We start from the raw sequence: 144179 nt of genomic DNA on the forward strand, positions 1-144179 counted from the left end.
TCTCACCAACAATGAATAAGGACTCCTCTTTCCCCCCATCCCTCACCAGCATTTCCTGTCATTTGTTTTCTTGATGATAGCCATTGAAGGATTCTGTAAATTCAAGAGGCTTCACTATGGCTGGCACAGTCTTGTAATCCCAGCTACTCCGGGGGTTGAGGCAGGAGCATCACAAGCCTGTCTGGCAGAACTCATTGAAACTCTCAGCCTCAAAACAAAGCACACAAATAAGATTGAGAATGTACCTACCTTTGTGTAAGGCACCAAGTTCAATTCACTACCACACATGAGAGAGAGAGAAGGGGAGGAGGGGAATATGTATTAGTTCCCTTTCTGTTGTTGTTACAAAATATACGACCAAGACAATTTAAAGAAGAAAGATTTCACTTATGGTTCCAGAGGGTTAAAGCCCATAATGGCAGAGACAGAACGGTAGCGGCCAACGGGCACAGTCCAAGTGCAGGAAGCTGAGAGCTTCCTCCCGTGATTGAAAACATGAAGCAGAGGGGGTAAACTGGAAGTAGGGCAAGGCTATATACTCTCAAAGCAGGTCCCTAGTGATGCATTTCTTCCAGCAAGGCTGTGCCACCTCAGCCTTCCCAAATAGTGCCATCACTGGGGAGCCCAGTGTTCAAACACCCGAGTCTACGGGGGACGTGTCTCACGCAAACCACCACAGGTTGATTTGGCTCTAGTCCTAGTTACGCATCTATGATATGAAAACATAGACAGATGATTCCAAATGTCAGTAATTCCTGGTTTATTAATATTTAAGTCTCAAGGGAAATATGTGCGTTTTGCCCAAGGGCTATTTGTTCTTTCTTTCTTCTCTCTCTCTCTCTCTCTTTCTCTCCCACTGTCCCTTCCTTTCTTCTTTCCTCCTATCCTTTCTTCCTTCCTTCCTTCCTTCCTTCCTTCCTTCCTTCCTTCCTTCCTCCTATCCTTTCTTTCTTCCTTATGCCCCTTAATCATGATTATGTAATTTTATGGGGACATCATGCCCTCTGGCAATATGAAAATGCAATAATTATTTACTAAATTTGGGTTTAGTATGGAAAATAGGAACAGTGCTGTTTCTACTCATCATGCGAGGCTCCTTTCCTTTTCCATGTCCTGATTTTCCTATCCGCGTTCTGAAGATGGTAGATGGGCTTTATCCTCCAAGTCCCTTCACCATCAACAGGCCTGTGATGTTTGCTTTTGGTTTTTCTGTACATATTTGGAAATCATAAGAAACCTGGGTCATTTCCATTTGGTAGACTTTTATTGAACATCCGCCTGGCCAAGAAGGCCACACCTTGTAGCCCAGGCAGCTTTAAATCCCCGTCAGGCCAAACTTTGGCTAAAATTATATTCTGCTCCTTCATCATGTGGAGGTGGAGCTTGCTATTTTTAATACATACTCTGCACAGTCTAGCTATTCATGGCTGAGGGTTTGCCATGAATCTTCAGAGTTGTGTTTAAAAACAAACAGCAATAGAGAGGCAAACACATAGATCTCTTTCACGATGACATTAGGAAGAAGGACAAGGTCCCTTCCCCAGTGGGAAACATGGAGATCTCCTGGTTGCTTTGCTGCTAGAGGCACAAGTGAAGAAATCCTGAGTGTTTACTTAGATGATAGAGTCTTCAGTCATTTCTTCATACTTATTACCAGGCTTAAATAGTAATGACTGATAGAAACTGTTCTTCTCTTTACCTTCTTCAGCCCTGTTTCTTCTCTGACGTCCTATTGCATGCATAAGAGGTGAAAAGGCAATAAAAAGCAATGTTTAATTGGACTCAAAGAGCAGTTTTTCATTATAGTAATTTTTTTTTTTTTTTTTTTGGTGTTTTGAGTCAGGGTTTTTCTGTGACAGTCCTGGCTGTCCTAGAACTTGCTTTGCAAACCAGACTGGCCTCGAACTTACAGAGATCCTCTGCCCCCGGAGTGCTGGGATTAACGGCCTGCACCATCACCGCCCAGCACATTTATAATAACTCTTAAGGGATGGTGCAAAGCCGCAGCTGACATTGCCCCTCTGTGGTTGCTCTCACCTGAACAGTGGCCTCTGGGACTTGGAGGGATGGTGTCTGTTCATTCACATACATACACTGAAACCACAACATGGTTAGGTGTGGTGGTACATGCCTGTAATCTCAGCATTCAGGAAGCTGAGGCAGGAGGGTTCTGAGTTCCAGGCTAGCTTAGCCTACACAGGGAGTTCTATGTCAACCTCACTAGATAGTGAGTTCAAGGGTGGCTAGAGCAGCACAGAGAGACTCTGTCTAAAAAAAAAAAAAAAAAAAAAGGACCTATGGGTCAGGAACTATCAAATACAGTTGTCTGCAAAAATGATGGAGATCTGCAGTCTACCGGGTACTGAGGAAAAAACATCTTCCAAGAGCCCGTTGAGGAAATGTTTCTTATTCTCTTTCTCTCTCAATTCAGAGAGATAGATGTACCATCTTATCACAGGTCTGTAAGATATTTACCATTCAGTAACATTATCAATATAAATAGGCTCATTGAAGGTCAAGATTCCTAGAATTCTGATCTGGCTGACAAGAAAGAAGTGTAGACCATGAAGATCTTATTCACTGACCCTGTCATTCAAAACCACCAAGCCCAGAGCTAACGCACAATCAGAGTGATTCTGCTAGAAACCTGATGTCTCTCTAGGATGCAAATATCACAAGAAAAGGCAGAAACAAGGGAGGAGCAATGACTCATCCCTGGTTTTGTAAATTAAGAGAGAAAAAAAATGCTCTGACTATTTTATATGAACTCTGCTTCTGGATTCTGATTTTCTATGTGTGTGGTGCTGGGGGTCAAGCATACACTATGGTGCATGCCAGGAAACCCACAATGTGAGGCTTGCATTAACAATGATAAAGCAAGCCTATTCACTGATGTCCCCAGCAAGGGTCTATATGGGCGCAACAGAGTTTCAAGGAAGGAGAAGTTGCTTGCTACCCAGTTGGAGAGGGCAAAGGGCGGGTCCAGCCTGGAGAAGCTGTCAGAACAAGGAAGGATTGGATTGGCTTTGGTTTAGTGTACAGTTGAGAATAAAAAGTAGGAGTGAAATTCCAGATCTGTCAGTGGCCAGATCTATGTTTCATAAAAAAGTCCAGTGGGAGGGGCTGGAGAGATGGCTCATCAATTAAGAGCACTTGCTCTTGTAGAGGGCCAGGTTTCAGTTCCCAGCATTCATGTTGGCAGCTCACATCCATCTGGAACTCCAGTTCCAGGGAATCTGATGCCCTCTCGTGACCTCTATAGGCACCAGGCAAGAATGCAGTGCCCATGTATGCAGCAAAACATTCAACACACACACACACACACACACACACACACTCACTCAAAAGTTTCTAGGAACAGCAGAAGCTGATGCAGCTAATTGCTACTGAACATGTCATTCCTTATACTAAGTCCTGGTCAGCCAGTATTATCTCTGTAATTCTTAAAGCAGCCTATGACGATGTAATTATTATTATCCTATTTCACATGGGAAAGTACGGCAGAGCCTGGACCTCCTTCCAGGTTCTTACAAGATAATGGAGTTTTCAGCAATGAGAACTCAGGTAGGAAAATGAGAAGGACCTGACGGATCACAGGGCCGGAATGGACACAAGAGGGACAGTTCACCTTTGTTTCTAGGAGTCAGCAGGCCTCCTTAGCGTGTGAATCACATAAACACGAAAACCACATCTGCCATCCTGTCTAGAGGACTACGACTGGACTGCACCGGCCTTGTGACAGCCCTAAGTTCCAGTAGGGGGTGGGGTGGGGGCGCAAGTCCTCCGGCTGATCCCTGTCCACCCACATCCTGTCATTCCGGTCTGGCTAACATAGAGTGCTCAAATTCTATTAGCCGAATGGGAGAGTTTCTCCTTTTCCAATCTTCATTGTACCCTGGGGCAATTCATTGTTTTCCCTCCCCCACACCCGCATTTGGATCCCTATCTATATACTAGAGCAGGTTGGCTCTCATTAAGGCACTGTATATTAAGTTGAATGAGTTGTTATCCAGGAAAACTAATTACCTAGGGCAAAGGTAAAGATACTTGAATGGTTCATTGGAAGTGTCTATCCGCGGCGGGATGGGCCCCCCTTTTTGATTTGTTAATTTTATCATTCTTGGCGATTTAAGGCGAAAAAGGACAGAAGATACATTTCATTATTTCTCCACCATCTAAAGGTATTAAAGTTCGTGGGATGGAGACTAGAAACGCGCCCACAGAGACGTTCTCGCCCGGGACACCGCCCTAAGATCAGAGTAGGAAGACTCCTTTCTCCTTGGATGAGCTGGGCAAGCCCTGCCCCTAAAGGGGGTGGTGGTGGTGGTGGTGGTGGCGGAGGTGGAGAGAGAAAGCGTCCACACTACGCGCGTCAGCCGGGAGTCCAGACTGCTAAGTGATCCGGGGCGCGCGAACCTCGGCCATTTGTTTATTTATTTATTTTCCGCTCCCCACCGGGTGCGCTGTCCCTTTAAGTGGGAATGCTGGTGCTGGCTCCGTAACACCGGAGCCGGCAGCTTGTTGATTTCGGGCGCTGGTGAATTTCACATTGTTTCCACTTCACTTTCCTTGCCCCGGGGGAGGCTCGGCTCGGCTCTCCGGACGCCGCTGCCGCGCCGCGCGCCGTTACCAAGCACGGCTCGGGGAGGGTAGGGGCCCGCAGCGGTGCAGCGGGCGGGGACCGGAGGACCGGCTGCCGGGGCCCCACGCGCACCTCGCCGCAGTCGGGCTCCTCCCGCGAAGGAGCGCGGCCGCCCGGAGCGCAGCGCGGGCGCGGGGGCCCGCCCAGAAGCTAGCCCGCCCACGGGCCGGGCTGCCCAGCCGCGCCGGGAGGGCCGGGGCGGGGTGGGGGGCGGGGTGGGTGCCGCGGCTGCCGCGGAGCCGCCGCTCGGCGCGTTTTGCATGAAGATGGCGGCTCCCACCGCCAGCAAGGCAGCCTCCCTGGGCTGCAACAACAAGCCTGCCTTCCCGGAGCTGGATTTCAGGTCGGGAGCTCGGGTGGAGGAACTGAACAAACTCATCCAGGAATTCACCAGGCACGACCAGCGGGAATACGACGACCAGAGAGCGCTGGAGATCCACACCGCCAAGGATTTCATCTTTTCCATGCTGGGTAAGGAGAGGGAGGGAGGGGGGGGGAGGGAGGGATGTGTGACTGTGCGTGTGTGCGCGCCGGTGTGATGGAGCGGGTGAAGAGCCCTGGTCCCCGCCCCGGCGCTTGCCCCGGGGTGTCACCCCTTGGCTCCGCGAGGTTCCTTTTCCTTTCCACCGCCAGCCCCGCCGCCCCCTCCGCTCCTGCCTGCGCTCGGCGCGGGGTGCCCCTCTCCTTCCCGATCGCCGCTCTTTTGTTGGTTCCTCGACCGCGGGGCCGGCGGGCAGGTGAGGCGGCGGCGGGAGACACCTCCTGGCTGGAGGAGCCCCCGAATCGGCGCGGGCCAGGTGACACCGGGTGCCTTGTAAGCCCGGGCGGCCCTAGCAGCGTGCGGAGGCCGACCCGCGCCGGAGCGACAAGTTGCTTCTGTCGTGGTTGCGGCGCGGCGCTATCATGCCGAGCCCCGGGTGGCCAAACTTGTTGGGTGTTGCAGAGTAACCCGCGGAAGTAGTCCGGGCGCCCGGAGTTGCCGCAACTTTGATTTGCAAATCGACTTCCCTTTGAAGGGGTCGGAAGCATTTCCGGTGCTTCTCCGGGTTGTTGCTGAGCTCGGAATTCCTAATTCCTTGCTCGAAAATGACCAGGCTGAGAACTCAGGCCGCGGAGGAGCGCTGTCCCCATGGTCTTTGTGTATTGTCCTAGTGCTGGCCAGGGGGTGCACAGAGTTTCCCACTTCGAGCAGCCCAGCGTTAGAACATGTACCCCCACAGTATCCCGCAGTTCCCACACCTACCGGCCCTGAAAGGTAAAGAAAATTAATGGATTCCGGGGCTCCAACCCGATCCCTGGCGTCCTGCGGTGAGATTATTGCTTCTGAGTTGTAGAATGAGCATCCGCTGCTGGGAGCCTAGAGTGTAGCGCTGTCATGCAGCAGTGGTGGCCCCGTGGTTTACATTCAGCAGGACTGGACTGGAGGAGCCGTGCTCTACGAACGTTTCCACAGTCAGTTTTCCAGATAGTGGTACATGGGATTGGTAAAGGCCTTTTGGCCCAAGTCTTTGCATTCTCTTGGGATCTAATGAGACTGCAGCCGGTCCGCTGTCGCTTGTTCTCCCCCGAGGTACCTTATTGCCTTCAGATTTTCTTCCTCTTAGCCCAAGTCCAAGAGATACAGAGTGAATGTGATCCACCGGTACTATGAAGAATTAGGCAAGTTGGATGGGCCAAATGTTAAACACGGGACTATGTTTTCCCTTTGCTGCGTACCCCACAAGTGTATTCTAGGTATTTTAGGTGGTGAGTGGGGTTGAAAAGATCTTTATTGTGATGTTGACAGTTCAACTATTTAAGTGAATTATTATTTCAGTTAACAGTGTGGTGGGAGTCAGCTTTCAGAAAGGAGGTTAAAGCCTTTACAAAGCCCCACTGGCATCTCAAAACCAAACCAGTGATTGACAAGGAGACCGGAGGTGGGGGTGGGGTGGGGGAGGTGGGATGCACAGAAAGCTCAGGGCATCTACTTAAGTTGCTTAGCCATGGCCTTTGTCTTTGGCATAACTAACCACCACCTGTCATTACAGCACCCCCCCGCCCCCTTTCTCTAGGATCTTCACTATAAAGAGGTGGTGAGGATAGTCCTGGATCGGGAAGAGGGAGGTGATGGGGAGGGTAAGTTTAAATGCCTGGCTCAGTTGGAAAGCCTGCGTGTTCCTTCACCTGACATAGTGAATTAGTCAAGTCTGAAGCCTCCTACAAAGGGTAAACTATTCCAGGGTGCATGATTTATGCACGTGCTTGATGTCACCGGTGGCATCGTGCTGACAGGTAAACAGGACTGGCTTCTCTTCCTTTTCAGTCTGTTGACCTTGGAAGGGATGCTTTCTCCCCTCTGGGACTCTGGCATTTCCACCTGCAGGAGAGAGAATTCAGGAGTGCCATTTAAGCCCTTTGCCCCTCTGGATACTACCGGGCAGATGGCGACATGAGCCTGCCTGTGTGTGGTGCTGCATTCATTTTCCAGTCCCTCGGTTCCCTTTAATGAGGAGCTGGCTGTTGGAGACCAGCAAGGGTCCCCGTGCGGATTTACTTTTTCTGAAGCACGTTTTTCACTTGGCCTTAAGAAACGAAGTCTCTTTCTGTACACTTTATTTCACTCGCTATGTCCTAGAGATGCGGATGAGGTGTCTGAATGACCCCCAGCTTGTTAAGGTGTCCCTTGGGTGGCCACAGGCCTTCATTTCAGGGAGTTGTTGGGGGTTCAGTTCTCTTCGCTCTGATTTTCCTCTGTCTGAGCTGCACCCGAGGATTGTCAGCAGCTTAAAAAAAAAATGTGATCCTCTCACTCAGGATGAAATGGGAAAAGCATGTGTCCAAACCTCTTTAGCAGAAATATGGGTAATGTTTCCTCTGTAGCAGGTAGTTGGGGGCCCTGGGTGATGGCCAGGCAAGCCCCTATCTGTTACAAGGTTGTTACTTTGGACTGAGGTCCCAGGAGCTTCCATCTTTGCGTTTTACCTAGTTTGGAGGGAATTTTCTGCAGATGAGTGAAGGACATAGCTGTAATCAGTGACTGATTCTTCAGCACCCGGACATCCCCTGTCCTGTCAAAGCAGGGATTACACAGGCTCCATCACCCACTGGGGGGCTATGGGAGACTCTGAGATCTGTCCTTTGTGCAGACATTCTAGTTCCTTAGGAGGCAGGTGTTAACGAGAATCATCAAGAATGACTTCTATTTCTCTACACCTTGTTCTTTTCGGAGAGTGATTGCTGTTATCTAGTTAATATTTGAAGGCCCAGACAGTGGGAGAGGGTTGGCAGTGCATAATAAACACCATTTATCAAAATTCAGAGAAATTGCCAGAGTTCATTAATGTTTTAATAATATTTGGTATTTGCATACATACTATCTCTGCTGAGTCTTTTGTTACCTTCATCCCCCAGTGAGGTTGGATGGAGACCGGTGGTGTCTCTGTGGAAACTATGTGCAAGGGAGGTCGTGCCGGAGATGGAGAAGGGAGCAGAACACGTGTAGTCACCAGTGGACAAGGGTTTGGTGTCATGGCCTGGTCAGGAGAGTAGCTCTCATTGGCCGACCAAACCTCAGGGCAGGAGCTCCTCCTCAGGGCTTTTTGAGCAGGGGCCTTGTTCCCATTTCACAGGGGAAGATGCTAACCATTAGTGGGATAAAGAAACAAAGATGAGTGGCTGGGAAACTATAGTGACTAAAGACTCGTTCCTCTCCTCTTGAGTCCATTAAAGATAGAAGCGCGAGATTGAGGGAGGAGGGAGGGCCTGCTTTTTGAGGCATCACCTGGTTCAGGATTCTGCTTCTGTGTCGAGCTGAGAGTCTTCACGTCACACAAAGCAGCCTCTGCAAGTGATTGGCGAAGCACTCCCGAGTTCAAGTGTTTTATTCCGTGACAAGATCACCTATTTGAATGCTTGATTGGGACAATCGCAGAGAAACTGTCATCAGATCTGTAGTCCCAGCCCCACTCTGTCGTTTGCTGACTGTGCGTGGTCTTCGTTTTTTTATAATCTATTGTACATGGGTTGCACTGGTGCATCTTTTCAGTGTGATATCTGCAGGTAAAATTACTTCACAACTGGAAAAGAAGCAGGCATGATTTGATTATTTAATTGAAGAATAAATAATATTATTAGGAAGCACAGTGAACTTCGGCTGGGATGACTCCCACAGCTTCGCTTCAGGAAGAACTACGGAGAACAGTTTGCACAAGCCCCAAGGATACAGGCTGCGGCCGAAGGGAGCGTGGTTAATCCCAGCGTTCACTTATATTTGTTAAGCATGTCGTGGGGGCCTGCTATGAAGTTAGTTCCTCTGCCTAGATCTGTGAGCTCCTGTAATCCGACAACCTTAAGGACGTGTCCCCTCCCTCTGTTGGGAAGATGAAGCAGATGCCCTCTTAAAGATGGAGCCCAGAGGTACAAAGAGGTCAAGTTCTTATACCAGGATCACATAGAGCTTGAGTTCAAAGCGGCTGCGGTTTGCTGATCTGTTAGACCGTGGTGTCCCCCGATGCAGAAACTTCCAACACTTTTCACCATTTTGCTCAGACAACTGGAGGCCCTGCATCACCCTGGGGAATGTTCCACTTTTCAGCCTACTCTGCCTGTAAGAGCAGGGGTGATTCTCTTTCCTCATTGGTTGCTATCTGGTTTTTTTTTCCTGCACCTTAAAAAAACAAACAAACAAACAAACAAAAACAAACAATTACTGTTTGTTTGCCTTAGCAGGAATCTGAGATTAAAATAGGGAGCAAAAACTTGGAGAAATTCACATGGGTCTGTTTTGACCCCACGCCCTCCCCCACCCCCGTACGTTGCCCTTCCTTGTACACTCACTCCAAGAATAGGTTGCTGGTGGTCCCCAACCAGCCCAATAAACACCATGTGGCCCCTTCAAAGTACTTCTGAGTGAGTGCTCCTGGACCTCCCGTATTTCTAGCCCATCTTTATACCTCCTGAGTAGGTCATTTGGAAGCGTGACTTTCTGATATATGAATGCCAATGTACCTGCCACATTTATTGCAAATAATGTCGCCTCGTCGTCGTCGTCGTCCGTCCCCCAGTGCTTGGTAGCATCCTTAGAGTTGCCCTCACTAGTGTTCTTAGAAATTCTAGGATGATTTCTAGTTTGTGCCATCTCTGACCATGTTAGACATTTAGGGCAGTAGGGTCCCTCTAACACATTTGTTTTTGTGCCAATCTCAGTTGGTTCTCAGCTGTTGTGCCCTTCATCCTCTCTACGGAAGAGTGTTGGAGCTGCGGTGAGTCCTGGGTCTGGTGGCGCTAATGCCGTCATTGGACACTGCTTAGGCTGAGCCTCTTCTGTATGCTCACAGCCTGTTAGAGTCTCTCTTGTCAAACTGAGATCTTGCCATTGAATGTTAAGCCCTTTCAATTCCCCCGGGGAGCGTTAGGAAAATCCAGACTTTCTGGTCCCATTTCAGAGCTATTGATTCAGAGTCCCCAGAGATCTCCAATCTGGACATCCAGCACTTCTGTCTGTCTGACTTAAAGCCTGAGGCTGTGCATTCTCTGTCTGCTAGAGCCGGTCCCAAGCACGGTGTCATCTGGCTGTCTTTGGAGACTAGATCCATATGCTGAGTCCAGTGAGTGGAAAACCTCAGAAAATTTGCCCAAGTTTACTACCAGCAGGTAGACGATATGGCTGAAGTCTAACCAAGGTCAGGCCAGCGCAGAGCCTTTGATGTCAGAAAGAACCGTATTCTCTACTTACCTGGGCTAGGAGACCCAGATTCTACCTCAAGACTTGTAAATTCTTGCTATGTGGTTTTTGGCAAGTCATTGTAGAAACTGAGCCTCAGTTTCTGACTGTGTAAGAACAAGAGCAGTGGGGGTTGATCATTGTACCGACTTCCTGTGTTTGATTGCATCCGGTTCTGAACCCGAACTCCTTTGTGCAACACCAAAGAAGGGCATTGTGGAGTTGTGTTTTGTAGGCTGTGGTGTCTGTGTGACCCTGTGTCTCCTAGCCCCTGTTGGGCGTCTTTTCTGCCCATTTCCCATGACTGGAAACACAACGCAGTCAACCCATTCTGCATGCCAATCACTAATATTTCCCTGCACATTTTACTAGACATCTGTGTTTATATTTATACCACGCTTACACCTGTAGGTACTTACATGCATATGGTTTTGTATAACGGAGATCTGAATGGGATTTATGCTGTTTTATTTTTTTCCAGGTTCTCCAAATGGGGTCATCTACTGTACCTTGATAGAGGGGCTCTGCTGAGAAGCCTGTGGGGTGATGGTCTCATCCCTTCTTTCACTCACTCTTTTTTGGCTCTACGAGAAGATGCCATTCTTCAACTTTGAGCTCATTCTGTGGTTTTACTAATTGAGAGTGACAGACCCCTGGCATGCGTGACTTTGGTGCATCTCCTGTCCCATTGTGCATGCTCTATGCAGAAGACTCGTGTTTCTTACTTTCTTCTTTTCCTTGGGTTGCCCTCTTTATTGGCTTCTTAACCTGGCTCCATGAAAACAATTAATGGGGAGTCTGAACTTGAATGAGAAGAAAGGCTGTCTTTATTTTTATTAACCTCTAACTGAGACAAAGCATTTCCTCCCACTATAAATATAGGCAAGGAACTATAGTAGTATTAGTAAGTAGTACCTAGGTTTTTGTTGCTGATAGAAGTCACAGGCGTTTTCTTTTGCTTGCTTGCTTTTTTCTTACATTTATTTTTTATGTGCATTGGTATTTTGCCTGCATGTATGTGTATGTGTGAGAGTACCAGATGCCTGAGAACTGGAGTTACAGACAGTTGTTATCGGCCTTGTGGGTGCTGGGAATTGAACCCAGGTCTTTTGGAAGAACAGCCAATGCTTAGCCAGTGAGCCATCTTTCCAACCCTGGCATTTTATTTCATAATACAATGTCGCATATATTGCAAAAGAAATTGGGCCAGTGAGATGACCAGCTCTCCAGAGTTGTCCTCTGACCCCACACAGATGCTGAGTACATGCATGTGCTCACAAACACAAAACAAATGCTTGCAATACAAATGAAAAAGACACCGCTGTTGTTTTACAGTGAAGGCAGACAGCAGAATTGCTAGCTCCTATCTCTTGGGTTAACAAAGAATCGTATATGATCTGGCTCAAGTTTACTAACAAAACGTGTATTTTAATGCTGACTTCCTTTGAAAAAATCGGTGTAACATTGTTCTCTTAATTTAAATACCCTGTCCTTGCCAGGCATGAAGGGGTACACCCAGCGACCCCAGAACTTGGGAATTGGGAGAATCTTGAGTTTGAGGCCAGCCTGAGTCATATTCCAGTGAGTTCAAGCTAGCCTGGCCTACAAGTAAGACCCTGTCTCAAAACCCCACTAAACAAACAATTCTGTTTCTAGCAGGAGTTCATAGAGTAGACTGGGCTGTAAGGAGGATAGATGCCACAGAAATAGTTAAGGGTCCTAATTGGACATATTGTCTGCGCTTCGTTTTCTCCTCCCTGCTCAAAGGCCACTTTACCCGTGTGACTTTCCTGTTTCTCTGAGGAGAAAGAATGTTGCCCTTCCCTTGTGTTTTTTGAGTACCTCACCGCCCTTAGTACATTCTTCTATGTTTATATTTCTAGCACTGAGTAAAAATGTGTACACAGTAGGCAGTCACTAAATGTAAGATGACTTGAGTTAACTCTTTATTATTTTAAGCTTTGTTGTTGTTGTTGTTGTTTTGCAAGACAGGGTTTCTCTGTGTAGTCCTGGCTGTCCTGAAACTCACTCTGTAAACCAGGCTGGCCTCGAATTCAGAGACCCTCCTGCCTCTGCCTCTCGAGGCATACCTTTCATTTTAAACTCTTTTTTTTTTTTGGTTTTCCGAGACAAGGTTTCTCTTGTGTAGCTTTGCACCTTTCCTGGAACTCACTTGGTAGCCCCAGGCTGGCCTCGAACTCACAGAGATCCGCCTGCCTCTGCCTCCCGAGTGCTGGGATTAAAGTCGTGCACCACCACCGCCTGGCTCATTTTAAACTCTTTTTATGAACTCTTTAGACAGAGCAGGTGGTTCAGTGGTTTAAGAGCTGCTGGTGAAAAAGACCTGGGTTTGATTTCCAGCACCCACATGGCCGCCCACAACTGCCTGTAATTGTAGTTCCAGGAATCTAGTGCCCTCTTCTGGCCTCCTCAGGTTCCAGACATGCTTCCAACAGATGTGTATGTGTGTAGGCAAAATACTCGTATATATAAAAAGATAAAATCTTCGAAAAAGGAATTGAACTCTTCTGAAATTGTCTCATGATTTTCTCATCTGTTAAACCACACTTGATCATCTTTTTCTGGAGCTGTGGAGTCTTGGTCTTACTTTCTTTTGTGGCAGAGGAATGTAAGTGGCATTTTCTACTTAAGACATTCCTGCCTTCCTTAAGACATACCCAAAGGCAGTGTAAGAAATGCCCAGTGTGACTGCTTGCCAAGAGCAGAGCAGCAAACATGTAACTTGTAAACCTGTGGGCATGGGTCCTTTGTTGTGGCCCTGGGATTTTGTGCTCTGGGCATCTCCTGGACCATCCCCTGTCCATGCTGGGGCTTGGCACGAATCATCATTCCCCCAATAAGGTGTTGAGCAAGTTTATCATTCATTCTCCAAATGATTAGATGCTTCCTCTGGGACTCCAATTACAGCCATTCTTTGTTATAAATGGAGTATTTACAGTCAGTAATAATTTATCTTTGCACAGTAAACAACTGCAGTCCACATCCTTGTATTGTATAACAGGGTTGGGCTAGGCTTTTCTGAGAGATTATATAAGGCAGCCTTAACCCCCATTTATGCTTGGGGTCACCGAGACCAGGGGGACGTAGCACTTTATTCAAGGTTGCAGATTTAGTGGTGGAGCAAGACTCAACCCAGGTACAAGTGTCTCCTATTGCAAGATACTGCAAAGAACTTACAGCGCTTTTTGCCCTCAACTGCCTTCCACAGGTTTCCTGGGACAAATATGTGTTCTCAGACAAGGCCAGGGCCGCAGGTGTCATTCACCTGAGGGTTTTTTGTTTCTCCCCTGAGCTGAGGCTATGTTGTAGACAGTTTAGCAGAGTGATGTGTCTGTTTTTAACCCCGTGGCCATATATTTTCCTGGTTGCTGACCCCACCCAGCTTCTTCTGTAGGTCTCTGGCATTGCTTGCAATGAGCTCGGGGCTAAGTCCTTGTCAGCTGAGTGATTACTTAAGGACAGTTCATAATGATGCCATTCCATGAGGCCGTGTCTCCAGGGAAGAACTCTTTGTCATACTCTCCAGTGCATTTTTGTGAATTCCCTCTGCACAAGACAGAGAACTAGTGATAGAACCTGCTGTAAGTAAACCAGTGGAGGAACTGGTATTCAATTTTTTTTTTTTTTTTTTTTTTTTTTTTTGAGACAGGGTTTCACTGTGTAGCCTTGGCTGTCCTGGAATTTGCTTTATAGACCAGGCTGGCCTCGAACTCAAAGAGATCCGCTTGCCTCTGTCTCCCAATACTGGGAATTAAAGGCGTGCGCCGCCGCCACCGCCACCTGGCAACATGTTCATTTTTTAAAATGTATTTTCCTCAGTACAGAAGACTTGATTACTGTTTGTGAGTTAAACGAAGCCCAGAGTGGGAGTTGGTCTAGATTATATTTACGTTTTTGTTTCTTCTAACTAGGGTTTGAATGGCTGCCATGTACACATAGTGAATGGTGTGAGAGGCATTCATTCATTCATTCATTCATCCATGGTTGGTGTGCCAGCCCTGTGTTAGCATAGCTACTATCATGCAATTACTGTGTAAGAACATGGAGCAGTGAATACGTACAGCAAGGCTACCTCCAAGCGAGGCTTCTGTTCTCTAGAGGATGGATACTGTGATTAAACTTGCAAATGAATAGAGATGTGTGCATAAGGAAAACAAGTAGCCTGGACCATCACCACGAGGGGTAACTGGTTGGCTGCCGAGCAAGCAATAGAGAAGGCTTCCTTGGAAGCCCAGGAATGAGCCAGCTGCTGGAAGCCTGGGTGGCGGCGCACTCAGGTAGACAAAACAGCAAGTGTAAGGGGGTACAGTTGCAAGCATCTTTCAGGGCTACTTAAGTGACAGTCGTCCTACCTCTGGGGAAGAATGGTTTTGTGTTTAGTTTGATCCAGGCTGAGGAATGTAGTGAGTTTCCTGTGGATGGAGGCTTTGCAGGTAGGACCCCTGGGCAATGCTCTTCTCCTGTTCTGGGTGTTTAGAGACAGGGATGGAGATGAGGGGAACCTAAAAAATTAGATTATAAAACATTAATGATTGCTTATTCTTATTATTTTGGAGATAGAAGCTTGCTGTGTAGCTAGTCTAGGTGAGACTTGAACTCCCTGTATAGCTCAGCCTGCCTGTGAACCTGTGGCATCAGAATCCCCAGTGGTGAGCCTCCGGGATTACAGGCTTGTGCCATCATGCCCAGCGGGATCACAGATGGCAGAGAGGCCCCTTGTAGCCCTGCTGTTCTCTGATTTCACCTCTGATAACCCTAGGGCTAGAAAAAAAAAATAAATCCTGGGTTGATTTGTGAACGCTGCAGTGTTCCGGGGATGACAATAATAAGCCTTTTGTTTTCGTCTGGTCCTCCCTAGTTTACAGAATACCGTCATAGGCAGTTTGTCCTCCAGACTTAGCCTAACCGCGTGAAGCAGTGATTGTACCTGGTACACCTTCAGAAGACAGGATGGCCAAGAGAGAAGGCTGGCACCTGGCTGAAGGCCAACCGGACAGTGGCTGAGGGCTGGGGGTGGAGTGAGGGTATCAGACTCCAGCCCTTTGAAGGCATATAACACGGGACAACTCTGTGGCTTCCTTGAAGCCTAGCCTGCCTTGGAGAGTAGAGAGGGAAGCAGGCTTCAGGGTCCCGATGAGGTGCAGAGATCCAAGGCAGCAGGAAGCCTGTGCATCTCCACTTGCCCGTGCCTGGATCCCCATTCAGCTTGTAAGCACTTCTCTCGGCTGCTTCGAGAACACCCTTCTAGCAGCTGCAGCTGTTTCTAATAGCAGCTGCGTGTGCGGCTTGTGTTGTGATTAATAAAGGCAACTCAACAGTTTGCTCTCGCAACTGTGCCCTTGGTGTGTGCACAGCCGGCTTTCAGGCAGGCTGTTTCTGATTTGGAGCAACACAGTCCTCCTGGCATATGGATACGGTTCTCATGTTGTGGTGACCCCCTTCCCCCCCTCCCCCCAAACCATAAAATTATTTCGTTGCTACTTCATAACTGTGATTTTGCTACTGTTATGAATCATAATGTGAAATATCTGATATGCGGACCCCCCCCAAGGGGTTGTGACCCACAGGTTGAGAACCTCTGATTTAGAGCAGAGCTGGTGGCCTGAAGGCCCTGGATGGATTGGATGATGAGGGAGCGATGCATGGGTTGGCTCACTAATGGTGGTGAGCCTTCATTGTCAGGGAGAGTGTGTGTGTGTGTGTGTGTGTGTGTGTGTGTGTGTGTGTGTGTTGTGGGGGCGGCCAGCAGTGAAGCAGGCCCACCATTTTCCAGTGTTTGGCTGCTGGGTAGTTTTAGAGCTTGAGTGTGTTGTGTATTCAGCTCCTGTTTTTAGCAGGGGTCCCCAGCTTTGATCCCAAGTATCTGACATCGTAGGCCTGGGATGGAGTCTTGAACTTGCAGTTCTAATACATCTGTTTTAGGTAGCTGCTGTTTTGGTGACCACACTTCCAAAGCCACTGCTCCAAGACCCAGGGTTGACAGCTTTGTGATGTTTGGAGTTTTTCATGAGAAATAGACAATATTTTAAATATTAAGAACAAAGTAAAAAAACTTAAAAAAAAAACACAGTGGGGTTTGAAACTGTAGGGGTCAGATAGGGGTCAGTGGGGTCAGATAACACTGGATCTTTTGGTTGATTTCCTCTGATCTGAGTGCATTAGAGAGCCCTTGGGGCCGAGTGATGGGGTCATAGTTCATTCGAGAGCATCCACTTATATGGGTTGGGGGCGGGGCGGGATAATCACGACCTCATGTTTCCTCTGTGTGTGTGTGTGTGTGTGTGTGTATGTATATGTGTGTGTGTGTGTGTGTATATGTGTATGTGTGTGTGTATATGTGTGTGTGTGTGTGTGTGTGTGTGTGTGTGTGTGTCTGTGGTGTGTTCATCTGCCCTAGCTTGCATCCTACTTTTATTTTTAAGTTGAAAATCTAGCTATGTCCCATTGGAAATAATGATAATTGCACGAAATAATGTTTACTGTGTCCCAGGCACAATTCTTTTTTTTTTTTTTTCCGAGACAGGGTTTCTCTGTGTAGCTTTGCGCCTTTCCTGGGACTCACTTGGTAGTCCAGGCTGGCCTCGAACTCACAGAGATCCACCTGGCTCTGCCTCCCGAGTGCTGGGATTAAAGGCGTGCGCCACCACCGCCCGGCTCCAGGCACAATTCTTAAGTATTTTATACTTGGCCTGTATTAACTACATTAGTATTAACTGTGCTGTGAGGAAGGTAATTGTAGCCCTTATTTTACCGGTGAGAACTCAGAAGCAAAGATCAGTAATGCCAGACATCGGGCGCTACTTGGTGGAGTGGGGATTTGAACCCAAGAAGTCTAAGTCCAGGCAGAAAACAAGTAAGTTGTGCTTGTTAGTTGTTGATTTTGTGTGTTTGTGTGTGTGTTTGTGTGTGTTTGTGTGTGTCTGTGTGTGTCAACTCAAGCCAGGGTTATTTGGGAAGAAGGAACCTCGATTGAGCAAACATCTCCATCAGATTGATCTGTAGACTTACAAATCTGTGAGACTTACTGATGTGGGAGGGCCCAGCCCACTGTCGGTCCCCCACCCCCACCCCTGCATGTTGTTGTGGGCTGTGTGAAGAGGCCTTAGAGTGAGGCCTGAGGAGCAGCATTCCTCCGTGGTCTTTGCCTCAGCTCCTCCCTCAAGCCTTAGCTTTCCTCAGTGAGGTACTGTAGTAAACTTGTAAGCTGAAATGAATCCCTTCCTCCCCAAGATGCTTTGGGTCATGGTATTTATCATAGTGCCAGCCAGCCAGCTAGGACCTAAGTTTATACCTTCTTCTTTTTATTCATTTATTTTTCTTTGTGTGTGTGGGTGTTTTGTATGCACGTATGTCTGTGTAGCATGCCTTATGCCTGGTGCACCAGATCCCCTGGGACTGGAGCTACAGACAGTGGTGAGCTGCCATGTGGGTGCTGGGAATTGACTCCAGAAGAGGAGTCATCTCTTCAGCCCCAATAGACTTTTTTTTTTTTTATTTATTAAAAAAAAAAAACCTTTTTACAAAAACACAATGAAAGAAACCTTTCTCATGCAAAGTGGAAGCCATTGAAAGAATCATACTATTTACTCTTCCAAAGACACTTGAGAATTAGGTGGCTGGATTTTCTCCCTCCTCCATTTTACAGTCATGGAAACTGAGGGCCATCTTGAACCCCAGCTTCACTTTTGGGTAGAGTAGAGATTAGCAAAGTGTCGGGCCATAGATGATACCGAACAAGGTGTTTGCACACAAGTCAGTCGGCCCGCTCTGTGTTTGCCCCCCAGGGAAGACTGCCTGGCTTTGAAGTCATTTCAGGAGGGTCTGCTTCAAGGTAGGGGACGTTTCTCTGCTACAAAGCCTCCCTGTAGTTTGAAGTTCTCTTAATTGCCTTTAGAGGCAGGATGCTCAAAAGAAAACCTCCTGGGCTGAGTGTATTTGGGTCCGTCATGTTTGCTTTGGTCTTTGTGATTGTTGCCTGTCCCTTCCTCCCTGGTTCCTTCCCTCTGAAGTTGTGCCCTTTTCCACCTGAGCTGGTTTCGTAACTCAGATTGTTATTTTGATCTCCGAACAACCCAGTCTGGGGTAAGGAAGGCTGGCTGGTCCTCCCTGTGGGGGTTGGAAGAGTGGGAGCCCCGTAGGCTGGTCTACATCTCAGGGAGGAGAGCTGGCTTTGCCCTCTCTTTGGGTTGGTGGTCTGGGAGCTCGGAGTGCCGAGGACTTGGCACTCTTAACAGGATGAAAAGAATTAGGAAGCAGTACAGCAGTGCTGTGGCTCCGGTCCTGAGCTCAGCTCACCCCCCACATCACTGTATAGATGGGGGTGCTGAACTCCCCTAGTAGACAGTGACTTCTTCAAGGCCAGGCGGCAGTGATGATGAAGATGAAATCAGGGGACACTGTCCCCATTGCCTCAGGTGCTGGAGAATCCGCGATCCCTTTGATCCTCGCTCTTGGCCACCCCTGCCTGGCAGCTAAGGGGATTAGTATTTTGTCACTTGTTCAGGCCAGCACCAGAGGCCACTCAACCAGGCAGCATGAACTTCTCCGTCTCTTCTCTGCATCATCATCAGGAAGTTGACTAGCCCAGGCTCTGTGTGGCCGATGGTGGACAACCTGGGCTAGTGACGAACGTCGGGGGGGGGGGGGGATTGGAAGCGGGGGAATGGTAGGCAGGGGACAGAGCGGATTGGCTGTTCCCGAAGCCGGGGCTGGCACGGTCCTATGACTGGATGTTTCTTGGCAGTCCTCAGGACCAGTATTCTTTTGATGCCGGGGTTTTGTGTATTGAATTAGTCTTTTGTAGGAGACGGCATCCTGTCCCCAGCTTCCCTCTTTTTGAAAATTAAGAAGGTGGGCCCCAGCTAATTGATTGATTTAAGCCCCTGCAGAAGTCAACGGGGCCCCTGGCGCTGAGTAAATTAGGGCAGTTTTGTGAAGATCCTTTCCCCACCCCAGTGGGTTTCACTCCAGATTTAGATCATTTAATGAGGGCGTAGTTAATGTAGTCTGTCCTGGGGTGATGGGGAACAGATGATTTTTCCCAGTGAAAGGCTGATGGCAGTGTACTTTTTAAAAGTTTATTTTGCAATCAAAATTTATTAGCTGAATTGGGTTTTATGCAAATGAAGGACTCTGCTGCCTCCTTACTGTTTGTGAGTGCTTTGTTAAAAGCACATAGCCTACCCTGTTTCTCTGTGTTGTGTGGGCCTGTGTTTGTATTTGGATTTGTTGTAAAGCACCGAACATATTGGTGTATGCCACCATGGCTGGTGTTGACTGGCAGCTTGACAGAATCTGGGATCACATGAGAGATGGGCCTCCCTGGGCATGACTGTGCCAGATTATCTCAATTACGTTCACTGAGGTGGGAAAACCCATCCACCATGGGTGGTACCTTTTCCTGGTCCAGTGCTGGGCCGTGTCAAGCATGGAAAGAGAGCTGAGTAGCAGCATGCATTTGTTGCCCTGCTTCTTGACCGAGGATGCAGGGTGACCCCAAGCTCCTACTTCTGTGACTTCTAGGCCATGATGGCTAACCTGGACTGTCAGCTGGACAAGCTCTTTGTCTCGTAGGTTGATGAAGAATATTTTACCACAGGAAAAGAGACCAAGGCACAGTCCTTGGGATGAGGTTGGTTTTTGAGGTCTTGGTATGGACGATGTCAGAATCTGCAGGGAAACCTCATTCTTTCCTGGCTCCCTACCTCCCGCCCAAGTAAAAATCACAACAAAAATGTAAGTGGCCTTGAACAACTCAAAGGTGACCCTTCATGTATATATACTTTTGTTTCTCCTTTATATGTCTGGAACACAGTTCAGTGAAGATTTGAGAGGGCCTCAACACATCTTGCTAGTGTTACTGGTGATTTTGTTTTTGTTCTTGAACTTGGGCAGCTGGAAGGTCGTCACTGGTGACCATCTGTGGCCCTATGTATTCTTACGGTGGCTCAGGATACCCTAATGTAAGAGAAATTTCTCTAAATAGCAAATAATTGCGCTTAGATTTTGTTTTTTAAAGATTTATTTATTTATTATGTATACAGAGGAGGGCGCCAGATCTCATTACAGATGGTTGTGAGCCACCATGTGGTTGCTGGGAATTGAACTCAGGACCTCTGGAAGAGCAGTTGGTGCTCTTAACCTTTGAGCCGTCTCTCCAGCCTGCGCTTAGATTATTGCCTGTTGAGATATTTGGTAACTAAGAATCGTGGTGTTGATAATGAAGCTGACTTGGACAATTTGGTTTCTAGCTGTGGTTTAGGCAAAATTTTTTTAGTTCCCATGTTAAGTTTTGTTGTCTGAGGTGAACAGAGCTGTTCTATCCATCCCTCTGTGTCTGGAAAGGAAGGATAGAGTCGTCATGGAAGAGGAACAGTATGGAGGCCCACAAAGGTTTCCTATTGAGATCTGAGCTTGCTTTACCCAGCAGAGCTGCATTAGAGGATTGCTTGACCACGTGCGTAGTTGCCAGGGGTTTGGAAGGTTCTACATTTTGATGTGCGGTGTGGTTTGATTTAGCAAGGGAAAGACTTTTACCCTGCCTCTTGGCATTCCTTTAAAAAGCCCTTTAGAAGAGTCAGAAGGGGCGGTGGATAAGGATACAAGCCCTCCCAAGGCTATCCTGTCTCTCTATCTGTTTCTCTCTTCTCTATCCTTCTATCTAAATCTCTTATCCCTTACTCAAGAGTACCCTGGGGAAAAAGGTGGGAGTGGGTCCCCCACAGAACCACAGGAAAGGTCCACAGTGGTGCAGTGAGAAGGGAGAGTGTGGGCCTGGGGCCAGGCAGACTGGAGCCCCAAGTGACACTGGGCAAGCTGTCCTGAGTGTTCGAGTCTTCCTGAGTACAACAGGAGCAAGAGAACGTGGCTCACCTTCATTGTGTAGCCTGTGGTAGATCCTAAAGAATTTGAAGGGAAAAGCCCACTTCATAGGCTTTCATTAAAGGCCGACAGTGCTTATTTGGGTCTTCCCTGAGGCACAGGGAACAGGAAGCCTCTTCCGCAGACCCCATTCTCCCGGGATTCTCCACGCTGAGATGGGTGTGGCGGCCAGAGCTCCAGGAGCAAGTGAGATCTGCTCAGGGCTCCTGCAGTGCTCTGTGAAAATGTTTTGTCAACCCATGGTTGAGGACACAGGGTAGAAACTCCTCTTGTCTGTTCCAGGTTTTGTCGATAAAAGAAAGCTAGGTGATTTTTTTTCCAGGAAACACAAAGAAATTTCTTTTTCCTTTAAATAGTTCTTTCCCGGACGTTTTGTGGTCTAGGATTGGCCAGATGAGGCGCTTAGTCTGGCCATTGTGCACGCCCTCCCCACGGGGCCTACAGGGTGGAGAAGCGCCTCTCCACACCACTAAACTAATTACATGGATTAAAGCCCTCTCGCCCAGGCCGGGGAGACAGCTCAGTCAGCACAAACATAAACACTGAGTTTGAATTCCCAGCACTTGGGTGAGAAGCCAGCTCCGCGTCACAGGCCCTGTAATCTCAGCACTGAGGCGGAGGTCCTCCTATAGCCTCCACGCGCACAGACACGTGTGTACTAATGTCCATACTTGTGTGCATGCATGGACACATACACATGCATCCCACACGCACACTAAAAAAAAAATCTTGCCTGACTGGATTGGAGGAATTAACATGGTTGCATATGTTGATATTTATGCTAGTAAAGAAGATAGGGTGAATTTAGGAGTGATCCATGTTAGGTCTGATTGGGGTGTGTGTGGGTGGGGATGTGGGCACCCAGACTTCCTATGAAGCTCAGGATGACCCCGATCCTTCTGAGGAGTCGAGGAACAGTTCCATGGAGTCGGTTTTCTCCTTCCACTTTATATGAGTTATAAGGACTAAGCTGGCATTGCCAGGCTTGCATGGCACATGCCTTTCACCGCTGAACCAGTTGACCAGTTTGACAGGAAATCAAAGAGGATTTCCTATCAGTCTTTTCTGTACTGTCACTCTTAATCTGTGTCTGTATGTGACTGAGGAAAAGCCTAACGTCAGTCTCCTTGAAGGAACAGTTGTCACATGAACTGGGTGACCTCCTGCTTGGTGTGAGTATTAGTTACCTTTCTGTTGCTGTGATACAATATCCCGGCAAAAACACTTTAAGGGAGAAAGGATTTGTTTAGGCTTACTGTTCCAGAGGGATACAACCTCTGCCAGGGAGCCATGCAGCAGCCAGGGAAGCAGTGTGGCCGGGAGGAGGAAGTTGACTGACCACATGGCATTTGCAGTCAGGAGGCAGAGAGTGAACAGTAAGAGGGACCGGACTATAAAACCTCAAAGCCTACCCTCAGTGATGGATTTACTCTGCCAAGACTCCATCCACCTCCTAATGAGTCTACAAACTGCCCAAGCAGCGCCACCTGCTGGGGACTGAGTGTTCAAACACATGAGCCTATGGGGAACATTTTACATTCAAACCATAACAAAACGCATGTTCCTGTTGCTCAGGTGGGAGGCAGACGATGAAGTGCAGGGTGTGGTGTCTGAAGGCGAGCTTCTTAAGGGCTAGGACAAGGGTCTGGTGCGGGAGGAGGTTTCAGTCTGTTTCAGAAATAGTAGTAGAAGCTCAAATTGCCATCTCAGAAAGACTTAAGACTGTATGTTTTATTCACACCACCAGAAAAAAAGTTGGTAAGATTCTAAAAGCGTGTATATTTGTTCTAGTTACCCATTGTCTTCCTTTCAGGGTGAGGGGGTGAAGATTTCAAAGTGAAAACAGCTGTCTCCTTATCTTCAGGAGAAGTCAGATAGAGGACTGAGCAAAAAGCTTGGGAAGCCATGCCCTACTTTAATCCAATTAGGAGAGAAGAGCCCGACTGGATAGAATGGGGCTAGGGTATTTCAAGAGAGAGGAAACAAGCCCTGGGGTCGGTGAGGGGAGCCTGGACTGACCCCCGAGTAGCATCTGATGCAGCTGTTTTTATAGTGCCGAGAGCTGCTAAGGAGATTTCCCAGATGTTCTGGGGATAGCGGAGTTTTTCTCATAAAACCACTGGGTTAGATGCCAGCCAGCCAGCTACTCCCTCTCAGCAGCCCGCAGGTTCCCTCCTGTATTCATAGGAAGCTGGGCTTCCCTTCCCACTCAGTGGCTTAGGATTCGGTCCATAGTGCGTTTTCTCTGGTTTCATAGGACGTTTGTGGAAGAGCTAAGTATGTTAAACTCCCATTCAGCATGGAATTTTGTTGTGGCTTGGCAGGCAGGGATTCACTTTTTAATGGAATTTCTGGAAAGCAAGTTTGTGCATTCTCGTTTGAGGAAGTTATGACGTCACGCATGACACACTTCCCTGGCCCTCAGCACGGTGGTGACTCAGCTCCAGGAGAGTGCAAGCCCTTGTGGTGAGGCTGGTACCCCGGCGGCGCCTGCAGGCTGCGGTTGGTGGCATGACAGCTGGGGGGGGGGCGTGCTTAACGGAAGTGGAAGGCACCAGGAAGGCCCTGAGCAGTTCACACTGAAGGTGACAGCCAAATATTGTCTTGCAAATTAAGTCAGACACCGAATGGGAAATTCATCTTAATCTTCTTTAAATACTTAACTGCTCATTTGCCAAGGTTCTAAGTAATACAATTTCAGAGGTCCAGAGGTGTCTAATACAATTTCCCCCCCTCTGTACATAATTCTCTGCCCATTGTGTAACTCTATTAGGAACATTAGGGTAATTACAGTGCTGTGTTCCGCTTTTGGATTACTGTTATATTTGCCCCGAGTCTGCCTGTACTGGCCCTGTTAACAAGCAGTGACTGCAAATTAAAGCGCATCTAGCAGATGCCTGAATTAGGATGCCCTTGTCTTTCTTTGGGGGATCTCTGAGTAATGCAGGTAGCAGGGTGGAGGGTGGGTTCAGAAAACTCAGTGTCCTCCACTCCTCACCTGTTGGTGAGATGGGGGCATCGTCTCAAGTCCCAGGCCCTGGTGAATGTGAAGATGACACTGGGAGCCCAAGGTAGTGGACCCTAAGGTCAATGGCAGGGTCCGGGGATGGGACTCAGCTCAGCTCCCAGTGTGGGCAGCAAGGAGGTGCCGGGAGAGCCTCCTGGTGGTCTCGGGGTGCTTCTGTGGAACAGATACCAGACATAAAGTTTGGGCTAATGATGGTTAACGGTGGCATGGCGTTTTAATTCTCAATCTTGTAAAATACATGGTGTTGTATTTTCTTATTCCGCAGACTAAGCATTGAAGGTGCAGATGGCTTAAACGTGATGCCTAAAAATTCAGTTGGAAGACAGTTCGTTAAACCTTTGGCTTGAGTTTACAGCTCAGGAAGTCTTTCTTATCTCGAGTCCTGTGCTTTGCCTTGGGAAGGGTTCTCCAATCACCTCTGCAGTAACAGTGGGACCTAACACATCTTGAAGCTTGGTGTGTGGCCAGTAGATTGGGGATATGCTGATGTAGAGATGTTAAGCACAGTGACCCTCATGATTCATGAGAATGGACTCATGGACCTCCCCCCCTACTAAGGACACCCACATCTTCGGATGTTCAAGCTCCTTCTATAACATGGCCTAGAATTTGTATATACTGTACCCCCCCCCCAATGTTTTATGCTCAGGTCACTTACAGTAGCCAACACTGGAAAGGTGGCCCAATGGATAAAGTGCTTGCTGCACAAGTGTGAGGAGAAGATTTCAGTTCCCCGGCCGACATGTCAAAGCTGGTAGTGTTGGTGGCTGGCACTCAGGATGTAGAGACGGGACCCCTGGAGCGAGACTAGTGAAATGGGTGAGCTCTGTGTCGAGTGAGAGAGACCCTGCCTCAGTCTGTAAGGTAGAGAATAAGTGAAGAGGATGGCCTGAACATATATTCGCACTTGTGTGTATTTATACCCAAGCTCACACTTGTACCACCATACTTGAAAACATGCTGACACATATATATATACCCACCACACATACACACACACGTGATAAATAGACAACGCAGTGTGAATAATGCCAGTATAAGCTAAATACAGATGCAGTTTTCTGTATTTTTCCTATGTGTTGGTCCCTGTTAGTTGAATCCATGTGTGCAAACCCTGAGGATACAGAGGGCCAAGTGTAACCTGCCAGTGTTTACACAGCCAATAGGGCAGACCCCTGGGCTTTTCTTGTCTTAATAGCAATAGAAATAACAGAAGAAGGAACATTTCTTGATTGAAAACTAGGTGCCAGGGGGCTATATTGGTGTTGTATTAACCCTGTGTAGGGAAGTATTTGAAGATGTTCTGCAGTGAGGGAGTACCTGCCATCTTCTTCTCTCATAGGGATTTCCACATACTGCCACATGCTTCTCTCTACCGGGCTGGAAAAAGCAAAAGTCAGTACTTCTTGTGATTTTTTTTTTCTTTCTCATCTTCTATTACATCTGGTATTCTAATCCACATGTTATGAATTGGCCATCTGCACCCCTGAATGTAGCTTGCAGATCTATCTTGTTTTGCCCTCATTATAATAAATACAAACACATGATTGAATGTGATGGTAACATCTAAAAATTCTCATGAGTATACGAAAATGCGCATTTATGGTTTATCATGAAAAATTATGGCCGTGTGGGCCTTTCTTGATATTCCAACATCAAATAACTCTCTGGATTGGAAATGTTTTTCCTCTTTCCCACCTAATTCCAAGTCTCTAGGAGGGCTACAGAGGGTAATAAATAAGCCTTAGGACAGAATAAATGTATGCAAGATGGAGTCGAGGCTGCCAGCTTATGAGGCAGGCTTAGTTTGGTAATTGGGCATTTGCTCTTTGTGAGGTCACTTGCTTTCTTGACACTGGCACATGGACATGTTAGGCATAACTCTGTTATGTATGGGAAGAAGGAAGAAGTCCCTCTAACGTGATGGTATATGACTCATCAGAAATAAAAAGATGCCATGCTCCAGTCTTCTCTTGACAAAATGGCTTGTGTTATCCAACATTTGAGGAGAGGAGGAAGCAGTGTTCTCAGAAGCAAGCCATAGATCTAATGAGTTGAATGGAATGATGTGTATTAAAGCCCTTTGTATGGAGTTTAAAAGTTACTGAGGTGTTTTGAGAACATCATCCTGTGTCTTGTTATGATAGGCTTTCTGAACTGTTGTCTGTGACTTGGCACTGGCTCAACAAGCCACTTAACCCTCTCTGAGCCTTTTCCGTACACACGTATTCATGTGACGAATGCCATCTCCCAGCCTTCTCTGCCGAGAGCAGGTGCCCAGTGTTTATATTGAATAGAGAAAGAAACGCGGAGCTTATTGAGGTTCTTTGAGTTGATGTGCGTAAGGCACCCAGGAGCGTGTCATAATGTTATACAGTTTGTTGAGGTTGCTTTTGTTTTCTGTTTTGGTAGTGCTGGGGGTTAAACTGTGAGCCACACCAAAGCTAAGTTCATCTACAGCCCAGCCTTTGGTTTTGTGTTGGCAGTGGGAGTGGGGATTGTCACAGCCTTTCTTTTTCGGGCCACTAACCAGCTCCCAAATCCAGACACGGAGACTTCTTATTAATTATGAATGCTCGGCTCTATCTTAGCTCTTATTTCAATCTGTTTCTCTTGATCTGTGTTTTGCCTCAGGCCTTTTTACCTTTTTTTCCTGTATGTTCTACTCCGTGGCTGCTTGTTGGCTCTCGCCTGGCTTACCCTGGACACCTCCCTTTCCTTCTCCCTTGCTCCCTCCTCCTCCTCCTCTTCTTCCCAGTCTAGCTTTCTCCGCCTACTTATTCTCTCTGCCCGCCAGCCCTGCCTGTCCCTCTCCCTTCCTAGGTATTGGCCATTCAGCTTTTTATTAGACCCATCAGGTGCCCTAGACAGGAAGGTGAAACAGCAACATAATTAAACAAATGCAACATAAACAAATGTAAAACACCTTTACCTAGTTAAAATAATATTCCACACCAGCGCATGGCCTGCCTTCCAAACTCTTTCCCTCTCCATGGTGTGTGTGTGTGTGTGTGTGTGTGTGTGTGTGTGTGTGTGTGTGTATTGGGGTGTATGTGTAGAGGGAACTGATGCCACAGGGCTCTATCCATGTGTGAAATGCCAGATCAGTGGTTTCTCATGTTGTGGTGACCCCCCCCAACCATAAAATGATTTTTGTTGCTACTTCGTAACTAATTTTGCTCCTGTTATGAATTGTAGTGTAAATGTCTGTGTTTTCCGATGGTCTTAGGCCACCCCTGTGAAAGGGTTGTTCTGCCCTGCCAAGGGGGTCACGACCCACAGGTTGAGAACTGCTGCACTGGATGGAGCCAGGCAAAGACCAGGGTTCCTCATGACATACTGCTCTCTTCCGTCCTGTTCCGATGCCTAAACCTGACTAGTCCCATGGCCACAGACATGTGACTAGTCAGAGCAAGGTGAGCCCAGGTGTATGGCGTTCTGCAGTAGTTCAGAGTGACTGGAAATGACAGTGTTAGTCAGGAAGGGCTCCTAGTGACGCCCGACTCATACTTTTCTGATGTTTTGTAGAGATAAGAAAATACCAAAGAACAAAGGCTTTGAGTTTGGACAGCTCTTAGTGTGAGCCCCTACCCTGCCTCTTCTTGTCTGTTTCTGTGTCGGGGACCTGTTCTGACCTGTCCAAGTGTTCCTGGGAGGAGTGAGGAATGAAGAAGTATTAGATAGAAATGTAGGCCTAGATGAAGAGAAAGACAGAGACACAGGATAGCTTTGGGAGGGCCCTGGGTCAATACCCAGCAGCCCTGACTTCATTCATAATGGGCCTTTTATACATCAGCAAGGGGAGAAGCAAAAGACTTCCCCCTTCCAAGGTCAAGGTATAAAGCACCAACAAGTGTAGACCCTTCAAAACACCTGGTACCCACACCTTTGGCCAAATCATCCCATTATGCAGCCCTGCTGGGCAAAGCAAGCTCAGACTTTCTGACCTTGAGTGAGGCCTTCCTGGGGAGCCTCTGTGGGCCCCCACATTTCTATAACTCTTAAAAAAACAAAATTTATTTTACTTACGTTTATGGATGTTTGGGGTGCATGCATGTCTGTGTACCACCTCCATGCATTGCCTGGGGAGGCCAGACAAGGGTGTCAGAACCTGCGGAACTGGAGTTAACAAACTGCCTTGAGAGTGCTGGGAACTGAATTCAGGTCCTCTGCATGAACAGCAAGTGACCTTTAATTTCTGAGCCATTCCTCAAGCTTTGTTTCTATACATCTAATTATTGTTGCTCTTGTGTGGTTTACTGGGTGTCTATAAGGCCTGAGTTTTTTTTTTTTTAAAAGGTACTTGATATATACTTAAGAAACCACATAGGAACATGGTGGCCGTTACCTTTAATCCAGCACCTGAGAGGCAGAGGCAGGCAGATCCCTGTGAGTTTGCGGCTTGTCTGGTTTATGTGGTGAATTCCAGGCCAGCCAGGGCTGCAAATGTGGAAAACCCGGAGAGGCGGGTATGGCTGGTTGTGATGGTTTTGTTGTCGCCTTGGCAGAATTCAGACCCGCCTGGGAGACAGGCCTTGTGGCGAACATGCCTGTGGGGGATTATCTTGATTGTACTAATTGAGTTAGGAAGACCCTCCCGCTGTGGACGGCACCATTCCCTGAACAGAGACCCTGAGCTCTGCAAGACAGGAAGGGAGCTGGGTACTGGCACCGTTTCTCTGCTTCTCGGCTGTGAACACAGTGTGACCAGTGCCAGCCAAGCTCCTGCCACGATGGGCTGTCACTTTGAATGGAAACAGTAACAGACCTTTCTCCTTTAAGTAGCTTGGCCAGGGTATTTTTATGCTGCCGACAGGACAGGAAACCCAAGACTCTGGCCAGAGTCACCAGTCATAGGGTATTGAGCTGGTGCTACAGTGGCCCTTCTTGGTTGGCGGTGTGGGTGCAGAAGGTGATGTAGTGCAGGGCAGGGTGTTTGTGCCCAGGGTTGAGCAGCCTTTGCTGGGACTGACTGAGCATGCTAGCTTCTTGAGTGTAGTATTACCGAGTCTTAAGGTTGGTGAGACCAATCCAACCCATCTGTAATAAAGCGACTCACCCACTGAATCTGCTCCAGGAAGCTTCTGGAGGAACTTAAATAGGAGTTGGAAAGTGACAGTTACGATTTTAATTGTAAAGAACGTTGGTTTCATTTTCTCCTCTTTCTGGGTGGCTAAGCCATTAGGAAGTGGTGGAAATTACCTCTGAAGATACAGCATTTGATTTGGGTTGAAGGTGGTCACCATCATTGTTTCCATACTCAAAACAATTTTTGAGGTTTTATATTAGTATTTAAAATGATCACATCCACCCACCCCACCCCCCATTGCCTTACTTGGACCAGATATGCAGGGATTTCTCAGAGGAGCAGGAAGGATGCTCAGTTTGGCCTCATGTTGTATTCTTGAAACAGACATTGTTTTTTGTCATTGAAATGCATTCGTTTCATAGTTTTTTCATTTTTCTTTTTTTTTATGTCAGAGTGCTCATTTGCTTGGCTTCATGGTTTCAGAGTTCATGCCTGTGTAGTAGGATAAGATGCGTGGGATGCAAATTACAGCTATAGGATGTCAGTGCATCGGATTGTTTTTTTTCCACTACCTAGAAAATTATCACCCAGGAAGTAAGCTCAGCTCAGGTTTACCCCTTGTTGTCATGCCCCATCAGGCAAAAATGCTAAGCCTCTCAACTTATAAAAGCTCAGCTTTCTTTCACGGCAAATATAAATATAAATATAAATATAAATATAAATATAAATATTATATATATATAGTTGTATATATGTATGTATATATGCCTCATGTCCTGATATCTAAGTGTTTGGTGTCCTGAATGTCTTAAGATTTACCTGATAATGATCTCCCAATGCTAAAAGTACCAGAAAAAATGTCTTCTTAGTTGATTTATTTCTGTGGCGTCTGTGGTCCACAGGAACAGACCATCTATCTCTCTAACAACGGGAGTGTGTTGCACCTGGCTTCGTTGTGCACAAGATGCTTTCTGCCCAGTGCATCCTTACACCAACCCACATTGGGCACAGGAATATGTTTCAACTGCTTATAACAAGGGGGGCCTTTTTCCAGAATCAGTGGGATGGTATCACAAAAACTTGTTGTTTCTGTTTGTTCCAGGAATAAATACAGGTGGAAAGGCATTGTTTTTATGATTAGTTGTGGTTTCAGAAATAGCATTAGTATTTCTTAAAATCTGTTCTTCCCAAAGAAGTCTCTGGATCCTTCCTTGCATTTTCTTAGAGGTTCCTTATTCACTGAGCAGCATTTTATTGCTTTCTTTTGTGAGTCTCATAGCGGACTGGATGTGCATGTGTTTAGGGCCTCCATTCTTTCAGTAGGAAGTCTTTGGACTGAGTTTAATCCTGAGAGTATGACTTCAGTAATTGCAGGTGGCAAATTCTGTTGTCGTATAAGACTGTCATGGTGCGTGCTTTCTAGAGAGTCCACAAAACACTTTTCAAATCTTTGTTCTTTGAATGCATAGTTTTCGTTTCCCTGTTGAATCATTTGAAAGGTAGTTTGGCTTGGGTTTGAGGCATCTTGACACAGGCCCCTGGAAGTTATATACAGAACTGTCTGTATCACGCTGCAATAAACTCCAAGGCCAGGGCAGATGTATTAAAATTTACCTACAGACTAGAGCTTCAAGAAAGTGCTTTCAGGGCTATTCATAATGAAACTTACTTATTGTTCTTAAAGAATATTGTCTATTAAGTGAAAATAATTAAATGCGCAATTCGAGATTCTGAGCCAACTAACCTCTTAGAACCGGCGCTGAATTCTTTTCTCCCAGGAGCCTAGCAGTGCAGGTCTTTGCATTCCAGCCATTCCACAGTGCTCTCTGGTGTGGGTTCTCACATGCTTCCATGCCTTAGCTCATGTTTCCCACGATGCATTGCAAGTACCTGTCTTTTCATCACTTGCCAGAAGGATTATTTCTGCGCTTGTACAAGTGTGTGTGTGTGTGTGTGTGTGTGTGTGTGTGTGTGTGTGTGTGTGTAGGTCACAAATGAGACAGATAGACAGACAGAGATAGACTGATAGGTAGATATGTCCATTTAGTAAATAACCAAATACTAAAAATCTTTAAAAATTTCCTTCCTTGCCATGCTTCCAGTGGAAATGGTTTGCTGAAGGTGGGGGGCACTGTGTAAGTTTCTCCCCTGCTTCTGGTCCCAGCTGGCTGCCTCTCCACATCTGTGTGGATGCAGAGGTTTGGCGCACTCCACGGCACTGGGCGGCTTCAGCCTGCAGTTCTCAGTGGAGGAGGGCACCTGTACATCCCTCTCCACTTACAGTGGTGGTGCGCGTCTCTGAGGAGCCGTGGGATCTGGGGAACAGGACGAGGTCTTGTGCCACAGTTCCTGTCACGTGCAGGCTGCTGGTTTTGCACCTAAGAGAGCTGACTAAATGTGGGTGAGGGGAACAGTATTGCCTGGCGGTGGCTGAAGAAACGCAGCTTTGACTCTGTTCTCTGAGCACGTTTGGTATAAAACAGAGACATCTCTGCTCAGAAGACTGGTTAAGTCAGCCTGGTGACTATCATTTCTTGAGGAGAAATCATGGTATTTTGTGGGCAATTTTTTTTTTTCAATGAGTAGTAATACTTCAGTTTTGTTTTTTTAAGATCAGCTTATCCTTTTTTAAGTGTTCATGCTTAAATGAATTTACTTCTTCATCCTGTGGAACCTTTTTGATCTTACGTTAGCTTTCTGTTACCTTGACAAAAATACTGGAGATAAACAACCTGGTGCGTTGTTGTATTTTGCCCCACACTTCCTGAGATTTCAGCCCGTGGGTAGCTTGTTCCATTGCTGTGGGCTTGAGGCAAAGTTGCAACATGATGATAGGGCGTGGTGGAGAAAACGGGAGCTGATTAGGGGGCAGAGAGCATCAGGGACGAGATAATGTCGTTCAAAAGCCTGTCCCCACTGACCCACTTCTTCTTAAGTCTCTACCATCTCCCAGTAAGAAAATCAAAATGTGCCCCAATCAGTGAATTATCCCGTTGGTGGAGACAGGATCCTCACAGTCCAGCCGTTTCCGAAAAGCTCCACCAGCTGCCACTCAGGTGGTGTTCAGATTCTAACCACGACCCTTTTCTGAGATGGTTTGCTCTTTCAAACTACTTTTCCTTTCTCTTAGTTTTCTCTCCCAGTTTGTTAATGATTCTCAAGGCTTGCCCAGGGCTCTGAACTTTGACCTTTGGACCAAGTCCTTCCTGAAGAGTCATCATGTACTAGATTAGAAGCAGAATCTGATTGGTTAGAGAACTTTTATTTTTGTTTAATGAGTTTAAATATAGGTGGTTGTCCCCAAAGGAATGAACCTGATCCTGATGTTAATATCTCTCTCTCTCTCTCTCTCTCTCTCTCTCTCTGTGTGTGTGTGTGTGTGTGTGTGTGTGTGTGTGTGTCCCCGTCCGTCCTCTGATAGGCTACCACTGAGTGCGTGGTGCTAGCTGGTCCTTAGGCAAAGAGGTGGAGGATTCCTGCTGACCTATCTGGGAGTGTCTGTGCTCACTGGTCCCTTAGAGCCGCTGGCTTTTCCCCTTCAAAAGTTTGCTTACCTTCGTCCTATGCCTTTCTCAAGTATAGTCTGCCCACGGCTTGACCCAGGAGCCGAGTTGGAATGCAGTGTTTTGGGCTTAGCGTTTCAACAGTTTGCTGAGGTGATTCTGTTACCTACTGCCCTTTGAGAAGCACCTGCCCATCACATATTCCAATTTGAGAGGCACTTGCCAGTTCTAGAACCACAGAAGGTAAAGCTGGTCTAAAACAACAACAACAACAAGTTTAACTGAAATTTATTTTTACTTTGAAGCCCAGACAACTCACTGATGAAATAGAATTTTTATTGTTATCATGTTAAACTGATTTTATTTAAAACCTTTTCTTTTAGAGAAATTGAAACATATAACAATAGGGAGACCAATTCAAAGGTAAGCTGTGTGTCTGTTTATCGATAAATCTAGCTTTTCCCTGTAGGACTGCGGTACAGTGCCTGAAGCTTCTGGAACAGAGGTTTAGTCTGATGGTAACGTTTGCCGTGCAGTGCATCCAGAACACTTTTCATCCTGCACAGACAACTCTGTAGCTATTAAGCAGCACCTCCCCCTTCCTCAGGTAACCATTACACCAATATCAAGAACTATAGCCTCGACCAGGCTTGGTGGCGCACACGTTTAATCCCAGCACCAAGGTAGAGACAGGAGAGTCTCTGTGAGTTCGAGCTTAGCCTGGTCGACAGAGTGAGTTCCAGGCCACCTAGCGCTACACCGGGAGACTCTGTCTCAAAATAAAGTAACATTGGTTCAAGAGCAAATGCCACATAAGCCAGGTGGTGGTGGCACATGCCTTTAATCCCAGCACTCGGGAGGGAGAGGCAGGCGGATCTCTGTGAGTTCGAGACTAGCCTGGTCTACAAAGTGAGTTCCAGGACAGGCTCCAAAGCTACTCAGAGGGACCCTGTCTCTAAAAAACAAAACAAAAAAGACCATATCCCCCAGACTAGTGTTTAGCTTAAGGTCATCAAGGCACTGAGTTCATGCGTTCAGCATCTTCTCCCTGCTGGTCCTGATGGTGCAGTGAAAAAATCTGGAGAGAGGGGTGACAAGGAAGGTTTTTTTTTCTCCTCAGCTTGCGGCACAGTGGGGTTCTGCGTGAGATTTTGTCATCTCCTACGGCCTCGCTTCAGCCACCAGTCTGAGAGTTCCAGTAGGAAGAGCACTGTCTAGTCAGTCTGAAGCCGAGTCACTTGTGTCTTAGAATTTGTGCTTTACTTCATCATTTCATGCAGCTGCTTACGGTGAAGGTGGACTTGGGTGGAGATGACAGATGTGCAGTCTCAGACCAGTTCAGAGAAGCGTGTTGTAGGACACTCAGCACCCAGGACACCATCCACCTAATTGAACTGTAGTATTCATTGTCTATGAATACACAGGTAACAAAAGTATGAGAATGTACGGGAGGATGCATTGTATCCCTTTCAGGATAGGAACCACCTCTGTGAAGACAGGAGAGGGGAATAGAATAATTATACCTGTAGATGCTTATTTTTTTCGTTACGTGGGGGAAATGTGGTAAAATGTCCGGCTGAGCACAAGCCAGTGATTTATGACGTCATTTCTGCTATTTATGTATGCTTGGAAATACAAGAGAAATGCTTTTAAGGAAGTGGTTGCTTTGTTTTTATTTATGTTTTGGTGTTGGGGTTTGAACTCAGGGTCTTGTATTGGCTATACCCATGTACCACCGCTGGGCTTGTTACACCTTTGGCCCCTTGTTTTTCCTTTCTGTTTTGAAAACCTGATCGAAATCAGTTTGTGTGAAAATAGTTTATAAACTCAAATTCTCAAAAATGTTAGTGAAATGTCTTTTTGTTTTTGAGATAGAGGTGTGTGTGTGTGTGTGTGTGTGTGTGTGAGAGAGAGAGAGAGAGAGAGAGAGAGAGAGAGAGAGAGAGAGAAAGAGAGAGAGAAGGGGAAGGGAGGGGAGAGGAGAGAAGAGAAGAGAAGAGAAGAGAAGAGAAGAGAAGAGAAGAGAAGAGAAGAGAAGAGAAGGAGGTGTCTCACTGTGTAGCCCTGGCTATTTTAGAACTCACTATAATAGACCAGGCTGGTCCCAGACTTACAGAGAACTTCCTGCTTCTACCTCCCCAGTACCAGGATCAAATGGGTATGCCATCACACATAGCCAAAATGTAATTAAAAAAAAAAACAAAAAAAACCCTCTCATATCATCACAAAAAGATCAAGACTACATATAAACATTATGAAAATAATCTAACTGGTGGGGCTCCTGGTTGAATTAAAGTCTAAACAAATAATTCTTAGACGTGTGGGCATTGCCAGAGTTCGAGCCAGTCTTTTATACCCCACGGGTCCCAGTCCCTTCACCACTGTAGACAGAGACAGGGTTTGGAAGGCTTTTGGTGGTGGGCTCGGACGGGTTTCATTTGTATTGGAATTCGTACCTCTGTTACTTCCAAGAAAGAGTCGATGTGACCCTGTCCCGCTTGCTGTGGCCTTGTGGCCGTTAGACATCGTAGACTCCCAGCTCCACGCACTGCACTGCCGTTTGCTCCGCCCCACCTCTAGACAGTGCCTCTTCTGAGCCATTTGAGGGGACCCAGATGTATGACAGATCTCCAGGCAGGGGAGCCTGGGGACCCTCAAGGAACTGTTGTCTCATTAATTACCTTTCCCTTTAGGAAGTCCTTCCTTCCTTCAGAGTCTGCCTGCTGTGCACGCCCAGGGGACTGATCAGTGTTCCTATTATAATAATCCATGCCTAGAGGGTGTGGTAAAGGTCGCACATTTGATATTTATTCACAGGAGTAGAACTGAAGCCAATCACTGTGGACACTTGCTGGCAACGGGGAAGACTTGGGCTTTCTAACTAGTGTGCATGTGCCGGGATAGGGAACAGAAATAGTGTTAATAAGCCACGGTGAGAAAAATGATTAACTGTGTCTTCCAAGACCTTCAGTAATGTGCTGTTTGTCCAGCCCAGTCGTGGCGGTTTTATTGTGAGCAGTGGGATGGAGCCCACACTTGCAGTCACATCTGGAATGTGCAGACGGTCCCAAGGAAGCCTCTAGTCTAATCTAACCCTTGCGAGTATGATTTTCTTTCTCCCTGGAACTGGTTGTTTTTTTTTTTTTTTTTTTTTCTCTTAATCATATTTATTGCTCTTATCTCAACTCTCAAATATTTCTAATTTTCTAAAAACATATATAATTATCATTTAAGGGCCTGGGTTGTGCCAGATGGAGCAGAAGAATGACTTCCTGGCTGTTACACAGTACTAAATCTTTTTGAATCAGGTTTTATTCCCAGGAATGGGAATGATACTCAATTTTTTTTTTTTTTTTTCCTGTCTGAGTGATTCATTGATTTGTCCTCTCATTCAGATACTCACCGGATGCTTCCCGGCTTCCTCCCTTGTGCAGGGTACCATGATAAGCGCCGTGAGGAAGGCAGAGCATGGGTAGGAGAACTGTGTGTACATACGTGTCGGGAGAGTCTTCCTTCAGAATTTCTTCAGAATATTTGACTTTTCAGAGGACGGAAGAGCAAACCCATGTGTTTCTCTGTTTCTCTCCACCTTCAGGACTGCTGTAGTTCACTAGAACTGTACAGTAGTGTGTCGTGATGAGAGAATGAAGTTCAGTGCAGAATGGAGGGAGAGCTGCCCAGTGATTACCCGCCCATAACTGACTGGTTTAAAAATAAACAGTCACTGTGCATTGCAATAAAATTCAATAATGCCGTCTTCAGCTTACGTCCCATTTTATGTATTTCTTGCATAGGGTAATCTTATGTTGCTCAGGCTGGTCTTGATCTCCTGGGACCAGGCCATCCTTTTCCTCTAGCCTTCCAAGTAGGTGGGACCATGGGCAGGTAGGTGCCACTGTACCCTGTCTTAAAACACAGTTTTAACAGCATGCATGGGTAGTACACTCTGACTATGAAAGCCAAGGAGATATCCCAACCATCCCATAGTTCCAAAGCCCCAACGATTTTGGACCTGGCTTTCATTGTGTGAAGTTTTGTCCCTGTGACTCTTGAGTGACATTGACTCTGGTCTAGATCCTTTGCCATCACAGTCTCAGATGTCCAGAGACAGCCTGAGAAACAGACCAAGTCCTTTTCGTCCTCATTCACTGTTGCCTTCAGGCAGCAGCCCACCAAGGATGCAGGTTGTTCTTCCAAAACATGATAGCAGGTTCCTCTCTTCATCCAGGGAGATGATGCTTCTGGAGGGGCTGGAGGAAGCCAGGCAGGGGTGGGAGGGGGAGAGGGGGGTGTTGGTGGGGGGTGACCTCTTTCAAGTCAAGGTACTGCTCAGGAATCCTGTAACTTTGGAGTTGCAGACTAGCACCCAGACAATAGGACCGTCATCGTATTTTCCAGAACCTTTCCAGGACTGAAATTTGAATCGATGACCTCTAATGTTGCAGAGATAGAGTGTCTTCTGAGTACATTCTGAGGGACCACTTCTACACTCCCTTCTTTTGAGGTGTGCACAAGGGTTTGTTCTCCTGACAGTGAATACCAAACCCCTAGCTATGAACTGGCCCGAAGCCATCGTTTGAATTCCCTGTACTTACGTAGCTCGTTATAGCTGTATTGACCTTTCTCATCTAGAAAGTGAATGTCTGTGTCCACATCATACTTATACTAGGTTACAAGCTAGATTTCTTTTTTTTTTTTTTTTTTTCCATTTTGCTTGTCAATATAATTTTGTTTTTCTTTTTTGGTTTTTCGAGACAGGGTTTCTCTGTGTAGCTTTGTGCCTTTCCTGGAACTCACTTGGTAGCCCAGGCCGGCCTCAAACTCACAGAGATCCGCCTGGCTCTGTCTCCCGAGTGCTGGGATTAAAGGCGTGCGCCGCCACTACCGCCCGGCTCAATATAACTTTTAAAAGTTACAAGTGAAAAGTAAGCACATGTCAAAGATTTAATTCCTTGACGGGAAGCTGGTAGAAAAGAAAGGATTTGAGTAGCCCGTACAGCAATGGGCACCGGATTGGGGCAGATACAGGGCTACTTGATGTCCACACAGGGCACGAAAACAGCACCGAGGACTCTGCTTTCTACCAGCCAGTAAAATCACATTTACCTGCAGCGAACACAAATCTCCAAGTTGGCATGTAACCGCACGAGATCTGCAGCGTGAATAGCATTTCCTGAGAATCCGATGATGCTCGGTGTGACTTCTACACGAGAGGGCTCACTGCCTTCGTTCTGTCTCATTTTCAAGTGTCGCCTCATGCATTCTCATATCCCTTGTGTCCTTGGACTTCGCCTGGGAGCGGAGGCATTCATTCACTTGGTCCTTTGGTTTGTGTTGTGCTAAGTGACAAGGTAGGCATTAGAGATACATAATGGTGTGCAGCGCGGGGCCCTCGCTGCCAGAGTTCCGGGGCTGTTTCCTGGCATCTTCCAGGGAGTCATGTAGGTAAATGTTCTCCCCACAAGAGGCAAGGCTCCTTTTGACTCACAGTCCCTTTGGGCCCTATGGCTTATAAAGCCAGGAGAACATGTAAACGTCACACAGGATGACAGCCAGCGCCCAGTCCTTTGGGGACGCGTGTGGATGCTCTTCCTTGTGTTTGCTTGTCCTAAGTTCCTCAGTGATAGTTTCACAGGAGCCTTTGCAGTCGGGGCTGGCCAGTCCTGGTAGGCTGGTGCTGGCATGCTCCCCTGATGTCCGTACAAGGCAGAGGTGTTCATTTCTGGTTTGATCCGTTTGCAGCATCCCCTTCACCAGATCCTGTGTAAAGACCTGGCCGGGAGGCTGCTTTTTCCCAGAAGCACTGGAAACTGGCAGAGAGCGTGGACCTCATGGCTGCCAGGACAGTTTTCTTACTACTTACTGCAAATCTGTGCATCTCTTCAGGGAATTTTGTGTATAATTAGTTAAGTTTAATTTCCTTATTTCCACAGGGGGTGGTGGCGGCAGCTGGCATTTTGGTAAGAACTATAAAATATTCGGCTGGAAGGAGCCTTAGGAGCCCCTCACCCTCTGTACCCCACAGCTGACACAGGGAGACTCGGCTACAGAGCACCCAGTCATCAACTTTTGTTGTATGGTGAGTCACTGGAGCTAAGGCTTGTCTAGTCTTGGGTGTTTTCCACTACAGTAGCAATTCTCCCCTCCATCTCTCGGACAAGCATGTGTATATCTTTATAACTCTCCGTAAGTGAGGAGAGCCTACATTTCCTTCCTCCCACACGTTTCCCTCTAATACGATAATCAATTTTCAAGTTATTTTAAGTAGGAGTGGAAAATTTTCCGACTTAGATTTTTACCCATATTTTTACCCATTCCCAACAATAGAACTTTAAACTTTTAACCTTTGGAGACTTAATTATACATAGAACGACAGGGTGTGCCCGTGGAATAAGTGGGTGATTGAGGGCACAGACTTGCCACCAGGGTTCCCCCGGCAGGAGGACTTGGTGACAGTACAGGCGGTGCACCGACAGACAGACAGACAGACAGACAGACGACAGTTCTGCTAGCTGTGAGCTCCTTGGGGCAGGGGGGTCTGTTGCAGAGAGCTCCTTGCCCTGGGCCATCCCTTTCCTGGGAGACTCACAGGTAGAGACATCTGGTACCAGTCAAGGTTGAGGTGGAAGCCCGCCCCCCCCTTTCTTCCTCCTTCTCCTGGGGGGAGGTCCCTTAATAAACATCTCCAGCCCTAGCTCAGCCCCCCTCTGCCTCTGTTCTTGGGGAACCGCCATGCAGCAGTGTGTTTTGTATTTACTCTTAACTGCAGCCCCTTGCTGGTGTAGCCTGGGGTACCTGTGGGATGTAGGTGCTCAGGGTCTCCACCTTTCTTCTCCATTCTCTACTCATGAAAGATTCGGCATGTGAAGAATGTGGCCTGGGGCCAGGTGTCAACGCTGACTGTTTTGTGGATTTAAGAGGAAGTTTGAGTCTTTCTTGCTGTGGGTAGTCTTTGCAGTGAAAACCGGTTTTAATTGTTTATGACATTAATCAATTAAAGATTTACTTGCTGTGGGAGCGCAATGTCTCTGAACGTTGGAAGCTCCTCAGGGTTGACGAGTTAGGAATTCTGTTTTTGCTTCCAACAGCCCTTCCTGCTGCCGTTTCGGGCCCTCCACGTGATGACTGACGTCCCTTCTCTGAGCTGCGCTTGGCACAGCGCCTCCAGTCTGGCCTTCTAGCAGAAATGAGGATGCTGCTAATGGACTAGACAGAGGCAGTAGATGGAGAGGGAGGCCTGAAGGAAGGAAAGAAGGCCTTTCTGAGGCCTAAGAGAGATTTGTTTTCAACTCTGCTTGCTCAAGTGCCTTCCATCTTGGCCAGTACTGAGAACAACAGAGCACCTTACCCCTCACCATCTGTTGGTCCCCTTGGAGACCCTGGTCAAGGCTGTTGGTGCTGGCCAGCTCTGGTGTTAGTGGCTTCAGCCTAGGGAGTGTCCTATGAACTCTGTGTCCCAGTGGGGGTGTGCCTGGGAAGGGAACATTAGAACCTTCAGGGTATAGGACAAGACATAGAAGTATTTCTACTAAATACTTGGAAGCAAAGAGAGACTCCTGTGTGCCACCCCCCCCCCAAAAAAAAAAAAAAAAAAAAAACAACTCCTAGTGTATTGCTCACGTCAATGCAGTCAGCCACCACACTGGAATTCGGGTACCTGGGAGCCCTGCAGATAGAGAAGCTGCTTCTTCTGCACCTCTGTCTTTTGAGGAGAAGGGGGTTTGTTTAGAATTCTGCTGTTCAGCCCGGTGTCCACCATGTGAGCAGCATGGAACCAGCAATTGGGTTTTCACAGGGAGCCTGTAGATATGGCTCCTATAAACCTGGACATTCAAATCCCTCACTTAATGGAGGTTTTAAACGCTGTGATAAATAAGTTTTTTTTTTTTTTTTCCTGAAAGGGCAGACTAGAGCAGGAGGTGCAGCTGAATTAGTCTGTTCTGTAGATGGCAGCAGGCAAAGCCTTGATACCAAAGAAATTGCTAAGCTTTTTATTTCTTGTCCAATTTTCTCACTAAGGGGAGAGAGGTCTATAAAGGCGTTCATCTGTGTCCATTTTTTAAATGACTTAGTCTTGCCACTGAATTTGCCTAGGGGAAGAGGAGTTAGAAGTAGACAATACACCACAGAGTCAAAAAGCCTTTTGAAATAATTTAGTTCACGGTCTTCATTCTGGGTGTTGGGAAGAACGAGGGGAACTGCTTTGGGATGTTGTGCAGGGACAGATCTCACTGAGCCCAGGACTTTGCCCAGGACTTCTGCTGTGTCAGAACTTCCTATGGTGCATCGTTTTGTTTCAAGCTGTGATGTGAAGGGGGCACGTGCGTGCGTGCGTGCGTGCGTGCGTGCGTGCGTGTGTGTGTGTGTGTGTGTGTGTGTGTGTGTGTGTTTTAACTGGCTTTCTGTTATTGTGACCTAATGCCCGGACTAATCAACTTAAGGGAAGAAAGGGTTTTTTTAATCACTCGAGTTCAGAGCCATCAGAGGGTTCAGCACACAGCCATTTGATTCTGTTGACTTGGGCCTGTGGCAGCCCAGTACAGTGGGTGAGAACGCATGGCCGGAAGCCTGGTCCCCTCCCGGCATTCAAGAAATAAAGTGAGACAGACAGGGCTTGAGATTCTAATCGTCCCTCAGAGGTATGTTTCCGCTGCTCTAAATGCCTTCTTAAAGATTCCAGAAGTTTCCTGTAGTGATACAGGTTTTACCACACTGGCCTTTGGGGGCACATTTGATATCTAGCTTATAGCAGGGAGTAATTATCTATTTGGGAGCCCCAAATTTCAAGAACTTGTGTCTTTGCCCTTCAGAGTTTTGGCAAGAAACATAAGCTTGAGATCTTAGACATGGCAACTTCTGGAGAGAAAGAAGTGTAAAACATGAGCATTAGTCTCATGTACTTGCTGGTGGGTTGACCAGATCTCCCGCCCCTACCCCAAGTCTGAGTAGCTATGGTGTCACTTAGTGGTTAATCACTCTACTTTTTAATACAGACACATCTCTAGGAGTTTGAGGTAGAGGTCTTGAGCAAACTCTGAGTAACTGTGATAAGTGTTGTAGCAGGAGCTAATGTGCACACACACACACAATATATGAGGACACACACAGCGTGTATTTGAGAATTCCCTGATGAGATGCATAGACCATGGGAAGATGCCTGTATGGAGTCTTGGGAGAAGACAATGAGCCCCTGATATAGACGGCTAGGGGCATCTCGCAGATGAGCAGGCCTTTGGAAGTGGCAGAGCTTAGGGAAGAGGGAGTGGCATGAAGTCATCCCTGAGATGATGCTGGTTCAGGTGTTACAGAGCATGCACACAGCCTTCTTCACAAAGGACTACTGGTTTGAAATGATTCTGATCTTAGGATGTCTATCAGTTATCTTTGCTTTGAAGGTTTATTCCTTTTTTTTTTTTAAGATTATGACCTTGATAGTTACAGATGTTCCTTTACTGATGCTTATAACCATCTGGAATGATTGGAAAGTAATCATGCTTGATGCAAGAGAATAGCTATGATTATCTGTGGGAATTTATTCCATCTCCTAAGTTAGAAAATGTGTCTAGCAGAGGCCCATATGCAGCCCTCAGGGTCCTGGCAACACAGTAGGATAAGGTCTTGAGCGTATCTAAGATCTTGCCTTATATCTCCTCTCCTTCCTCTCCCTTCCTGGTGTCATCCATAAACAAGTAGTGACCATTCACCGTAGACATTGCTCTGGGTCCTGGAGATCAGTGAGGACTAACCTTTCCCCCTCTGTTTGAGTAATAAATGCCAGCTGCTGCGAAGACTCAGAAGAGCTCTTCATCAGGGACAAAATTCCTGACGGAAGTGACTTCAGGGAGGAAGGATTGGAGAGGGGACAGCCCATCATGTGGGAAAGCCATGGCAACCAGCGTGTCGAGAGCCAGCAGCCACTGCGTCTCACGTCCCTCCCCGGCAGAGCTGGAAGCAGAAGTGGCCACGCTATGAATAACCATTAAGGTCTCTCGTCATTGACTCACCTCACTCGCTGTGCCTTCCCTAAAGTTCCCACAACTTCCCCACACACCACTGCTAGCTAAGGATGAAAGTATTTGCGAGTGTGAGCCTGCCGAGAACATTGGACATTGGAGCCATTTTAACCAGTTACTCCAAAGTTGGGTCCTGAGGGAGAGGGGAACTAGAGCCCGAAGGACCAGTGAATGGTAGAAAATCTCCAGATCAAGTAAGGAGACTCAGAGAAAGAACATTCTCCTTAGAAGACACGTTCAAAAGCCACAAGGCCCGTGGGCGATGGCGGGGTGCATGGGGAAGTGAGACAGAGGAACAGGAAGCAAGAAGAGCCTTGTGCATCAGACTAGGATATAGGGCAGTATGCTGATAGCAACGTCTGTGCAAAGATTTAAGCAAAAGACGTGCTTTTCTGGGACACCACAGAGGCTGTGGTTGGGAATAGAGTGAGTACAGTTCATGGGACACAGAGTAGGCAAGCGTTGCCATAGTTGAGGAAAGAGACAGTAAGAGCCTACAATGATGGAGAAAATGGAGCAAATCCGGGCGATAAGTAGAAGACAAAAATGAGCAGAGTTGATGTTCAACGTGGAGGTAAAGGAGAAATAGAAACTCAGGATGGCGGCCAGGTTTCCCTTGGCCCCCAGACCGCGTGGTGGACCTGTCCTCAGAAGAGGAGTGTGGTTATCAAGAAGCAGGTGTCGGTAGGAGAGGGAGGTGTTGAGCTGGCAGTGCCTGGGGAGCAGCAGGGAGTGATACCAAACCATCCCTTTCCAGTGGGCTGATTGCCGCCAGTGGTAGAGGACATCACACATCAGAACGGGGGTGCATGTGGTTTGCCGGGGCTCTTTAGTTTTCCCCGTGAGGGAAAGGGGAGTAGAGTTCAATGGCTGGCGTAGGGGAACATGGCCACGCACCGGTAGAGCCAGGACTGGGCCCCATATCGCCAGCCTCCTTGTTAGGAGGGTTTCTGCTCCTATTGCTGGCTTCGTGGGCTCTGGAAACACATTAGACATCCATCCATGTAGCCACATGTCCTTCTCCGGGGAAGAACTGCTGACAGGATGCAGACCGTAAATCCATGTGGGGACTGTGCCCCATTTGCATCTCATTCGTTCCATCTGCCCCATTTTCACACGATTATGGCAACTTTGTTAGGCAAGTGGTTTGCTTAACTCAGTGGAAAGTCTTAATTACTCTTTAATGGCTATGTACAGAGGGAAAGTCAGCTTTAATGTTTAATCATTTGGTTGTCTCTTGAAGTTTATTTTAGTATTCTATTTGTGTACCCATAAAGTATATGAATGTATATTTGTTACATTTCCATTTTCATTCCAGATTTCAGTGAAACAAAAATATTTTCTCTTTGTGTATGATTGCTATATAAACAGCAAATTTAATGAAAAATTAAAAATTTACAATCCACCCACAGTTTTTCTATAACAACAACAGCAGTTCGAGCTTTAGATACTTACAGTCCTTTCTTGACACATCCATATGGTAATTCTAATTTGCATTTTTACTTCCTTTTAAAAAAGATTTATTTATTTTTTATTTAATGTGTATGGGTATTGTTCTTACATGTATCGTGGTGTACCATTGTGCATGCAGTGGCTGCGGGGGACAAAGGAGGGCGTCAGATACTCTGGAATTGGAGCCCATAGTAAGCTGCCCTATGGGTGCTGGGAATGGAACCCAGGTTCTCTAGAAGCAGTCAGTGCTTATATTGCTGAGCCATCTCTCCAGTTCTTGCATTTTCTCTGTTTTTATTTTTCTTTCATTAAATATCTCACCATATTATCCATCCATCCATCTGTCCATCCAATCAACCATCTACTCATCCATCCAACCAACCAACCATCCATCCATCTACCCATCCATCTATCCATCATCCAGCCAGCATTGTCAGGCAGCTGGATCTCTTCTAACTGCTAGGTGATATGAAACTAGGCTTCAGAGATTAGAGGAGTAGGTGCTTGGATAACTAGGCATTGCACTGAGGCCATTCTTTGTAAATCATCCCTATGCAAAACCACTTAATAAAGAAAAACATAAAATACAGAAAATGCAAGGGCTGGAGAGATGGCCACTGGCCACAATGCACACCAGCATGTTACCTCTCCCATCCCAGAGGCTGTCAGACACCCTAGACCCAACAAAGCCAGAGGAGGAAGAGATACTCTGGACACCATTAGAGACAGATGGACACATGGAGAGGTTAGTGGGGGAAACATCAGCTTCAGTGACTCTGAAGAGGGCGTGTCAGGAGAATTAGTGATTCTGATGTGTTGTCCCCCCCCCAATCACAGACCCAACTAGAAGCCAGCATTTGAGAGAGTCTGCCAGTATTACCCATAAACTTCTGCTGTTAAGCTTCTGATTAGTAATGAGTCTTTTGAACCTTCTATGAGAGTTAGTAGCCTTCCTAACAGATAGTTTTGTCTCCAGTATGTCAGACATCTGTTGCCATGGTTTCCATGATCATTAATTTAAAATGATCTGTAGCGGGGCTGGAGAGATGGCTTAGAGAGAGGTTAAGAGCACTGACTGCTTTTTCTCAAGGTCCTGAGTTCAATTCCCAGCAACTACACGGTGGCTCACAACCATCTATAATGAGATCTGGTGCCCTCTTCTGGCATGTAGGCATACATACCGGCAGAACACTCTATGCATAATAAGCAAATAAATAAATCTTTAAAAAAAAAAAAAAATCTGTAGCTGGGTGGAAGTCAGGACAGGAAGTCAAAGCAGGAACATGGAGGCAGAAACTGAAGCAGAGACCATGGGAAAATGCCGATTAAGGCTTGTTCCTCATGGCTCACTCAACTTGCGTTCTTATAGAACCTGGCCAGGAGTAGCACTGTGCACAGTGGGCTGGGCCTTCTCACATCAGTCATTTATCAATAAAAACGCTCCACAGACTTGCCTATAGGCTAGTTTGATGGAGGTGGTTTTTCTCAGTTGAGGTTTCTTCTTTCCATATGACCCTAGCTTGGGTCAAGTTGACAAAACATTAACCAGCACTGTGTTTTGTATCACCTTTGGTGTGTTGGGAAGGCACGGTCTCAGTGCTGAGGAAGAGAGAGCCTTCAGCTTCCAGGGAGTAAAGTTCACAAAGGATGAGAGCTAGTAGGGAGGAGAGGAGGTCTGGTGTGCTGCATAGGGAGCCAGCAGTTGAGAGTCTTCCAGTGTTACCCATAAGCTTCTGCTGGTACGTTCCTGATTAGCAATGAGTCTCTGTAACTTCGGTGACTTTCCTGATGGACGGTTTTGCCTCCAGTGCGACAGCCCTCTGTTGCCATGGCTCCCATGATCATTAACTTAAAATGATCTGCAGCTGGGCGGGTAGTCCCTGCACTCAGGAGGTTGAGGCTACACAGAGAGAGACCTTTTCTTTCTCAACAGCAAGAAAACACCTCTCTAAGTCTGAAAAAATAAAGAATTATTTGTGTGTGTATGTGTGTGTGTGTGTGTGTGTGTGTGTGTGTGTGTGTGTGTTATTATATACCTCCTGGGTGGGTACCTTCAGAGGCCAGAAGATGGAGTCAGATCCCCTTGAGCTGGAGTCACTGACAGTTTTGAGCTGCCCAGCATGGATCCTGAGAACTGAACTCCAATCCTCCGCAGGATCACTCTCAACCAAGGAACAATTTCTCCAGCCCCAGCCTATGAACCAATCTCTAAGGACGCCTTTACCTTTGCTCACCTCTCCACTCACCAAGTCTCTGCCCTTTCATTTCCCCTGTTCTGGACTCCTCTGTGTTCCTTTAGCCTGACTGTCTTACACTTAGTTTGTTTTGTTTCTTTGAGACAGGATTTCATGTAGTGGTTTAGGCTAGCATGGAGCTCACTAGTAACTGAGAAGATGACCTTGAGCTGACCCTCCAGTCTTACTCAGGAGTGTGCACGTTAAACACACTGTCTTTGCCTCCTCCATCTCCTTATTCCTGAGGTCTGCTTCCCTGGCCCCATGGGTAAGGTTGGGGCTTCTTCTTTTAGTTCTGATGTCTGTTTCTGATAGTCATTTTGTTAATAGGAATGTGATCCCTGTGTGCATTACTTCTATGATCTTGTTTCCTTCTATATCCCAGCACTCCATGCAGTGCCTAGCATATGGTTTATATTTAAGGGAGACATTGACAACTGAGGTATGTGCTTTACAGCAATGAAGGTTTTCATTAAAAAATTTACTTTTATTTTATGTGCATACGTGTTTTGCCTGTATGCATGTCTGTATGCCACATGCAAGCCTGTTGGCCTTGGAAGGCAGAAGTGGAGTTGGATCCCCTGGAACTGGAGTTACAGACAGTTGTGAGGTACCATGTGGGCCTGGGAATGGACCCTAAGTTCTCTGGAAGAGCAACAAGTGCTCTTAAACCACTGAACTCTCTCTCCAGCCCCACGAGTTTTTGTTTTTAACCTTTACAGTAATTATTCTCAACTGTCAAGTGACCATCATTTTAAAGTGTGTTTATATTCAAAGTATTTGTAGCTTTTCATGATGGGTGATGGTTAGCGTGGGTAGAAGGTAGGTGGCATACAGATGTGATGGAGTCAGCCCCTGCCTTCACAGACATTATTTCCACCTTTCACGTGACTATGTGGAGCTGAGAGTTTTGTGTATCTAAACAGTTAGAGTCCTGAGTCCAAAGCACCAGTATTGGTTGTATGATTTATTGAGGGATGATTATTAATGACCAGTATTATAATAGCCTCTCTGATGAACCACTGGACCCTTGGCTTTACATTTTTAGCACGATCCGTCTACACAGTGTAGTTGTACAATTTATTTCCCTCGAGAATTGTTCTGTGTGACACTGACATCAGGAAGCCCCACGTTCTCTAACATCCAGGCTGTCCTGCAGTTCACATCCCTAGCATAGCTCACTGCAGCAGGTGGTAGACCGAGCTGCTGGTGCCCGAGGAGTGGGGTTTCTCTCTCTTTAATGCCAGCGTCATGGCTGCTTTCGTCTGTTCAGGCTTTAGTAGGCCCGCTGATGGCCTTGTTGCAGGCACCTCCCCTTCCTGTGAAACTGGACACAGCTCCGAGTTCAAGGCCAAGTCAGGCTTATAGCACAGAAAGACTAGTGAAAGTGTAGGTAGCTGGCACGTGCCATCGAGAACGTGTGTGTGCCAGGCAAGCACTGTAGTACTAAGCTATACACCTAGCCCTTTACTTGCTTTTGCCCCAGTCAGGAATCCCAACTTTGATTGGCACCTGGTAGGCTTAGCCATATATTAGGGGGCTCTGACTAGTTGTGCTTAGAGTCCATTCTAAGGATATAGAGGATAGAGATATTTAGTGCTTGAGATCTGAGCTGGGGGCGACTCCAAGGTCTGGGCCGATTCACTACACTCTGTCTCGCTCCTCCCGCACCCAGGCCCAACACATTTCTCACTTCTATCTCATCCCGAAATGTGGCGTGTGTGTGTGTGTGTGTGTGTGTGTGTGTGTTGTGTGTGTGTGTGTGTGTGTTTCCACAGCGAGTGTGCAGCCCCTCGGTGTTTTACGTCACGGATATAGTTTCAGTGAGTGGCATTGTCCTCACATGCGTTTCGTTGGTTCCATCACTGGTTCTGTCTAGTCACGGTGATGCTCGGGTAGCAGTTTGCTTATCTATCCATTCACGGCCACTCTGCTGCATCAGCTTCCGCCTGTGTTCCCTGTGGCAGGGGCAGCGTGAGGGAGTTGCACTGTCAAGTTTCACGTGTGTTGCTTCGGACAGCCTTTCCATCTTAAAAGACCAGAAAGTCAGGCCGCAATGTATTTTCACATTGTGTCTACAGCCCTCTCCCGTGATTCTTTTCCACAGATGATTAATTAATTAGGAGTAGGAAAACAAACAAACAAACAAACAAGGACTCCTGATCACTCCTTCCCATTAACTGGCAATTAGTTTTAGGAGCAGCACATTTCTAGAAATCCCAACACAAACACCAGGAGTGTATTGGTTTCTTGCCGCTGAAATCTCATGGGTAGAGAGCTGGCTTGTTCAGACAAGTCAGGTGAGACCCTGGTCCTCCATTTCCATCCTTTCCTGGGTTTGTGCACATTGACTCCCTTTTCAAGTGATGTTTCTTTGTCTGCTCCAGCTGCCTCTTGCCTGCTTCAAGCCCAAAGGAAAGGTCGATCCTGAAGAGCTGAGCAGTGAAAACCGTGTGTCCGGCCCCGATAACTTCAGAACTTGGCTGCCCGAGTGAGGGTGGGCTAAGAGGTGGGGAGCCACAGAGGGGCCGGAGATCACAGGAGGAGAGTTGTTGGGGCTAGAAGGGTGTGGTCCTCAGAGTTCTGCCGCAGTGGCGGAATCCCTGAGACCAAGGAGCCAAGTCCTGCACATTTTCATAGAGATGCCAGACTATGGTCACATGTCCCCATGGCTGTGGGCAGCATCCTGCCAGGAGCACATGGTGGGAGCAGGGGCAGGGCAGCTTGGAGGTACACAGAAGTAGAGACAGATGTGAAGGGAGGAGGGAGGAGGGAGCTGGCATCTGGGATTCTGGGAGCTCTTTCAGGGAGAGGCATGCTCTTACGACCCACCTTCCTTCCCCCTCCCCCTAGACTCCACCTCTCATCGTTTTCCCACGTCTCCAGCTAGTGTCAGCAGCTGAGGACCAAACTATCAACATGTAAGACTTCAGGTCGTTTAAGATTAAAATAGCAACAAAGGCCTTGCATATATTAAGTCCCGGTGGAGTTACTGCCTAAAAACCAGCTCATGACCTAGTGTTTCTGTGGGTCAGGCATTCATCCAGACACAGGAATGGATGGCCGGCCTGTAATTACTCTCCTCTGGTGGGACTGGCCAGACATCTCTGTCCTCCAGGGTTCCAATCTCCTTCCTTTCCACCCTGGCCTTGGCCTCTCTTACAGCACAGCAGCCTGCTTCAGAATTTCTATGTCTAGCATGTAGGCTCTCCGAGAGGTAAATAGAATCTGCCAGTTTCTTGAGTCTGGAGCCTGGGAAACCAGCCAAACGACACCCCCACATTACTCTGTCCCTCAGGCAGTCACAGAGCCTGCCTCCTCTGGTCCCAGAGTGCAGAGAACTTAGCCTCTGCCCTTGAAGCGAGCGTTCTCCGAGAATCTGTGATCTGCCGCAGTTATCTGGTCATCTAAATCTGTTCACCGATTAGAACCTAAGGCCCTTCAGCCAGAGCAGCTGTTGGTCCAGTGTTTTGGAGCACCCCTCCCCCACTCTCAGGAATAAAATGAAAACCACACTGTTCTGCATCCTGAGCCCCACCCACCCCAGCGGATGAGCCAGAGTGACCTGTTTGCTCAGATTAGTTAGGTCCTGACAAAATGCTGCCTGTCAGCTTTGGGGGCGCACGGACGGGCGGGGGGGCGGGGGGCTGTTGTGTATCAGCCTCAGGCTAGTGGGGCTTCGCAGGGCTGGTCACGAGGAGCAGAGAGAGACTGTTTTGATTGGGTATATCTGTATTTGGAAAAAGGCATAGATCTGCTGTCTGTTGCCTGAACTGTCTGTCCGCTCTTACTGCAGACTTCTTCCACTGGTCACGAGGTCATGTTTGCAAGGCAGTCATTTTGTAACCTGTTGTGGGGTGTTTCCTGGGTTGATTACTTTCCTCCAACCTGAGGCTTTGGGCCGTCTGTGCAGGAAAGGCCGGGAGAAGAGGAGCAGTCCTCTCCAGCCTCTCTTCATTTCCCTTCCTTCTGGGAGGAAGGAGAACATGCAGCCTTTTTTTCACATGGGACTTGATGTCTGTTTCTGAGTGTCAGATGCAGGAGGAGGTGAGAGGTAGTCAGGGAGCACAGCCATGCAGCAGGCCAATTAACTCGCTTCTCTCCCGAGTTACCTAATGCCTGGCACTAAAACAGATTGTTTTTCTAGCCTGTGTTTCACGTGACCATGCCTCAAAAAAACAAGCCGTCTTCATGGACAGGCAAAACAATTTAGTTAATCGAGAATTCATTGATGGCCTGGCCACCTGGAAAAAAGAAATTGCTCTATAATTTAGAGTTAAATGTGCTCGCGTGTGCTCATGTGTGCGCGCATGCCAAGAAGCGCTGTGCTTTTACTGTAGAAGATCTGGCAAAAGGAATCAGTGAGGAGCCAGGTTCAGGAGAGAGATTTATATTCCTTTACTGTTTGCGTCAATTCTCTTCTTAATTAGAGAAAGGGGGATTACTCCTTTTTTTTTTTAATTCTAGCAAATTAACAGACTGCTAGTAATGTTTTCGGTTTTTAAAAAGTATTTATTTTTAGTTGTGTGTATTTGTGTATGTCTGTGTGTGTATATGTGTACCACACTCATGCAGGTGCCTGTGGAGGCCAGAAGAGGGCGCCAGATGCCCTGGAACTGGAGTTACACATGTGAACTGCCTAATGTGGGTGCTGGGAACTGAACCTGGGTCCTCTGCAAGAACAGTAAGAGCTCCAAACCAATGAGCCATCTCTCCAGTCTATTTTCAGTAAAAGGTAGATCTTGCTTACACTTGTACATTGCAGTTTTAGTATATCTAAAGTTTGCAGTTGGGGCTGGAGAGATGGCAAGTGGTTAAAAGTACTTGTTGCTCTTTCAGAGGACCCAGGTTCAATTCCCAGCACCCACATGGTGTTTCAAAACACTCTGTAATTTTTGCTCTAGGGGATCTGATGCTCTCTTCTGGCATCTCTGGGTACTAGGCATGCCTGTGGTGCCTAGATATACATGCAGGTAAAACACTCATATAAAAATAATAACAATTAAAAAATTTAAAAAGAATTTGCTGTTGCCTTATTTGGATACAAGCTCTTGCTGTATAGGTAGCCTGGGCTGGTCTTGAACTCATGCCCTTTGTACCTTGGTCTTTTTTGCTGTAGGTAGAAGCACGTGCTGCTGCACTTGGTTCCACAGTTCCTTTCAGTTTTAAGATTTATCTTTAATGTGTGTGTGTGTGTGTGTGTGTGTGTGTGTGTGTATGACTGTGTAACTGTGTGTGGGTATGTGATCATGAGTACAGGAGCCTGAAAAGGCCAGAAGAGGGCATCAGATTACCCGGAGCCTGAGTTACAGGTGGTTGTGAGCCACCCAGTGTAGGTGCTGGGAACTGACTTGGATCTTCTGCAAGAGCAGCAGGTGCTCTTAACTTATCTTCTCAGCCTTGTTTGCTCTCTCTCTCTCTCTCTCTCTCTCTCTTCTCTCTCAAGAGATTTATTTATTTATGTTGTATGTATATAATGTGCCTGAATGACTTTTAAGTTCAGGTGACTGCGGGTCAAGGCGTGGGATCCTCTGGAGTTGGGGTTACCGTGGCTTTGAACCATCAAGAGTCCTCTGCAGTAGGCTGAGCCATCTTTCTAACTGCTGCAGTTGCTTTTTAAAATCTGATTATTTGAGCTTCAGACACGAACAGTTAGCTTAATTATGATATTTGAGGAAAAGTCCGTCGGTACCCAAGGGTCATACTCCAAGTTGATCTCATCACTATTCGTATCAGTAACTTCCTAAAGGTGGCAGACGTAGACAGCCATGCACTAAGCCAAGAGGAATGATGGGATGGCCAGAAGGACGGGTGGGTGCCGTGCAGAACAGACTCGTAGGCCGTATTGGCTCTCTGAGCTCCATCACACCTGTGTATACCTCCGGCTTCCGTTCTCACTTGGTCCTGAAGTCGAGAGTCCAGCGCGTGAGGTGACGCTGTCTTAGTCCTTCACACATGCTCCTTAGGGGAAGGCAGGCAGCCCCAGCTCTTTTTCTCCATCCAGTGGAACCTTCGTCCTTGGCACTGGGATGCCTTGTATTTGCTTCTGTTGAACGCGTTCCTAGAAACCCTTGTATTGTGTGTTTCAAGAGAAACCCCAGAACTCCGGTGGGGGAGGGTGTTGGCAGCCTGGGTTCCGGAGAGTGAACCCTGGCTGGGCTGCTGACTTGTTGTGACCTCTGGGTTTCCTTTCAGCCCCCTCGACTCCACACTGCTGCCTCAGTTGCTACCGGAATGAGAGTCAGCAGCATTTGAGAATGCTCTGGAAGGCTGGGAACGCCATAGGGGAGAGGTTATATAATGGCATTTTAAGAACTCTTCACAGCTGCCAGCTGTCACACCGGGGGGTTGGGGTGGGGAGGCTAGACAACAGATATTTATATCTCACAGTTCTGGGGGCTGAGAGATCCAAGGTCAGGGCACCAAGGGATTTCATGTCAGGTGAAGGCCCATTTCCTGGCTCAATGGTGACCATTTTTGCTATGTTCTTTCATGCCTTAAGGGAGAGGGGTACTCTCTCTGTCTCTCTTGTTTAGGCACTAATCCCTCCATGAAGGCTCCTTCCCGAGGCTCCTAATACAATCACCATTAGGATTAAAATTTTAATCCAGGCCTTTTTGGTGGGGCCATGACATACAGAAACTATGTTCTCCTTATTCTTGCCTCCTTAGGGCCTACCACAACTTTTGAAAGTATTTAGCACCCAGTGAATGTTTCATGACACTCTGAACAAATTAAAAAGGTAAAAAAAAAAAAAACCTAAACCACTTTCTAACTTCACCTCTGATTCAGGATTAGTGTTTGTACCCCCTCGTTCCTGCTCAGAAGACTTTTGCCAGTCCACGCATGAACATGCGTTCCTTCCCCTCAGCTGCTGGAATGCTGGAATCCCTAACGTGCTCTTTTTCTCATGGATTTGGAATCTAGAAGGCTGAAGTCAAGAAATAGCAAGCTCCTTCTTCTGAAGACCTCAGTCAAGACTGGTTGCTTCCTTTTCTGGCCTGGTCGCAGGCAGTCCGTGGCAGTCCTTACCTCACAGCTGTGCCTCTTCAGCCTTTCCTCCATCCTCACGTGGACTTTTTGTGATCTCAGTGATGCTGGCTGCATCTTCTATGGTCTTATGTTAAAATCTCAAACCCAGTGCATCTTAAAGAGGCACTTTGGTGGTGTCTGGGTCATGAGACTCCATTTTTTGTGAGTGTAATGAGGGTCTGTATAAGAGGGGCCCCAGGGAACCTGTTTTTACCTCTCATTATGTAGAAATCCAGCAAAAAGGCACTGATTGGAGGCAGCTCACCTTCCCAGGCTGCTCTCACAAATCTGCCAACGCCTTGGTACTGGACTGTCCAGCCTCGAAGCTGGAAGCAGTACATGTGTGTTTATGAAGCATTTTGTGGTTGTGTATTTTGTGGTAGCGTTCTCAATGGACCAAGTTAGCATCTTCCCTCTGTGTAGAAAATCCCCCTCCTTATATTGCAAATCATTGAATTTTCAGCCTTCCTTAGTTTAGTATGCCTGCGTCTTACCTTGATCATGTCTTTCTTTCCTTTTTGATTTTTTTTTAAACTCTTTCAACTTTTATCACTTCTTTGAGGCTTGATCATTTCTATGAAAATGGTTTGCAAAGAATATCACACTTACAGATGGGAGGGGATGGAGAGGGCTAGGGCTGGGATGCAACCTTGTTGCTGGACATAACTCAACCACTGTACTGTCTTGAAGCTGGATTCCTTCACTCTTCAGTCTTTTCTCCAAACAGCTACTTAATCTTTGAGAAGCATTTTTAGGGATGCTTTCTCAGAGGCAAATTGTATAACTAGACAGCAGCTTTGGGAAATTTTTTGAAAAATTAAAAAAAAAAATCTCATACGGTATCATGCAAGGACTTGGGTCTGGAAATTTGACTGGCGTGTCCAGGGTCTGAAGAAAGGACCGACGTGTGCTTAGAAAACCTGGGGTCACATGGGCCGTGCACATTCTGATGGAGTGGCTTCAACTGTGCTGCAACCCAGAACCTCACGAGCTTACTCTGTGCAGGGCGGGGAGGAGTTGGCTGGTCTCTGTAAGCAGCAGTCTCGGGTATAAACATCTGGGAAGAGGCAGCCAAAGTTTCTGGTCTTGCACACACTGATCAATCATTTCTAAACACTTGTACTTGCACGCACTATCAATATTTGCACTTGGACTAATGGAAGGCTTTGGCAATTCCAAGCCAGGTCCAGATGGCAGACGCTTTACCAGTTTCCCATGGACTTGGGGCCTCGGTCTTTGACGTGGCCAGCTGATACCAAACAATACATATTCACTTAGGACTTCACACGCTCTCTGTAGTCTTAGGCTTAAGCCTCCCTGCTGTTCCCATCACTCCAGTCAGCATGAATATGAAATAACATTCTTATTCTTTGGAGGGGGAGGAGAGAGAACTTCGTGTTTCTGAAGATGCCACTTCGAGCCTCCTCATGGGATTTCCAGTTCCAGTTCACCTGGAATATGGTTTCCTCCAAGCTTAGGAACTTCTGGCCTGCTTACTGACTTGTGACAAATTATTCTGCAAAATGCGGTTAACAGGTGCATGGAGGTAGAGCCCTGCAGTGGAATGTCCGTGTGATGTCTGCTAAGGTCCATTACAGAGGGGTAGCTGCAGGAAGTCTGATGATTTGCTCACAGTTGTTTGTGTGCTCACCCAGAGTAGGAACTACATTCCGCCTTTTGGCATCTGCCCCAATACTCTTTTCTCTGAACCATTTGGCACTTTAGAAATCATTAGCGTCCGCCATTTATTTACCAGTCTGCTTTTGTTAACTGAATAAAGGCAGAGAAAGAAGTGGAATTGGCATTTTCAGTCTTTCTCACTAGAATATTGATTGAGTCCCTCTGTCATGTCTGTGGATTTATTTCAGACGTGTCTGGGTTGCCTGGGAGACTCTGCTGCCCTCCAACAGAGGGACGTGAGTGGATAGATGGCCCCATCCTTTCCTTTCTCCCCAAACTTTGTCCTGTCCCCCCACTTCTTCTTCTTCTTCTTCTTTTTTTTTTTTTTTTGGTTTTTCGAGACAGGGTTTCTCTGTGTAGCTTTGTGCCTTTTCCTGGAACTCACTTGGTAGCCCAGGCTGGCCTCGAACTCAGAGATCCACCTGCCTCTGCCTCCCAAGTGCTGGGATTAAAGGCGTGCGCCACGACCGCCCGGCTCTGTCCCCCCACTTGTGCTGGGTTGTGCTTCCTGAGCTGGCTCCTGGGCGGGCTGGCACCATACAAGGCCTAGCAGTGCAGTCAGCAACTGCCTGCATGCTGAAATCATGCTATCTGCATTTCATATGCCATGTGGACTGCGTTTTTTCACAATTTCTGTGAACTGGAGAGGCACCCCGTGCCAGAGTTTCTAAATTGCCACAATCAGTAACCTCGGGCCTTTATTTATTATGCATAGTAATGGCTTTTCTTTTCTTTTTTTGAAATATATTTGTTTCCTAGATCACTCTTTGCAATATTAAAAAAAAATTAAATAAAATTACTTTAAGGAAAAGGAAAGCCTTCTGCATCAGGGTGAGTTTCTCTCCAGAGGTTGGTGGCATGTCTGAACCTGAGGTGGAAAATACTGGTTTGCTGTGCTGGGGAGCCCCTGCTGCCCTTTCCGGGCATGTCAAGGCAGAGCCAAGAGAGCCAAGAGAGGCGGGTTTGGCTCCGAGAACCCCGTGCTGTGGGAGGAACAGCTTGGGAGGAACAGCTCCATTCACTGGCTTCCAGGAATCACGGCGACCTTCAGCAGAATTGCTCTCTATCAGGGCTTGTGTAGATTAGGGGATCCCCAGCTTGGTTCTCCAGAATCTGTGATGGTCCTCCACCCCCACTTATGCAGTCCAGGGTCCCCAGAGTCTGCAGAAGTTTCAGGCTCCATTCTGCATTTTCTGCGTTAGTCTCATTTAAACGTCTTATTGCAAGCCGTCCTTCACTAGTGTTTTCTAGCCCCTAAATTTTTTTCCCCCCACATTCTCCCCTCCCTCTCTGATGTCTCATTTAGGCCCCACCTCTCATCTGTATCTTTTTCTTGAATACCATCTGTCATTTAAGGACAAACGTCTTCTGGAAACTTTCTCTCGTTTCCCCTTTTATTCATTCTTTTCACCAACCTTTTTCCTCCAGGTCCTGATGTGCATGGAGCTCTGTGCTTCTGCCTGGGATCTCTGCCTGTGGTCCTCACACTCTGCTGTGTGTGTGTGCGTGTGTGCGTGTGCATGTGCGTGTATGTGTGTTTGTGTGTGTGTGTACATGCAGAATGTCAGATGGTAAGCAGGGAACGTGTTGTAACTTTAATCAGGCTGGCCCAGGAGGGGGCTGGCTTGTGGTTTTTCTCAGTGTTTAATTTGCATTTGGGGAGTGAATTTTGTCGTTCAGGCTTGTTTTACTGCTGTTCCCGGTGTGGAGAAACTGGATTTATTTTCAACTGGGTAGTGTTGCTCAAGGATGGATCCAGGATCCCTCTGGGACCGTGTTCTTCGGGGTGAAGGTGCTGGGTTCTGCTGACGTGCTTTGACTGTGAAGATTGTGAGCCCTCAGAGCACCCTCCTTATGTTTAACTTGACCTTAAATGAGGGGTTTTATGAATGACTCCAAAAGGTTGTCCCTGCTGTGACCCCTCCGTGTGTATTCTAGTGTCTCCACCTCAGCTAGGAGGTCTGCTCTGATGGTTCTAGCTCACAGATTGTTCCTCTGTGTGGACTCGGGCTCTGTACACTAGAAATAGAAAATACAGGTGTATTTTCTGCACTAAACATCCCCAGAGAAAAATCTCCAAGCCGATCGTCAGCAGCAGCAAGACAGGCCTGGGAACCTCCTTGTTGGCCTTGATAAGTTACAGTGGAAGACTATTTAGGGCTAATTGACTCCTAACTACATCCTTGCCTCTCCCTCCAGCATTTGTCTTGGTGCCTAGAAAGCAAGATAGGTTGTATGTTAGGTGGTGGAAATCCTGGGGAGACAAAGTGAATTCTGAGCTCGGGAGGCTCTCAGGATGCCGCAGGCATGGTGTGATTTGTGAGGGCTTTGTGTGTACATGGTGTTAATCTTCACCCCCCCCCAGGACTGAGATAGGACTTATAATACTCAGTTTGATTTGGTACCTTTAAGGTAGGAGACTGTAACTTGGAGAACAGTTATGAGGGGAAGAACATTTGCATGGTGCTGGTGCCTTGGACCTGCCTTTGGTGTCCTGAAGTGCAGGAGAAGGCTCTTCTCCTTTACCTGCTTTCTGTCCTGGAAGCTGCTCCCAAATAACCATTCAGAGACTTATTATTTATAAATACTTGGCCAATAGCTCAGGCTGGTTACTAGCTAACTCTTACATTTTTAAACTAACCTATACTTCTTATCTACCCTCTGCCACGTGGCGGTACCTTCTTTCAACACACCATATTCATCTTCTTCCTTTTCACATCTCCCGGTGCTCCTGAGACTCTTCCCTTCTTCCTCCCAGTGTCCTGTGTCTGGCTGTCTGTCCCATCTATACCTCCTGCCTGGCTACCGGCAGTCAGCTCTTTATTAAACCAATCAGAAGGTGCTTTGGCAAAGACACAGCTTCACAGTGTTCAGAAAGATTATTCCATAACGCCTTTCCTTGAGCTTTCTCTGACCTCTCTGCTTTAGAACACATTGGCGCTATCTTTTACATGATTTTACAGCTTTACAAATTTTACGTTGTAAGATTTTGCTAAGATCCGTTGCTGAAGAACCGAATTCCCCATAGGATGTCCTGGTCCCAGGTCTTCCTCCCTGCCCCACCCCATTCTCCTCCCCCTCCCCCTGCCTTCCTGGTTAAGTGACAGATGAAGAGGAATTTCTGCGTTGGGATGAGAGAAGTCAGGATTGGTCATCGACCTTCCTGACCAGCAGTACGAGGATTTTCCTCCTCTATGGTCTTTCATTAACGCCATAGGTTATGCACCCGTGCTCATGTGACGCCTGCGGGCGGAACCAAGGCCAGAAGCTAGGCAGCAGGCCCACACTGGAAGGGTTAATTAAAGAGTGTTTTCCCTTTGGGTCTTCAGCAGCTCTGAGCAGCCATGGGCTCCTCTTGGCTTGGGTTGGAGACACCTGTTCCCAAATCTGTAGTGCCTTCTCCTCTGGCATCTAATGAGTTCTGTCTGACTGACTGAATGTTCTCCAACTTGATGGTGGCCCTGGAAAGTCCATCTTGGCCCATAGAATTGGCAGGTTCATCTAATTGTCTGGGACTCAGATAAAAATGCTTTGTTCTTTGTTCCCACATGACATCATTTCAGAGTCTCTCTTCTCCCAGAGATTGCTGAGGCTGTTCCATTTGGACCTTAAATTGCTTCTCTTTGAGCAGGCCTTTCAGTTTATATTGCAAAGGCGGCTCCTTTTGATTAGACATTTAGGGCATCAGTTAGCTTTCCTGATCCAGTCATTCAGGCTGCCCTTTGCTTTGCTTTCTTCTTCCCTTAAGTCATGGTGGCTGCAAAGAAATAAATTCTCGCACTTCATTTTATTGTCCGTTTACAGTATATGATCTGTTACCATTGTTATGACTGGGGTATGTGCTACAATGGTAATAATAACCAGCCCACCGCACCCCCATTTCTACGTAGCGACTGGCCTTGCACTTGGCAATCTCCCCACCTCAGTCTCGAGCCCTGTGATTCCAGTTGTTCGCCACTGTTTATCGCTGTAGTTGGCAGTATGTACCTGGGAGAGCGGCACCTAAAAATGAGGCGAACTGAAGTCTCATGCAATAGCCAACTTTATTCAGAGCATCAGGCAGCTTATACTCTGAGGGTTAAAAAGAGTCTCATGAGGAAGGTGTTCAGTCACAAGGATCAGCCACATGTGGCAAAACCAGGTTTTTCCACAGCGTCATATGAATAACAACAGCTGAAGTCAACTCACTCTTGTCCGCTACACCTGAAGGGGCGTGGAAACACAACCCAAGAAAAATTCTGTTTTGAAGAAACTGAGGTCACAAGACTCTTCTTGTCTTACTTTGTTTGGGTTTTTTCACAAGCACTCAGAATTCTCACACATCTCCATTCTTGGTCTGTGTTCCGCCACACCACCACACCACCACCACACCCAGCTTACTATTTCTCACTTTGAACCTGTTCTCACGCTTACATCTGAGTAGAGGGATAGTTGTCAGAAAAGGTGAACATCCAGCAGACCTCAGCCAGGTAAGGCAGTGACAGTAACTGCCTGTGTGCTCGTGGCTCTCCTCGGCTGATTCTCCTGATTCCAGGTTTCTCTCTTAGCAGTCTGGTGTGGTCTAGGAACAATGAAAGGATCCACTGAAGGGTGTGTGTGTGTGTGTGTGTGTGTGTGTGTGTGTGTGTGTGTGTGGCGCGCGTGCACGCACGCAGACCGTGGGCCCAGGGGCCGCTGATCTTTTGTGCAGAGGTGCAGATGGACGTCAGGAGTGGTGCTGTCCCACCTCAGGTTACACACACCTCCTGACTGACTTGCTCGGGTATCTGGGAGCAGGACATATCTCAGGGTCTTTGCCTTGCTTTACAACTTCTCCGCCATGTTATTTTCTGGCTTTTAAATGCCACGATAGAGCTGGAGTGGGGGAGAAATGGGAAGACTTCAATATTGAAGAGTGTATTCCAGAATCCACAGATCTAAGTTTTAATCCTGGTGTCTCTCCCCCCATCCCCAGCCTCTTTTTTACTCTGAGACAGGAGTGTGAATATTAGTTTCCTTATTATGAAATAAAGATGCTCATTTAAAAGTTCATTTTGAGAATTAAAAAGTAGTAACTCATAAAGGTGTGTTAGAATCATTGACTCATTGCACTGTTTTGTGCATTTATTGAGGAGCACTCAGGGGGTATCTCTAATACTGTGGTGATTGCTATTTTGACCCATCATAGGCATTGGGGAAGGCCTGGCAGACAAGATGTGCTTATGTCTGCTGTGAGCCTCGGACGTGTCCGATGATTAACGTCACATCGTATTGAATGCCACCTTAGTGTGGAAAAGTGCTTGTTACAGGAGTGCCCAGAGTTCTAACAACCATGGTAAGAACAGAATGCTGCTGGGCGTGTGGGGTGTAGAGAGTGTGGAGTACCCGGAAGTGGGTCGGGGGATGTGGAGATCTTGAAGGCCAGGCTGAAGAGGTTAGGCTCTGTTCATCATTTGCATAGTCACAGTATTGAGCCTGGGTTGAAGAGGGACCGGAATTAATACATTGGAGATAAACCAGTGTTTGTCAAAGGTGGTGGCAGAGGTCTCAGGGGAAAGAGAAGAGGACTGTGCTCAGGCCGGTGGTAATGGGAAAGAGCAGCAGTCAAAAGAAATCAGAGATGATCTGGGGCGCTTGTCGCCTACCCCCCAACTCCAGCACTGGAGGAGTCCGGGGAGTACTTTTAAGCGTTTGTACTTTCAGGTCGTCATGAAGTTAGAGCAGGCAAACCCAGAGCAGTTCCCAGGGGCATCGAGACCTTTGCAGACCCGGGGCCGTGGGCATTGTAAGGAAAATGGCTGGAAATGTTGTATAGTGGTCTGCGGGGGCTCATGCTGGAAAGTCTAGGCACAATTTCAGGATTTTTCTGTGAGCTTTCTTGCTCCCCCTGTGCCTCCCCCCAATTATGGCATTGGCTTTTACTTTGTTCTTACTGGTTTAAATTTTCTGTGTCGATAGCGTACAGAGTCTAGAAAATGTGGGTAGGAACAATCTAATGTTTCCTCTTTACTACCAAAAGAGACTTGCTTTCCTTATTTGAAAACTCTACCTCATTTCTCCCTCCTCTGTTTTATTTCCCCATTAAAATTTTCAGCTGAGAAAATGACCCAGAGAACAAGTATGTAGGTCGGGTTTTTAAGGAGGGCTCAGCCAAGCACTGGGGTGTATTTAAGAATTCTTTACTGGCAACCCAAGCAAAGAAACTGTTGCTTTGAAATAAGAGCCTATTTGTTTCTGATGGCTCTCTCCGTACAGCCCTCCTTCCCAGTTCATGCAGATTCATAGCTGGGGTGTTGATTGCATGGAACTGATGCCCTGTGAGGCGCCGCCGCTGTCCCTGACTGTGAGCTTGGGGAGAGACAGACGGGAGAGGGTTTCCCCTTCCTCGGCTTTTCTCTCCCTGAACTAGTTTGACCTTGTTGTGTTTTGATCATTTCCCACTGTTGGCAGAACCTGCCTCTGCCCTCAGCCACAGTGAATCAGTGTGGGCTGGCCCTACTCCAAATGCCTGGGGGATAAAACTTTGCCCAGGCTGGCCATACATTCCTCTGAGCGGCTCCGTAGTTCAAGTCTGTTGATCTTTCCTAGAAAACTTTGGCTCCACATCTATCGTTAGATACTTGATTTATTTGACATTTAGTTTGTCTTGCTTTGTTTGATACTTCAGGGCCTATTGGGAGAAGATTTGAGTGCTGCCCTCCTGTAGCTCACAGGAGAATACTACCTATTCCACCTTTAAAAACATTTCTTTCTTTATTTAAAGCTTCAAACAGTAGTTTTAGCGTGTCTACAAAAGTGTCTGTTGACTGCTGTGAATACTCCGTTCTTATTAACATCACCTCCCACTTCCCTCCCCCTCTCCCTGCAGCAATCTTTGGCAACCACAACTGGCAGTTTCTAGTCGCCTAAGACAAAAATCTGTCTATTCTGAACATCTTGTCTAGTAGACTCATGACTCATGCCATTCACGGCCTTCTGTGAGTCTGCCTTCATTCACTCTGCCTAGTGTTCCAGGTTCATCTGGTAACAGACCACAGTTTCCTTGCAGGAGCAGTGTTTGGGGTGTCCTCTGTGTTCATAGTCCCATGAGATTTACCTGGAGTTCATTGGTTTTCATAATTACCCTGCTTTGTAGATGCAATCATTATCACCCTTTTGGGGTAAGGGAGAAAGTGTACATAGGTTATACAGCTAACAGCGGATTGACAAGCTTGGGTTAACTCCAGACTGTGCTCTTTACCACCATGACCCTGCCAGCCAGAGTGGGGCAAGATATTTGAATATGACTCCTCACCAGGACCATCAAAGTTATGGTGGTCCCAAGTAAAACACTGTGGGGTTCCTTAGCTTTTACCTGTGGTTGAGATACCTTGGTATTGTACTCTGTTGTACTTGAATCGCTCTTATCACCCTTGGATTGCTGTATACAGCAGTCAATACAGGGCTACAGGAGTAGGCTTGAGCTGGGCGGGGCCCCCACTGCTCTGCCTGGCTGCTTACTTAGCTGACTCAACACTGGGAAGGGCTGTGCCCGAGGCCAAAGGTTTCCAGACGTGTGTACCTGGGTGGGATGAGGCAAGTAGAGACTGGAGAGCAGGCTGCTCTGTTCTCTGGAATCGAGCAGAGTTCCACACCCATCATAGAAAGTGCCCAGCTCATCATATACATGCTACACCATGAGTGACTGAGCCATGTGGTTGGTGGGTGCCGTGTTTGAGGGTTTTGCACCTCAATTCGGGGAGTCCACAGGAGGAATGCCTTGCGGTCTGCGTTGTAATACATCCTGTCCATGTCTACTTCTATCTCTGTTGTTCTGTTTAACTACCTGGGGACACCGCAGCACTTTCATAGAGCGTAATGTCTGCCTCTGGAAGATGGTTATCTCCACACCTAGTCTGTTTTTATCGGAGTCCAGGAGGTTATTCTGTGGTGTAATAGTTCTGTTTGTCTCAGTGCAGTTACTCATTCAGCAAATATTTAAAGGCCTGCCTTGTGGTAGGAATTTTTATTGCTTTGTGTGCGTATGTGTGTAGATATATGTGGACACAGGTATGTGAAGGACAGAGGACAGCTTTGGCTATCATTTCTCATGGAGGCCTGAGGTCCGGCTTGCTTGTTTATTAGCAGCTGTTGTTTCTTGGTTACTTAGTTTCTCTAGACAGGGTCTCTCACTGGCCTTATCTCATGGATTAGGCTAAAATGGCTAGTTGGCAGTCCTCTTCCCCAAGGCTGGAATTAGAGGTATGTGTCACTGTGCCTGGCTTTGATGTGGATTCTGGCGATTGAACCCAGCTCCTTGGATATGCAGCACAAGCACTTTGCCCACCCACTGAGCCGTCCCCAGCCCGGTGCCAGGAATTATTTTGAACACCTGGAACGAAACAGAGAGGCAGAGCTTTTGTTGTCTTGGATCTTAGTTATGCTGGGAGAGGGAAACATAAGAAGCAATAAACATATATAAATTGTGATTTTAAAAAAGGGAAATGCGATACACATTATGACTAAAAGGAAAAAACACTATAAGGAGAAACTATAAGGTTGAAACTCAATGTAAGTTTTTATTCTTTGAAAATTTCATACATTTATACAATATATGATCATATCTCCCCACCATTACCTCCCTCCAATGCTTTTAGTGCTTCCTCCTCTATGATCACCCCAAGTTCATGTCCTGTTTGTGGGTTTTCTTATTAATCACCCTGGGAGCCTGATTACTGCTGCTCATATGTCTATAGGTTTGGAGCCATCCACTTGAGGCATGGACAACCTACCAACAACCATGTCCCCAGAGGAGAAAGGTTCTCCTTCTCTCATCAACCATCCCATTGATAGTAGCTCCCCTGCCAGGGGTGGGGCCTTAAGGGCCCCTCCCCATTTCCACTGGAATTGTGACAGGCTTCATCTTACACAGGTAACCACCAGCCGAGAGAGTCCATGTGTACAATAGCCAGGGCATATCCAGAAAGTCAGCATTTTGTAGCTCTCTTCCCGATCTACCAACATGTATTCTCTCTGCTCACTCTCTCTGATGTTAGTTGATGTTAGTGATGTTACCCAGCCTTGGCTGGGGAGAGGTTAATACAGATGGCCTGTCTCCAGCTAGCAAGGAAAGTTACTTATACTTGCCTCTTTGAACAGACATCAGCCTCTGCAGTAACTGCACCCCAATGTAAAAGGAAGCCTCTCTGATCCGAATTGAGAGCAACGCAAACCCGTGGGTATAAACGTAAATATTTAGTAGGCAGTTTCACAGCATGGGCGTTGAACAGGATGGCAACAGTTGGTTTTCCCACCCCCTAGGGCCTAGGCTCTCCCCAGCCATGGTCTTTTTGATTAGGCTTACAGTAGTAACAGGTGGTGGTGGGGGACTCCTCCTGTGGAACAGGCCTGATTGGTTTCCCTCATAACAGTTACGCTACTGCTACTGTTAGACCAGTGGGTCGGTCTTGCCAGGCAGATTGGAACGATGGCATTCAGGGTGCAGCGGCGGGTGAGACATTGATGTCTTTCTTCCCGAGCAGGTTGTATTGCACCCTCTCACACCTTGTCAAGGAGACATCAGGGAGAGCTGGCGGGTGAGTGGGGGTTGATTTCCCTGTGTCCTGCACTGACCGTGAGCGGCTGTGCATCCTGCTCCCCTCCCCATTAGGAACTCGTTAAGATAGTGTTTTCACCCAATGTCAGCACATGGGTTTGCAGAAGTGTGTGAATGCATTAAGACGCGGAGCAGGAGCAGGCATTTAACTGGCAGGCTGGAAGGGAAAAAAAAAAGGTGTCACTTTCACGGGTTAAGCAGGAGCTCTGTAGCATTATTTAACACTCCGCTGCTCCCAAACTTGCCGACATGGAATAACCTCTCTGTTTTCACAAATGAAATATTTGAATAACTTTAAAACATGCGTGTAATGCTGGGTATGTGACCAGATGGAAGAGCACTTACTTCTTGGCTGATGAAAGTAAACACTCTTGCCACCGGTGTCAATGCTGCAGATGTAGATATGAACATATTTTGGTCGATTGTGTTTCATTTTTGAATGTGCAGTATTTCCAAGTTAAGCTTCAATTGAGTTTTTATTTGAATTTTTCTTTTGGGTATTAATTTTACCTGCCCTTATTGACTGGAGTTTTTAAACCTCCTAGAAGATGGATACAACTGTTTACATTTTTCAGATAGTTTCCCAGAAGTCATTTCAGCTCCGATTCTCCAGGGAAAAGTACGGCACAAACAGCTTTAGGGTGTTATACGCAGTTTAAAGTAAATTGTCAGCCAAGGTTCGGGGGCTGCTACGTTTCTGAAGAGTCTGGGCAGCTGCATTGAATTGGGGATAATTGTTAATCCTACAAGGACGTCATCCACTGTGGATGTTGTGGTGAATGGTGTTTTGTTACTGTAACTGTAACTGTGTGTGCATTGAAGACATTGCTGCTACAGAACAGCTTATGTAAAGCTTGTGTGTGTGTGTGTGTGTGTGTGTGTGTGTGTGTCCTGTGACGAGAGGGAGAGGAAGTTGATTTTAATCCTTTTTTTTTTTTAATATAGTGGTAGGAAATGATCCTCTGAGTTACAGTATTTCCAAGACCGTGTCTGGCACTGGTGGTGGGGCCAGATGTGAACCCAGCTCCAGCCTCATCCAGCCCACATGCTTTCTGTGTCCTGTTGACTTTAAGCAGGAGCACGGTGATACTTGTTTGGCATCAATATCTGAGCATGGCACATCTGGTGTTCTGACAGCAATATCAGAGGATGATGTATCTCTGATATTGGCACATCTCGAGTTCTGGGTGCCGGGGTAATTCTTTGGAGAACCTGTGTCTTTACCTGCCTATGAATTGATTTTCAACATACGCTCAGCAAAATGGTGCTGACTTCTGAGAACAGATGTTACCTTGACAGATGTTCATGTGATTGATTACATGGGGACTAACGAGGGCATAGGTCCTTTTCTAGCTCCCTTGATTCAGACCAGGAAGTCTCAAGAAGTAGCTGCTTCTGGAGTGTTTGTAGATCTTCTGCTCCAGTGTGGTAGTAAATTTCACCCAACTGGGGTCAGTCAGGCGGTCCTCAGAATAATTATCTGGTGAAAGATCTTAAATTAATTGATATTCATGGAATGTTCCCAGGAGTCAGTCGGTGTGCCCATGCACACTGGTGTTGTTGAAGTGTTCATAGGAGTCAATGGGCCCATGCACACTGGTGTCAGTGAAGTGTTCTTGGGAATCAGTGTGCCTATGCACACTGGTATTAGTGAAGTATTTGCAGGAGTCAGTGTGCCCATGAGCACTGATGTTAGTGACGTGTTTGTGGGAATCGGTATGCTTACCTTTGGCTTGGAACAGATAGAAGAGAAAAATGGTGGGAAATCCTAAGAAAGCCCACAGACTCAGAGTTTATGATGTGAGGAGCTGGAAGGGAAGGCAGCCCGTGGCTTTATGTGCTCTGGGCACCAATGTGTATTCCTGTGCTTTGGGGCCCCTGGCTTTATGTGCTCTGGGGCACTAAGGTGTATCCTGTGCTCTGGGCTCTGAACACTCCATGCTCTAAACATGGCTTAGTCCTAAATGAAACCACACGACTCTCTTATTTAGGATACATTAGTATGTTCCTAGTAGAAAATACAGTTGCCCCAAACCCCCCACTTCCAGGAGACGTGATGCTGTGAACTTGGCTTAGGGATTGCAGTAGGTAGTCCCACAGTGGGGATTTGTGCATGGTGATCTGTAGTTTGGACAAAGAAGGAAGGGGAGGAATAGACCAGGCACTTAGATAAAAAAACAAACTAAACACTAAAAGTACTCGCCTATATCAGATAATTTTTATGAAAGTTTGTTGAAATAATATATACGAAATGCCTTAAGCTTCTCGAGTACTCAGTAAATACTGTTTTGTGTTATTACTACATCTGTGTTACTACTGTTATCTACATATATATGATGCATGCATAGGAGGAAGGCTTATGTGAATTTGTAAGAGATGCTATGTGAGTTTTAGGACATTCATAAATCACGGAATTATATGGCAAGTATGGTAGCATGTTAAGCTGACAGGTTGAAGGGTTGATCATCCAATCAGAATGTTAGGATGATTTGAGTGGAAGCATTGTTCTAGAGAGCAAAATGCCTGTGGGCTCTCATAGACTGCTGCTCCTTCTTAGCCTCTGGTATGGACGAGGGGCCAGGGTGATACTTGGCGTTTCTGTCTCTGCCGTCTGTCCTTCCTTGGAGTCCCTTCAGAGTGCTTTGTGGGAAGGCAGAGGGCATCATAATAAAAGGTCATGGGGGTCATTAACAGGAGAAGCACATGAAGGATCTCAGAGGTATTGGCAAGGGGTTTCCTCACCTGCAGTCCTCTGTTTGGGGACAGGGGTTCATGGTGAGGCTTAGGCAGGGATACTGGTTGGCAAGGAGACATGGTCTAACTTGGTGATAGTGATGCATGGTCACAAACCATCTCCTGCAAAAAACTTTTAGTGTGAGGTGTAAGTGAGAGCCTCAGGATGTCGAGGCAGTTGTCTGGGTTTGGGATGCACATTGTTCTCCTGAGTGTAACTGATGGGGGTGGTTTAAGTTGCTTTACCCCAACTCTTAATTACTTACTCAGGGAAAAAACCTGTACTTAGCAGATTATTCATGGGAAGAGCATGTGCTAGTCACCTGGTATCCTCTTTTACTCTTTACTAGGTTTTTTCATCCTTTAGTATGAGACTTCTGAGTTTCCCAAGGACACAGACATGCTTCTTTTACATTCGACTCAAATTCACTTAGTGATCTGTCATGGGTAGAGGATCAGTGTTGTTTAAGAGGCCGCTAATCACCAGCTGTACACGTTCCAAATGGCAGCGAGAGGGGCTGAGCTTTGTTCTTGGCCTCCTTCGGAGGGAAAGGAGGCAAAGAGGCTGCCAACCCTGGCTGAGAGATAGAAAGAAGCCTGGACAGGGACTGTTGCCTTCACATCAAAGGATTACTGTGTTGTTTCCAGTTTCCTTTCCTTGGATAAAAAAACATGGCTGTCTATGAAGGAAGAGTCTGGCGTGAGCTTGAGGGCACATGGAGAGAAGTCACTCCCTGGCAGGGTATACCAAGGCATTTCATCTCCCACTGGATTCCCTGCCCATTGAATCTGGGTACTGGGTCGCAGAAATGTCTCGTGCACCCACCTGCTCTCTAGGGGGTTCTCACTGCCTCTGTGGGCAGCTGTGCTTGTAGACAAAAGTGCAGATGATAGCTGGGCAGCGGTGGCGGCACACGCCTTTAATCCCAGCACTCGGGAGGCAGAGCCAGGTGGATCTCTGTGAGTTTGAGGCCAGCCTGGTCTACAGAGCGAGATCTAGGACAGGCGCCAAAACTACACAGAGAAACCCTGTCTCGAAAAACCAAAAAAAAGTGCAGATGATGCACAGTGCCCTCTGAACTTTGGCACCATGAGATGTATCTGCTGATAGACTCATCAACCTGTGGTAGTGACTCTAGGGACTGCATTGGAGGAGGCACTGGGAGCCTGGGGTAGGACTAAGGACTAAGGCCCTCAGCACCAGAAACAGCCATGGTGGGAAGAGCCACCCTACCAACGCAAGGTGGTGGTGAACTAGGAAGAATAAATTACAGGCTCTTCAACTAAGGTGTAGGACAACAGAAACCAAGAGCATTCTCTTCAGATATCCAGAAACTTTGAAGGTAAGAATAAATTTGATGGGGGCTGGAGAGATGGCTCAGAGGTTAAGAGCACTGACTGCTCTTCCAGAGGTCCTGAGTTCAATTCCCAGCAACCGCATGGTGGCTCACAACCATCTGTAATGAATTCTGGTGCCCTCTTCTGGCCTGTAGACATACATGCAGGCAGAACATTGTATACATAATAAATAAGTAAAAAAAAAAAAAAGAAAATGGAATTCTAAAAAAAAAAAAAAAAGAATAAATTTAATGGGTGCTATGTGAGGCCCCATCATAGAGGTAGGGACAAAGTCAGTGAGAGGGTCTGGCCATGTCCCTTAGGGCTGGCTCTTTTGCTTTCTGGGCAAGGAGGAACTAGCAAGGATAAAGTTGAGCAGAAATCAAAACCTGGGCAGTAATAGCATATTTCATAACCAGCAGGTCAAATGGTGCGGCAGGAGAGGAATGGGTACTGGAGCTGGGAGGGTAGGGGGCTGGGACCCATGTTGGTCCTGGAGGACTCAGAACATAAACACTTGTGGGTTTCAGGAAGTTCCTGGTGCATGGAAGGTGGCCATGGTTGCTTCCAAGCCTGCACCCCAGACTGGAGGCTCTTCTCTCTTGCAGATAAGTAAAGAAATGGTCATTTCTGTTTGAGAGTTGTTGAAACCAAGGCTCAGTAAGGTGAAATGGTGTCTAGGTGTGTAGCTGGTAACCGGCAAAGCCAGGAGGTGAATCCAGGATTTCTGTCACAACCTCTAGCATCAGAGAGTCTGACCTAGCTTTCTTGTTTGTATGTACATGTGTACGCTTCCTCTGGTAGACTTCACTGTTTCCCAATAGAAATGTTTGTATTTCTGTGAGTTTGTCACATTCAGGTTTTATCAGCAAATGTTCCTTCTTGCATTGCTTGGGAATCTAGAAGGATTCTTAGTTGTTCTGTGGACCAAAAAAGATGACAGTGGCAGATCTGTGTCAAATCCTCTGTCTGGTTATAACAGGAGGAAAAAGATGGAAAGAAACTAATTCTCTCTCTCTCTCTCTCTCTCTCTCTCTCTCTCTCTCTCTCTCTCTCTCTCTCTCTCTCTCTCTGTATGTGTGTGTATCTGTCTGTCTCTCTGTGTCTGTTTGTGTTGTGTTTCTTGAGACAGGGTCTCATCTAGCCTAAGCGGCCCTTGAATTCAGTTTATAAAGGTGACATCAAGCCCTGGATCCTCTTGCTTCTACCCTACAAGTACTAGGATTACAGGTTTGAGCCTCCATACCCAACTATGAAGGCAGTTCTTAGCACTTTGCCATCACTGGAAGGCTGATCAGCCTCCTCACAGGACATGTCAACAGCGGTGAGGAGCTTTCTTTCCCTAGTGTGTTGTGTAGAGCCTTAAACAGTTCAAACAAATAGATTCCTTTAAGAGCCTCCGATGGGCTGACCGAGCCTCTGCTTGCCCAGAACTGAGTCATGCTATTCTTTCACTCAGCCGAATACTGGTTTTGATTGACTCTCTTGGCTTTGTGACTTGTGTGAGCAGCTTCAACCTTTCCAGCCTCAGTTTCCCTAACTGTAAAAGGAGTAGTGCAGGTTAGACCAGATGGGCGCTGCTCTTCTCTATATAGGAAGGAAGGGACACATGTGCTCCTTTACCCTGGCGGCATATTGCTCCTTCCAGTACCTGAAGGCTTCTGTTGGGCAAAGGCTGGGTACCAAGGGAAGGGCCCCTTTGTCAACTGTCCTGTCCAAATTTCACAGAATGGCCTTAATTGAACTAAACATGAACAGCAGCTCCCACCGCCTCTGAATACCTGGACAGTGAGTATTTGCCAAAGAACCCCAAAGGTTCCAGAGCCCAAATGGCTTTTGACTTTGCATTGGCTTTTTGGTGGCTTTTCCCTGTCATATGGGACTATCATTCCTCAGTGTTTTCCTCCTCCACCCTGGACTGTTGTTCAGGACAGTGTTCTGAATTTCTCTGCATTCCGCAGCATAACGTCATCGTTATTTGATTTTGTTTTATTAAAGATAACAGCGCAGTTTGGTCTCAGTTCTTGTGGTTGGGGCGATTTAAGAAGAAACAGAGTTTGCCTGTTTGCTATGGTTTTCTGTCTATAACGTCCACCATGTTTATGGAGTTAATTTTGTAGCTCACTGCGCTGAGTACCAGAACACACAATAGCGGTGATTTGACTAAAAAAATCGTGTCCCATGGTGACACTATCCTTAGGCATGTAACTGAATATGCACAGATTAAATGAGCTACTGGGCTCCAAAGCCTCCGGTTCTGTAGGCAGCTGGGGGTGGGGAGGTCTGGGGCCATGGCACACCTTGAATTCATATGCTTCCACTTGGCCAAGCTTTACTTCAGACACCTCCCTCCTGCGTACATAAGTTTTCTGTTTGCATTGGTTTCTGGTTTGGTTCCGGCAGCACCTATGTGTTTCCTAGGGGCAGTCTCAGTCACCTGAGGTCGCAGCCCAGTCCTCTCCTTGCTCAGGGGCCTTTCTGTGGCCTCCACTGTGTGATCTGTGGCTGGACTAGTTCCTTTTCTCACCATCAGAAACAGTTTTAGGAGGAAGGATTTATTCTGGTCCTTGCTTGCTTGCTTGCTTTCCCTCCTTTTTTTTGAGACAGGGTTTCTCTGTGTAGTTTTGGTGCCTGTCCTGGATCTTGCTCTGTAGACCAGGCTGGCCTTGAACTCAGAGAGATCTGCCTGCCTCTGCCTCTCAAGTGCTGGGATTAAAGGCACCACCGCCTGGTGCCCCTCCCTCCGTTCCTCCCTCTGTCCCTCCCTCCGTCCCTCCCTCCCTCCTTTCTATTTTATGTGCATTGATGTTTTGCCTGCATGTATGTCTGTGTGAGGGTGTCAGATCTTGGAGTTACAGACAGTTGTTATCTGCCATGTGGGTACAGGGAATTGAACATGGCTCCTCTGGAAGAGCAGTCCGTGATCTTAACCGCTGAGCCATCTCTCCAGCCCCTGGTCCATGGTTTAAGGCCTGGCAGGTCATCATATCAGGGAAGGGCTTCCGGTGGTAGAGAATGGGTCAGCCTGTGGCAGCAGGGGTGTGAGGCACCAGCTCCTTACGTCTTGACTGATCAGGGAGCCGAGAGAATGGAACAGAAATGCAGCCAGGCTGTCCCTGGGAGAGACCTGGCCCTGGCGGCCTTCTCCAGCTCTGTGCTGTCTTCAGAATGTTTCAGAACCTCCCAGAACAGCATTGCTGACTTGAGAACAAGTATTCCAACACATGAGCCTGTGGGGGACATTTTACACTCAAAGTATAAAAATGGCACCTCGCCTCTAGTTTGTTGTTCATATCTGTAGCACATCACCACACACAAACTCATCCTTTCCTCAACAGCTCTCACTGTCCTGGATAAGGACTCCACCACACCCCTGGGATTCTGGTGTTTCTTGCTTCACTGAGCCTTGCAACTTTTCACATAGCGTAATGCTATCACTGTCTGCAGATTATTCTACCACACTAAAACAAAAACAAAACCCCTCTCTCTACTCTTGTGGTTTCCGTGAGCCAGAGACCTGGGAGTAGCTTGGCTAGGGATGCCTGTTATAGCTCACGTCACTCATGGGGCTGTAGCCATGATGGCTTGGCTGGGGAGGCCAGGGGTGTGTGTGTGTGGGAGGTGTCAAGGGGCTTGCCCTAAACTCTCTCAGGAGGCTCTGGGCAACCTCAGTTCCACCTCTTGGTCATAATGATGGAGTTGCAAAGCAGCAGGCTTATCCAAAGTGGATCGTGAAAGAAATGGACTAACCGAAGACCAAGAGGGAAGCGGCAGTGCCCTTTGTGACATAATCTTGGGAAGATAAACCATTCCTCCTAACGGGTTACGGTGACCAGCTTTCAATATCCATGGGAGGTAGCTGTGGCTGTGGAAGCCTGCGTACTAGAAAGGGAGGTCCCTGGGGTCATGCTGGAGGCCAGCTGCAGCACATGCCTTGGCAGTGGCGCCCAGTTGCGCGCATGGTTCTGTCTTCCACCTAGCCGGGTCTGACTTGGAGATCAGCAGTGGCTCTTACCTGTCAAGGCTCCCAGTTGAGTGCTTATTTGTTTCTCCAGGACAGTCTGTCGATGTTCCAACTTTTTAAACAGAGGAGCAACCCAGGTCTAGAGGAGCTGTTTGTCTGAGCCGGGCAGCCATTATATGGCACAGCAGAATGTCATTTCTAGGGCGTTCTGATTTAAAACCTGTGTTCTCTGTGGAAATGAACAGTGTGTTGATTTTTATTTTTATAAATATGTTCTACAGTGTGTTTTTTTGTCTGTCAGTTTTGTTGCTAATTAAGAGCATCAACATTGTGGCAGCCAGTCATGACTAGATCCGGGTATGCAGTATTCACATTAATAATCTCCGAGACAGGAGATGTTATAAGATGTTCTAACCACCTAAGGCTTTGTTCGTTCAGTTCTGGACCTTCCTCTGTTCAGCGGTTGCCTCTCCAAGGCCTCCGATTGACTTGAGTTGCATTGGACATGGATGCTCAGGAGGTCTACCTGTGCATGGGTTTCAGCAGCTTTTTCCTCTTTCTGTGGGCATTCACCTGTCTCCTCTCCCGATGAGAAACTTTCCACTGAAACACTTGTCTGACCGGTCAGAACAGGCCATAGGCATCCAGCGTGGTGGTGTTGGGCTGTAAACCAAATGTCCCCCAATAAATGGTTCCAGAGATGAAGCCTTAGCCTCAGAGGGAGGAAAGAGCCCGTGCTTTATACCCAAGCACAAAGTTCTGCGGGTTGAATTTAATAAAGGAGCTTTGATTTCCTTTTTCCTTTTGAACAAAGTTCTTCTGGCCCCTGTGTTTGGCTTTGAAAGTGTTGGATGAGTCTGTGTTTCTAATTTCGGGCTGTCTCCCTTTTTCAGCTTTAGAAAGGGGTCACTGCAGGCGGCTCTCTAAAACTCCACGCTGACTTTCCCTTCCTTCTCATCACCACTTTGGTGTCTGCGGGGGACGTTCATACTTATGCTCGCAGCACTTCTTGGGCTTTTAAACAAACTCGTCGGCTCAAGATAACATTAAAAAGATATTTATCAAGAATAGGAATGTTTCCCATCTCTGTTTCCCTGCATGACTAGGTTTATGGAGCATTGGGGTTTTTGCTTTTTTTTTGTTTAAGCTCTTACTGTGTGTGTGCGCACGCACATGTCAATGCATGTGTTTGTGTGTATACGTACATGTGCAGAACAGTAGAGCGGGGAAGCTGGGAAGGGGATGTGATAAAGAATTGAGAATGGGCTTTTCAAATGCTTTCCTCCTCCTGGGAAGGGATGGAGGATTCCTATGTAGCGTGATAATTTCTTTAGCAGTTCCCCTCAGAGGCAGATTCTTTTCTCCACTGGCCTGGGGATGCTCCCTCCTGATGCTAGCATTCTAACACTAGATTTTTCTTCTTATTGTTCCTGTATCTATATGAATAATACTTGGATATCTTTGTATAGATGTACTTGTATATACAAAATGTTTCTAGACACTTCCATATTTGTTTTTAGTCACATTCTCATTTTCAATATAAATAGACATTCTGGGAGAAACAGAGTCTTCAGGAAGAGTTGTTGATGCCATTGCTCTGAATGATTGTCTGGGATAATTTTAAAGCCCCATCTGATTCTCTTTGCCAGGAACACCAAAGGTACATATCTGCCAGAAAGGAAATAGGGTCAGGAAAAGGGAGATAGATAGATGCATGTCCTGGGGGTGGAACTTCCGTATCATATGGTGAAGCGCCATTGTGCATCCAGACAGAAGGCGCACTGATCCAGAAACGTGTATGTGCCCAAGGAATGGAGGGAGTCACCAGTTTCACCGGCCTCTTCCCCCCTCTGAGAGGCGAAGTGAGAAGTGCTGCTGATAACCAGAGCTGTGTGGAGCAGTCAGCTCTGTCTGTCCAGCACTGCAGAGACTCTTCCCTGCGATGGCACTCGGAATCCTCGTCCCATCTGCCCCACTCTGCCGCCGCCGCCGCTGTATCACCTTAGAAGGAGCACAGTAGTGGTTTAGGAGCCCAATGCTGTAAAAGAATCTAGGGATCCAATCTTCCGGTTGCTGTTCAGCACATGAGTGTGCTTCTGCCTCGACCAAATTGCGTCTTCTCAGCTTGACTCCACGAAAGGAGTGTGTGTGATAGCCACGTGTTCTGGCTCTCCTGTTCCCGTGGCTACTTACATTCCACAAGACTGTGTGTGTGTGTGGGGGGGGGGGCGGTGAGTGGATAGGTGTGTGTGTGTGTGGAGGTGTGTGGGGTATGTGTGTCTGTGGTTTGTGTTGGGTGGGGGGCATGTGTGAGGGGGGTCTGTGGGGTGTGTCTGTCTGTGTGCAGTATGTGTGGTTTGTATTAGGTGCGGGGGCTCGTGTGTAGTGTGCATATTGCTGTTTTATTTTCTTCTTTGTGTGTCGCAGAAACACTGAACATTATCGTGGCATATATATATATATATGTATTTGCAAATTCTGACTCTGCTTTCCAAAGATAACCTGTTCTTCAATTTAGACGAGACCTGCCGGCCTGTTTGTAATGAGCAGAAAAATTGAAAGTGAGAGCGTGCAACTTGGGAAAGACAATGCTAACAGACCCTGGCGTTCGCCCGGGTGCTCTTGGGTGGCTTACTCTGTGGGAAGACAGCTGCCATCCTGAGGCTAGTGAGCGAGCGCGTCACACAGAAGAACTAAGACTTTAGCCAGCAGCAGCGGCAGGGAACTTAGCTGTTTGCTCAGAGATTCGTAAATGGGTGTCTCTTCTCCAGCCAGGCCTTCCGATGGCAAGAGTTCCAGACAGAGACTCCATTCTAGTCTCCTGAGAAAACATGAGGAAGAAATATCAGTGGCTTGGGGGACCAGCCTCCAGCCACCGCCAGGGTATGCAAGAAAATCCACGAAGGTGTCGAGGGCTAAGGAAGTATTCTTATCTATCTGAGGCCTAGACTTTTTTCTGTCTATGGGGAAAAAATAAGGAAACATTCACACTTTCTGATGGCGATTTACTCTTTTGCTTCATCTAGAAAAATCTCTTTCTCTGAACATCTGTTTCCACGTAGATACATTCCACATTGTTACATTCTCCATACATTCTCCACACAGCCACATACCTACCTCTTTTACAGTTATAGCTTTACATTCCTTCACATTATTACATCATTTATTCACTCTTTACTCATTCTGTTATTCACCCACTCTCTCACCTCACTCTCACACTTCTTCTCTGCCCAACTTTGGACAACTATGTGTCACATTTTCTCTCCGTCCATTCAGCTGCACCCCTCATTCAGCACACACACCAACACACATTCACACACTCACTCTTATCTTCTGCCCAGCTCTCATACCATTCCTTCACATCGCTCGCTCGCTCACCTCGTTAGCCAAACTCTGCACAATTATATGTTACGTTTTCAGGGTCCAACCCATTCTCAGAACACATGGTAAAGTCACACAGTTTCTCTTAGGCTTAGGAAGGTCACACTGACCCGTGCACATAGCTCTAAGTTAGTGAAGAATCCCAGACAGTAAACAGTTGGCTGAACCTTGAGCAATCAGGGTACGTGCAGAGAGAGAACTACTGCAGGGAGCTATATCTCATTGTAAACAGCCTGGCCTTGATTTAGCAATAAACAACGCCTGGGAATTAGTCTTTGTGTGTTCTCTGCAGGGGCAGCTTAGTCTGTTTTGAATTTGTTCTGAAGTCTAAAATTAGCTGTCTTTGAGACGGAGAATACTGTTACTTTCCTGTGTCAGTAAAGAAGAATATTCTGGTATTTCTGTTCATCAGAATTATACAGCTTAAACATAAATCATCTTCCTGACCATCCACAGCTAAACGTGTGCCCCCAAAGTGTAGAACACACCACCGAAGGGCTGTGGAAAGAACCCCACAGCTGTTCTTCTTAGGGAGGCATAGCAGTGGCATCCAAGAAAGTTACAGACAGAAAACAACTAGTCATTCACAGTCAATAACCTCTCAGCTTTGCCAAATGGGGCCCCCCAACAGGGGATCATGTGTCTGGTGCATCAACCTGTTAAACACTAGTTCTCTCAACTGTAATTCTCATGGCCCTCTGCAAAGAAATGCCTCAAGCCAGGCAGTGGTGGCACACATCTTTAATCCCAGCACTCAGGAGACAGAAGCAGGTGGATCTCTGAGTTTGAGGCCAGCCTGGGCTACAGAGTGAGTTCCAGAACAGTCAGGACTCCAAAGAGAAACCCTGGCATGAGACCTCCCCCATCCTGCAAATGCCTACTCCCTCTAGCCTGTTCTAAAATTTCAATTTAGAGAGATTGAAAGATAAGAAATGTTTATGGTTAACAGGTCTCTTAGTTGGGATCTTTGTGCTATGCAAAGGTAGGTAGCTGCCATAAGAATGGCTGAATAGTATCTTAGATTGCCGCGGGTTTCTGATGGCTGTAATGGTCCAAGGCAATGAGCCAATGATAGATAAGCCCTGGAATTTGTAGATAACCTGCTACCACTCAGATGTTTTATTTTAACTCTGAAAAATGTGCAGCAGGCTTCTCAAATTAGATAATACCTAAAGGATCACCTGAGCTGCAGAAACAGGCAGTGGAAACTTATTCTTGGAATAGTGATCTGGGAGTCACTTAGATAAGATTCTCTCCTTTTCTACAGTTCAGGTCTGACCCTCAAGGTTTGCTTCCGGAGTGTTGTTCTCTTTTGGGAGCCCTCTTCATGCTCTTTGTGGCTGGGGGACTTCAGGTCAGTGAACTGTTTATTCTTGCTTTTGAGCCCAACCTCCAAGACCTCATCCAAGGGGGTTCAGCATTGAATGTGATCAGGACTCAAGAATGGAGACAGGCTGCAAATGCCAGCATTGGGACAATCGCCTGGTGTTACTCTTAAAAACAGGCATGTTTATGTATGGGAGTCTTTCCGTGTGTACAGACTTCAGAGGTCCCTTTGGGAAAGTAAAGAACCCTGAAGGGAGTAAGTAGCTATGCAGAACACTCTCAGGAGGAAGCATGTTGACCAGCTGGAGGAAGGCATAGGGAGTCTTGTGACTTCTTTGGTTAACAAATGCAGGCAGAGTTTTTGGTACAAGCAAGGCACATTTTAAGTGCGCTTTCAGTTTGCCAATGAAAGGTCGGCACCCTAATTTAAAATGGGTTCTGCAAGCATCGTAACTGTACTGAGTGTGATCTTTGATGTATGATATTAAGATGTCTGTTCCAACCAAGTCTGTCAATGTATTATGTTATATGGTCTGCATTTGCTTAAAGGGAAAAGGTCTAGGTGGCGACGGACTTTTATATATCTGGTGAGCTCAATGCTACCATTCTTGGGTGCTAAGGAACTGTCGCCTTCTGTGCTGGCTAGTTTTATGTCAACTTGGCACAAGCTAGATCATCAGAGAGAGGGATATCCACTGAGAAGATGCCTCCATAAGGTGGGGCAAGCTGTAGGCAAGCTGGTAGGGCATTTTCTTAATTAGTGATTGGCAGGGGATGGTTCAGCCCTTTGTGGGCTGGTGGTCCTGGGTGCTATAAGAAAGCAGGCCGAGACAGCCACGAGGAGGAAGCCAGTAAGCATCACCCCTCCATGGCCTCTGCATCAGCTCCTGCCTCCAGGTTCCTACCCTGTGTGAGTTCGTGTCCTGACTTCCTTCAGTGATGAGCAATGATGTGGAATCATAAGCCAAATAACCCTTTCCTCCCCAAGTTGCTTAGGTCATAGCAATAGTGACCCTAAGTAAGACAGTTCGGGGGCATCACACAGTAGCTTTAGAATAGAACCATTAGAGAAAGGAGAGACCTGGGCAAGATGAGTGTGACACATTCTCATCTAAATAGGCAATCCTTTTTCAAGCATCGTATGTATTTGTTAAGGCTGTCATAATAAAACATAGGCAAAGTGATGTAAGTGACACAGATTTATTTCCTCCTATTCCTAGAGGCTAAAAGTGTTAACTATCATTGGTGATGCTGGCTTCCCCGGAGGCCTGTCCCGGGCTCACAGACAGCCTCCTTGACACCGTGTCTTCACAGGGTCTTTCTGTTGTGTGTGTCTAGTGTTACGTTGCATATCATTTTCCTGTTAGATGGGACTAAAAGCCCAACCAAACGGGTTCACGTTTATTTTAGTCACGTTCTCTCTGAAGTCCTGTCTTCAAATAGAACCACATTCTAAGGTACTGTGAGTTAGGGCTTCAGTATGAGTTTTAGGGTGACCCAGACTCCCCCACCATTCCCCTTAGGTGTTAGAAGTCGCTGTGAAGCAGGGTTTAAGTCCCTATGGCTGGGGTAAAATAGAGTGACCTCTAAAGACACTGGATCCGTTCTTTGCTGTTCGGGAAATGAGTTCTGAGTTTCTCTCTGTGGGTTATATGGTGTTAAAGTTAGAAAAACAGAATGCCAACAGTGATAAAAGGCCCTTTGAATGGCACCCTTATTTACTGTTAAAGAAGCTGAGGGCCAGGGAAGGATTTAACTAGGTTTGTAATGAGGTCTTTTGGTTTATAACCCAGTTCCACCCACTCTACGACAAATGAGGTCGGAAAACCAGACTCTTTGACCGTACTGTGGCCTTAGTCCACCATCCCAGAGATGCACCACCATCCCAGAGATGCTCCAATGTGATTGGTGTGCTATTCTTTTCAAGCTCCAAGAAGGGAGTTTGGGATGAATACCTCACCGGGAATGTGCTAAGAACATTGTGTAATCAAAAGCCTTTTGTCCAAAGGAGGACTTTTTTTTTTTTTTTTTTTTTTTTTTTTTTTTTTTTTTTTTTAATGCTTTCTTCTTTTTGATCTCCTAAAGGAGGTTGGATTTCTCACCATGAGTTGAGGATCAAGGCAGGTAAGTCTGTAACAGAATGGGGTTCAGCAAGAGATGGTAGTTGAAGTGGTCCATGTATGTATTTAATTTGGAATTCAGAGGGGAAATGACGCCTGTGTCTCACTAGTTTTAGAGCTGACAGGCAATTGCCATGTTTTACAGTGTCCCATCGTTCTGTTGGCATTTCTTTTTGGAATCTGTGCAGCAGATGTGAGTGGTGGCTTTTCTCTAAATGGAGTGAAAGTTGCAGATGTGTGGCTTTAAAACCCATCTTGAAAACCACGCAATCAGATATGAATAAGGCTCTAAAAATCTCTACCTGTGCTAGGAAGTGACTGTCCACAGGGCCCCGTGAAGACTTCCACCCACTTCTGGGAAGAGGCCCTGTAGCATCCCACTGGCTTCCTAGTTGGTCTTGCTCTCTTCAAAGAGGCCTGACAACTTCTTGTGAAGCCGCTAAAAGAATGGAATTTCAGACTTTCTCTAGCCTGAAGCCTAGGTCTGACCGTCAGCACTGGCTACGTGTTACTTATAAAGTAACTTATCTGAATGAGTAAACAAGAGCTGTCTTTTAACATACAGGAACACTTGGCTGACTTACTGTATCCGTGTTAATCTTGTGGTGGAATATTTGTACTGTAGACCTGTTCTCTGTTTCAACAGATGATCCATTCAACAAAAATTGAGATAGGCTTCCTATGCTAGGCAGGAGGAATTGAACATTAACCAAGATAATGGTTTCTACTCTCAGGGAATTTGTATCTTAGGAAGGGCGGAAAAAAAAAAGGCTTTACTACAATAATTTCAGGTTGAGTGCATGCTGCTTTGAGTAAATTCTCCAAAGGAAGAAATACAATTCTCCAAGATAATGGAGGCAGACCAAAAAAAGCCTGCACCAGGCTTGAAGGATCTGCTGGGGACCTAGTTCCTGGCAAGAATGGAGGAAAAGAATGAGTTAAGTTCATTGGGGAGTCTGGAGAGAGTGTGACAGAAGACGGGATTTTACCACAGGGAGCAGCTTGTGTAAAGAAGTGGCATCATGGAGAGGAGACCACAGCCTGGGTTTTGTCTGGCTCTTAACATTTTTTTTCTTGTTTTTTTTTTTTTTTTTTTTTTTTTTTTTTTTTTTTTTTTTTTTTTTTTTGTTGTGACTGGGACAAATCACTTCACTTTCCTGGGCTTGGGTCCTTATTTATGCCATGGCTGAATTTGAACCAGAGAATCTGAGTGTTCTCCGAACCCTTATTTGTATAAGTTGCTTGCACACTGGCCGTGGACCGGGCCAACCTACGACCCTGAGGTGAGTGAACTGGGGTCGTTGGTCTCCAGGAGTCAGGTCCAGCCGTAGAGATCAGCACAGGGAGCAGCTGGTTCTGTGTAGTGAGTGCTGTGGGAATGCAGAGGGGGGCGGGATTAACCACCCTTCACGGGAGGAGAAGTCGGGAGGCTTTACGGAAGAAAACGCTTTCTACCGGAAGCAGAAGAAGTACAGTTAGCCCCAGTGTCCTGTAGAAAAGTTGTGCAGTGTCTTAATTCACTCACTGAGACAATGATAGCGCCGCTCAACCCGCTAAAGAATCATACTCTGCAGATTTACAGCTCCCGGCTTCCCACGGTAGATCTGAGGTCCGTGCTCCGTATCTCCATGTTCTGCATGCCGGAGGAAGTGTAGAAGGGTCCCCGTGCTCTTGTTTGGTGGGTCACCTGTCAGTAAATGCCCTTTCTAGAGCAGGGCTCCTGCCTGTGCTGAACTGCCATTTATGAGATATTTGGATGAATTTCGGTTGGAAATCTGAAGAAAACTGAAGGCTCATGAGTGAGATGTTTAAAAATCAGGAGGAGTTTTAGTGTTGTCTCTTGAGAAAGGGTCTTCACGAGTCTTTTTGAAGAGCCATGCTGAAGTTATTTATTGTTTGCTTGCTTGCTTTTTTGTTTATTTTGAGCAGAGTCTGCCTCTGTAGCCTAAGCTGGTCTTGAACTTGAAGTGATCCTCCTGCGTCAGCCTTGAGTGCCAATGACAGGTGTGAGGTACCACACCTGTCTTAAAGATATTCTCTGTGTGTCCTTGGGTGCCTTTTCCTGGGGAGACGTCAACAAATGCCCGCTCACCCCAGTGGCTAACAAGAAGGAGACAGTTTGGTTTACCATGTGGTATGTATGATCAGTGTGGAATGATCCAACCTGCCCATAACACCCCTGAGTTTTTCAGTCGATGGCAAACTGCCCTTAGAAAGATACATTTTCTTGTGTTGACATCAGTGAAATCATACATGTAGTTGGAGGTGCTTGGAGAAGTAAGTGTAACTAAGGAGTCCAGGATGTGGGTTTCCATGACAATCCGATGAAAAGAACAAATGTCAGTAAGTACGGTCATTATGTTGCTCAGATCAGTGTTTTAAAATCTGTCTGTTCACAAGACATCTGTGGGGCACCCGTTAATACCGATTCCGCCCTCACCAGAATGAACACGCCAGGGTCTCTGTGGGAGCTTAACAATTGCACCAAGAGGTTTCTTGTGCCGAAACAAGTTGAAGGAAGACAAAGACTGTAGATACCTTTTCCATTTGTTTTTATTCTCTGGCAGCTGTGCTCTGTGGCGTACAAATGGCGGCAGGAGCCTGAGGCAATCGCTTTACAAGTGAGATGATGGAGCCCAACAGAGCCGGTTTAATTAGCTGGCCTGGATGGCCCCGGATGTCGTTTCCTTCCCTCAAGTTAAAGCTGCTTCAGGATGCTGCCTGTGTCTCCTTCCAGGGGCCTGCTCCTCTGTGACTGTGTTGATCTTCACAGCGTCAAAAAGTTTAATAACCGGACTATTGATTTCAGTGTGTGTCTCCTCTCAATTTCATATCTCTCACATTAGTGTGAGCATAGGATTGATGATGTGTTGGATTCTATTTTTTTTTTAAACTTAGGAGAAATGGTGCGTCTTATATTCAGTACGAGACAAAGGTTTGATTAGCTGAGATTGCTCCATTGACAATCATCTGCACTTCTAAGGAGGTGACATCATCAGGGGACACCACGATGAGCCAGGGAACTCCAGATGAGCTCCCTGCCTTTATATCAGTTCCTAACAGTTACCCCCAGACACAGTGGGTTAATAAGTGAATATTATCTCACCTAAGTTCTTGGGATCGAGTGTTAGGAGGAGGCGCAGCTGGGTGGTTCTGAGTTGGCATTACCTGGAAGGCTGTGGTTTAGAGTTAGCTGATGCTGCTGTCGCTCAAACGCTGAAGGACCCACAACTGCCAGCGTGAACATCTTCACACCGTAGTGACTGGCTTTCTCCAGAGATTCCAGGGACCAAGGCAAGGAGAAAGGTCACAGTGCTCTTATGTTTTAGCATCAGAAGTCTCCCACTGGCTCTGCCTTACCCTCATTGGCCACACGGCGGAGTCCTGGCTCACTGTGAGGTATCACACAGGGCATGGGCATCTGGAGGTGCAGGGCCGCTGGCTAGCTCTGCCTCCATCACACTGTAGTACCTTCCCAGCCTAGCTTCATAGTCTTCATCATATTGGCCCATTCCATCCCCTTATACCATTTCTTAAAACGAAAATCCTCGGTGACCTATGTCCCATTCTAGCATTTCTGAAATTTTAATGAGTCTGCCGATCCCAGTGTCTGTTGTGAAAGCACAGCTTCTGATTCTGTATGTCTTGGTTCAGTCGGTCATGAGTGTGCCTGAGATTTGGCGTTCTCGCTTGCTCCTGGTTTTGTATGTGATGTTCTCAGTGGCCAAGCAGATAGAGCCAGCAGCCTTCCAGCCGCTCCAGTCTCCAGGGCCCCTGGGTCCTCTATGTAATTGGTGAGAAGGAAGCAGGGAAACAGAGCCACCTCCTCCATGAAGTCAGTCCGTTGAGAAGGAGGTGTGTAGCGGAGCAGAGTCCTCACGTTATGAAGTAGGCAGCTTGCTGAGATCTGAGCGTCTTCCCAGAGAAGGTCAAGTTTCAGGCGGCAACAGATGTGTGCTCCAAATGGAAAGGTAATTAGCTTTCCGGGGGAGATGGAATGGGACCCAGAACAGCCCTCAAAATGGGATGCGCCAATGTTTTATTCAGACTACAGATATCTGCTGCTGTATCCACAGTCCTCCGTTCTCACATTGCTACCCTCTTCCTCTTAGGTACACACATGCACATATACATACACATACATATACATACACACACATATACATACACATACACATATACATACACACACACACACACACACACACACACACAAACCCTTTGAAACATTAGCAATCAGAAAGATCTCTGGACTCAGACAATGCTTCTCTGGCTAAAATTACAGCTGGAGTGGTCCCAGGAGGGCCACATTCTTTAAACTGCTTAGGCAGAAGCCAGAATGCTAGCCGGGACACCTGCTTCTCCTCGACTCTGGTGAAACTTCTCTCCTGTGTGCTTAACACATCTCTTAAAAGGAACGTATCAAGTGCCACGAGAATGGAGCCGCGTCTCTTTCGTGTCTCTGTACCGCTCGGTTTCTCCATAAGCACAAACACACAGACAGCTGAATGGAATGGAAGAGTGAAGTCAACAGTGGTGTCCGGTGAGCGGGGACTCTGGGCTTGTGAATCAAACAGAAAACATGGTGGGCTCTTCGTGCCGTGCACAGGGAGCTGTCTTTTTGTATCTAGTGTTTCGGGGACGACATAAAAAAGGCTGGAAGAGACAGTTAGCCCCGAGTCCAGTGTCTGCCTTGCATGTGCCCCTGCTGCTCTGTAGGTGGACACTGCATGGGGGTCTCTGCTGTGGAAGATTGGATAGAAGGGGCAGCTACTTAGAGTGACATAATGGTCATTTCCTGAGGCACTCTACAGTGTGTCCATATGTCTGGTAGGAATGCAAACATGCTATAACCACTATGAAAAAAAAAATGTAATGCTCTGTGCAAATCAACGCACCGCACACTGAAATACCGCACTAGTGCCACGCCTAAGGATTTGCCTGAGGAAAGTGGGATTTAGAGCTACAGAAAGGCCTGCACACAGAAACATTTACAACAGTTTTAGTCAAAATAGGAAAAAGATTTGAAAGTGGTGAATGGATAGATGGCGTTACATGCACACAGTGGGTTGCTACTCAGCGGTCAAAAGAAGGAAGCGTTGATGAATCAGCAAAGTGGATGAAACTTAAATGCCCCATGCTAAACCGAAGGAGGCAGCCACGTAAGGTTACGCGCTGTGCCGTTGTGGTGTTACTCAGTAGATCCTTAAATTATCCCCTCGGATGAGATCAGAGATTGCCTGGGACCTGAGAAGGCCATTGACTACAAAGGACAATATGAAAATTTTGAGAGATAATAGAAAGTTTCTCCCCACCCCCCCTTCTCCCTCCCTCTCTCCCTTCTTCCCCATGAGGAAATAATTCAACATAGCACCTTGTGATCGGGGACCCAGGTTTCCCGGGCCCAGTCCTGAAGTCACTGGAGCCTTGACCTGTCCGTGTGGCAGTCTAGGGAGGGAGTCAAGCGTTCGCTCTACCTGCTCAGCCTGTGATCTACTGTGCCACCCAGCAGACTGTCCCCCTGCCTCTGGCTGTGGGTGTCCTTGTTAGAAAATGAAGCGGATTTGTTACCCAGCCCATAAACCCCAAACACAGCTTCCAGTCGTGGATTTGCATGTACACGTGCTGTCTTGCCTTTACGTAGGTGTCGGGAAGGCAAAGCAGACTCACTCACGTTTTCAGAGGAGTGCCTTGTAGGTGGCTGCCAGTCAGCCAGCCAGTCAGGGAAAAGCTTCACAGAACGCCTGAGATTCAGTGTGAAGTAGACGTGTGTCGGTTCCTGGTTTCTCACTCTTGTGCTATGTCTTTGATGAGCTGTTCTGCTTTCTTGTCTATAAGGTGATCACAGTTCCTACCATCCTGTCTTCCTGCGGGTTCTAAGGACAGCTTGGGAAGGGACTTACGCAGCCCAGTGAGAAGCGACTGCTTGTGTTACCACACTGGGCTGTCTGCGTCACGTCTTAGGTTCGACTTCGTCATTTTTTAGCATCGTGGGGGTCCTAAGCCCAGGGACATGATCCATCAGCAGCCACGGCACTGGCCAGAGCCATGGCACCGCCTGTGGATGCTGGTAAATGCTTAGGGGTAGGTTAGTGGTTGACTCTTAGGGGAATTAAGCCCTTCACTCTACAATGGTGGTAATGTTCTAAGTAAATCTTCCTGCACTTGAGAAAATTTATCTTCGCTTGAGAAAATCCCTCCCATTACACTTTCCTGTGTCGGAAAAACAACAGCTAGTTTTAATGCAGAGACAACTAGCGAAGTGTCAACTGTTAAGCATAGCCAAGACGAGAGGATCGGTTCCTGTTTCTCATGAGCTCGAATCCCTCCTCACCATGCTCATGGGTTCTGTGTGCTTTGACGAAGTTTTCCTCTAATCTTTGCCTTCCGGTATAAGTGGTCAGTTAGACTTAGGATACTAATGTGTCCTATCTGGCCCTTGGACTATTGGGTGTCCTCTTTTGCCGTCTGAGAGGGCGTAATTTGAGTTTGAAAGCGCGCATGCCCTTTTCCAGTCTGTAGAGAATATATGTGTTATATCTCTGCGTGGGCAAGAAAGCACACGCTGTTTTAGGTGATAAGGATTTCCCTGCTGCCCGAGGCAGAATTACCATCTTCTCGAATAGTTTTAGAGCCTGATAATTAAAGAAACTGGAGCCAAGACAACGGGTCATAGTGGGAGAAGGTAAGGACAAGATCCCAACGCCAGCCCGGAGCTGTTTGCCCTAGCCCCCGGGCACGCTCTGCTTTGTGTGGGTTATTTAATAAATTCATTTCACAACCCATAGAGCGCAGTAGGAAACAATGCAATTACTGAACCATAGGAACACACAGCTGCCAACATCTTGTTGATTCAGAATTGTCCAAACACTTCCATGTGGGGGCGGGACTGATGCGATTTGCTGGTTCAACAGTTGACATTGATAAATTGGAGTTTCGTTTCCTCTGCCTTCTGTTGGAGGTACTAATGAGCATTGAAAGGCTGGAGAAACGGAGAGGGAAGGGAGGCGCTCGCCTCATCTGCATACTAAGTAATTGAGCCCAGGAAACTCGACACCAGGAGGTAATAGGTGGACATATTTGAAGCCACTAATAAAAGCCAAATAAAATTAGGCTTGTGAAATATTGATTCTACTTGCACATTGTGTGGTCTGGAGTCTTTATCCTTAGGGGAGAGTATGGCTTTTCCTTATATTCTTTCATATGTTTCCTGAAATGTTCTTTTTTGTTAAATGGGGCACTATGCCAAGATTCCTTGGCTTCTGGAAAATGGTCTTTTAAGGTCTCTCCCAAGCTCTGTTTTTTTTTTTTTTTTTTCCACTTCTGTGGCATAAGAATTTGGCTGAGACAATCTGCACCCCCCACCCCCACCCCCTGGGCCAGGCCTCTGTTTTGTACAACATTCAGCTTCTCCTTCGTTCAACAAGTGTATGATGTGCCAGAAATAAAGGAGATGGCCATCTGGAGCATCCCCGGGCCGGGTCTCAAGAGCTGCCATTGCTAGGTGATGTGCTAGAGGAGCACAGGGTAGGACCAAAGCCCAGAGGAAGGAAGCCATTTACTAATGTGGGGACCGCCACGGGCGGCTGCTGGCAGCTTGCAGCGTTTGTAGGTAGATTCCCGAAATAGAACAGTAGAGGCTGGCCACAGGAGGAAGAGGCTGGGAAAACCAAGCTGTGTCCCTCACAGGTAGAGGCTGGCTACGGGAAGAGCCCCCAGAGAATTGTGTTGTGTGCTTTGCAGGCTTCCTGAGCTCTTTTCAGTATGGGGGGGGATTGCGAGTGTGTCCTAAAATATGGGGTTTGCTAAGATGAGAAACATGGAGAGAAAAGGAGTGATTGACAGAGGCTGGGAGCAAACGAGATTGACACAGATCTGACATGCAAGGCTTAAAATGTTTAAATGGAAAAAAAATATTTTTTAAAATCTAATTTTATATTTTCCTTCATAAATAAGAGGCTTTGGGGCACTAATGAACTTCTAAGCACACCTTCATGGAATCAGCCATTTTAATCAAATTGTTAAAACTATGGAGCAGGTTTTCTGTTCTCATCATTTCCCCATGAGGTAATTGATATCCACAGATCCGGGTTTGTGTTTCTCTCCTAACTAATTTGGGCTGGGGTGGAGCTCAGTGCGGGAGAGCTGGGCTCTCCATCTCTGTAGGTTCCTACCTGTCTCTAGAAAGCTTCTCTGTGCTCATGGCACTCTCTTGTCTTCATTATCTGCCAGCCCCTAATTTGTGCCTTGAGTTTCTGTCATGTTACTTGCGGTCTTCTTACCTCCCAGCTTCCTTCAGTCATTTTGATTTTTTTTTTAATCCAGCAAATCTTATGTTCACAAAGGCTCAAGTGTGAAGATTCACCTGGCTTTAAAGGATGAAATCTTCTGGGATAAAGTCCCTCTGTGATCTGAGTTTATTCTCACTTTCCAAAACTCTCCATAAATCCGGATATATCCCGGCAAGAGATTTCTTCTTTGAGTTTATTCTCACTTTCCAAAACTCTCCATAAATCCGGATATATCCCGGCAAGAGATTTCTTCTTTGAGTTTATTCTCACTTTCCAAAACTCTCCATAAATCCGGATATATCCCAGCAAGAGATTTCTTCTCCTCTCTTTTTCTCACAAAGGCAAATCCCTGCTGAACATGAACAAAGAGGTGTGTGGTGATCTTTTCTTTATAGGAACGGTCTCTGGGCTGTGGCTAGGATGTCCTCAGGTGAAAGGAATAAGGTGTATAATTTTGTTTTAATATTTTTTATCTGTCAGCTCATTCATTCACAAACAGATAATTAAAATATCTATTGCATTTTACCTATCTATCTATCATCTATCTATCTATCTATCTATCTATCTATCTATCTATCTATCTATCTATCTATCTGAATGTGATTATATTGCCCAAGCTAGCCTTAAATTTGGCTCAGTGATCTCCCTGATTCCACTTTCTAAATAGTTGGATTATAGGATTTTGCTACCATGCCTGCCTCATGGTTTGAAAGTAAACCAGATCCATGTTGATGTGATTTTAATTAAAGTTGCAGCCTGTTCTAAAGAGAATTTCAAAGTAATCTTGACTTTATCTTAAATGTGTTTTGTTAAAGCCATTTGGGAAAACTTAGGGTATTCAGTTTGGAACTTCAGATATGAAAATTGGCTTTTTAATTTTGAATGCATACTTACAATGTGTCAGCTATGACTCCTTTCACACTGTTACACCCTGTCATAGCGGCGGGGTAGAGACTTCTGAGAAGCAGCAGGCGGCTGGATGTGGCCATCAGTGCGATGGCCAGACTTCCCTGGGAAGGATTTAGATTTTCACACAGACGGTCATCTCAGCACTCTATCAGTTGACTCAGGGTATCGGAGCCCTGGCTGAAAAAATTAAGAGAGGACTTTTGTCTGCTCTTGACTCTGGAACTTACTAGCCACGTGACCTGCAGTTACAGACTCCATGGCCTTCCGGGTTCTCATCTGTAGGAGAAAGCCATTAGCCAAGATGCTTTGTGGGTGAATGGGAGTGAGGCACTCCTGCCTTCAGATTTAGCCCTTACAAAAAGCAAAACAAAACAAAACAAAACAAAACAAAACAAAAAAAAAACCATAAAACATAGGGGGTTACCCACAGCCACAGGTCAAAGTGCTGGCTCATCAGGGATGCTCCAGTCTTTATCCCATTTTTGTTCCTCTCCTTTTCGTGACCTTTCTGTGACTGGGAGAGCACCTTCTGTGCCTCGGACTTTATTGTCACCAATCCCAAGTCCTTGCCTTGGCTTTTTAGTCTGTTAGGATAACATCTAGGTAGGTATTCCAAAGATGTATCAAGAGACATATCAAGAAGAAGTCCATTCGCAAGTCTCCATTCTGGTTCTGAATTCTCTTTTGCGCTGTCAAGGCTGGTGTGTGAGCTGGGTGTGGTGTCTCCTCACACCTGTAATCCCAGCCCTGGGAGCCAACTGCTTAACCTTCCCAAGTCTGAGACCCTTTAATACAGTTAGTTCTTCATGTTACCCCCAACCATAAAATTATTTCGTTGCTACTTCATAACTGTAATTTTGCTACTGTGATGAATCATAATATAAATACTGATATGCAGGATATCTCATATGTGATTGCTGTGAAGGGGTCATTTGATCCCCAAGGGGGCCTCGACCCAGCAGTTGAGAACTGCTGACTTGGAGGCTGAATCAGGAAGACTGCTATGAGTTTGAGGCGAGTCTGTGCCAACAAACCCTGCTGTAAGATGGTCTTCCTGCACGCTATGAATATGTGTTGCTCTCATTGGTTGGTAAATAAAGCTATTTTGCCAATGGCAAGACAGAATAAGGTTAGGTGGTACATTCAAACTGAAGATGGAGATGAAGATGGGTGGAATCAGAGAGACATGATCCAGCTGTCAGAGAGATATGATCCAGCTGCCCAAGGAGGAGCAAGATGCCTGGTAACACCATGGCCACATGGCAAAATATAGATTAATAGAGATGGGTTAATTTAAGATGTAATCGTTAGCTAGCAATAAGCCTGAGCCATAAACAAAAGTTTGTAATTAATATTATGCTTCTGACTGGTTATTTGGGTATTGGCAGGTGGGGAGAGAAACTTCTGTCTACAAAACCCTGTCCAAAAGAAAAGAAAAAAAAAAAAAAAGACTTCTGGCATCCATGAGCTCTTAAATACATACACTGAGGCCCACATATGAACACATAAAATAAAACAATTTTTAAAACAAAGAGTAAATGACTCTAGGATGTCCTGAACTTTCCTCTTCAACTAAATTTAGAACTCACTTCTATCAAGAGCAAGGAGTTTAGGTATATCCACTACCCACTTTCTCCTGGACCAGTACTGTTTCGGTTTTTTGGCACATGTCATTTGTTTCTTGGTAGGTTTATATCTAGAAACGTGGATAGTAAATTGAAAAATGAGATTACATATTCCCAGGTAAAAGCATTGCCAGTGATGCCTAGACTCACAGCGGCCACTGTTTTGCAAGTGAATAATAATGCCATCTTAACCCAGACATAGGGAACTAGAAGCTACCTGTGAGGACGGGAAAGGGAGAAGAGAGAAACTGAAAAAAATCATCCGAGTATCTCTGTGACGTTCAGTGCGTCCTGTCTACCTCTCCCATCCTCTGGCCTCTTAGCTGGTGTCCCGCCTTGATACCAGTTCATTTCCAGATGCTCAATTCCGATTCCATAAACTTCCCCACCAGGGCAGGTGTTCTCTGCTGCTGTGAGAGTGTTACACTCCAGTTGAACACATTTGGGGGATTAAATGGTAATTAGCATTTTAACTTCCACGAGACAACTTTCCATTTTCTTAATTGTGGACTTAATTGGTAGGATTTCAGGCAAGATGAGGGGGGTAAAACCAGAAAAGTCAGCTTAAAAAAAAAAAAAAGAAATCTCATCTGCAGGCTTAATCCTCCTGGCTTGCCAGTGGGTTCTCAGTGTCTTTCATTTCGGGACCTCTGGCCTGTGAAAGGTTGGGTGGCTCTGTGGTCTCCTCGGGCAGCTGTGGGGCTGGGGGGAGGACTGTGAGGAATGGGAGGGGGCAGGGTGGAAAGTCCACACGACTCACTGATGTGAGCTGGCTGTGAGCCAGTGTTTTCTTTGGAGTCAGAGACTTGGGCTCAAACACCAGATCCACAGAAGGCGTGACTTGAGTGACCATTTAGCCTCAAGCGTGTCCCATTTCTTCACATCAACAGGGCTGTCATGAAGATGATGGTAATATAAAAATACCCTGTGGGCCCTAAGTAGGTGGGTGGTCAATAAGAGTTCAGGAATGGACAAACAGTGACAGTAATATCTGGGGCCAGCAGTGTCATCCAGAGAGACGTGCGTGCGTTGTTACTTGCAGGGCACATGTTGGGGGACTCATCCTTTGTCCAGTGCCTCGGTGGGTGGGGGTGGACAGCAGGTGGTGGAGATTGGATATGGCTCTCTCCGTATGTGCAAATACAGCCAAAGGAGCTGGTTAAAGGATGGTGGGCTTTGCCTGGGCAGCCTGGGGCAGGATGCTGGAGGGAGACCTGCTGTTTCGAGACATGCACACTCTTATCGGCAGCCATGCGTGGTCTGGCTGAGGTGACAATCAGTACCAGAAGGGAAAGGTGATATATCCTTCATCACTTGAAGATGGCTGTAAATCTAGTGCCTATTCTTGTCTTTCTAACCACTCCAAAGAAAGTTTCAGTGTGTCCTGCCCCTGCAGCACCAGGCATCATCTCTGGATTCGGAAGACCTCTTTGAAGAGGTCTGAAATGACCATTTCAGGAGTCAGGACCAGGTCAGGAGTCTGGGTCTGCTCCGTTTCATATGGTATCAGGTACACAGCATCAGTTAGATGGCTCTGTTTTCTGAGGGACAGTGGGACAGTGTGTTCACTAGCCTGCCTGAGTGTTAGAGAAACAATCTGTCAGAAGAGTCTGCACTTTAGACCATGGGTCTGACTTCTACAAATACTTTTTTGTTTTTTTTTTTTTTTTTTTTTTTTTTTTTTTGTTTTTCGAGACAAGGTTTCTCGAGACAGGATCTCTCTGTGTAGCTTTGCACCTTTCCTGGAACTCACTCTGTAGCCCAGGCTGGCCTCAAACTCACAGAGATCTGCCTGTCTCTGCCTCCTGAGTGCTGAGATTAAAGGTGTGTGCCACCACCGCCCGGCTACAAATATATTTTTAATAGTTGTATTTTTTAAATGGAAAAATTCAACAAAGTTAGTCCTAGGAAAGAAAGTGTGGATAGAATTCAGCCACTTGAACTTTGGCAAGAGCCTTATGTTTTTGCTGAGTGCTGTTCTTGCAGAATGTACTCGGGGTCTAATGGGTCAGTGTCCACTTAGAGCTGGGGATATGGCTTGATGCTAGAACTCTTGCCTAGCATGCTCAAGACCCTAGGTTCAATCTCTAAAGCCATCACAAAAGAATTAATAAACATTTATTTTAAATCCTGACACACTGGATAGGTTGTAAAATACCCTTATATAGGAAGAGCTATCATGCGCATCTACATCTTTATCTTGGGGATGACTTTTTAAGTCATCAAGACTACATTAGCTAATCATAATTTTTTAATGTATACCCACTATGTCCGAGACACAAAGAGCCAGCTTTCTATCATCTAATTATTCGCCAGTCTCTTTCTAAAGCATCTTTGTGCCTCAGGCGTTGAATTCCAAGAGTGGCTTCTTGGGTGGCCCCTGTGTCACATCCCCTCTCTTCTCATTCATTTCATACCCGTTTTCCTCATGTCCTTCTTTTCCTGGGGTCCCAGCCGTATTATTTTTCTACACCACTTACAACCAACCAGCAACAACTTCCTGCTTGGTGCTCCACCTTAATTAGCAACATGCTGGCCTTATTTACATACACTGTCATTATTGATTTATTGTTGATTTCTGTTTCGCACTGGATGTGGAAGTGAGGACTTGGCACCCAGCAGGCAAGTTCTCCACCAGTGAGCTTTGTTCCTGTTTTATTTTTATTTCGAGACAGAGTCACACTAAAATGCCCAGGCAGGCCTTGAACTAGCGTTCCTCGTGGCCAGCTTCCTGACCCATGCCAACCATCTTGACCAAATTAATTTTTTTAAAGAAGATCTGTGTCTATGTGTATGTCTTTATGTAGATACATGTACCTGTGGGCAGGTGCCTGAATGGGCCACAAGAAGGTGTCAGATCCTCTGGAGTTGGGCTTATAGGGTGGTTGTGAGCTGCCAGTGTGGGTGCTGAAAAATGAAATTAGCTCACCCTGGAAGAGCGGTATTGGCTTTGAACAGCTAAACCTTCTCTCCAGCCAGCCCAGATTGTTATTTTTTTTAAACACAGCATCTCTCTCCCATTCTCCCAACACAATCACATGTTTTATTCATAGACTCTTGCAAGTCAGAGAACATGCCAGCCCATTTAGTCCGGGCAGTTAATTGGCAGTTAAAGAAGCAGAGGAGTGTGTAGGAGAAGGGCCACCACTCCTGGTAGGGCCTGGCTGGGCCCCAGGTGTCTCACCTGGGCTTGTCTGTAGAGCACTGGCTGAAGGGCCTGTGTGCCAGATGCTGGGCTCTGCCTTGGAATGTCTGGATATGGGTAGAAGTAGTTGAACAAGGGAGGAGAGTTGGCCAGAAGAAAGTCTTTTAGAAAGTCCTGATGTGATTAGGGGTAGGGAATTTGGGGAACCTCCTCCCACAGTGCTCTGTGTAGGGTAGATCTTTTGTAAGTAGCATTGATGTGGTTTTCTGCTGAAGGCCAGCCATGGGCAGAATGAGGAAGTAGTTAGCTTGGTATGATGCGGTGATTTGCAAACTGATTTCTCTGGGAAAGGAAAAGAAAGAAGGGGGGGAGAACAGAGGGAGGGAGAGGGAGAGAGGGAGAGAGGGAGGGAGGGAGGGAGGAAGGGAGAGAGAGAGAGAGAGAGAGAGAGAGAGAGAGAGAGAGAGAGAGAGAGAGAGACCGACTGTGGGGCTCCAACTTCAAATGGACACCACCTCAGGGGAAGCCCGTGGTATCACAGTTGGGAGTGGGTGAGGTGCCCAGATTGTAAGCGGTGCAGCTCGGATGGAAGGGTATCCTGGCAGTAGGGAGCCAAGGAGTACCACAAAGTCACCTTAAGTGTAGCAGCTACAGCCCTGCTCCAGGGAAAGGTCTTCACCAGTGTAACAGCTCTGCCCCAGCAGGGGAGGGGTTTCCCCAGAGAAGTTGTTACAGCTCTGCTCACCCAGCAGAAAGTTTCCCCGGCAAGGTTGTTACCGCTGGGCTCTCCTGTGGCGAAAATGTCACACCGCACAACAATCCTCACTTGAGATTTATCGAGAAGGAAAAATCCAGGAGGGTGGCTGCCTCCGGTGACAAATGGCAGCCAAGTGTACAGGGTACAGAGTTTATATAGGGTTTTTTGGGGGGTAATGGTGGAGCTTTACAGGGTGGCTTGGGATTGGTGGATTTTTGTGGCCTGATTCTGGGTCAGGCTCAGGGATTGGTGGCATTTTGAGCTCAGGGACCTCAGGGATGGGTGGGATTCTGTGCTCAGGGATTGGTGAAATTCTGCAGCCAGACTCTGGGGCGAATTCTGTGCTCAGGGATTGGTGGGATTTCAGTCCCTGGTCCTTGGGTTGAGTCAGAGTTAGGGTGTTTTTCCTTGGCCCCTTTTTTATCATACATTCCCTCTTTTTTGTTTCTTATTAAACAATGGGGGATTGGAAGGGGAGATGAGGTTATTATTAGACTATTACTGCCAGGCTACTTTTCCATCCAGACTGCAATGTCTGCATTTCATCTTCTGCATCCATCCTCATTCAGCTGACTCCATGGGAGGCCTGTTTGGAAACCATATTGCTGTATAAAGCCAGTGTTCTAGATTCAGAACTCTTGTTCCTTAGGCAAACTCCATAACCATGAAGCCCAACTTTCTTCAAGCTAAGGGTCAAATAGGAGACTTTTGTATGCACTGTCAGATGATGTATAATACGCCTGAGCCATGCAAAGTACACTGTAAGCTCCTCCATGGCCAGGTGGTAGCGTCACAGGCCTTTAATCTCAGCACTTGGGAGGCAGAGGCAGGTAGATCTCTGTGAGTTCGAGGCCAGTCTGGTCCATAGAGAGAATTCCAGGACAGCCAGGGCTGTTACACAGAGAAACCTTGTCTCAAAAAACCAAATAAATAAATAAATAAATAAATAAATAAATAAATAAATAAAAATAAATAAATAAAACAAAACAAAACTAACCTCTCTGCCTTTTCTTCATCTCTCTGCTCACCTGCCTTCTTCAGGAGCCTGGGGTGGGAGGGTAGTGAGTTGCTCTGGCACCAGCACTCTGCCAACACTGAGCTCTCCAGGGAAACTCAGAACCACAGGGTGTCCCTGCTAGCTTGGGTTAGTCTGTCTGGCTCAAGGTCATTCCCTCAGGAAGCTAGAGCTTCTAGCAGAGAGGCTCAGTCCCCAACCCCAGCTGCCCTGCCCAACCCACAGGCAAGGGAATTTCATGAGGCCATGAAGGAAGGGGGTTAGCCTTCTGTCCTTGCTGTGTGGAGTGTCACCCAGGCATTTATGCAAAAAATACAGTGGGCACATGTGCTGATGTCCTCCTGTTCTGCAAACTTGTATTCCCAAACCATTGTCACTTGTTGGAAAGATGGGACCGTGGGCAGTGGTCCCAAAACTGTTGAACTTAGAGCCAGAAAACTGGCAAAAGCAATCAGCAGTACTAACAAATAAATATCACCACACCAACATAGAACTTTACCTTTAAAAAGTGGTTGAAGGTTCGGGAGGGCAGACACAGTTGGATCTTTGTAAGTTCAAGACCAGGTCTATGCATTGAGTTCTTGGCCTAGTCAGAATTACATACTATGATCCTGTCTTTAGTACACAGGCACACAGGCACACACACACTCATACATGCACGCACACACACACACACACACACACACACACACACACACACACACAACACACGCACGCACGCATGCATGCACGCACACACGCACGCATGCACACAGAATTTCCATACACTAAGGATTGTTGGGAAAAGATGTAGATGTTGGAATTTGGTGACAAGGATAAAATGCAGGAAAACCGCAGAATGAATAGAAAGGGAATCCGTTCCCTGAGCATCGCGTGCAGTCTGGCTAGGGGACCATGGGAGTCACTTTCTGGGGTGCTGTGTTCTGCTGTGTCTGAGTGCGTTTTGTTTACTGTTATTCCTTGGTTGTACAAAATAGCAGCGTTTTGAGAAAGTTACGTATGGAGCAGCCGTCCTTGAAGTGTGTTCGCTTAACTCCCCAGCTCTCCAGTCCTGTACACGTCAGTGCATGTAACAAGACAGGCTGTTTGTAGAACACAGTGACCAACTCCTAAGAACACAGGGACACAGAACAGAAGTCTCCATCCTGATGACTTCCATGGTTTTTCCACACTGCAAATCTCATAAACTACCATCCTACATCAAGTACTGTGCATGGAGAGAAGGGGGGTAGATGGCTAGGAGGCAAAGGCCGTTAAAGCGGGTAGAGTTGGCATGATTTCGGTAGTCAAGGATGCGGGGCAAAACAAAAAGTAAAACAAGAGTGTGAGAAGAAAAATGGGGGGGGGGGGTCAACTACCCAAGCCAGTGTTTGATTGGGTGGCGTGTTTTGGGGGAGCCCTTTCTGGGACAGGAACTCATGGGGGAACATAAGGAGCAGTCTAGACAAGGGACGAAGTGAGATTGGCCTGGTTGTGGGAGGTCTTGGCTGCAGGGATGGGGGCACCGCCAGAGGACTTGATGCAGGCTACGGACGTGAGCGGAGCCTGTCCTTAAGAAGCCCCGTTGTGGATGATGCCAACTAGGAGGCATTGCTACTGCCCCTGGGGACGTGTGAGGTCCTAGCCGGTTGGTGACGGGGACACCCATCAATAGTGGTGTCTGTGGGGAAGACCAGACGTTTCAGAGACAGGATGTCAAATGGTTGACATCTGAATTGATGGTGTCCGGCTCTGATGTACCCACCTAGTGAGGACAGGTGTGCTGTTTTCAGCAGTGACATATGACTGGGAAGCTAGCTGGATTCAAATACTTCAGAAGCTTGTGAAGGAGGCAGATGCTGGGCACACCTGATGCCTGCAGCTGGTCTGTATTGGGCAGGACAGGCAGTTCCCAGGCCACTGTTGGGTGCTGTCTTGAAGCAGAATGGAGGAAGTGCCTTGTTCTTGGCCCCAGGTGGGGAGGAGGTGTTACCTGGAGCTCCATTCCCTGCTCAAGTGCTGGTTTAAGGACAGGGTGTGTTTTTTAGGTAGGAAATTAGGTGCAGTGTTTTGGCCACGTAAAGTCAGTGAGCAGGATACAGCTAAGACCCGCTAAGTAATGTCTGGTTTTTCCTTCCTCATTTCCTTCTCTTTCCTTCTTTTCCTCTTTCTCCCTCTTCATCTTCGTTGGAAGATAGGGCTCACTTCCAACCTAAATCCTGGCAGCCTTCTGCCCCCCCTCACCGCCTCGCCCCAGGGCTGTGATGTCCAGTGTGGGCGACCAGGCCCAGCTGATTGTTTCTTCTTACAGGGAGCCTTCTCATTATTTTTAAGTCTTAATTTATTCCTTCCCTTCTCCGACCTTATTTTGACCTCATCCCTAGGTATTACTCCTCTAGACAGAGTGAAGGAGGAAATGGATGGCCAAGCCTGCCCTTGTCATAGTGAGTTGCTGGAAGGTTAAGGTCGCAGCCTGAGGTTATTGTTCTGGTATCTTTCTGTCACGTCACACAGTTAATGCTAAATTCTGTGGCTGTGCTCTTCTGGGGTTCCTCGGAGTGTAGTCCTTGACTGGCAGCCTCTGCCGCCTGGGAAATTACTAGAAATGTAAATTATCCAGACCCGCCAAAGCAGATAGTACAGGGCAGGCCCAGCAAGTCAGATCTTAACAAATTCTCCAGCACAACCACGTGGCATAAGCCAGAGCTCACGCCGCGGAAGGGAAGGGAATTGATTGAAGAGATAGAAAAAAAAGTTAATATATATACTGAAAAGAACCCCACATGTTCAGCTCATGCTAAAAGTCAGTGTTGCTAATTGACCCAGAGTGATTTGAATGGAATCGCATTCTACAAAGAAATTTCTATTTTCCCAGTTCTAGAGATGGTACTGGGAGCTTTATGTACCTTTCAGTCAAGTCTGGCAGGAGCCATGTGGCATGGGTGGTATTATCCCCGTTTTTTTGAGAAATGACGTTTCAGAAGCCAGTAATGGCTAGGGAGAAGCCAGTAATGTGCTTTGCACCCACAGAGCTGAGTCCAGATCCCCTGCACCCATGTAGAAAATCAGGTGTGGCTGGCTGCACATCTCTAACTCCAGCACTGGGGAGCCACAGACAGGTGGGTCCCGGGAGCTCACCAGCCAGCTGATGGGTTAAGTCCATAGAGAGCAGGAGAACCCTGTCTCAACGGATTTAAGGTGGAGAGTGCCTGGGGAGAATACCTGACATTAACCTCTGCCATCCACACATGTGCACCTGCACACACAGTAACCCCCCACACATGCACCTGCATACACAGTAACCCCCCCACACATGCACCTGCACACACAGCCTCCACACATGTACCTGCACACACAGTAACCCCCACACATGCACCTGCACACACAGTAACCCCCACACATGCACCTGCACACACAGTAGCCCCCACACACATGCACCTGCACACACAGTAGCCCCCATACACATGCACCTGCACACACAGCCTCCACACATGTACCTGCACACACAGTAACCCCCACACATGCACCTGCACACACAGTAGCCTCCACACACATGCACCTGCACACACACAGCCCCACACACATGCACTGCACACACAGCCCCCCCCACATGCACCTGCACACACAGTAGCCTCCACACACATGCACCTGCACACACAGTAGTCCACACACATGCACCTGCACACACAGCTCCCACACACATGCACCTGCACACACAGTAGCCTCCACACACATGCACCTGCACGCACAGTAGCCTCCACACACATACACCTGCACACACACAGCCCCACACACATGCACTGCACACACAGCCCCCCACACATGCACCTGCACACACAGTAGCCCCCACACAATGCAGTCAAATAGCTTATCCAAATGCTGCAAAGCTCCTAAATTGTGAGGCTTGTCTGTATTCCTGAATTCAGAACATATGGATGACACCATCTCCGTTATCTGTTGGGCATCTTCCCTTGGTCCCTTTTCGTCCCGATACTGTGGAGTTTTATCAGTGATGTGTGACGTCCCATTAAAGAGGGGTTGCTGCAAACTTAATGCAGGTGTCAGGGATTCACCAGCACGAAGCAGTGTCCTGACCGATTTTCAAAGTAAAATCAGGTATGAATTCTACAAAATTATGTCAAACCTTCAGGCATTTTTAGGCTCCTCTTCATTGGGTTTAAGCCTGTACAACTCGAAGGATAAGTTAGGAAGGGGTGCCCTCCAGTGGAGAGTAAGGAAAATGCGCCCTCCGGTGGCTAGAACAAGAATTGTCAGTGTTTTTTTTTTTTGCTGGCGGATTTCTCATCAGCCCCTTTCCTCTCCCTTTCAAGACCGAAAATTTCAAGAGTGAGTTTTTATCTGTAACTTTTATAAAAGACTTGGATCTGGGTCATTTTGTCACTGTCTTGGAAATTGGATTTCTGCATCGCAATTAGACCACACCAGGGGTTTTGTCCTTCAGTGACTTTTCTCAACCCTGTTACCATTTTCCTACTTCACTGTAAAATCTAATCTGAATAGGCTTTTTGAAAGGTATGCGGTGTGAAGTTGCATGCCTGTGTTTAATCCTGTGGGTCAAAAATCCAGCTCCTGGGCTGCTGATAGCTTTGGAAATTAGACCCATGTGGATCTAGATGACTCAAACCGTGGCGTGTTTGGTTTCAGGGTTGGCACTGTAACTGCTATCGCCACAGGCCATCACTGCGCTGCCAATCCACACACTTGATCCTCCTTGACCCACCTACAGGGTGGAGTGTTTTGCCAGTTCTCTTGGAGGACTCTCGGCGCAAGCACTCCGTCCAGGCGTAAGAGGGGTGTGCCACTCTCCGGTTGGTGAAGGAGATAAAGATGCGAACAACTAAGCATCAGAGCAGTGTTAGCAAAATACTTTTTTTTTTCTTTTAAGGTGAAATGGATACTTGGGAAATTAGCGATAGGAGTGAGTTGCGATGAATGAAACATGTTCTGTTTTTCCTGAAACGTTGTAATCTCACAATGCTCTATTTTTCCTGAAACGTTGTAATCACAGTTGTGCTTCCAAAAGTCTCACTTAAACTGTACCTCCCGTAATGCAAAGAGTCACTGCTCTGCTCTTGCAGACTTTAGAATTTTCCGGTAGGAAACCCAGTCTTGATTCTGTATAGTGAAACTTTGACTTAAAGTTGGGGGAGAAATCTCAATATTGACAGTTTGAAACATGCAGTTTCCTCGAAGGTTATGTTTCTGCGCTTTGGAGGTGAGACCCAGAGACTCAAAAGTTTTACACACATGACCGGACGCACGCGCACGCACACACACACACACACACACACACACACACACACACACAGAGCTGAACAGTGCCCTGGGTTGTGAAGGTCAAGATCTCTGGGTCGCAAATCAGAGAGACTCTGGAATTCTGCTCCCAGCACCCTTTGCTCTGTGCTTCTGCGCTCTGATCTGTATGGTGACAGGTGCCGTAATACCGAAGTTTGGTTCTGTAAACATGACTCGTCCAGTCTTGGTGTGGACGACACACCTGTATATTAAGCTTCATTCCCCGGATCTCCAGCGTTTGTTGGGTTTTCGGATGACAGGAGTATCAAAGGGGCAGTGGGTACTTGCTCCTCTCCCAGCCACTGATGGTTGGCATCTAGCCGAAACGGTGGCCGCAGCTCTTCATCCATTGGGGAGCAGGGCAGAGAAGCTAATGTCTAATGCCACCTCCCATGTAAATATCAGGAGGGTGGCCGTCGAGTTGGCCTTTGCTTTCATGGGGCAGGTGTGGATTTGAGATACAGCAATCCATCGCCTTCTTCAGACGATCTCCCCGCGCCTCTAACCTGCACGGCTGCACCTCCGTAGGGGGCGTGGCTCTTGTTTCCTGCAGTCTTACATCCTTTGATGCAAACAAGCATCCTCAAGCTCCAACAGTGGAGTATGTCTTGTTACTGGTATTGAACATAATTGTCAGGTGGCTGATTCTGTCGTGAGAAGAATGATTCTGTTCTTCGTTATCAGTCTGAAGGCAGGCACCTTTTCCTGTGACTGCTTGCCTCGGGAGCTGGTCTGACCATCCCCCGCTTAGCTTGCAGTTGCGGGTGTGCGTGGACTAGTGTGAACTTAAGTATGGCGCATTCCAGCTTTATCCAGTGGAGAATCCTGAAGCACATTCACATAGTCAGTTTTGTTTTCAAATAGCAGGAACTTAGGATACTGTTTTGTTTAGAAATAAATAGAGAATATTAGTATTTGAGATATTACTAAATGAAAGTAAAGCGGGGTATTTGTTAATAAATCATATGGAAACCATTAAATATATGATTATTAGCACTTAAAACCAGCCACCCCGCCAGGAGTGATGTGTGTTTATTTCCCTGGGTAATAAGGACTTGTTGGCACGCTGTATACACAGTCTAGACATAACTGAAACCCTTTGTTTGCCCTCTGTAGATGCCCCCTGGTACCTTTTTTAACCTTTGAACCCAAGCATTGTAAAACACACACTGGCAACTTGGTGAGAAACCCAGATGACGTATTCTTCCTTCCTTCTTTCACAATAATGATGGAGACCACAGTGTTTTCAGTCTGAGGTCAAAGAGCTGGGTGAGCGCGCTTGCCCTGGCCTTCCCACACAGCCGCCAGGAGCTCGGTGTGGACCACACTGTTCTCCCATAGGCCCAGAGCACAAGTGGGAAGGTCCCAGCCAGTCGAGTCATACAGTAGTCATCTTACTATGATTGACTGAAGCCTGATTAGCAAATTCATTTCTCCCTTGATGTCATCTGGGCTCCTAAAAATCTTATCATCACAGCCCGCTGGCTGCTCCTCCTTTCTCAGAATCCTGTTCTTCTCCTGGCATGTGAAACTTAATTCATTCCTTTTTGCTTTTTAAATCGCAGTTTCAGCAAATGGGAGCTGACAGCCCATATTCTGCAACAGGGCTTTAAAACACCTCGGAAATCCATTCTCTAGCATGCTGCCGCTCTGGGTAGAGCTTTCCTTAGCCTCGGGTCTGTGTGGATGGAGCTGTGTGCTTCACACTAGGCTTTTCTTTTCTCTGTTGTAAAGGTCAAGTTACAAATCAGAAGGCATCTAGAACAGGGGTTCTCAACATTCCTAATGGTGGGACCCTTTATTACAGTCCCTCATGTCGTGGTGACCCCCAGCCATAAAATTATTTTCATTGCCGATTCATAACTGTAACCTTGCTACTGTTATGGATCATAATGCAGATATCTGTGTTTTCTCGTGGTCTCAGGTGACCCCGGTGAAAGGGTCATTTGACCTTTAAGGGGGTCACAACCCACAGGTTGAGAACCACAGATCTAGAGTCTCTAGTAGTGCATAGGTCGAGGGTGATGGTTTCAGCGTGACCTACAGAGGCATCTGCTGCTGCGAAACTTCTGATGGCCTACAGCTTTTCCTTTAGGATCTGATGATTTGGGAGCCCTGCTTAGTAAGTGGATGGATGGAGTGTGGATGCCACCTGTTGGTGGTTACTGGGAATTCCAAATTCGATCGCCTGTAACCATCCATCACTTTCTCTCCTATCTCCTTGCTAGGACTGATGGTTGTGAATTGGTGATTTGGAATGTGCTAGAGTGAGTTTCATCAGAGAACAAGAGGTAGAACCTCTGTGGCTGTACCCTGTTTCATAGTCTCTCCATTAATGGACTTCGCTCACCTGTCTTCTGCCTTTGCTTGGGGATATGGATGAAATGCAGTTCCTTACAAAGTGTGAAAATGACAGTGTGACGTAACAGATTGACACTGTCATCCTGTAGCATTTTACCCATCGATGCCATCCTCTGTAAAGACAGCTAATTCCAGGGAATATCTATTTATCCATGCAGTTTATATCTGCTGAACTTACATTGTTAGGAGATACACAGGTTACCAGTCAGAGGGGAGTCAACAGGTAATTGAATAATTAATAATTGATGTGAGAGAAAAATCACTGGATGGAGAGATGGAATGTGCATTTGGAATAGTTCACACAGTTCAGAGGAACAGGGATAGCTGATCCAAAATGGAAGCTGCCTCCTTTGTCTCTTGCATGCATGCACGCACGCACGCACGCACGCACGCACGCACGCACGCACACACGCAAACACACACACCCTGCAAGCCTCACTCTCCATGGTTCACCCCATACTTAAGAATGCCCTCCCCCACCATGGGCCTAAGACGTACATGAGACTTTTACCTAACGCATACACAAGACCCTTTCCTAAGGAGGACATGAGACCCATACCTAAGGAGGACACGAACCCCTCATGCTCTGAAAAAGATTCAGAAAAACCAGAAGTGTCTGTTGACTGGACAGCAGAATTAGATAAGCAACCGGGCAGTAAATAACTAGACAAGCTGCTAACTGTAAACAGGCTGAGCACACGCTCGCTGGTCTGAGAGCCCGGTGACCTTTGAGGGCAGTTTTTCTCAGATCTCATTTGATAAGGCATGCAGCAGGGAAGCATTCTCCATACTAACTAGATATAACAAGTAGCTCGTTATTGCCGGCCTGTATGACTGTTGTTATGGTCAGTGGGGCCTCTGAGGGGTGTCACTTTGTTGTGGCAGTATGAAGATCAGGGAACAGCTGAGCACTTGAGTCAGAGAATGAAGAGAAGCCAGCAGAGTTCTGGGTAAGCTGAAGAAGACAGGAGTTATCCTTTTTTTTTCTTTCTTTCATTTTTCTTTATTTAGAAAATTTCTACTCACTCCACATACTATCCACAGATCCCCTCTCCCTCCTCTCACCCTCCAGCCCTCTTTCCCAAGCCACCCCGCATCCCCAAATCGAGGGCTCCCATGGGGAGTCAGCAGAGCCCAGCACACTGAGCCTAGGCAGGTCCAAGCCCCTTCCCACTGCACCAAGGCTGTGCAAGGTGTCACACCACAGGCACCGGGTTCCAGAAGCCTGCCCATAGACCAGGGACGGATCCCGATCCCCGGCAGGAGTTTTCTTGTGGACCCTCTAGGAAGCTGTGGGGAACCCATCCTGGAATCACAGCTGGGACCTTTGCCCATAGGTTCCAGTCCTCTCTGGCGTGGGCAGAGGATGACTCCCAGGGTGCGCTTTCTACATGGACTCCCGAACTTTCTGGTGTCGTGGGAGATGGGAAGGTGTCAAGCTGCAGGAATTGCCTGTCATATCTGTAGATGAACTGGGGAGCTTAATGGGGACACAGCAGGGCATCAGGAGCCTGCCCCCTCCCCCAATACCATGTCTTGTCTTTACATGCATATTGGGAAAAAGTAAAATCAAGTTAAGTTTGTTGGGTGTGTTTGAGTGAGAACACTGGGTACAGTATTCCAAGGCGATTCATTATCCATTAGATGTCTTGAAGTGTTCGTGGGTGAAATTATATGACATTTGGGCTATTGTAGAAGAAAAATCGGATAATAACTGATATTGGCACATACAATTCTGGAAACATTCTTCACCGTTGTATATATTTGGAAATGTCCTATGTAAACTGATATTAAGGTAGGGTCTTTCGACTAGCCAATGGTGGTTTTAAATTTCTTTAGAGGACCCCTTCCTTCCCAACCCCAAACTCATGTGACCTGTATAAGTGTTACAGCTCTGGGGGGAAAGGTGTCCTGACTTGTCGAGAAGTCAGGCTCTACCTGAAGCTGGGGTCTGAGAGAGGATGATCTCCTCTCAGGATGTGGCAATCCTGTTCCTCACTGGTAACAGCTGAGCTCTGCTTTATCCCACTAAGGGAGTTTCCCAGCAGAGAAACTTGGTTTCTCAGCTCAGGCCCAAGATGCTACTTCTCCTGCTTCGCTCTGGTGAGGGGAGACTCCTGCAGAATTGTAGCAGTCTGCTCCAGCTCAGCAAAAAGTTGTTGCTTCTGCTGGCTCCCAATCAGTTGCTTCTTCTGCTCGGCTCCCCTAAGGGAGTCTCCCAGGAGAGATTCTGCACCCCATGCCAGCCAAAAAAGAACTTCACCTAAAACTCCTCCAAGAGATTTATTTTGGAAGGAGGAATCCAGGAGAGTGGCTGGCTCTGCCGGGTGGAGAAGGACGGCTGCCCCCTGAACAGGCAAAGGGGCCTTGTTGTATAGGACTTCTTAGGGGCAGGGTTGTTGCAAGGAAAAAATTTTCAGGAAGGGAATTGGTCAGATTTCGATCCCCGTGGGCTTGGAAAAGCTCTGATTGGCTAGATTTTGTGTTCAGGGATTGGTTGGTTTTCTTCTCAGGGATTGGTTGGTTTCATGTTCAGTTGGTCATGGGCAGAGTTAGCTCGGTTTCAGGGCCAAAATGTGTTTCTTTCACTGGCCCTTTTTAGCCTGTTGGCTCTAGTTTCAGGGCCAGGATGTGTTTCTTTCCACTGGCTCTGGTTCCAGGGCCAAAGTGTGTTTCTTTGGCTCTGGTTTCAGGGTCAGGGTGTGTTTCTTTGACTGGCCCTCTTACCCTATGACCTGGAACTTAAAAGTTTACTGACCTGAGCATTTCCTGAACCACAGCTACAACAAGATGACTTTTGGATGAACTGTGACCTCTTTGCCTAGGCAGTGTGGGATATCATAGATACATGTTTCCTCTTCTTTTCTTCTCCATCTCCTCCTAGTGTTTGTGTGGCTTGGTTTCCTTCACAGGACTTGGGAGACCTCATCTTTTTCTTTTCCTCAGTGGACCTGAGAGGGATTGTGTGTTTAAGTGAGACTGTGTTAGATACTGTTCATGGAGGAACGAAGCCACCTTCCGGAGCTGGGCAGGGCTTCTGTGTGGTTAGTGCTTTTCTTAATCAGATACCTGGTCCAGCTCTTTAACCAGGGTGTGGAAGCTTGGGGAAGGAGGCGGATCTTTCTTATGATGCCTGACTCAGTTGCCTCATATTCTTTATTTTCTCGGCATAGCTAATGTTGTTTTACAAAATTAGGTGTAGAAGCGATTCCTTTATTTTTTTTGCCTTCCTGTTTTTAGAAAAGCAATCTTCTCACTATGGTATCATTTTAAAAGGCTTGAACGTATGAGTATTTCATTCCTCTCTGAGAGGGTTAGGTCGAAAGTAGGGTGGGATAAGGAGAGTGGGGAGTCGACTTGGGTTTGAATCCCAGCTCTCCTCTTCTAACCAGGGAGAGTTTTCTCCGTTGTTGTTCATCTTGATTTCCCTGGCTGTAAAGAGGGGGCCGCCGCCCACTCGGAAGCCCCGGGAGGGAGGACTGCTGAGATGATGAAGGTGAAGTGTTCATCCCGTACCTTCGTGCCCAGCTGTGCCCATCACTGCAGTATCCGTCCCAGCCTGCATACTTCGGGAAGATGAGCTACACACATTCGGTATGCCACCCCGCCCGCCGCCGCCCCCCTTTGCTGTAGTAAAATGTGCTCCGTCTTTAAAATTGGCAAGGTGGCTTGGAGGGTGTGGCAACAGCTTGGCTGCAGAATACAAGTGACACCCCAAAGCCCACAAGAGAGCAGCACAGAGTACCCAAGCACTTGACCACCATGCTCCCTGGATATTTTACTGCTGCGGTTACTGGGGCTGCACTAGGCCAGCCAAGGGCTGTTGGCGTCTCCATTGTCGTCTGTGTTTAGGAGCGGGCTCTTTAGTAGCAGACACATCTCCCCTGCCTCCATCACGTGCTGTCATTTTTAGTATTCATCTTCGCTGAACATGGTGACTGGCCATCCCTTGAAGAGCACACTGCTTTCAGGGCTGGCAGGATGGTTAGGAAACTGTGGTCATCCCCTGAAGAGCACACTGCTTTCAGGGCTGGCAGGATGGTTAGGAAATTGTGCCTGGTGAAGATGCATTCCATGTATGGTAGGCTTGCTTTTTATCCCTGTACCCTCTACATACCAGAATGACAGGTAAAGCTCATTTCTTCTTTCTTAGCACAATTCATCAGTTATTAGAAGGAATCCCTGGGCCTTCTTGAATGGTCCATTCCCCAGGGCAAACATCTTTCCCTCCTCCTCCTCTTTCTCTTGTGTGCTAGTACTCTTATTCATTTCCTTTCGTGTTTTTAATTTCAACTTACAATTTTATGTTCATTATGTGTGATTATGTATGCTGTTTGCCAAATAAATATTCCTGGCCCTCTCCCATCCCAGCATGTGGGAAGGGTGTGCTTCCTTCCCTGCAGTTGGCTGGGACAATGTACTAGTTTGGGATACTGATTTGTGAACGAAATGATGCACCGTCTCTGGCCAACGTTCTCACTTCCGTGACAAAACTCCATCTTCTAAGAGCTTTCTCTTACCCCACGCAGTCGAGGGGCTGCGAAAGTTCTGAGTAGTCTTTCTCCCTCCACTTTTGCCCTGGGTGGAGGGAAGGAGAGCCCTCCGTTGACCCCCGGCAGTCCTATCACGTGAACAGAACGTGAAACACTGTTCAAGTCTCTGAGATGTTCGGTTCACTGTTCAGCACAGTCTCCTGATGGACACAGCCAGCATCTGGCTTCCCTGCAAAACCATAAGCATTATGCCTGGGAGACCATTTCTCTTCACCTGGGTATCCCCGGTGCCTGTGGGTGGAAATACTTAACATCCCATGCATGGATGAATTCAACAAGTTTTGAGGCCTTTTCCTTCCCCAGTAAGCTCAACTTTCAGAGTGATTAACTAGTTTGTATATACAACCCCAAATGAGAAAACAATAGCAACCAGCCTCCTGGGTCTTAGGCAGAGGTGGCTGGACTTGGCCAAGTCTGCAGGTCTCTGTGTTTTTGACTGTTCTGCGTGTGGCCTCCGACTCATCTTCCTATTCTTATCATGGCCACTTGGCCCCACACTGGCACTGGCTCTTGGTTCCACTGTCCTTGCCGTTGAGGAAGTGAGCGGTCTTCTTTCTCCAACGTGGCTGTGTGGAGCCGAGACGCACAGTCTGGCCAGTAACTTGTTCTGAGTTACAGAAACTTTGTGTGTATCTTCCAAAGGGAGCTCCGTATTCCTGAGTGGGAAACGTGTTGCTAACGTGTGCCCTTGTACAAGTCTGGACTCCCAGGGTACTGATGACTGACAACTAAAGCAACCGATCACTCACTGCAAGATGTGCGCTTTGCAATTCACCATGGCTGCCTTACATACTCAGAGCTGGTACTCTGCAGTTTTAAGAAAAGCGAGGCATAGAGTTCTTAGTCATGTTCATTGTACACCTACAGACTTGAAAACCTCATGTCTACAACAGCTTAGTAGTCTCTGAAAAGGCCACTGACTTTTAGAACTTCAGTTTGAAAGGGAAATAATGAACTAGCGAGGCTTTTTGTTCCCCTTACCCTACTTGACTTTTTGACAAGTACACCATTTTATACTTGTATGCTGCCAGCCCTTCTGTGATCCATGGTATAGCTAAACGAGGTTTTGTTTTATTTTGTTTTTTTGTTTTGAGACAGTTTTTTTTTTTTTTTTCCTGTAGCTTTGGAGCCTGTCCTGGAACTCGCTCTGTTGATCATACTGGCCTCAAACTCACAGAGAGCCTCCTGCCTCTGCCTCCCGAGTGCTGGGATTAAAGATGTGTGTCACCACCGCCCGGCAGCTAATGAGGTTTTAACCCTGATTGAAACACATGATACTTTGCACAGACTGTTGCCTTCCGATCCCAAAGTCCGTCTAGACACGGGAAAATAAGACCTTGACTACAAGGCGTTGCTGGACTTGGCGATGACGTAGCTTTCGTGGGCAGAGCCTCTGGTGATTTCTGTGCCATGTTCATTTTGTTATTACCTGATTTAGGAACGAGAGAACCCCTCAAAGCCGGCATGCCACTGTCGTAGGTGGTAAAAAGGGCCATCATTCATCCAGGTCAAGGCCCCCAAGGAGCTGCTGAAGCTCCTCAGTCCACACATCCTAGGGACTGGTGGAATCCAGCTTGCCCTCTCTTTGCCAAACTGTGTGTACACCAACATGCTGCCACCCAGGGACATGGTCCTGGTCCAACAGAAGTCTTGTTATAGCCAGAGGAGAGGCTACGCTATCCATTTCATTTCATCTAGTGTTTTGGGTGTCTTGAATGTGCTGGAGGCTTTTGTTCGGTTGCTTTATTTGAGCTTCCAAACCACTCTCTGGCGTGAGTCTGGTTTGCAATGTAGGCTGATAGGTGGTGGGAAGGGACGCACATAAGAGTAAAGTGAATTATGTCTGTTATATGCTTAGATAGTTGGTATCAACTCTGTGATGATGGTTTATTTATTTGCTTAAATAAAGAATTGGAAGCTCAGGAAGCTTCAGTATCTTATCAGGCTCATCTAAATTGTAAATGGCAAACCCAGGACACCTTCCCAGGCCTCTTATTCTGGTCCCAGCGCTCATGTATATTGATCAGGGTCAAAAATGGCAAAGACCAAGGACGTTCTTTGAGGGGACACCTTTGAGTTATTCCTACTCTTGTATACACACTACTGAATAGTTATGACCATGACCATGCCTGGATTGTTAATCAGATTTTCAGTGTGTTAAATAAAACTCTGTGCAGTTGTCTAAGCAGTTATACAGAATAACACTGACTCATTGGCTTTTTAAAATCTTACCACAATGTGAACATGAATGGTGACTAGGAGATCGTTGGACAGCTAGAAGGCTCCACCAGTACCCTCTGTGTTTCCAGCATTGTGCATTCTATTTATTTGGGAACATTAAGTGGCATTTTTCAAGGCCAGTTGGGTCCATTCTTTCTTGATAACTGTAGGTAACTAGATATGATCTGTTACTGGTCCAAGGTCACAGTCCAGCTTCCAGCAACAAAAATACAAAGCCAGCGCTTTGCCTGGAGAGCCTGGCTGCTTCCTTTCCAAGCCATTTTGCATTCCCATTAAGCTGGGTCCTTGTCACAGAGAGAGCAGTGTGTAGGTGGCACTCTGACCTCTGCAGGCATGTATGAGAAGAGGGCAGTGGTCTTGGTGATGTCACTAAAGCTGTGTGGCCTCAGTGAGTCATTTCTCGGAATCTTAGGTGTTTCTTTTTGTACATCACACACATACACACACACACACACACACACACACACACACACACACACACGGAGAGAGGGAGGGAGGGAGGGAGGGAGGGAGAGAGAGAGAGAGAGAGAGAGAGAGAGAGAGAGAGAGAGAGAGAGAGAGAGAGAGAGAGAGAGAGAGATACTCCAGACAGATGATTTTCTGGATATGAGTGAGGGATGCCAAAACCAACAAATTGGGCCATTAAGAATTCTTTGCATGGTGATGATGTTCTTAGAAAAAGATAGCTCTGCCTACATCTAAGGATGCTTCTTGGGATCTTGAGTGTGACAAAGGCATTTCTTCCTGCAAAGTAAAAGCCATGGTATCTTTACAGCCCAGGGCACTATCACCCTAGAGGGTGTATCCGAGTCACAGAGGACTTTTTCACTGTCATCCCACACTGTGCGCATCATTATGGATCACTGCTGGAATAAAGCTCTGTTTGTTAATTGTGTGTGTCACGAGAGTTGAAGCCAAGAAAGTGGTAGCACACTTACCAATATTCTGAGATCACACAAAGATACTTGTATACCTAACCAAAGATGATTTATCTAATGTAACTAGAGTTACAAGACATTAAAACTTTACAACTCTTTCTCCAGCATTGTGTGTGTGTGTGTGTGTGTGTGTGTGTGTGTGTGTGTGTGTGTGTATGTTTAAAGGGACTCTACATAGTCTCTACATAGACACTGATACCACTAACTTACCTAGTATTTATTAAATGGGGGCTTTGAAGATAGGATGTGTGTGTCTTACGCTATGATGGAGTTAGTTTGGTTTCAGGGTACAGTTTCAACAGGTGCCATTCTGAACTGATTCATTTCTTAAAGTAGTGTGGTGTGGCAAATGGTATCCACTGGGACTTAGGGAGACGGGCATACCTCTGTTCTTTTACTTGATGTTCTGAAGATCCACAAAGTAGTAAGGGGTGATATGGAGCTTATTCCCTAAACTTGAGGCCCCCCATGTCTATAAAGAGTAAGATTAAGGTCTTCGTCAATAGTATCTACTCCGTAAGACAAAATCAAAGCATAGAGCAAACCTCTATCTCCAAAAAAATATTTAGATTATGATTCATAACAGCAAAATTACAGTTATGAAGTAGCAACAAAAAATAACTTGATGGTTGGAGTCACCAGGACCTGAGGAACTGTATTAAAGGGTTGCAACATTGGGAAAGTTGAGAACCACTGGTCTAGAGGAATATGGGAAGATGGCCTTGTTGTAGAGTTTCTTAGGACAAATAGAAGCCAGCGTTTCTGGGGAGAGCAGACTAGGGCTGCTGTCTGTTCTTCCTTTTGTTTCTGCTGGTGAGCTCTGCCGGCTGGAGCCTCCTCTGGTGCTCTGCTCCTGAGGTCAGATGTGACTGAGAGCAAAAGGGAGTCCGTTCAGAGGCACACTTGTTGCAACGAACCCTGCATCCACAGGTGCAGTGAACTCCTCCGCCCCTCTGTGTCCATGCACAGCCCCTGGTAATCCATCTGCCACGATAGCCAATATCAGCTCACCTTGGCTTAAACTTAAGCCGGACACTTTGGCAAAGAGGATGTCTGGGGGTGGATAGAGTTGGGGAAGGCTCCGATTTGTCATCACAGTTTTATAAAAATGCAAGCTAGCAGTCTCAAGAGGGCTTAGATGGAAGTGCGGGCATCCCAGGATGAGTGTCGTCTTAGCAAGTGAGTTCTCAGCTTCTACGAGGATAGAGAGTGAAGCCCCATGCTCACTAGGCTGCTGAAGTTCTGCACTTTTTGAGAGAAGCAGTGTTCAAAACCAGCCTAACTCCTGAATTCTAGAATTTGGCCAAGCACCTTATATTGGCTCCTTGGAAAGAAAAGTTAGTTTTAACTAAGCGTGGAAACAGCTGTTGGAAGGAAAGACTACTATGTTTCAGGCAGGGACGGCTCCGGTTCCTTTTATGCAGCTGGTAAAAGCTGCTACTTCCCCAGTTCAGCAGAGGGCGAAAGGGAGATGTTTAGCTTACCATGCTTCCGCTTCCCAACCCCCAGGGATCTGTACACCAAGTGCAAGTGGCCACAGCTTCTCCAGCCGGCAGAAGGAGAAGGGAGCTTTTAGCTATTTTTCACGCAAGTCTGCCTAAAGAAAACTGTTAGAATCCAAAGCAGAGTTCATCACAGACTTTGAAATCAGAAGGCTCAATCTGATTCTTTCATAGCTCAATCCTGGGTTAAGTCGTCTTACATTACAAAAAGAAGAGGCTGACATTGAAACATGGTAACAGCGAGATGGGGGTATTTATCTACCTGTTGCTGATTTGGCTGTCTTCAACCATATGCAAAGGAAGTGAAATTCCTCTGTGTGGTTTCTAGCGAAGCCCATGCTTACCTGGGTAGTGTGTAGTGTCACAGCTGAGCGTCCTCAGCCTGTGCTGGCCTGGGTAGTGTGTAGTGTCACAGCTGGGCGTCCTCAGCCTGTGCTGGCCTGGGTAGGGTGCGGTGTCACAGCTGGAAGTCCTCAGAAGCAGCCTCTGAGATAGAGTCAGGGATATTTACTGAAGAACATTCCAGTTCCACACCCCTGGGAGGGAGCCCAGGAAGGGCAGGTAGAAGTCGAGACACAGCTCATTCCCAGAGTGCTTTTCCTGAAGTTAGCCTCCATTCTTGAGTGTGAGGCAGAGGAAGTCTGTGATTGAGTCTGCTTGCCACACCGAAGATGAGAAAAGGAGTCTTTCTAGTTGGTCAGAGAGGGAGATTTAATAAAACCACCCATTTTTCTTCATCAAGGATTTTTGTTCTTTAAAAACTGTTAGTGTATTTATTGTACAGTACAGTATGATCTTTTTATACACACATATAATATATATTTATATAATATATATAATATATATATATATTAACCTCTTTCCCTTACCCTTCTTCCTCCTCTCCTTCTGAACCATTTATTTCCAAATCATGAAGGATTTCATAAGTGAGATTTGATTTTTGCTCATTTATTCTTTTATTCATGTGCTTGTAGTGCTGGGAACCAAACCCGGGGCCTTGCACATGCTTAGGCAAAGCCCTCAATCCCTGAGCTACACCCCCAACCTTCAGCTTATTATTCTTAGCGACAATAGCACATGGCAGTGGTTCAGAACCATCGGCCACCGGCACTGTTTCAGAACACTGCCTCGACTTACCCCCTAAATCACCCATAGCTGCACATGCTTTTGTAACTCCAGGCCACGGCCAAACAGAAAGGTCAGATGATGTGCCAGAGTGAGGATCACATTGTCCTTTGAAAGCCTCTGCAGTCACATTGAGAACTTCCGGTCCAGAGAAATACTCACGCTGGGAGAAGAAGCTGGGCGAGCGAGCCGGGCTTGGCAAAACACTAGGCTGACTTCACGTGATTGGCACCAGCGTGGAGAGCCAGGGACGGCAGTGAGAGACACACACTCACACAGAGGGCATTGGGATGAGATGTGGATGAGTTTTGGCGGTACAAGGTCAGGAAGAGTTGGAGCATATGGAGGCTCTCAGACTGAATGACTGAGTGTGTGTGAGGACTCTCCTACTCAAGGGGAGGCCTGGGAGGAGGAGGCTTAGTTGATGGTGAACGTGATACTGCTTTTCACACTAATGATCTATCAGAGTCCCTCCCCCTGAGCAAGGGCAGACCCTCAGCAGTGTTGTTAGCTGGGTCTGTGCAGCGCCTGAGATCTGGTTTCCGGCTGGCGCCTTTCATTGTTGGAGGTCCGAGCTTTCCACAGTAACTCACATGGCCGTGTGCTTCCTGTAATAGTGTTTTCCCTTTTTGTTCCTAGGCATGGTGCAGAAATTAGATCAAAAGCTCCCTGTGGCTAACGAGTACCTGTTGCTCTCTGGAGGAGTCCGAGAAGGGGTGGTGGACCTGGACCTCGATGAGCTGAACGTCTATGCCCGCGGCACTGACTACGACATGGACTTTACGCTTCTGGTGCCGGCCCTCAAGCTGCATGACCGTAATCAGCCTGTGACACTCGATATGCGCCACTCAGCCCTGTGCCACTCCTGGCTGAGCCTGCGGCTCTTTGACGAGGGGACCATCAGCAAGTGGAAAGATTGCTGCACCATCGCAGACCACATCAATGGCGCCACCAACTACTTCTTCTCCCCCACCAAAGTGGCCGACTGGTTCTACGACTCCATCAGCATCGTCCTTTCGGAGATCCAGAAGAAACCCCAGCGAGGGATGCCAAAGGTGGAGAAGGTAGAAAAAAACGGGACCATCATCTCCATCATCCTGGGCGTGGGGAGCAGCCGCATGTTGTACGACATTGTCCCCGTGGTGTCCTTCAAAGGTTGGCCCGCCGTGGCCCAGAGCTGGCTCATGGAGAACCACTTTTGGGATGGGAAGATCACTGAGGAAGAGGTCATCAGTGGCTTTTACTTGGTGCCAGCTTGCTCCTACAAGGGTAAGAAGGACAATGAGTGGCGACTGTCCTTTGCCAGGAGCGAGGTGCAGTTGAAGAAGTGCATCTCGGGCAGTCTCATGCAGGCCTACCAGGCCTGCAAAGCCATCATCATCAAACTCCTGTCCAGGCCCAAGGCTATCAGCCCCTATCACCTGCGGAGCATGATGCTCTGGGCCTGCGACCGACTCCCCGCCAGCTACCTGGCTCAGGAAGACTATGCAGCCCACTTTTTGCTGGGCCTCATTGACGACCTGCAGCACTGTCTGGTCAACAAGATGTGCCCTAATTATTTCATCCCCCAGTGCAACATGCTGGAGCACCTGTCCGAGGAGACGGTCATGCTCCACGCCCGGAAGCTGTCCTCCGTGCGCTCAGATCCCGCCGAGCACCTGCGCACCGCCATCGAGCACGTGAAGGCGGCCAATCGGCTGACGCTGAAGCTGCAGCGGCGGGGCAGCGCCACCAGCATCCCCTCCCCGCAGTCGGATGGAGGGGACCCCAATCAGCCTGACGACCGCCTGGCAAAAAAACTGCAGCAGCTAGTGACTGAGAACCCAGGGAAGTCCATCTCGGTCTTTATTAACCCCGACGACGTCACGAGGCCCCACTTCAGAATCGACGATAAATTTTTCTGAGGGATTTGTTGACCTTTTCTTTTTCTTCTCCTTCTTGGTTCTAAGACTTAGGTAGCGTGTAGTGTGGTGTGCGATTTCTGTCCTTCTGTTTTTTACATATCCAGCTGACATTGGATTTGTTAAGGACATATTTTTAAGTTTCCTGGTTCCGCAGGATGGTGCAGGCTCTGAAACAGTATTATTACTATTTCATATTCTGCCTGATTTTGCTGTTTGTTTTCTGGTTTATTGTCGCATATTTTTTTTTTATGGTGTTCATTTTTAAGGAGAACTTGAGCCATATAGACGACACTGCCCATGAATCCTCTTTCTTGTTTTCTCTCTCACACCCAGTGTAGATTTGTTGGTGCGTTTGGGGGAACACATTTCATTCTTACGTATCCGAACTCTCTTCTGCTTCCGTTCTGTTTTTTGACCTTGTTCTGAGTTTTCACTGAGATGGGTATCTGAGAGTCCTAAGAACCTTGGAGGCTCTGTGCATGCCGGCTGCATTTTTTCCTTTGGACCAGCGATCGGAATGATTTCCCGTTTCTACCGGACGGAAACTTCGAGAGAAAGAATGATGATATACATCGTGTTCTGAGCAACCTCATTGAATGTAATTGTCCTTGAATCAGCAAGCATTGGATGGTTTGGAGGGAGGGTTTGATAGCTTTCCAAACAGAATTAAGGTTTCCAAATGTTAGTTTTAGTGTTTGTAATTATTTGAAGCCTTATTTAAATCCTATCAAGGAGCACACCATTCTAATTGTTATTTGCACTAATGAAGTCTTTGCCATTGTTAGAGCTGCAATGTGTGTATTCAGTGTACATTAACATCCGTTCTGGAAATACCGTCTATTTTCATTTAGTCCTGTTCTCTCGGTCAGTAGAATGAGTCTCTGCATTTGTCTAGTTCTCCTTTAATTGTGGGTCCTGTTTTGCCCTCTTTGATAGGTCTGGTTCCTGCCTTACTGAGGGAAGTTTTTAAAGCTTTATACCTGTTCAGTGACTAGCTAAAGCTTGGGAAGATAATACTTGACAAAGTGGGTGTCTTTGTATTTATTTTTTGGGGGGAGGTCTAGAGATTTTTCTCTTCCCCTTTCCTTTTATAAAGTGTCTTTATTTCTCCTGAGACCTTGATGGAAAACAGACAGGCAGAATTATCCCCAAATTGAAGATATCGTACCTGGTCAAAGCAGGTTTCACCGTAGAGCAGGAACCAGGAAATAACCTGAGTGGCTGTGTTGGGATAAAGGAGTCCTATTTTCTGACTGAAACGATTTGCCAGATTTAGGTGCTGTGGGATTTAGGTGCTGGGGGGTGGCGCTGGCCCGATTTGGTGTGAACGGAATGAGGCAGACAGTGGTGCTGGAGTCATTGATGGGCTTGCTGGTCTAGATGACCCATGATGTCTGCTAACGGAAAAGCCAAGCAACATGGTGGTTTGGGTCTTGAACGTCCAGACTCATAGGTTGGGTTTTGACCAATTGAAATCAGACATATGTGGTCTTGGAGTTTTGCATGGGAATTAATGTAATGCTTATAAATCATTCAACAATCTCAAACACAAAAATAAAAAAGAAACATACTGGCCTTGGAATTTTTGTTGTCATTATTGCGTTGTAATCTCCAAGTTTCTTCCCCTCCCCCCTTCTTTCCTCCCATTTTCACTGTGTCGCCCCTTACTTTTAGCCTGGAACTCTAGATCTTTCAGCCTGAGCTCGGAGTGCTGAGATTTCAAGTATGTATCACTACACCCAGCTTTGAAATTGTTTTCTTCTTAGCAATGCGGCAGTGGTCAGTAAAGTACAGCCTCTGCCTTTAGAAGTCTACATAGTGAGCAGCCTGTGTTCTTTCCTCCCATGTTCCTGGTGGTATATACTTATCCTCCATACAAAGTATGACTCATTAAACAACTGGTTCCCAGATCCAGAGGTGCCTCCTGATTAGAAAAGCCAGGAGATACAAACCTATTTTTCCTTGGTCACAAACATGAAGGAGTGTCATCCAATCCCAGTTCTTCCAGCTGGGGACGTACCCCATGGAGAGCCGGAAGAGAAGCACATACTCCTCCTGAATATGGAGGAGGAAGCATTCGGTTATATTGGTACTGACAACTATCACCCAGTCATGGCAGCTGACATCAGATGGCATTGTGGGAGATAGAAATGAAACCGTGAGTCCTCAGAATCCCAAGCCCAAGGCTTCTTCTGTTATGTGGACTTCCTCATCACCAGTATTTTAATTAGTTTTGAGTTTGGTTCAGTTCATCATCATAGTTAAACAAATACGCCAAGCTGAGCCGTTTTGGTTGGTGTGTGTACCTTATCTTTCTAGAATAGCTATGAAGGATTCATATCCTTGTATCCGTATATTTAGAGCTGGTATATGCTGATTTCATTGATTCCTGTCTAGTCTATATAACTATTTTAGCCATTTTGTTAATTGGATAGGTTAAAACAAAGATATATGATTGATGTGGGCAAATATATTCAAAAAACCATTGCTCTAAAGTCTGTTGTACTGTCAGAACATATCCAGAACCAACGTCTCAAATACAATTAGCTTCATTTTCCACATCTAGTCATGGTGGAGAGCGCAATATTTAAATTTCACATGGAAATGTGAAAAGACTTCTGGGTGTTGGTAATTGTAGCACCCATTGTTTAATCTCCAGAATTCCTGTCCAGGCCACAAACCTAAGACACTCTGAGGTCAAGGGTAAAAGTATGGGATGTTGCCTAGTGCCTTTTCCTCAAACATATTCCACTGAGTTCTCACCAGGCTGTCCTACAGCCCAGAAGATTGCTTTATACAGGTAGTTATGAGTCACCTGATATTGGCTATTGGGGTATGACCTTGTGTCTTAGGGTTTCTGTTGCTATAAAGAGACAGCATGACCACGGCAACTCTTATAAAGGAAAACATTTAATTGGGCTGGCTTACAGTTCAGAGGTTTAGTCCATTATCATCATGGCAGGAAGCATGGCAGCATGCAGGCAGGCAGACATGGTGCTGGAGAGGTAGCTGAGAGTTCTGCATCTGGATCATCAGGAAGAGAGTGAGACCACACTCTACATTTCAGAAAGGCCAGGAAGTACTCAGTACTGTTAACCATTGGACTCTCTACCACTCCCAAAGTGTAAGGTGTGTGTGTGTGTGTGTGTGTGTGTGTGTGTGTGTGTGTGTGTGTACATACATGTGTGTGTGATAGAATAGTTACAGAAGTTAAAGAGGCCACAGCAGAGTTCAGGAAATCCCAAAAAGGCCTCACTCAGAAGCAGAAACAGGATGCTGAGGGATGAAAGGCAGATATCATGGGACTAGGGGAGCTCATAATTAACTCTGGTGGGAGGGCTGTTGCATGTGCTGTTGCAAGGGAAAAATCAGTAGCTATCTTGAGGGATGCTTCCCCCTCCCCTCCTCAAAGGCATTTGCTGACCAGCAGTTTTAGAAGTGATCAGAAATTGAACTTATAAGGCTGGGATAATAAATCTATGCATCCTGGACTTGGCAAAACAAGGTATGGGGAGTAATGGTCTCAACTGACCAGAAGATGACCTTAGAGGAGTGTAGGACTGCAACAATAAATCTGAATGTGTCAACAAAAGCAGGACATAGGGAATAAAAATTTATGTCTCTATAGATACCCTGAATCCTGTTAGCCATCAGTAACCTTATGCTTCCCCCCCCCCCCCCGTCCAATCCCAAGCTGCATGTAAACTTTTCCTATATAAACCCCTTAAAGTGAATGCTTAGGGCGTTCTCCTCCACCTGCTGTGGTGGATGGTGGATGGTGGACCAAGCTTGCTTGTTTTGTTAATAAAAACCTCTGTGTGCTTGCATTGGATAATGGCTCTGTGGTGGTCTTGCTTGGGGGTCTTGCGACCTGGGCACTACACTGTAAAATCAAGTTGTAGTGCCAAACTAAGCTGAGCCTCAGACTTGAGTCAAGCTGCAGATGAGCTCCCATGCAGGTATCAGTAGTGGGGACTGAGCAGAGCTGAAGCTGGGACAGGTGAGATATGTCAGTCCTTGAAGCACACACTAAGTGTTGACAGGTCAGTTGGGTCCTTCATCATGGTTTTGAGTGTCCTCTGGGGTCCAGATGAGAGAGGTGGAAACTTTTCCTTGGTCTGGCTTGTTGAGTAAGTTCTCAAGCCTGGTTTCCCTGACAGGATTTTAATGTGCCCATGTGCCCCTCCAGTCTGACTCTCTGTGAGAAGTGTATAGTTGCCTCCCTTCCACTTTCAAGAATAAGTTATTTACCATCCTGTGCCTCGAGGGTGGTGCTGGATGGTATTCACATATCCACAGTGTAGAGTTTCCCTGCCTCTGCATATTCACTTAAAATGGAGTCACCTAAGGCAAGGCACAGCTTGAACAACCACCGTTTTACACAATACTGTAGGGTAGCACATCCCCCAATAGCCACAGTCACCCAGAAGTATGGTGGTCTGGCTGTTTGGCATCCTTGAACCCCATCTGTGTGTTCATTATTAAGGAACTAAGAGATCCCACACTCCCTATAGTAAGTTGGAGGCCACCTTTTGTCTGTATGAGGCCCTTTCTCAAGACAACTAGAGATCACAACAAAAGACTCATTATCACGCAGAGACCCTTAAAGACGTAGTTCTTTAGTGTCTATGCTGCCCGGGTTCTCCCCCTCTCTGCCTAGGATCCATGGACTGTTAATGGGGCTTTAGTAAGGATTCCATGATCTAATTTTCCTTGCCGTCAGCGCCATCACTTAATTAAGGAAAAGAGGGTTAAATGTGAGAACGTAAAACCAACTGTAAAATTTCATTTTGCTTTCATGTCTGTCAAATAACAGATTTGAGACTCTTATTTTTCTCCTCCCTGGCTTTGACTAGCTAGCTAAAATTGCTTCAGTCTCCAAAGAAATCTCAATTTTAGATCTATAGAGCCAGTTCTTTAAAAGTTTGAAGTCTTTGCTTTCCCAGCACTTTTTGTTGTTGTTGTTGTTAAGAATCTCATTAAGGCCGGGCGTTGGTGGCGCACGCCTTTAATTCCAGCACTCGGGAGGCAGAGGCAGGCGGACTCTGTGAGTTCGAGGCAGCCTGGGCTACCAAGTGAGCTCCAGGAAAGGCGCAAAGCTACATGAAAAACCCTGTTCGGAAAAAAAAAAAAAAAAAAAAAAAAGAATTTCATTAAGTTGCAGCAATATGTCCAAAGTGGGCAGCATGGGCACTTCCAGGACACCTGGTATGGCAGTTCTTGTTTGATCCTTGGCATTTGTGAGCCTGTTTAATCATCACGAACCTCTAAACACTCTGTCTCAATAATAAGTCAAATTAGGTTTCAGATAATTAAGGAAGAGTCAGGGCTTGAACCCATTTTTCTGTTTTAGAAATTTAAAAATTTTGGGGCTGAGGAGATGGCTTAGTGCTTAAGAGCATGTACTGCTCTTGTAGAGGACCAGAATTCAGTGTCCACTACCCACATTGGTGGTTCACAATGCCTGTGTGCCAGCTCTAGCGGATCCAATGCCTCTGACTTCCTCAGATATCTTCACTTTGAACACCCAACTACCCTACCACTCACATATACATAATTAAAAATAAATCTTTCTAAAAAGAAATTTAAAACTTCCTGTGTCATGTTGCCTCTGGGGTCTGATTCTAATCTTACTATTTAGGATACATTTGCTTATATAATTCATAAGGATCTGCATTCAGATAGCACAAGTCTTGGGCAAACTTTCAGAGTGTGTCCATCAGCATATCAGATGGGTGTCTGGAGAAATTTATCACTGAGTGATTCAAGGAGAAGAGAAGTAACCACTTGCATGAAGTTTTTGGTTGATGGAAGGAAAATGGTCAAAGTGACCATACTGTCACTGGTTCCTGAACTGAGAGCCAGAGGAAGTGAAATAAAGAAGGTTACTATCCACAAAACATTACTCCTTTCAAGATGTAATGGGAGAGGCTCTTTTGAAGAAAAGGTGTAGTTGAGGGTCTTAGTTATACCTAAGAACTGAGTACAGCCAACAACATGATATAAAAAATGAAAGATAGTATTTTTTAAATTGTGTATAATTTTAAGGCTTAAAAATAGGATGTTTAATAATTTGAAAGCATTTAGTAAAAACATTGAGAGAGAATACACACTCTAAATTCTTTGCCTTTACACATTATACATCTATATTTTTTTACATTCATAACTTTAAAAATTGGAATGGGATCCTAATCCAAATTAAAGACTGAGATACAGTTTTAATGGCAGCATACGTGCCTGATCTACGGGAGAGTTGACCTTCCTTATGGTGACCATTGCTATCTTGAAAAACAGAACTTTGTTCGTTAACTTTTGTCCTATGGTCCTCCCCACAACCTCTTCTTGGAAGGCTTAAGCAAATACCTGTTATATGAAGCCAAACTTTTCCTTGCTTAAGGGACTAAAATGCAAAGAAACTTCCCATTTCACTATGTAAAATAAGATAGAACACATCAGATCCTTTGTGGTTGATGGGCAGATACTTCCAAAATATTTTCTTACATTTCCCAGATCAGAGTTCTGAGAATAGGAAGCTGATGAAAGAAGAGACTTCTTCAGTATCCTGGAAGGTCAGGGAAGATGGCCCTGTGCTCACTACAGGGCAGATGAGCTGGGCCACCTGGATCACGGGTTGTTCCTTCCTTTGAGGAAATCATTTCCCATTTCTAGGACTCACTTGCTCTTTGTAAACTGAGGGGTGAGATTTGTGGACCTCTAAAAAAAATCCCCTTTCGATGGATAACTGTTGGCTGTAGAGGGAAAATAGTTACCTGGACAGAAGATGAGCACAGAGAAGATTAAGCAGTAACAGTCTATGTAGGAGAGATGGCTGGGATTTGCAGACTCAGGCATGGACTCTAGGTGAACTGAGAAGGAAGGACGTGGCAAGTACCCCTTGGATAGGATAGAGCAATGAGCAGACACTGCTCCAGTCTTTTTCCATGGTGACATATGGTTTGAGAGCTCCCCAGAGTCAGGCTTATTGTCACAGATACAGATCTTTCTGTATATTCCACGTAGCTGTTTGTGACACTTTACAAGCCATTGCTTACAAAAGGATTTTTACTGGCAAACTGAAGGCTTTGCAGCTCTTAAATCATTAAAATAATGCTAAAGCATTGACCTTGACTAATTCACACGTCACTTTTGTTCAGTTTTATATGGGAATGGAAAAAAAAAAGGTGTTATTTGGGATCATGTGACAGTGACTAGATTGTATATATAATTTACTTAAATTTGATCTTTACCTCCCATGTGTTCACCTTGTGGTGGAAACCTTTGGGGACAATGTCTCCCATCAAAACCCTGTGACTCTGACAGGATCACAGCGTGAGTCCAGCGAGGACAGACCTTCCTCTGGGTCACATTCACCTTCTGGCCTTCTCCTCTATGCTAATGTCTTTGGGAGGAAACCTACAAAGTACAGCAGAAGAATAAAGAGCCGGGCAGGTCTGAGGATGGCTTTACAAGGACGTTCTCAGCCTGGACTCATCCTGAACTTTAGCCCTAGTTGTCCATTACTTCCCTAAATCTATGCCCAGTCTCAACCTTTATAGTATTTTTAGGTAATAGTCATACAGGCATGGGTGAATTAGCAGGCCCTTCTCAAGGCTGTCTGTGAAATTACTTGTTTCCTTTTTCTTAATAGCCTGAAATCTTTTGACAGATCTCAAACCCTCACATTTCAACTTCCCGATTCTTTTATATATTCCCAACCCCCCCAGTTTCCCATGACTTCTTAGAAAAATTTGCTTTCTAAGCATTCCCATTATCCCGCCAAAATTATCTTGGCAAGCTCTCTAAGTTTGTATAAGAAAACTGCAGGTGCTAGAGTTTTCAATGAATGTACAGACTGTTTTCACACTCTCTGTACTCCTGCTTCCAAATGCCACTATGCAGCAGCCCATGTAACCAACAGTCAGTCACCTGTGTGGAAGAGCGGCAAGTCACTAGTGAAGGGAATTTCTGAATTTCGTTTGCTCAATCAGTGGTTCTCAACATGAAAGTTGCAACCCCTTTGAGGTTGAATGACCCTTTCACTGGGGTCACATATCAGATATTTACCATTCCTAACAGTAGAAAAATTAGTTGTGAGGTAGCAACAAAATACTTTTATTGTTGGGTGTCACCACAACATGAGGAAACGTATTAAAGGGTCGTAGCATTAGGAAGGTTGAATCACTTAAACCATTGGCTTAAAGTGGTTCTTAGAACAGGATGCCTTGGAAAAAAATGATGCAAGAACTGTCTAGTTTATTCATATACTGTGTTCCAGCCTTGAATGAATTTCTGGAAAGGGATTGGAGCCTTGTGGAACATTTTTCCTGTTGAAAGGTGTGTGGATGCAGGGGAAAACATCAGCCTTAGGAAATAGTCCACTATACAGAAGTCTTTAGCCACATGTACATAAGAGGTAGTGTGACATTATCTTATTTCAACAAAATAGGAGCCTTTGTCCTGTATTTGTGTTTCAGAGTACTTCATAGATGAAAGCAGCCAGCTTGCCCTGACTAACCATGTAACTCATCTGTCTCTTTGTTCTTTAGTTCAGTTTTGCTCATGAATATTTTAGTGTGTTCCTTTTCAGTCCTGGGGCACAGGGTCCCCCACAGGGTGCTGCTGGTGTCCTTTGGCTCATGAAGCACTACATTTATTTGCCTTACATATGAGAACTTCCCATAGGGACTTTTTGAGAAAAACCTCATAACTTTCAATGACCATTAAAAAGCATGCGATGAGATGATCTTTAAAGGTATTTATTCTAGCCAGGAGAGATGGTGCTGGCCGGTAATCCCAGTTGCTCTGGAGGCTGAGGAGGGAGGATCAAAAGTTCATGGCCATTCTAGGTTACTGAATGGGTAACTTGTTTCCAAATAAAAAGTAAAAAGAGAACTTGGGATGAGGCTCAGTGCTAGCATGCTTGCACAGTAGGTAAGAGGACCCTAGAATTCTAGAATGCAAATGTCAAATCAGTATATTGGAGAATATACTGGATATAGATAATATATTGGAGTGTGCTAATTCTTCAATACTTTAATTATTCACCTGACAAATATTTAGAGCACCTCTCTAAAAAAAAAAAAACCTGGGAGTCTTAAAGTAGAGAACTGGTTTCCAGTCTCTTGGAGCTTTTGGTCTACTGCAATGGGAAACAAGCATTAGTCCCAGACGCCCAGATACAAAAATAGCAGTCATGCGAAAGTTTCATAACTTGAAAGACACTTATCACCTGACCCTGGCATGCCAGCTTAGGGTATCTCACATTTGCTTCTGCTGATACTTCAAGCCAAGCATCTCTTCACTGTGAATGATGGCCCTGCACATTTACTGTGCTCTCTGCAGCTTCTCTTGCCTGGACTACCACATGTCAGTAGCATCCTACACATTCCACATGAATCCAAAAAAAGTATCCCCAAGCATTGCCAACTGCCCTTTGGGGGATAAGATTGCCCATAGTTGAAAGCTACTGCAGTAAATAATTCTAACTTACCTTTTATTTCCTTAGGGTAGAAACGGTTTTAGCTTCATGTCTATCCTAGCTAAAGTGAGCACAAGTCTAGTAAATGCTTGTTGGATTGCATTTACGAATGTTGAAGTATCCTGAGCCCTTTTATGGAACCTCATTTAGAGCTGCCAAAATGGTTGTCAGCCGTTAATCAAACAACAGTTTTCAATGGTGCAAATATTACCCGTAGGGGATGTGATCCATACTCATCAGGAAGTAGCTTTTCAGGAAGTGGGGTGGGAGATTTAGTGGCTGAGGCGCTTGCCACACAAGCAGGAGGGCCTGACTTTGGATTCTCAGACTTCACACAATGCTGGGTGTGGTAGCACATGTCTGTAATCCTTGTGCTCCTGTGGTAAGATGTGTGGCAGAGCAGGGGAAACTCTAAAAGCTCTTAGGCCACCTAACATGGGGGATGCAGCTGTGAGCAAGAGATCCTGCTTCAAATGAGGTAGAAGGTGAGGTGTCCTCTGACCTCCATGTGTACATGATGGCATGTGTGCACCCTCACGCATGCATATACATGTATGCACCCCCATATGTACATGCACACCCATCACACACACATATAATTTGTGTATGTACACATGTACAGACACATATAAAGATGTAGCTTTTTCTTCAAGAGAACTTAAAGTATATAAATGGAGGTATTAATTATGAATTTGGAAATATAGTAAGTATCAAAAGGACTATTCTGAAAGGTTCAAAGAAAAAGTAAGTATCAGTTATTATCAAAGTTGAACTTAGTGTTGGGCTCAGATATGTAGGGAAGGCTTTGGAGGCTAATGGGGCTAAACTGTCGAGACGGTTAGGAAAGATTTGCACAGTGAGGACTTTAGAGGGAACACGAGGGGGGAGGAGAATGGGGTAGGAAATGGAGGTACACTCATCTTTTACAGGTGGAGGTCTGAAGTATGCTGCTTCAGCAGCAATCCCAGCTTTGTGAATACAACTGCAGCAACGTGTGGAGATGGAGTCTCACTTAGCTTAGCTTTTAATGAATGGGACATTTATAACGCAGCGTGGCCGCACTTGAGATTCAGATGTTAGTTGTCATTGAAATGACTTTACTGCTGAGTCAGGTGCACATATGAGAGCTGTTTTGCTGTATTATTTTTGGTTGGATTCATTAAAGAAACATCAAATCTATAAAAAAGGTTAATTTCCAAAGCCATTCAAGGTCTAATAATATTCACAGAGGGCAATTCTCATTCAGAAAAATTTCAGTCTTAGCCTATGCCAAAACCATTACATAAACAAAAACATTTTTTACAGTTACTATGTTACCAGTCTTCTGTGTGGTTGTGAAATTAAGAACATCCACTATAGAGTCTGAGGCAGGAGGATCATAAATGCAAGGCCAGCGTAAGCAACTTTATTGGTGAAATTATTAAGACCACTCCACGTAGTTAAAAGGGAGGTTTATTTTGTGAAGTAACTTACAAGTGAAGGGATAGTTTACAGGGTCTGGGAAAGGTGTGCGCAGTCCAGTGGTGTTCTCTGGAGAACTCTGCTCTGTCTACCTCCAGTGTCCAGGGTCCAGGAACCATGAGAGCGTGCTCTCCCATCCAGATCTGGGGTCTCCAGGTGCCTCCCCTGGCCCCGCCTCGTAGGCGTGACAGTTGCCAGAGTCTCAATGGGGGTTGGAACTTCCAGATCCAAGCTGGAATGGCTACCCACTACACAACTTATCCCCAAAATAATACAACACAACACAACATACTACAATACAACACAATACATAAAATACAACACAACACAAATCAATACAATGCAATACATACAACAACACAACACAATACATACAATGCAACACAACACAATTCAATACAACACAATACATATAGTACAACACAACTCAACATGTAATACAGTGATGGGCTGAGGATATGGATCAGTGGATAAAGTGCTGATTGGGCAAGTATGGAGACTGGCGTGGGGATCCACAGTACCCGTACAAAAGCTCTGCATGGTAGTTGTGTCTGTAACCCCAGAGCTGTGGGATCAGGACCAGAGATAGGAGGATTCCTGAAGCTTGCTGGCTAGCCAGTATATCTGAAGTGGTGAGTTCTTGCTTTAGGGACAGAGTATTCCACAAAAGAAATTGGAGGAATATACATGAAGTCTACTCTGATCTCTACAAGTTCATACACAGGTAAGTGTACCTCCCTACACACACATGCATACACATACACACATACACACACTATACACATGTACACACACACACTATACACATACACCCCACATACCACACACACCCATATACACACATTATTAATTGTTACACATTTTGGCAGATTCTACCTGAGATTATACAGATAGAATTTTTCTCAAGTTCTTTGAATATGTTCCCACTTTAGTGATTGTACACGCACTTGTGGAGGCCAATGCTTTCATCACACCACTGTCAGTTCCTTGAATCAGCAACTGAATGATGTTGGTAGCACCTGCCCGTGCTCAGCAGCTGTGTGGATTCGTTTTGTCAACTTGACACCGGGGTAGAACTGGGAAGAGGGAATGTCAGTTGAGGAATTGCCTCCATCATATTGGCATGTTGTCATGTTTTTGGGAGTATTTTCTTGATTGCTAATTAATGTGTGAGGATCCAGCCCGCTGTGGGTAGTACAGCTCCTGTACAGCTCCTGGCCAGGTAAGTCGGGGATGTATAAGAAAGGTAGTTGAGGAAGCAGGGGGAAAGCAAACCAGTAAGCAGTGTTCCTCCTGGTTCCTGCTTGGAGCTTCCACGGTCACTTGTTGCCTAGGTTCTGTAGGTGACAAACTGTAACCTATGGGCCAAGTTGCTTTTGGTCCACAGTGTTTCTCACAGCAACAGAAAGCAAACTAGGAAACTGGCCAAGAACAGAAGCTGAAAGCCATTGGTTGAAACTGACCATTGATGTATGGCCCCGGGTGCCATTTTGTCTTCATTTTTTACCTCTTCCCATGTGTTTTGTATCTCTTTAACTTTAAAATTCCATCTTAGAGCATGTTAGGCAATGGGAATCCTGAGAAGTTTTTGCCAGGTATCTGGAATCTCTTTTACTCTCTTTTTTAAAAATTAATGTTTAGACAGCATAATGTTTAAACAGAAATAATGGATTTCATAATGACATTTTCAAATATGTAGATACATGCAAATACATATTATGTGCATAGCATTATTGCACTTTGCTCACTTCCTCCCCCTCTTCTTCCTCCTGGTCCATTCCCCCCTCTCAGTACTTTACTTTCTGCTTTTCATATCATAACATAGATAATTATATGTCTGTCATTAAATTCTACAGGTAAAAGAAAATGTGATATTTGCCTTTTATCTCATTTCAATATATGTAAATCTTTTTTATTTGAGGAGGGTTTTGCTTTGTATCACTTCTTCTTTTCTGAGACTTTATTATTTATTATACATCACACTTTATTCCCATGGCCAGGCTTTTATTTCTGTCATTTCTTTACATCCTTTTCTTCCTTAATTTCTTTTTTTTTTTTTTTTTTTTTTTTTTTTTTTTTTTTTTTGGTTTTTTCGAGACAGGGTTTCTCTGTGTAGCTTTGCGCCTTTCCTGGGGCTCACTTGGTAGCCCAGGCTGGCCTCGAACTCACAGAGATCCGCCTGGCTCTGCCTCCCGAGTGCTGGGATTAAAGGCGTGCGCCACCAACGCCCGGCCCTTAATTTCTTAGTATCGTGTTTTCTATCAAAATCAAAGAATTTACATCGATGTGTTTGATTCTCTTACACTCACATTGCACTCAAATTTGTGCAAGTCTGTTAATAACAGAGGCACAATCAGACTGATGTGGACTATTATGTTCCATCAGTCTCCTGCTGTCTGGTGCAATGCATCAGTCTTTGCTTTTAGGCCCTTGACACCATTGAAGGTTACTAGCTAGTTCTTTTACAGAATGTTACTTGATTTGGCCTAGTTGATGTTTTTCTACAACTTTACTATTAGCTTCTGCATCTTACACAGCAACAACCTTGTATCTAGACTGACTTTTAAAAAAGTAACTACATTGTTTAGATTTTTCTCACCTAAGATCTTATCCACCCCTCTCCATGAGGAGGCTTATTTTCCTTCCCTGACTATTTTGTGATGAGCTATCTTCAAAGTGTGTAAATGTTCTGTTCTTCATCACAATATCAGTTCCTTTCTGTATTATGTCAGGATGGGTTTAATGGGCCATGACTCTAGTTTAGTGATCAAGCCCTCCCCAACTTTGTCCAGTGGGGGCTTCTTCAAAAAATGGCTTCTGTGTCCTCTTGAGCTAATCTTGCCTCTCTTCCAGAACTTTCTACTTTCAAGCATAAGATGTCTCAGGCCCATATTGTGGTTTTGTGGCCTGGGATCAAGAGTTATTTCATCAAGAGAATCTGACTTATAAGCCGGGCGGTGGTGGCGCACGCCTTTAATCCCAGCACTCGGGAGGCAGAGGCAGGCGGATCTCTGTGAGTTCGAGGCCAGCCTGGGCTACAGAGCGAGATCCAGGAAAGGCACAAAGCTACACAGGGAGACCCTGTCTCAAAAAAAAAACACAACAAACAAACAAACAAAAAAAGAATTATGCATGCATGCATGCATGGGAAACCCCGAGCTGGCCAGACCAGGGTATCCCACTTGTGCAGGGAACCATGCTGGCATGCTGGGCATGGCGGTGGTACAACAGATGAACATTCACAACCCAGATGCTACATCCATGTGGAAATGGCTTATTATAATGGACAGATGAAAAGAAGATAGGAGAGAGAGAAGGAAAGATAGGAAGGGGGCTTGAAGGGTGCACACCTCTTCAAGGGAGAGTGAAGGAGAGAGAGAGAGGGAGGGGAGAGGTGGAGTTTTTCTTAAGAAGAGGCTTTTACATCAGGAGGCAAGGCAGCCCCAAGGGGTGGATCAGAATATTAACATTCCTCCATTTTGATTATTATAAGAAGAGGTGAGTTTTGGGAGCAAGTGGGGGAACAAGGATTTGAATTCTCGAGGCTACTTCAAGCTGGTGAGGGGCAAAGTGGGGAGGGGGAAAGCCAGGAGTCCACTCATGGTAGGAGGTGTGAGTGAAGAAGCATAGTTAGCTGTCATTGTGGAAATCTCTGGTGTGGAGATCTCAGGGTGTCTGTTCCTTGAGGTTGCTATGAGAAAAAAATAAATTGTTATCATTGGCCTTATGAGTTGTGCTAGCCATGGGTAGAGTGATAACTGCCAGAAAGAATGGAACAGGGAAGTGCCCTGGTTGTACAGAAGAGGCAAGAGCAAATGAGTGAGACACAAGAGCAGGTATGCCATTCATTGGGACATCTTGGAAAACCAGGTTCCAGTTGCTGGGCAGGTGCCCGCCTGAGCCTGGAGAGGTGGTACCAGCAGTGAACTGAGGGATGTGTTCTTTAGGAGTGCAGGAGACATCACATCTGTCATTTCTCTGGAGGGGGGCATGCACCCATCCCAGTTGGCATCCTCAGTTGGGGGTTTGCATCCTCGGAGCTGCTGCCAGCTGGTGCAGGGGCTGGTGTATCTGGAGAGCCCCTTGGCCCAGGCAGGAGCAGGAAAACTGCAAAATAGTCTTGAAAATGGATAAGGTCAAAATGGGCTCTGGAGACTGTTAATTTTTATCAGACCAGATGTTTTGATGCAGTATCAGAACTTTTCCCAGGGACCTGTAGGTATCTGTAAGACAGCTGGAATAGATTTACACCATAGAAAAAGGGTTGAAAACCCATATAAATTTAAGAACTGTAAAGAATTGTTTGTAGTCAGTGTTATATCAGTTTATCAAAGCTGCATTCATCAATATTAAAATTTCGAACCTCTGGAGTTATATCTGAAACCAGTCTATCCTGTACCATGAAATCTGAATGAGGCATAGCTGTCTGTAATTTTAATAGGAAACTTATTAGTGAGCTGTCAGTAATCTTGGGATTGGGGCTGTCAAACTGATACACCTTAGTCATCAAACATCGTCAGATCTGAGAGGGGTAAATTTAAAAAATGAGACAGCTTTCCAGCTACCTAGGCAGCAATCTCAATTCTCTCTGTGGTCATTGTGGCAGGAGTTAGGGGTGGGCTGAAGCCCCAAAGAAAGCACTTGTTCAACTGATAAGCCCAGAAGATCTGACAGCTTTTTCAGTGGAGTAGAAATTTGAGAAGATCGACCTACCTGTCTCAGCAAGGCGGGCAATTGATCCCTGTTGCCCCAGTAATTCAGAGTCTGGATAGGATATCAGCTTTTCACTGCATGGCCAGCCTTGCCATAAGCTTCTGGGTGGGGGTTCTTTTGTGGCCATCCATTGTCTTGGAGAAGATACAGGATGCTGCTAGGAGCTGACATGTCTCTTTATCATAAAAAGCTTTTATATTAAATGCCACATTCTCATATCTCTACAGGTGTTTGAAGACTGGGGGAACAAAATCTGTTAGATGTATTTATAACTTTGAGAATATATATATATATATATATATATATATATATATATATATATATATGATTTAATTCTGAATATACAGGTTTCCCAGTTAGTTACAGCTTAATGAAGTTAGCAAGGACAAGGGGGCTGATCTTTGAGTACAGCCAGACTGTAATCTTGAATGACTTACATAGAAATAATTATTTTTTAAACTGTCTCCTGAGAAGGCAAAGAAGATTGACAGGGAAAGATCCCAAGGCTGAATAGAACAGGAGAAAAGGGGCTTGTGAGTCAGGGTGCAGCCCAACTCTGAGAAAAATACCTGCTTGGTGGACCAGAAACTCCATCCTAAATGATTTATATAGAAGTAATAATTCCTTAAGGTCATGCAATATCTCCCTGGTTCTGCGTAAAGAGGGTCAAGTGTCTTATCTTATTGCAGAACCATTTTAGTTAATAAATATCAATGGGCATTAGATAGCCAATCAGTCCTCTATGCCAGGGAGTTTCCTTTTGACCCAGCATTTCAACCTATTTTGAACAGGGAACATGGGACAATGCATTCTCTGGAACTGCTTCGAGTTGATGTTGGGGCATTGTTGTCAGGGCCCCCAAAAAGGTTGAAAGGCCAGTCAAAGGCTGGGTAATGGGGCATTTGTCAGAAGTGTGTGGTTGTCTGACCTGACTGTAGAGACAGGAGACAATTATGCTTGGCTGAGCTGGTCCACATCACATAGACAAGAATGTCTGCTGGCATCCGTGGCAGGGAAAGTACTGCAGGTTGTAGTCCACAACTGCTGCTCTGATGTTTCTGTCAGCCTGCTGAAATATATATAGATAAGAGTTAAAATTGTATGAATTTATTTGGAACCTCTTGGACCATGGTCTTAGTAATTGGGAAAGGAAGACCAGGAGAGAGAGAAATACCATTCTCAGGAATAGACAAGTGAAATTTTTTTAGATAAATTAGTATTATCAATCAGTACTGGAATCCAAATAATAGAAAAGCAGGTAATGAATAACGAAGGAAAATCCTTTTAAAATCCTGAGCTTGTGACCCAAAGTATATCAGAATTGTACTAGTGTTAAAATAAGAAATTTAAAATCTTAAGCATTAGTGCTGCTACCTATCCTGGCATACAAGCGTGCTGTGTCCACCCACATGAGCAGCTACAGAGGAATGAATCGCCACCTGACCATGCTGCCCCTAGTAAAGATGGTGTTTTGCCCTTAGCCAAGATGGTGGCTTGACCACATGGTTACCCTTATTTAAAATGGCTATGCCTGATCACATGATTTTCTTTATTTGAGATGGCAGCTTGAACAGATAAGGAACAGGTAAAGTGAAGCATTTAAAAGTTAGTCAGAAACAAGTTAATGAGGCCATCTCTCAAGTCCAGTAGTGGCAGCAGTAGAGGAAAGTCGAGCTGATGGAGGGAGGAGGGACTTGGCTCTGAGCAGTGGTAGAGCAGCCAGTGGGGTGGAACTCAGGGTTGTGCGCCAAAGTCCCAAGGGTGGAACAGGAGGTCCTGGCAACAGAGTTAAGGGACAGAGGGAAAAGATTTAAGAGATAAAATTACAGACAAGGATAGGAATTAGAGGCAAAGGACAGGCAGAGAGAGCAAGCTTTGCCTGGGGGGCAATTTTACATGTTGAGGAAAGGAACCTGGTGACAGGTGATGATGTAACTTCTTACCAGAGGCAGGAGGATCATGGGGGTGTGTGCGACAGAGAAGGAGCTTGGAGGAAGTAGGTGCATTTTCCCACAATGAGGTATAATAGCAAAATGAGACAGACCTCCATCATCCCAGAGAGTCAGAGAGAACTAACAGTGCAAGATAACCAATGGACCATCATCACAAAGGCTATGGGCCATGGAGGGCATAGGCCCGAGGGGCATAGAGCCCAAAAAACACATGGTGCCGGCACCATGATTGAGAGAGACGAGAGAATCCTCAGTTGTGGGAAAATGCCCAAAAGGGAGGCTTACCAAAGGGGGAGGCAGCTTACCGATTATGCCGGTGATGGATGAAGTGAGTGTTGAAGGTTCCAGGGCTCCTAGCGTGTCTCAGAATGCTGGCAGGCAGGGGAAACGTGCCAGGAGGGCCTCTGCTGAGTCACTAGCACCAATGTTATGAATTATACACTCCTGGGAAATCCCCAGCTGGCGGGACCAGGGTATCTCACTCATGCAGGGAACCATGCTGGCATGCTGGGCAGATGCAGTGGTGGCCTGGCTGGCGACCCTCTTCATGCGGGCATGGCAGCAGTGGGGCTGGCGGGTGGATATTCCCAACCCAGATGCTACTTCTGTGGGCGGAAATGATTTATTATAATAGAGAGACAAAGAGAAGATAGAAAAGAGAGAGAAAAGAGAGAGGGAGGGAGCGAGAGAGCGAGAGGAGCGAGAGGGAGAGCGAGAGGGAGAGCGAGAGGGAGAGCGAGAGGGAGAGCGAGAGCGAGAGCGAGAGCGAGAGCGAGAGCGAGAGCGAGAGCGAGAGCGAGAGCGAAGGCGGGTGGAAGTTTTCCTTAAGAAGAAGCTTCTATGTCGGGACGCAAGGCAGCCGCAAGGGGTGGGTCAGAATATTAACAGCAGGGGTTTTCTAGCTCTCACATTCTTCCTCCCCATCTTTGACAAGGTTCTGTAAGCCTTGCCTAGAGGGAGGTTGAAAGAGATGGATGATTCACCTGTGGCTGAGCACTGAGAGTCACTTATTCTTCGTGCTTGGACTAAGATGAATCTCTTCATTACCCACTACCCAGTGCAAAAAGAGGTTCCTCCGACGAAAGATAAAGGATGCACCAATGATGGGATACACACAAAGATTCAGAAGGCAGGTTGACAACACGACCATCTAGCAGAACAACAGTAGCTTCCTCCCCCTACGGCCCATCACCTTATCATCCGTGGATTTCGACCCCATTTTCAGTCCCAGGAATGAAATCTCTCCTGTGGAGCAGGCTGCAAACACAATCAAGAAGCCGCTGGTTACCTCCTTACCAGTCATGCCACTCTTGTCCCCGTGGGCATGTCTTGCCTGGTAGGTCACTCCTGTAGCCTTAAGACCACTGATGTCTATTGTTCCCTGAAGCTTGCATAGAACCATCCTGTGTACGACTATAAGATAGAATAAAAATATTTAAGGGCCCATTCTCACAGTTTTTCTTGTAATTTGTATTTATAGTGCTAATTTTTACCCCCAACCCCCCTTGTTTTGTTCCCCTTTTGAAGCAGGGTGTTTGAAAGAGCTCCTTGCTGGAAGGCAGGGGAAGTATGAAGAGTCAGCATCTTTCTGAGCTTGGAACTCGGTGACATTTTAGTGGTCTCACCATTAAAACCCGATTGGCCAGGACAGACCCACTGAGGTGCTCCTCCCAGGCTGCCTCCTGACTCCCCAAAGCGCTAATTATCTTTGCCTTTCTCCGTGAGCCTCATGCTTTGGAGGCTGCAGTGGTCAGGTAGTCCCCTGCTTCTACTTGAGAGTCAACTGGCCATACTTCCTTCTTACCTTCCTGGGTCTACATTTTACCAGGCATGGCAGCTCTTCTTTGCATGTACCTGACTCTGGGGCACGGCGTTTCCTAGTTTTGACGTGGGAAGTATTTTTAGCTTTCTCACACCTTCCCGTGTTGCTGTTGCCCTGCTGACCACCTAAAGGAGAATGGAGTGATTCAGAGATGGTCATCTTGCAGCTTTGTGCCTCATCCTTTCCGAGGTGTCTTAGCATTTGTTATAAAACAGAGTCATTGATACTTTTGCTGAAGCCTAGCGGCCTTTTCATTGATGATTTCTGATTGTGTAGTTACTATTATTCTGTTTTTCCTCTCAGGACTTATTTATGCCTGTCTTTCCCCCACCGGTGTGTAGTGCTGCAGAATGTATCACATTCTGAGGGAGACATCACATAGCTCAATGCGCTATCCCCTCTGATTTTTTTGTTGTTTATGGATTAGTAGTTAGTTACTGTATTTTGAATATATATGTATTTTAGTATATGAAAAAATTTGTTAGGTCATTGCTTTATTTTAATAGACCCCATCTTGACTACCTTAAATATTTACAATCTACTTTTTCAAATGAGTTAATTGATATTTTTATATCTTTTGATCCTTCTCAGAAACATGGAACACCTTTCTGCTATGTCAGTATTTCGGTAAAAATTTTCCATTTTTCTTCACAATTTTTATTACTGAAAAATGTGGCTTTCATTCTCATTCTATTATGTACTTTCTGCTAGTTATGACAGCTGTAGAGAGAAGTGTAATAGAGTGTAAGTCCAGCCTTGTGAAATTAATTGGATGGCCATTAAAAATTCATTTTCAACAGTTTAAATATTAAGAATGATCTGTTCCTTGAATACTTACAGGAATTTCCATTAGAGCCAACAGGACGGATGCCATGCTGTAGGAGGGCTACATTAGAATTTTTAGAAAATGTTTTAAATAGATTTGTAGGGAATCAGAGAGACAAAACCATCTACGGACTTCAGTCATTTCATAAGCATTTTAGCCAGCCCTGGGCAGTGCTGGTGTAGAAGAAGAGTTGTTCTTTGCTTCTCAGCTTATTTTAACTGATTAAATTGGCATATACTTTTGCCTAAATAATGATGAAACCCGTGAAACAGGTCAGGGTTAAACTCTTTTGACAAACCTTCCTTTGAGTTATCAACACATAAACTAATCCCTGTGGGCTGAATGCTGTAATCTTCATGGATCATTAATTAGCTTTATATCTGAGTCTCCACCATAATTTCTAGAGTAGCATTCTTTTTGATCTTTCTCCCCAGCTAGTCTACTCCAAGATCTTATGTAGTACCTCCAGTGCCGGTTGGTATAGTGGGGTAGCATGTGGGTAGTGTGGAGGTGGCCTGCTCTGATTCTCTGCTCACACCCCGCATGCTCTGTATGTTTGACAGATTACACTTCTGGAAGGCAGACCCTCACACAAGTCATGCACACAGCACATGTGTCCTTTTGTTGTATGCAATATGAACTCACAATTTTTTTTCATTTGCTTCTCAGATTATTCAAGCTTATACATAAAGCAAAACTTACTTGCTTCTTCTACAGTTGTCCACATTAGAATTGTCCCACTGTCTTTCCTGTGAAACAACCTGTTCAGAAAGCAAGCAAGGGGGCTGGAGAGATGGCTCAGCAGTTAAGAGCACTGGCTTCTCTTCCGGAGGGTCTGGGTTCAATTCCCAGCACCCACAGGCAGCCTGTAACTCCAGTTCCAGGGGTCTGGCTCCCTTCCTCACACAGACATACACACAGGCAAAACACCAATGCACATAAAATTTTAAAAAAAATTTCAAAAATCAAGCACAAAGTGTAACCTTGCCGCTTACTTTTAACATATCTGTGATGAAGTATACTCAGGTTTCACTACCTGGACCTGGAAGCAGGGCATGGCCAATAACTTACTATCATTCATGTGTTTTAAGTGTCTCTACTCTGTGACTTGCCTTTCTGGTCTCTTAAGGATGTGTTTTGCTAAGGAGACATTCTTGCTTTATTTGAACATAAAATACACAAATCCTTTCACTCTGTTTGGAAATTTCTTCCTGGACTCATGGTTGAAGCCTGTCTTCTACATATATTCCCTTGTAAAAGCACCAGGTTTTTTTTCAAGCTTGGCAACTGTGGTTCATCTGGGAACATTAGGGTTGTTTGTAGCCTTAGCCTATTTCAACAGTCTTTTATGGCTAAGAATAAAGCTGCTATGTACATTTTGTACATGCATTTATTGGACATATGCACTTTCCTCTCTTTGGTGTATATCTAGAAATGGAATGTGTGAGTCAGTGCACACTAAATAGTCCCCAACAGTGATCTTAAGTGTGGCACTGGTTTATATTCGGCCAGTGACAAATGAGACTTTCTTGTTGTATTACCTCATCCCATTGTATTGCTGACTATTATTTTTATTTTTTTGTTCGTTCGTGTGTGTGTGTGTGTGTGTGTGTGTGTGTGTGTGTGTGTGTGTGTGTGTGTGTGTGTGTGTGTGTGTGTGTGTGTGTGTACTCATGCATCTGCCACAAATATGTGTGGAGGTCAGAGGAAAACTTGTAGGAGACAATTCTCTCCTACCATTATGTGGATTTCAAGGACTGAACTCAAGGCCATCAAATTTGGCTGGCAGCAAGTTCCCTTACCACTTAGTTATCTCAGTGCCCTGTTTTTAATTTTAAAAATTGTTTTGGTAGATAATTTGGTGCTATGATTCTATTGCTGAAGACATCAGACCCTTTGATCTCAGGACATGTAGAAATCAAAGTGATACTGATCTGGAAGTTTCTTCCCCGCTGGCTAGGATACATGGTGCTGGAAGATGGTGTGAAGGCTCTGAGGGGAGAGAAACATACCTTTCCCCATCTGTGAATGCTGTGAGCTACAGTAATGACCAGACTGGCAGAATATGGCTATTAGTGCAAGGGTGTCTTGGAAGTCACCAATTGTCTTTTAATAGGATTTAAGGTCCATTCCAAGAACCACTGGCTGGGGAGATGGAGTAACCTAATACTATTCTTTTGCTAAATGGATGTAGTATCAGACTGCCTTCTTTAGGTTGTCTTTTTGACCCATAGGTTAGTGGGACCATCCACTAAAGCAAGAAAAACCCACCAGAGACCACAACCTAAAGAGTGACTCTCCTTCCCCTAGAATCCTACTGCCAGTAGCTCCTCAGCTGGGATTGGGAATTTGTGAGCCACTCGCCCTTGGGAAAACCCTCTTTCAAATATTGAAAGAACAAAACAAAACAAAAGGTAAGTCTTGAACTCTGGACATATAACTCCATCCTAAAATGTTCTTGGCTAGTCTAGGTTTTCTTTCATTTTCGTGTAAGTTTTAGAACTGATTACCAATTGTCCTGTATACACAAAGCTTACTTCAAGTGATCTAATGTCAATTGTCACAGTATGTAAAAGCTTCCTTGAATTGATTGGGATTTGTGTGTTAAGACTTAAGGTTATGAGACTGACTGAATCTACCAGGTTGAACTCAATCCCCCAGGGAATCTTTGCCCTGGACAAGGGAAAAAAGGTTAAGGTTAATTTGAGAAGAATATTTAATAGTCTGTGAAAGACACACAATTAAACAATGTGTTTTTCCAGTCTGAAGGCATGATGTTGTTCTTCATTTTCAGGATCTTAAGTTTCTGGCAGTTGGATTTGTAGTTTTAAGTTGGGGAGTAAACTGCTTAGAATTTGTCACTGTGACAGAAGTTAGCATCAGCTGGGAAGGGGAAATCTCATTTGGGCATGTGCCTCCACTGGCCTTTGGGTGTGTCTGTGGGGCATTTCCTTCATTTCTATTTAATGGAAAAGGATCCTGCCCACTATGGTCAATGCCATCTCTAGGCAGGTATGATTGAGTTGTGTAAGAGAAACATCTGAACAAGGAGGAAGCAAGGCAGTGTGCAGCACTTCTCCATGGCCTCTGCTTCAGCTCCTGCCTGCAGGTTTCTGCCTTGAGTTCCTGCCATGACTTTACTTGATGATGGCTTTTGCCTGTGATCTGAAGTAAACTCTCCTCTCCCCAAGTTGACTTGGACTAGTGTTTAATCATGGCGATGGAGAGTAAACTAATACAGATCGGTTGTACACATTTTGTTAGAGTTATTTCTGTATTAGAAAATTATGGTGCTATAAATAATATTTTAAATTTAATTACCAAGTTGTGATTTTAGTTTTCAGTTCAACTTATTATTTTGAGTTGGGTATGGTGGCACACACCTTTAATGCCAGTGCTCAGAAAATAAGGCAGGGAGATCTCTGTAAGTTCAAGGCCAGCCTGGTCTACAGAACAAGTTCCAGGCCAGTCAGGGCTACATAGTGAAATCCCATCTCAAAACAACAACAACAACAACAACAACAACAAAATTTATACTTTTGAGCATCTTAACAAATAGTTTGCTTTGAGATAGTTTTCTTTTCGTTCAGAGGTTCCATCCACTTTTAGCTCACTATTTTCTTTTTTCTGTGTATGCCTTTGTTGTGGGTTTTAACATTCCTTACTTGAAATCTTCTTTTATATCTGAAAATGTGTATGTAGCTATTTTAAATTTACACAAGACCGTTGGTCACAGTTTCCTCTGTCTTGTGGTTGTTTGGGTGGTACTTTTCACTAGCTGAATATGTTGATTCTTATCTTGTGCTTCCCCCTCATGGCTTTGTAAGTGCTATGCCAAACTGTTTATCTTTAAATGTAATAACCAATTTTTGTTGCCAACTTGATTGGATTAAGAGAAACCTAGGACATTAACGAGGGACAGTCTGATTGTGAGGGTTTTTCCAGGAGGTTTGGTTTAGGAGTAGGGACCCTAGATGCATGGATCCATTCTATGAGCTGTCATTCAGGATGAACAAAAAGTGAAAGGGAAGAAAAAGAGCAGAGTGCTCACATTCCCTTTCCTCGTCACAGAGATGTGAGCAAGCAGCCTCTCATTTCCCAAGCTGCGATTTCGGCCATGCTATGCTCTGCCTTCACATGGCCTGTACTTCCAAGCTATGACATACAATAAATCCTTCCTCTTGAGACTTACTTTTTGTCAGGAATATGATCATGGCAATTAGAAGGCTAATTAACATGTAGGCTTAGGAGGTTCCTTTTCCATACATGGCAAGGATGTGTATGAGTTATTCAGGGGTGAATGATGTTTCTTATTCCAAACGTGCTCCTTTTTATCCCTTTAGTTTAGCTTTATTAATATCCAACACTCTTTGGGGTAGGAAGTGAATTAGTATGGCTTCTAAATTTGTGACATTCTCATTTAAGTAAAACAAAACATAATCTTAGATTTGACCTATGATTTAAGAACATTCTTTCCCTATATACAGCCTCTTCAGTGAAAGCCACCTACACTAATTCAAAATTTAGATGACATCAAACTTAGGAGTGAATTTTTTCTTAGTTTTGGAATGTTAACATTACAAACCGGCTTCTCTGAGGCTTTACTGGGAATCTCTGGCATAAAAATGTCTCTACTTTATATACATTCCTTGGCTTCTATTTTTCTGTAATACTTATTGGAACATATTTATTTAAATCATATGGTTTTAGTGATAGTAATAGCCAAGGCCTTTGCAGCAACAGATCCTTTCATTGCAGAACTTTAGAATAGTTTATAGGCATTATCTGGTGGAAAATATTATTAGAAAGGGTCTAGCAACAGTTAAGCTTCTTTATAACTTCATCATGGCTGTCTGTGCTGAAAGAAAAAGTACAAGTTTAGAAAGACAGACAACTAATTTATATTTTATATATTTTAAGTTGTATTCCTTCTGGGATCAAGCATTATTTTAAAATGTTCGTAAACTGAAGGGAATTGTCCAGAGAATGACAAATAGCAGCCTCGACTTAAGGCAACACTCTGCAGAGTCTCACACGTGTGAGATTAGCTCCATACACAGGGAGTTTCAGCCTTGGGGATTAACCTCCTGTTGTGTCCATGGCCTACAACTGCTTCCAGAGACAAGCATCATTCTGTTCTTATAGATTTGCACCCTTGGAGGCTTCCTGGATCAAGTTTATTTCATTACAATAGCAAAACCTGCTGGTGTTCCCCAAGGTCCTCTAGGGGGCAGCAGAGTAGCAGTCGATGTCTTCCTTACTGAGTCTGAAGGTATACTGGGGTCCTGAATACTCCAATCCTAGATGATAATCAGAAGACAGAGGGGGAAAGTGTCATTATCAAGAAAATACAAAAATGTAAACATTAGGTTCCGGAAATATAATTGCAGTTTTGCCAAGAAGATTGAAGTTTGTGACAAGTCAATGAACAGAAAAGGGAACATTTAATTTTCTTTTCTGCTTTGTTGTTGAGACAGTGTCTCTCTGTGTAGCCTTGGCTCTCCTGGAATTCTCTTTGTAGACTAGGCCAGTCTTGAACCCTGAAATCTGCCTGCCTCTTCTTTCCCAGGGCTGGGATCAAAGGCATGCGCCACCACATCCGGCTAGGATCATTTATTTTTCATCAAATATTTCCTTCTTACTTGATATGGGGGCAGACACTTGAGGGGCATCTAATGAGGAGTTATCTGCTCAATATGCAAATTAATACATATAAACAAAGTGATTAAGTACAGTGTGGTTGGTGAGTGGAGAAGGTGCTGTGGGAATTCAGGAAGTTTGGGAGGGTGGGAGGTGGCCATGAGGTCAGCTGCAATTTGGAGTGACTTTGTTTCCTGGTTTAGAGACGGGGTTGTTGAAGGAAGAAAGTATCCTCCAGTACATATTGCACTTCAGCACGAGTGAGCTGTTCAGTCAAGCTGTTAGAAGTCAGGAGGACACAGAGTAAACACCTGGGTTTCTCATCCCGTGACCATCTGTTAGTGCACACAGAGGATGAAGGGGCTGAGTTCCCCTGAGCACCTTTATCAGCACCATAGCTCTTGGTGGTGGAGGTGGGGGATGATTTCTTTTCTTTTTTTTTAAAACTTTCTTTTTATTTATGCGATGTGTCTTTCACACCATACATCTTGATCCCATTCATTTCCTCTTCCTTCCTTCCTTCCTTCCTTCCTTCCTTCCTTCCTTCCTTCCTTCCTTCCTTCCTTCCTTCCTCCTCCTCCTCCCTCCCTCCCTTCCTCCCTCCCTCCCTCCCTCCCTTTCTTCCTCCCTCCCTTCCTTCCTTCGTTGCTTCCTCTCTTTCCCTCTCTCTCTTTGTAAAACTATTTACCAAAATATCTAGACCACGTTGCAGCAACAAAGCCAGCCAGCATCATGTCAGGATGGCACAGCACTATGGTGAGGGTGAGGGTTAGGTTATTTTGTGCACTAAATAAAGCAACAATTTCAAAACAAAAAATTTCATGTGATTTGTCGGTGAGATTTGCACTCCAGGCAAACTTGTTCATAGCAGCTTTTTTCACAACAGTGACGGTTACCTGAACTTGAAGAAGGCGTTTGCACTGTTGACACAGATCCACTAAAGGATAAAGGCAGCTCAGGCTCCAGAAGCATGCTACACAGCTCATGTGATGGCTGACGTACCAGAAGTGCGGACATGGAGTCCTGCCTTGTGAAGTTTCAGAGGGAAGCATAGGCCACCAGCGCTGTTCATATGATGCTTTGAATTGAGAAGCTGTGGTTTCTGGTCAGAGAGTGGTTGATGAGTCAGATATTATTAAAAAGAGACTAGTGGCAATGAAGTGAAATCTTTGTTCTACTGGAACAATTATTGATGGTTCTATGGGCTAAAAAATTACCAGTGATTTAAAGAGACCCATGTTATTTATGTACGTACGTATGTACGTATGTACATACGTACATATTTATTTATTTATTTATTTATTTATTTATTTATTTATTTATTTATTCAAGATAGGGTTTCACTGTAGTCCTGGCTGTCCAGGAACTCCCTTTGTAGACCAGGCTGGCCTTGAACTCACAGAGATCAGCCTGCCTCTGCCTCCTGAGTGCTGGGATTGAAGGCGTGTGTCATCACTGTCTGGCTGATTTCACTCTTTCTGGTGGAATCAAACTCCATTATGTATGTAGACAACATTTTCTTTCTCCATTCAACTGCTGATGGGAATCTGGTCTGATTTTACATATTAGCTATTGTGACTACTGTAGCAGTAAACATGATGTTTAAGTATCTTTATGTTATACTTAGAATTCTCCCTCTATATACTCAAGAGTGGTAGAGATGAACCACATGGTAGTTCTATATTTACTTCTTGAGGAAACTCCTATTGATCTCCACAGTGTCTGTTCTACTTGACATTCCCACCAGCAATGCATAAATATTCCTTTCCCCTGCATTTTTGCTTGCCTTTGTTGTTTGTTTTATTGGTGTTAGTAATTTTGACTGGAGTGAGATGTTGTCTCAGGGTAGTTTGGATTAGCATTTATCGAATGGTTAATGATGTTGGACATATTTTTGAATATTGGTCATTTGCATATTTTCTTTGGAAAAGTTTCTAATTTATCTGCTTCTTTACTCATTAGATGATTCTTTTTGGCAGTTAAATGTTTGCATTCTTCATATATTCCGAACACCAACCCCCTGTCTGATAAACAACTGGCAAAAACTTTCCCCCGTTCCATGGGACATCGTTTCACTCTGTTGATGACCTTGTATAGAGACTTGTTAATGTCATGTAATCCTGTTTTTTAACTCTTGGAGTCATTTTCTGAGGTATTAGAGTTCTTTCCAGAAAGTCCTTGCTTGTGCCTGAATCCTGAAATGTTCCTATGCTTTCCTCTAGTAGTTTTGGGGCTGGAGATAGTACATGAAAATCTTCAATCCATTCTGTATTGATTTTTGTGATAACTGAGAGACATGGATCTAGTTTCATTTATGTGTGGACATCCACTTTTCCCACCTTTTGTTGAAGGGACTTCCCCACCCCTTGTAATGCATTCTTTGACAATGTGTATTTTGTAGGTGGCTGTAAATGTGTGGGTTTCTGGATCTTCCATTCTTTCCCATTTATTTGTCTGTTTTTGTGTTGATACCATGCTAGTTTTGGTACTACAGCTCTGTATTCTAATTTGAGATCAAGTTCTGTAATTACAATAAACTAAACAATGACTTTGTTAATAGAAAATAGGAAAATGCTATGTTCTTTTGTGTTTGAAGTTTTTATACTTTTATTTTATGTTTTTAGAATTTCATATATGAACACTGAATCTACACCACTCCAACTGTTTTCTCTTCCCTTCCCTGTCCCCCATTCATGATCTCTTATTTAATTATTATTACATGCATACATATATTCATGCACACATACATATATTTACATACAGAGATACATACAGCTTACTGAGACCATTTCCCTTTGCTCACATGTATAAATGTCCAGGACTGATCACTTGGGATTAGACCACCAGTGTGGGAGCTTGTCCCTGGAGGAAACACATTCTTCCTGTCTCAGCAGCCACTGACCACCTGTAGTTCTTCATTTAGAGGTGGGACCAAATGGAATTTTCTGTCTTCACTGGCATGTTAACAACA

General features: G+C 46.0%; 1 protein-coding gene across 1 annotated transcript; it reads left to right on the forward strand.

Moving 5' to 3' along the window:
- Nucleotides 1-4850: 4850 nt before the first annotated feature.
- Mb21d2 (Mab-21 domain containing 2) lies at nucleotides 4851-116898 on the forward strand. Its single transcript, XM_028890078.2, has 2 exons — nucleotides 4851-5113; nucleotides 114052-116898. The coding sequence occupies exons 1-2, from the start codon at nucleotides 4903-4905 to the stop codon at nucleotides 115314-115316; spliced, it is 1476 nt and encodes a 491-aa protein (XP_028745911.1). The 5' UTR covers nucleotides 4851-4902; the 3' UTR covers nucleotides 115317-116898.
- The last annotated feature ends 27281 nt before the right edge of the window (nucleotides 116899-144179 follow it).

This window comes from Peromyscus leucopus, chromosome 12, assembly GCF_004664715.2.
Source record: "Peromyscus leucopus breed LL Stock chromosome 12, UCI_PerLeu_2.1, whole genome shotgun sequence".
NCBI classification, from domain to species: Eukaryota; Metazoa; Chordata; class Mammalia; order Rodentia; family Cricetidae; genus Peromyscus; species Peromyscus leucopus.

Bases quoted from the DNA above. Each gene is read 5' to 3' on its own strand.
- Mb21d2 (XM_028890078.2), top strand. From the start codon at position 4,903: ATGAAGATGGCGGCTCCCACCGCCAGCAAGGCAGCCTCCCTGGGCTGC. The intron at 5,114-114,051 runs GTAAGGAGAGGG...TTTTGTTCCTAG, and splicing joins TTTCATCTTTTCCATGCTGG to GCATGGTGCAGAAATTAGAT.